At 48.8% G+C, this 123,867-nt stretch overlaps 2 protein-coding genes across 5 annotated transcripts; one reads left to right on the forward strand and one right to left on the reverse strand.

The window, feature by feature from the left end:
- Positions 1-1,351: 1,351 nt before the first annotated feature.
- On the forward strand, positions 1,352-31,560 carry MX1 (MX dynamin like GTPase 1). Of its 2 annotated transcripts, XM_059921621.1 has the most exons (16): positions 1,352-1,387; positions 2,866-2,955; positions 4,705-4,782; positions 5,512-5,634; positions 9,970-10,162; positions 11,369-11,506; positions 12,253-12,407; positions 13,057-13,195; positions 15,083-15,281; positions 17,865-17,943; positions 18,290-18,412; positions 18,821-18,962; positions 22,593-22,751; positions 25,083-25,159; positions 26,478-26,720; positions 30,917-31,560. In XM_059921621.1, exons 4-16 carry the CDS (start codon positions 5,533-5,535, stop codon positions 31,145-31,147), a joined length of 1,980 nt encoding a protein of 659 aa, XP_059777604.1. In that variant the 5' UTR covers positions 1,352-1,387; positions 2,866-2,955; positions 4,705-4,782; positions 5,512-5,532; the 3' UTR covers positions 31,148-31,560. The 2 variants fall into 2 exon arrangements, with proteins under 2 accessions (XP_059777604.1, XP_059777605.1); XM_059921622.1 differs by lacking the exon at positions 1,352-1,387 and having other exon boundaries at positions 2,866-2,918.
- A 3,743-nt stretch (positions 31,561-35,303) lies between these two features.
- TMPRSS2 (transmembrane serine protease 2) lies at positions 35,304-69,910 on the reverse strand. Of its 3 annotated transcripts, none has more exons than XM_059921604.1 (14): positions 69,520-69,910; positions 60,879-60,949; positions 57,918-58,140; positions 54,348-54,434; positions 53,546-53,659; positions 49,766-49,892; positions 48,489-48,599; positions 45,016-45,059; positions 43,817-43,988; positions 41,647-41,822; positions 40,869-40,964; positions 38,740-38,882; positions 38,160-38,312; positions 35,304-36,834 (listed from the first exon to the last, which is right to left on the reverse strand). In XM_059921604.1, exons 2-14 carry the CDS (start codon positions 60,891-60,893, stop codon positions 36,823-36,825), a joined length of 1,473 nt encoding a protein of 490 aa, XP_059777587.1. In that variant the 5' UTR covers positions 60,894-60,949; positions 69,520-69,910; the 3' UTR covers positions 35,304-36,822. The 3 variants fall into 3 exon arrangements, with proteins under 3 accessions (XP_059777587.1, XP_059777588.1, XP_059777589.1); XM_059921605.1 differs by lacking the exon at positions 69,520-69,910 and adding an exon at positions 69,207-69,279; XM_059921606.1 differs by lacking the exon at positions 69,520-69,910 and adding an exon at positions 67,817-67,837.
- Between the last annotated feature and the right edge of the window lie 53,957 nt (positions 69,911-123,867).

Raw genomic sequence — 123,867 nt, forward strand, 5'->3', positions numbered from 1 at the left:
TGTGCGTGAAGAATGTCCCCTGCTATATCAGTAGACGAACGATGTTGCAGCCATCAAGCCATCAGCTACTGCAGCTACGGGAGACTGTGCATCCTGAGGGGATTCAGCATGGAGGAAAAGAGGATACTGGCCCTAGATGGTTAAGGTGCATATCAAAGGAATGATTTCTATGAGCCCAGACTCTTGCATCTTCCCATACATAGAAAAGTGCTGAAGTCATTAACTTGAGATGTCTGGTTTTTCTTTAATTAACAGTAATCTTTTGATGTTCCGACTACCTGCTTTTTGTTACAGAAACTCCTATACATCCTGCTTCCTCCCTGACCTCTTTGGAGCTGTCCCTCAGAGCCATCTGAGACGCTGTCTTCTGGGGTAAGTCCTCAGTAAGTCCACCCAATAAAACGTGATTCTCAATTTTTAGGTGTGCAGTTTTTTTTTTTTCTTTCAGTCGACACCTGACCACAGCACTTGGAAAGGGAGCAGGTCCTGGGTCTTCGTGTGGAGTGAGGGATGTTCTTCCTAATAATAGGGGTCTTTGTAGGGAGGAGGCTTGTTGTCAGGGCTCGTTAGCTGAGCACAGGGGAAGGGAGGTGCGGTGCCAGCTCCTTCCAAAAGGAAAGGTTACTGCCCCCTACAGAGCCCTCACTGGGAGGGGCCACTTTTTGGTCTACTTGACCCTGCCACCCCTCCCCTCCATCTTTCACCCACTCCCATCCTGAAGAAAGCAAATGAGCTAAACTCCAGGGAAGGCTTGAAGAAGATAAGGAGAATTGACAAAGGAGGATGATGTGGGTCTGAGGGGGGAGGAGGAATTGGGGTGGGGAGCTGCCATGAGCTTAGAAAGCTTAAGAATCCATTTTGGTGCTGGAATGTTCCCAGTGAACCTACGGCAGGGTTTTAAGACACGCAGTTATCAAGCATCTGTTCAGAAGACCAGAGGTTAAGGGACCGGCTAAGTTCAAAGCTACGTTCAGCTTTGGATGACTCAGGACTGTCAGAGCAGCGGTTCTCAAACCGTGCCAGAACCATCAGATGGGCCGGATAAAGCTCAGGTAGCTGGGTCCTGCGCCCGAGAGTTTCCGATGCAGCAGGTCTGGGTGGGCGCCGAGAATCTGCATTTCCCGCAAGCTCCCAGGCATGCTGCTGGTGCGGGGACACACCTGGGGGGCCTCGAGGAGGTTGCAGCTGGGGGCGCGGGGCGCAGGGGCCGCCGGAGGCGCTGGTGAGCCACGCATTCGGTTTCGTTTCTAATCCCGCAGCCCTGGGAACTTGAGGGTTTCGTTTCCCCGCGGCCGGGGGCGGGGCGGGGGGGGAGCGAGGGGCGGCGCTCGCGCTGCTTAAAGCCGAAGAGCGGCGGGCGCCTGGCGCCAGTCACTGCACGAGGAAGGTAAGTGTCGCGCTCCTGGGTCTGGGCACCCTCCGCCGGCCAGAGGCGTCGGGATATTTGGGCGGCTGGCTGGGAGTTGAGCGCTCCGGGGTGCGGGTATTGCGCAAGCTAGTAGTAGTAAGAACGATCATGATTATTAGTGATATTGACATGATAATGAATATGATGATGACGATAGTAATAATAATAGCGATGTTGGCTGGGCTCAGAGCACTGCTGATTCTACTTTCCTACCGACACGCTGCTGAGGCTCCTGGGTGATGCATCAAAAACAGTCCTCCACCGCCCCAAACTGGCGGCTTTTCTGCCTGAGAAGGTGGGCACGTGGAGGGGATGGGGGCAAAGAGGGTCTCCGAGGGAGCTGGTTAAGAGGGGCGCACTGCAAAAATTTCACATCCACTGCTGCGTGACCTCCGAGCGCACCCCAAACGGCTGACCAAGCTTCATATATCAGTTTATATTTCCTGCTAAGGAGTGCAAACCAGACAAGTCAGCTGCCCCGGGGGTTTCTTTGGAAGCGCATGCACCAGGGGTCTCCACCAATCCTTCTGAATAGAGGGAGGTTGGAGCGGAGGGTCGCTGGGAGGTTTTGCGTGCCGGAGCCGCCCTATAGGAAGCAAGGGCTGGCCGGAGAGAGGGGGCATGCGCAGAAGTGCCCTGCGCGGAGGACCCTTAACGCGGCGGATGGAGAGATGCCCAGTGTCTGCCTTCCCCGTAGCTTGTGCAGCCGGGTGCGACGGCGTGGAGCCGGCACCCTTAGTCTTCAGGATGGAGGGAGGTAGGACAGCCCTGCGGGCTGACGGAAAACCCAGGCGCTGCTGAGACCTGCACCGCAGCCCTCCTCACCCCGACCCCACCGCGGGTGACCGCAGAGCTGCGCGTGTGGGATCCTTGGAATTATTCAGTCCAATTTTAAATGAAGTTTTTGTCGGAAGTAAGGTCAAGGGATGTCAACCCTTCCCCCCAGCTCCCCCTCAGCTGTGAAGTCCCCAGATGGCTCCTAAAATGTTCATGTCATCTTTCTACTTTAGAAGAGAGCTGCTGGCCAGGAAGTTCCCTACCCGCTGTGGACGTGCCCTCCCCCCGCCGCCCCCCACCCCCTCGCCGCCTCCCCCCCCCCCCCCACCCCGGTCCTTCTTCACTTCTCTTCCGCCCACCTCCCGATACTCGGCTCATCTTGATTTGATAGAGAGCATTAGGTCTAAAGTACAAGATGTTCTCCCTTTTAACCAAATTACCGAGTCTGCGCTCTTTCTCCTCGCTTTGGAAGAGGCCAATAAATTGGGAATGAGGTGTTGGGGGTAAGGAGTAAGGACTTCATTCGGAAAGCTGGGAGTCCGAGAAGACGACAGACCAATGTCCTAGAGAACCCTCTTCCCGGGGTCTGGATGTTAGTTTCTTTTGTAGAACAAAGAGCGGGGAGGTGAAGAGGTAAAGCAAGAAGGCCTTAAATTGTTGCAAATATCTCTTGATTTCAGCCTGACCGGAGGAGGGGGTGTGCTGATTTCTTCTTTCCCGCAGCCATATACAGGTGGGCTGGGTCAGAGTGTTTCCTGTGAGCTGAAAAGGTATTTTCATTTTACATTCAGGCTTGGGGGCCATGATGTTTACTTTAAGCTATAGGCGACATCTCTTTAGTGATTAACTTGTAGCAAAAGGAATAGAATATAAAGGTTAAAAGTAAAAGAAACATCTAATATGGAGTCAGATTTGTTCTTCCCTATTACAATCATAAACAATGTAAATGTCAGTGAGTTTTTGGAAGGCAAAACACTTTGATGAGAAAAAGCAAATCTAAGTCCTGAGAGGATTAACTGGACTGAATTACTTGGGCAGTTTGCAGACCCTGAACCCGGCATTTTCTTGAATTTGCTCGGTAGGTGGCCCTTATTTAGGGCTTAGGAGAGCCAACTCTTCCCTCCCATCCCTGCTCCTCTCTGCAAACTGGGCTGAGGAAGCTTTCTCACAAGGACAGAACTCCCCTGGGCAACCCTTTGATCCCCTCCCCGCCCTCCACTGCAGGGGTTCTCCAGTGACACTGGGGAATGGCATCTGGGTCTGGGAGCCATAGGCAAACTAGCGCTCTGGGAAATCTTAAGGGGGAGGGGGGTGTGGTACAGCCAGCAAGCCACCCCCATGGACAGTGGGAACCTGAGTGGACAGACAGAATGGAAAGAACCCACAACACCTGGGCAGTTTCTCCCCATCCCTCCCCTCCCCAACCTTTGGGGTGAGAGAAGAGCCTGGTGCGGTAACCCCACTAGTGACCAGTGTGGGTGTGCAGGACTGGGGAGATGGGGGCTGGAAAGGAGCGAGATTCCACGTGCTGTGCCCGCCTCGAAGCTCCCTGCAGCCTTGTCTGCAAACACAGGGTATGGGTTAGACGTTTCATGAGCAGTTTGGGGCTTCGGCTCACACGTGGCCAGAATGGGTGAATACGTTCAGCTCAGTTTGACAAGTGCAGCCGGATGCTGAATGTAATGAATAAGTAAAACACTGGTTTTTATTACTGAGATGGCCTTGCTCCTGAGATCCAAACTGATTTTCAAAGATGATCCAAGATAGATACAAATATTTAAGATGTACAGACAAAAGTCACAAGAATTTTGCTTTCAGGGAATGTCATTTGATGAAACAAACAGAAGAAGGGAATTTGTTCACAAAGAACCCACGGTCATGGGGTGCTAGCCCTGGGGACTAATGATGCCACCTGACTGGGTACAGTAAGGTCAACCGAAGTTGTAGTCTCTAACATGGGGCCCCAGCTCCAGCCCGGGACCGCCTGGGCACACGAAGTCTTTCCAAAGGCATGGGAGTGGGTGGTGGTTAGGGAATAGATTTCCAGATTGCCAGATTCCATAAGTACTCTTTAAAATTGATCACCTTTCAAAATCGCTCTTCTCTCACTATACAAAGAACAATGCACACCTCTCCCCCCAATACACTTTTTTTTTTTAGCAACCTTGCCCTTTCAACTGCACCAGTATGGACCCAAAATCATATAGGCCTTGGGGTAGGGTCCCTTGAGAAGAAGCAAGACGAGCATCACACACACACACACACACACACACACACACACACACAAATAAATGTTGATTCAGGCCGTACATTGACAGCAAGGCTCTGTGCCTTATCCATCTACCTTAGAGTTTAAATATTTAAAGTTTACAAAAAGGACTCAGGGAACTGTGAATCTCTTTCAAAGCGCATCCCCCCTTCATTTGCACCATTCTCAACAATGGGGAAGAAACTTGGTGAGTGCTGTTATTTATTCGCCTGGGTTTTGGTCTAATTTGTGTGTTTTGCCTGATTTCAAGGAGGTGTCGGAGAACAGCTCTGAACTTCTGCCGACTAGTCAACGTTACATTGTCAAGTAAAAGGAAGGTATATTGGAGGTAAGTAAGTGCCTTATATTTTTTATAACATTCATTTCAAGTCATAGGAGAAATATTTTCATTTACTTTTATCTAAGATTATTAGATGTGTAAATTTTAATATTTAGAGAATTATGGTCCCAGAAAAAAATTTTAATGAATTTCAAATATATGCGTATGTATTTTCTGGGTGCAGACAAGTATGATAAGGTGGCCAATTAAATGCTTTCAAAAATAAAATGAATGACTTTAAGATCCACTTAGGTGGGGGATATGGAACAAAAATCTGAAGTCAAGGATCAAAAGGAACAGAGTAAAAGACTTGGAGTTCATATTTTATAAAACATAGGTTCGGTGTTAAATTATCATAATATTTAGAATCCCTCATCTACACTGGAAAGAATTTTATAATAATTTTACTTTTAAATGTAAACTTAAAAATACATCATAAATTTCATCCTTTGCCACTATTTAAATTTGTGGTGAAAAAAATTTTTGATGTTCAACCTACAATCATGATGGGAAATACAGAGTTTAAAAAAATCTTTGGAGATCCGGAAGCATATCCTTGAAGACCACTGAGCTGGTTTGGAGCATTTGTCCTCATTTGACACTTGGTTCCTTGGAGTTGTCCTGTCATTTCTTTCTGAGCTCCCACTGTGTCCCAGTGTGTCTCATGGTGGGTTTGGTTCCATGATTGAATGTACCTAGCTTCTGAATTGTGTTAATCCTGATCTACTTGGTTTTAAGCTGACCTGATAAAGGAAGAAGATGGTTCATTCTGACTTGGAAATCAAAGAATCCGATTCACCTCCTGCATCCAGTCATCTGTTACTAAATGGAAATGATGATGTGGTGGGGAAAAAGGAAACAGTAAGTTGATGCCTGAAAACCACTATCCGTGTGGACATGAGCTGTGTCCACTTGCGGGCTGCCCACTGATACAGCGATGCCATTGCTGCCCAGAGATGCCCGCTTCCACATCTCTCTGAGGGCAGGAAGTGGATACAAAGACTCTACTCATTCTGTTTGGGCCCTTCTTGCAGCCAAATGCAGACAGTGTTTTGCCTTAGCTGTTGCCGGTTGGGGTGCAATTTTGGTCTGGAAAACCAGGCAAGGTGCTGATCGGCTAGTGTAAGAATTGACCCCAGGCACTGTGCCCGAGGAGCCCTGTGTTATCACGGGCACACATCATGGTTCGGTCTCGAGTTCAAACCTCTGAGGTGTCACTGTGACACCACCTCACAGTGAAGCCATGTGGTGTCTTTTCTCCCAGAATCGAGACAGTATTTTTGGTGGGAACCAAACTTGGCTTCTGGAATCAATTCAACCTGAATTTGATTCCAGTGCTGACAGTCGCAGCTGTATGATCTTGGGTGGTTATTCTTCCCTTTAGAAGCCCGATTTTCCATCTGTAAAGTCGGAATAATAATAGTATTTACTTTGTGTGGCTGTTGAGAAGAGGTAGAGGCTGGGCACTTAGGAAGAGCTCTGTTTCTTGCTGTCACGTGTTTTAAAACAACAGATCTTCAGCCTCTTTCCAGTTGGCTCCATTTCCATAATCAATGTTTAACAATGTTTTAAACAATATTATAAACTACATTGAAGGACATAGAAAAATAAGAAGGTCCACCCACCTTTCCACCACCCTAATATAACTGTGCTCTCTCTCCTGGCTGTAACTGGCAGGGTAGAGGGCAGGAGGAACTCACAGTGCTCACACCCATATGTTTGGGTGTAGCTTAGCCCTTTTCGGCCTGGTTGGACAGGGGGTGTCTTATGACCCAGCAATTCCACTTCTGGGTGTAGACCTTGGTTCTTGGAGTGTGGTCCCCAGAGAAGCAGCACCAACATCCCCAGGGAAGTTTGACATGCAAGTGATCACCCTCACATATCCTTCCCCCAGACCTAGTGAACTAGAAATTTCAGGGACAGGGCCTACCATCTGTGTTTTAACAGACCCTCCAAGTGATTCTTCTTTGTGCTGAAGTTTGAGAAGCATTTTTCCACGTTCATATAGCATTCTTTCTAAGCAAAACCAGAAACAACACAAGTGCCCATGAGTAGTGGAACGCATACATAGACTGTGGTATGCTCATGCCGTAGAATTCCATACAGCAGTGAAAAGGAATGAGCTAGAGTTCCAGGTATCAAGATGGCTGAGTCTAAAAAACAATGGTGCGGGAGTCCCCCTGGTGGTCCAGTGGTTAGGGCTTGGCACTTTCACTGCCGTGGCCTGGGTTCAACCCTGGTTGTGGAACTGAGACCCTGCAAGCCGAATGGCGTGGCCAAAAAAAAAAAACAAAATTAAAAATAAATAAACAATGGTGAACCCTAGAATCAAGTCACAGAAGAAATATACTATATGATCCCATTTATGTAAAGATCCACAACAGGCAACCATAAGCCATGTATTGTTTAGGGAAAGATGCACGGGTGGTAAAACTGTAATGAAGAGGTAAGGACATTGTTATCACAAACCTGAGAACAGAAGGACCTTCTGGGGGTGAAGTGGTTTTCGGAGGAATGTGCCTGGGGAGGGGTAGATGGAGTGTCTTAAGTACAGGGGATATGTGTTTTCTTAACCCAGGTGGTTGGTACATGCATTTTGACTAACTAGTATTCATGTTTTATAAACTCTCATGAATGCGTGGTATAAAGAAATGAAAACAAAAAGAACCCATAAGGAGGGCTAAGACTGAGGCCACTGATGAGTGTAAAGGTACAGCCAGGTGGGTGCACAGGCACCACGAGTCCTTCTGTGGGGAATCGTGCTCCAAACCTTTCTGAAGTGTTGTTATAGGGAAAAATTGCTCAGGACACTTGTTTAAAAATGGCAAGGAGGATTTTATTCAAGACTATTGCAATAGGGGAGAGAGATTGCGCTCAATGTGGATACAAGGACAAGTGGGGATTTATAGCCCGCGGGCAGGGTGGAGGACAGGAGGAAGAATTACCTAGAGGAATTAGGTTAGGATCAAGGGAGGTGAGGAAGGAACTGACTGGCTGTCAAAGCTGAGGAGCTTCTGGATGAACTGGCTTAGCCCGATTCCTTGCTAAGTCTGGACTCAGTAGGTGAAGGAGAGGCCTAGAGGAGAAGGGGGCTCAAAGGAGCCCCGTTAAAGTTTGGCCAAGGGCATCCCTGTCAGTATGTGTACCCCCTTCTCTGCTGAATTTTGTCAACATTTCCCACGTATGAAATGTTGCGCTCAGGCATTCTGTAAGGCAGTGGTTCTCATCTGGGGGCAGTTTTACCCTTTGGAACACCTGGCAATGTCTGAAGACATTTTGGTTGTCACAACTCAAAGTGACTGGTGAATAGAGGCCAGGGGTGCTGCTACACCTCCTGCAATGCACAGGACAGCCTGACCGCAAAGGCTCATGTGGTCCAAAATATGAACACCTTCTCACGATGCTATAAAACAACTATTCCAGTAAAATTTAATTATATTATAAAGCATACACAAAAATAGGAATTAGAAAAAGGTAAAAGGTAAATTGTTTTTTTCTTATTTTCTTCTCCACTGGGGTTGTTGGTTTTCTTGTTGTTGAGGTTTGAGCGTTCTTTATTTATATATATTCTGGGTACAAGTCCTTTGTCAGATATAAGCTTTGCACACATTGTGCCTTGTCTTTTCATTCTCTTAACGGTCTTTTTTAAAGATTAGATGTTTTAAATTTTGATGAAGTCCAGTTTATGTGTTGGTTCTTTTATGGATTGTACTTTTGGGGCCATATCTAAGAAATCCTTGCCTAATCCATAGTCACGAAGATTTTCTCCTGTGTTTTCTTCTAGAAGTTCTATAGTTTTAGAGTTTGCATTTGGGTCTGTGTTCCATTGTGAGTTAATTTTTGTACATGGTGTAAAACATAGATTCAAGGTCATTTTTTTGCATGTAGATGTTTAGTTATCCCAGTATCATTTGTTGAAAAGGCTACCTTTTTTCCACTGCATTGCCCTTGTACTTTGGTCAAAAACCAGTTGTCCACAAATGTATTGGTTTATTTCTAGATTATGTATTCTGTTCCATTCTCTTTCTCCATTTTTGCATCAGTATCACATTGTTTTGGTTACTACAGCTTTATAGTAATTATGGAAATCAGGGAATGTTAGCCCTCCAACTCTGTTCTTCTTTTTCAAAGTCATTTGACTATTTTAGGAGTATTTAGACTATTTAGATTTTCTGTGATTGTTAATGTAATTGGGCTTGGAAAGATCATTTTGCTATTTGTCTTCTATTTGCCTTGTTCTTCATCTCCTCTTTCCTCTTTTCCTGCCTTCTTTTGAATTAATCAAGTTTTTTTTATGATTCCGTTTTATTAAATAAAACTGTTTTAGGGAATATATTATATGTCCTTAACTTATCAAGTTTACCTTCAAGTGCTAATATACTACTTCATGTATAAGAACCTTACGATAGTATGTGTCCATTTCTTCCCTCCCAGCCTTCATGCTATTTTTATCATGATTTTTAATTTTATCAATATTTTAAACCCCACAATACATTGTTATTTTTGTTCAAATAGTCAAATGTCTTTTAAAGATAATTAGGTAATAAAAAAGCATAGTGGTCACCATTTCTGGTATAAATTCCTTGGTATAGATTAAGAGGTCCATTCAATATCATTTTCCTTTGGCTTGAAGGACATCCTAAACATTTCCTGTAGTACAGGTCTGCTGGTGATGAATTCATTCACTTTTGTACATCCGAAAAGGTCCTTATTCACTTTCATTATTTTAAAAGATATTTTTGCTGGGTAGAGAATTCTAGGTTGATGGTTTTTCTCAGTACTTTAAAAAGGTTGCTCCACTGTCTACTCACTTACTGTATAGCTTCTAGTGAGAAATCTGCTGTAAATCTCATCTTTGTTCTTCTGTACTTATAACATGTTATTTTCCGGCTGCTTTAAACATTTTGTCATTATCACTGGTTTTGAGCAATTTGACTATAATGTGCCTTGATGTAGTTTACTTTATGTTTCCTTTGCTCAGGATTCATTGAGCTTTTTGGATCTTCAGGCTAATAGTTTTCACCAAGCTTGGGAAAAATTTAGCTATTATTTCTTCAAGTATTTATTTCTGTTTTGCCCCCACTCTCTTTTGAGAACTCTGATCACCTGTGTATATTAGGTCGATTGAAGTTGTCCATCTTTGATGGCATGTGACCCGCAGGCTATGATAGAGGTCTCCCACTCTACCTCTTCCAGGGGTCCGAGAACAACCTGTACAGCCAGTACGAGGAGAAGGTGCGGCCCTGCATAGACCTCATTGACTCCCTGCGGGCCCTGGGCGTGGAGCAGGACCTGGCCCTGCCCGCCATCGCTGTCATTGGGGACCAGAGCTCGGGCAAGAGCTCCGTGCTGGAGGCTCTGTCGGGGGTCGCCCTTCCCAGAGGCAGCGGTAAGCTCTGCCGGGCCAGCCTCCTGCAAGCCACAAGGCATCCCGGGGACCAGTGGTTTAAGGGGAGGTCTCTGGGAAGGCCCCCGGGAGGGCAGCTCCCACAGGCCCTGGACAGCTGCATGAGCACTTGCCCTCTATGTTAATCAGCTCAGGCTGCAGTAACAGAGGACCTCAGACTAGGAGCTTAAACAATAGAAATTTACTTCTCACAGTTCTAGAGTCTGGAAGCCCAAGATCAAGGTGTCAGCAGGGTTGGTTTCTCCTGAGGCCTGTGTCCTCGGCTTACACATGACCCTCTTCTCCTTGTGTCCTCACGTGGCCTTTTCTCTATGTGCACCCACGTCTAGGATCTCTTCCTCTTTTTAGAAGGATGCCAGACGTGTTGTTTAGGGCCCCACTCTTATGAGCTCATTGAATGTTAATTACCTCTTTAAAGATATACCCTATCTCCAAGTATAGTCACATTGGGCATTAGGGCTTCAACATATGAGTTTGACATGGTGGCGGGGGGAGGAGACCCAATTCATAACATCCTCTCATCACGTGTTTAGTGTGGATTGTACATAACCCACACTTGTGGAAGGTCTGAGTAAATGCATGTGGGTCCTCAGCCCTGAACACTGTGCACGTGGGTGTCCTTCCTGAGCCCCTTCCTAAGAGGTGACCCTCCATCTGGGAGGTGAAGATTGGTGCTCTGCTTAGTGGTGCTCTTTGAGCTACCAGGCCAAGGATCAGTGAGGGCTCCAGGGAAGAGGGCAGACCTGAGCTGGATCTTGAAATACAGGTCAGATGTGAAGGCGGGTGGGATTTGGAAGAAGTTTACAGTCAGGAGACTGTGGTGAGGTGGCCTGGTGGGGGCAGTCCCCCTTCCTGATAGGAGTGGGGTGTGTGCACTGGGGGATGGCAGAGGACATTTGCAGAAGTTTGGGGCTCCCCACTGCAGTTTGCCACCTGGGCTGATGGAAAACACTGGAGTGAAGAAGGGGGTCTAAAGAAGTGGCTTTCAAGCCAGACACCACCTGAGACATACATTCAAGAGTCACCCCAGATAGAATGTGTCAGAGTGTCAGAGGGTGAGACCAGAAAGTCTACAGTTTTAACAGTCTCCCCAGATGATTATTTAAAAATTTGAGAACCACTGGTCTAAGACCACCATATAGGACTGTTAAGAGCAGAGTATAGAACTGATGGATAATGACCTCCTAGGTATTGTTACAAGATGTCCTCTGGTGCTGAAACTGAAAAAACTTGTGAATGAAGACGAGTGGAAAGGCAAAGTCAGTTTCCGGGACAAAGAGACTGAGATTTCAGATGCTTCGCAGGTGGAAAAGGCAATCAGTGAAGGTAAGTGTCCCATGTTTGTTTGTCATTGCCTATTTGGCTGTCTGGTCAACCGGGTGAAGTGGGTGGGGTCTGCCTGACACCATTCCCACTCTCCCCTTTCTGGGCCTGTCCTGGTCCCTCGGGAACCCTCCCTTCCCTACATCCGGCCCCCAGCTTTCTTGTATTTTCTCTTCTTTTACTCTCATTAAGACCAGTGCTTTGGACAGAATCTGACCTCAGTAATTTATTGTTTAGTATGTAAGTACGTATCTGAGCATAATGTGAATTTTGAAGGTTGTCTCCAAATATGGAGTATTGGTCCCTTATTCAAGGGCTTCCCCATCCCACAGATCTGATGGAAGAGGTATCCGGGTATGGGACCAGGGAACCCCTTCACCTATTAACCTGGTAAAAAGGCATTCCAGTATGCTGACTGGGGCATCACTGAACCCTATTCAGAAATGGGGTCCTTTTTCTCCAAGAGTGGGGTGCGTGTGCTTGCATAACCCTGGTTTAGGCTAATTTATGGCAGGGTTCTGTAAATGCAGACCACAGAGATTACATCATCGATGTGAGACGTCTGAAAGGAGAAACTTAACGCTTGGACTTATGAATGCACTCTCAGAATGGAACTCGTTCGTATGTAGGGGACTCACTGTATGCCTCATCCATGAATCACAGTGGGTGGAAGTTGCTTTCAGAGGATTCACCGTAATGTGATAGTCCATCCTAAGCTCTATTCTGTTTTTTTCCTTCCTCTTCTCTAGCCCAGGTTGCCATTGCTGGGGAAGGCACGGGAATCAGTCATGAGCTGATTAATCTGGAAGTCAGCTCCCCTCATGTCCCGGATCTGACCCTGATAGATCTTCCCGGTATCACCAGGATCGCTGTGGGCAATCAGCCAGCCGACATTGAATATCAGGTGAAAAGTCAGGTTCCATCCTGGCCCGGGCCTTGCGGGGGTGGGGCTGCATTAGAGCATCAGTGAGTCCAGGACTGAGCTTGAAGAGTGGGTATTAGGAGGTAGGGAATTTGGAGAGTGTGATGGTCGAAATCTACTCCGCCAAGCTGGGTGGAAGCTTCTGTGGAAAAAGGCAAACAGGCAAAGCTGGAAATGCATTTTATTTGTGTTTTATGTGGGGACTCCTTTTGGTCGTAGTTACATTTTGTGCCATATCTAAATGAGCACGTGTTAGGAAGGGGTTTTATGTGGGAGGCATAAGAGAGCATTAGCAGCAAGTCTAATGATATTCCTATATCAGTGAATCTCACCCTATGGATTCAAGATTTAGGGAATAGTCAAGCAATTCTTTTGGCATCTTGTTTTTCATTGTGACTGTCAGATTTGAGGTCTTAGGAGATAGTTAAAGAGTTAAGACCTCACAGCTTTCCATGTTTCAGCCACAGAGAACTTAGTTCCTCTGACTTGGGAAGTGCCACCAGGCTTGTGTGGTGGGCTCGTTTCTCCATAGTTGCTTCTTTGGAGAAATACCTCTGGGATTTGGAGGGTCTGAAGCAAGTACAAGGTCAGGACCTGTCTCATCTCTCATACCCTCTCATTTTCTTAACAGATCAAGTCTCTCATCAGGAAGTACATCCTTAAGCAGGAGACCATCAACTTGGTGGTGGTCCCCGCTAATGTGGACATCGCCACCACGGAGGCCCTGCGCATGGCTCAGGAGGTGGACCCCCAAGGAGACAGGACCATAGGTAAGAAGATGGAAGAATCTAGAAATAGTAGGTGGCTTGATAGTGGAAAAGCATCCCTTGAATCCAGTGGGTGCTTCCTGGCACACACGCAAGATGAGACCCTTTTGAGAACACATTGAGGCCAGATGAAATGGGCCACATTTGACTCTTGTTGGCCATGTGTTGGCTTGTAATCCTTGTCTACCTGCTTATAAGAGGCATGGTGGGTTCAGGAGGTGAGGCAAAATCAGAAAGCAGTTATGTCAGTTGACAATGCATTTGAGGTAGAACAACCCATGTGTCCCAGACAGATGAATGGATACGCAAAATGTGATGTATCAATACAATGGAATAGTATTCAACCTTAAAAAGGAAGGATATTCTGACACCTGCTACAATGTGGATGGATCTTGAAGACATTATGCTTAATGACGTAAGCCAGGGCAAAAGGACAAATACTGTGTGATCCCACTTATATGAGGGATCTACAGTGGTCAAGTTCATAGAGACAGGAAGTCAAACGGGGGGAAAGGGAGAAAGAAGAGTGGGTGTTCAGTGGTGACAGAGTCTCAGCTTGGGAAGAGTAAAAGGTTGTGGAGATGGTTAGTGATCAAGGTTGCCCAACAATGTGGAAGTGCTTTATGCCCCTGAACTGTGCACCCAAAAATGGTTAAAATGGTAAATTTTATGTTTTTTTTTAAATTAATTAATTAATTAATTAATTTATGGCTGTGTTGGGTCTTCGTTTCTGTGCGAGGGCTTTCTCTAGTTGCGGCGAGTGGGGGCCACTCTTCATCGCGGTGCGCGGGCCTCTCACTATCGCGGCCTCTCTTGTTGCGGAGCACAGGCTCCAGACGCGCAGGCTCAGTAGTTGTGGCTCACGGGCCCAGTTGCCCCGTGGCATGTGGGATCTTCCCAGACCAGGGTCCGAACCCGTGTCCCCTGTGTTGGCAGGCAGATTCTCAACCACTGCCCCACCAGGGAAGCCCTAAATTTTATGTTTTAAGAAATGCATTTGGCTGTAAACAGCAGAGAACCTGAGTACAGTGGCTGAAACAAATGGCGATTTATTTTCACGCCTAACCAGAACTCTGGGCACAGGCTGCTTCCCTCGGGACCGCTGTTCAGTGACGCTGTCAGGACCCAGTCCCTTCCACCTTCTGCCTCACCATCCTTAGCTGCAGGCGCTCATTCTTTGCTTGTCCTGCTGCCTGTCGTGCCTGGGATGGGAATCTCTGGGCCAGGGCAGCAGCTACCAGTGGACACGGTAAACCTCAGGGTTAGTCCTGGGCTGGCTTCGCTGGACAGTCCCACGGGGCCCCGTACCTGGAAGGGTCCACACCTGGAGTGATCCTCTGATGCTGCCATCTTGCAATACTCAACGTTTGAACAAGGGGCTCTGCGTTTCCATTTTGTAATGGGCCCCGCAAATGATGTAACTGGTCCTGGCTGGCCCAGTGTTCCTCCAAGTGTGAGCCAGACCCCACCTGCCCCAGAAATAATCGGAAAATTTTTAGAAATGCAAGTCCCTCGATCCCACCGAACCTCCTGAATCCGAATCTCTGTGGTGGGACCTGAGATTCTGCATTTTAAGACCTACCTTAAGGTGGTTCAGATGCACAGGAAAGTTTGAGAGTGAACTCCTCCACTGGACAGAAAGAACACATAAGGGCCATTACACGCTACTGTCTCTTTGGTGTGAGAGCCGAGATCTGGGTGATGTGAGCTTGGGGAGAACACAGGGGCTGAGCCTCACACCTTCGCTCTGCAAGCCCTATTGTCTGCCCTCAAGCAGGGTGGGAGGAAACCAGGGGCCAGGGGACCTGCCTTCCCAGGGGCAGAGAGCTGTCCTTACTTTTCACTCTGCGAAGCTGTGAGCATTCTCTAAGCAAAGTCTCTGGGTCGTAGGAATCTTGACGAAGCCCGATCTGGTGGACAAAGGCACCGAAGACAAGATAGTGGACGTGGTGAGAAACCTCGTCTTCCACCTGAAGAAGGGCTACATGATCGTCAAGTGCCGGGGCCAGCAGGACATCCAGCACCAGCTGAGCCTGTCCAAGGCCCTGCAGAAGGAGCAGGACTTCTTTGAGAACCACGCCCATTTCAGGTAGGCGGGTGGTGTTTTCCGAGTGTGAACCAAAATTAAGGACCTCCGTCCTCACGGGGGAAAATGGATGCTGTCTGAGATCAGATTTTGAGAGTATCCGTGTGTGTTTGTTCCTTGACAATGACCGTGGAATTTGCCTGGAAGAAAAAAGGAGGAATTCACAAAGTACTGCAAAGAATAAATTTAAAACATTAAAATAAGGCAGAGATTTTTGCAATAACTGAAATAGTATGGTTCTGGAACCGGAATATAAACATAAGTGAAACAGGATAGAAACAAAGTAGAAAACCCAGAAATAAGACTCAGATACATATATTTGGTCTATGATAAATGTGGCATTTCAGATCCCTGGGCTATGTCAGTTTGATCATCAATCAGTGGCATTGAGATAATTGTTTAATATTTGGGAAAAAATTAAATTGTGACCTTACTTAACATGGGATACCAAAATATAATAAATATCAGTTGAAGTTTAAAATTAAGTACAAGAAAGGCACCATAAGCATCCCAGAAGAAAATATAGACAGAGAATTTATAATCCCAGGACAAAAGTCTTTCTAACCCTAATGCCAAAAATGAAATTTTTTAAAAAGGAAAAGACTGATAAATTGGTTAGATTTGAAATAATGAGAAGATGTAGAGTTGGTGGGAAAGGAGGGGCGTGGACCTTCACCTGTGCTGCTGAGAATGTGTGCTGAGGTCACATGCGAACCGGTCTGCATAGGTGCGTCCCCGAGGTTGAGTTTCATTTCTAGGAATTCCACCCAGGAAAGTAAACAGAGATGTATCCACTAATGTTGGCTAAAGGATGTTCAGCACAGGTTTGTTTTTTATTTAAATTTTTATTAGAGTATAGTTGCTTTACAATGTTGTGTTAGTTAAAGGTGTACAGCAAAGTGAATCAGTTATACATATACATATATCCACTCTTTTTTAGATTCTTTTCCCATATAGGTCATTACAGAGTACTGAGTAGAGTTCCCTGTGCTATACAGTAGGTCCTCATTAGTTATCTATTTTATACATAGTAGTGTATATGTGTCAATCCCAATCTCCCAGTTCATCCCAATGCCCCCTTCCCCCTTGGTATCCATAAGTTTGTTCTCTACATCTGTGTCTCTATTTCTGCTTTGCAAATAAGTTCATCTGTACCATTTTTCTAGATTCCACATGTAAGCAATATTATACAATATTTGTTTTTACAGATTTGTTTTTAATTGTGAAAATTTGGAATCTAAATGTTGAAAATCATGGGATTTATATAAATGAACTAGAATAAGAGATCACAGTGTTGGCAACCATTAGAGTGCTGTGCAATGAGATGCCAATAAAAAGGAGCTTATAAGACGTGGAGAAAAAAAGTGACACAGTCACTGACATCCCTTGTGTGCACACGTGTGTATGTAGGTGGAGACCCATGTCCTTCGTAAACATTATCACATTTGATGCTCCCAGAAGCCTGCAGAGACATATAATTCAGAAGAGATACTTGTACACCTGTGTTCAGAGCAGCATTATTCACAATAGCTAAAACATGGAAGCAACCTGAGGGTCCATTGATAGATGAATGGGATAAACAAAATGTGGTCCGTCCATACAGTGGAATAGCATTCAGCTTTAGAAAGGAAGGAAATTCTAGCACATGTTGTGACATGGATGAACCTTGAGGACATTATGCTCAGTGAAATAAGCCAGTCACAAAAAGACAAACACTGTATGATTCCACTTATACGAGGCCCCTAGAAGAGTCAAATTCATAGAGACAGGGCCTGGGGGAGGGGGAGGGGGAGATGTTTAATGCGGACAGAGTTTCATTTGGGGAAGATGGGATAGTTCTGGAGGTGGATGGTGGTGATGGACGCAAAGCAACGTAATTGTACTTAATACCACTGAATGTGCGCTTACAAATGACTGAAATGGTGAATTCTATGTTGTGTATATTTTACCACAATTAAAAAAATTGACAGGTGTGGAAACTGAAACTTAGGTATGAGTGTACTCTTGCAAAGAGGTGTGTGAACTCATGCTTCCTGGCTGCCCTTCGTCCTAAAAAGTCCCTTAATATATAGAAAATCATGTAATAACTCACCCTGCAAACACATATTTGGAAAGAGTGAGAGAAGGGCTTGTCTTCCTTCCTCCAACCAGCCCATGGTTTAAGTTCTCCTCTTGGGGAAGGGTGGGTCCCCCAGTTCAGGGTTCATCCATACACCTGTGTCAGTATATTTTCATGAAGCTCGATACTGATATGCATTACGTATATAGAAGGGTATGTGCATGTTATGAAAATGTATCTAGAGGTGACTGTATATTTTTATAAAGACCATTTCTATAGTCAGATGTCATGAGACACAATATATCAGCTGGCAGGGATCATTCTATACCATTTTTGAAATACCCAACGTTACTGAAATTCAGTCAATTCTATGCGATCCAATTCTGAACATTTGTTGGGTACCAGATGCAGGACATTCCATCCAGTGGGATGTAACTGGATTTGCCTTGGCTTTCCCCAGCAGCAGAGAGCCGACTTGCATTTTCTGGCTAGACCCAGATGGACATGTACGTTGTCTTCTCTTTCAGGGATCTTCTGGAGGAAGGAAAGGCCACGGTCCCGTGCCTGGCCGAAAGACTGACCACTGAACTCATCACGCACATCTGTGTAAGTACTTGCAGAGCTGTCCAGTCTCTGAATAGAATCCTGCAAACACAAAGCTTAACCATGTCGGCTAACAAACGTCAGCACACGTGGATCTCCTGTGCATCTTGTGAAGGTGCCGGCTCAGATTCAGGGGGTCTGGATGTGGCCCTGGATTCTCCCAGGCGGTGTGGATGCTGCCTGCCAGAGGACCACACGTTGAGTGGGATGCTAAGAAACTGTCCACTTGGCCTAATTAAAAATCAGCATCTTACGAGCATTGGACTAACTCTTCCTTTCCCATCATCGCCAACCTTGACTCGTTCCCTCTTCATATTTACGTCTTTCCACTGTTTTCGATTTTCCTCAGAAATCTCTGCCCCTGTTAGAAAATCAAATAAAGGAGAGTCACCAGAGAATAACAGAGGAGCTACAGAAGTATGGCTTAGATATCCCGGAAGACGAAAGTGGAAAGATGTTCTTTCTGATAGATGTGAGTATTGCCAGGGGCGCCAAGTTGGAGAGTCACACTTCACCGTCCACAAAGGGATCGTGCGTGGGCCTTGTGCGCATCTCTCTTCACTCCCCTAAAGCTGATCCGGACTCATTCTGGCCACTTAGCACCAGAAAGGGGCTGGGGTTGGGGGATGGTGGGCAGGGAGTGGCAGACCATCCTATTCACAGCATCGCCTCTTCCTCAAGCGCCCTCACCCGAGACCCCTGGGCAGTGAGGGGAGTTTGGGGATGTCTGCTGCCAAAGCCTCTTCTCTCCTGTCCTCCCACCCGGGCCCGTAAGGCAGCAGAGAAGGGCTCGCCCACCCTCTGCATGCATGCGACCGCCAAACTACTTTGCTTGTATTTGGAATATCTCCGCTGATACTTGTGTTTTTCTTCTTGGCAGAAAATTGATGCCTTTAATAAAGAGATCACTAATAAAATAGAAGGGGAGGAATTCGTGGGAGAGTATGACTCTCGGCTGTTTAACAAAATGCGAACCGAGTTCTACAAATGGAGTATTGTGGTTGAAAAGAATTTCCAAAAAGGTGAGTCCAAGGCACCGTGGTAAACCCTGCAAGTCAAGTTGAGTCCAGGGCCGGGGGGCTGGGTGATGCAGTTGATGAAGGACGCCCAGAGTAAGGAGTTAGTGGCGTGAAAGCCACACGTGCTGTTTCATATCCCTGAACTCTGGCCAGCAAGCATCTAGTACTGATTTCAGAGGACACCTGGAGAGAAAATGCAGATTCATTGGCCCATATCAATCATGACTCTTAGAATAATCAGCACTCCCTCATCAGTGAGCAGGTCGACATGTCATGTGTGTCACGCTCTTTTTGTTACCAATGGTGCTGCCCCTGAAGTAACCCAGTTTGATCTTGGTTAACCCACCAAGGCCTTGAAGCCTGCTGTGTCTCGTAATGGATCTTATAGTTGCAGCGATGAAAAGAAAATACAACGGCTTGCTAGGTACCAGCCTTGCATCGTGAAATCCTCAGGAGTCCGAAAAAAGTAGAAAATGTGATCTGAAATTTATTTTTTTACTCCTTTAAGAAGCTTAAAGTAAATCGTATATTGACAAATGATAAAGCTACAGCAGCTGCGGGAAATTTCAAGTAACTTTGCTTTTATTCCAACAATTTGGTGGCAGGGGAGTAGGTGGAGTGGGGCTGGTTCCATAATTTATTTCAACTGACCAGGGCTGTTCAAATTGACAGTCCTCCTTGGCTTCGAGTAATGAACATGGGAAGAGAAATCTTGCGAGTTTTTGCAGAATTCAAAGGCTACACCTTTTTTCCTTGGCAGAGGGCATGCAGGGTGGGACTGGGCAAATAACACTGAGCCTTGTTGGAGAAATGTCCAGGAAGCTCATTCCTGGGGCCGTAACTTGTCATGTGTCCACAGTCTCTGTGCTGCCTACAGGAACTAAGTCCACGCACAGAGGGTTGTACGCCTGCTGTGTGCTCATGTGGAGGGAGGGCCCCGCTCTGTCCCTCTCAAGGAAGACAACAGTCCTTGGCTTCCAGAAACCCCCTCACGGCATTGCCCAGCCATGTTTTTATGGCATAAGTGCTTATGGCAGTCAGCCTGCGAGAAAAACAGCTCATTTTTTAAAATGCTAAACTCCTCCCAACAAATTATCAGTTACGTATCACTGGACACCCAAATGTAAGAGAATTAATTTGGACCCCTAACTCACCCCCTATCCAAAAATAAACTCAAAGTGGATCAAAAACCAAAGTGTATGAACTGAAACTGTAAAACTCTTAGAAGAAAACATAGTTTTAAAACTGTGTGACCTTGGATTAGGCAGTGATTTCTTTAGCTAGGACACCTAAAGCACAAGCAACGTAAGGAAAAAAGAAAAATTGGACTTCATCAAAATTTAAAACTTCTGTGCATCAGAGAACACTATCAAGAAAGTGGAAAGATGCCCCACAGAATGGGAGAAAATATTTGCAAATCATATATATCAGCAGTCCCCAGCCTTTTTGGCACCAGGGACCGGTTTCGTGGAAGACAGTATTTTTCCACGGACGGGGGGCTGGGGGGTAGGAGGGGGCGGGTAGTTCAGGCGGTGATGCGAGCGGTGGGGAGTGGCAGATGAAGCTTCACTCACTCGCCTGCCTTTCACCTCCTGCTGTGTGGCCCGGTTCCTAACAGGCCGCAGACCAGGGGTTGGGGACCCCTGATGTATATGATAAGGGGCTAGTATCCACAATACATAAAACTCTTACAACTCAACAACAAAAAGAAGAGAAATAATCCAATTTAAAGATGGACAAAGGATTGGAATAGACATTTCTCCAAAAAAGAAGATTAACGTGTGGCTAATAAGCACATGACAAGATGCTCAGCATCATTAGCCGTCAGAGAAATGCAAATTAAATCCACGGGGAGAGCCCATCTCACACTTACTAGGATGGCTACCATCAAAAAGACAGTTAACAGGAAGTGTTGAAAGAAATGTGGAGAAATTAGAACCCTCATGCACTGCTGGAGCAAATGTAATGGTGAGATGCTTTGGGAAACATTCTAGCAGTTCCTCAAAACGTTAAACAGATCGTTACCGGATGACCTGGCAGTTTCATTCATAGGTGTATACCCAGGAGAATGAAAATAGGTGTTCACACGAAAACTTGTATATGAATGTTCTTATCAACATTATCCATAACAGCCAAAAAGTGGAAACAATGTAAATGTCCGTCAGCTAATGAATGGATAAACCAGTTGTGGTATATTCATATGTATTAATTTGCTAAGGCTGTCACAGTAAAGTACCACAGACTGAGTGTCTTAAACAACAGAAATTTATTTTCGCTCAATGCTGGAGGCTGGAAGTCCAAGGTCAAGATGTCAGCAAGTTTGGTTTTTTCTGAGGCCTCTTTTCTTGGTGTGTCGATGGCAGCCTTCTCCCAGTATCTTCACATGGTCGTCCTTCTGTGTGTGTCTGTGTCTTGATCTTCTCTCCCTATTAGGACACCAGTCATATTGGAGTCTCCCCTCATGATCTCAGGTCAACTTAACTACCTCTTTAAAGGCACTGTCTCCAAATGCGGTCACTTAACTGAGGCACTAGGGGATAGGACTTCAACAAGTGAATTTGGGGGAGACACAGTGCAGTGCCCAATGGAATATTATTCACCCATAGAAAGGCATGAAATCCTGACCCATGCTACGACATGGATGAACCTTGGTGGCATTATGCTAAGTGAAAGAAATGAGACACAGAAGGCCACAGATGTCTGATTCCATGTATATGAAATGTTCAGAATAGGCAAATCCATAGGGATAGAAAGTTGATCAGTGGTTTCCAGGGGCTGAGGAGAGAGGGAAATGGGGAATGACTGCTGTTCCGTGGTGTGATGGAAACGTTCGAGAATTAGGTAGTGGTGATGTCTGCACCACTTTGTGAATATACTAAAAATTGTACACTTTAATAGGGTGAATTTTATGGTAAGTGAATTAGATCTCGATTTTTTTAAATGCCTCTGAGAAAATATCTCCTGACCAAAAGAGGGCAACCAGGCTACCATCCCTGGTTAGTTCTTCAAAAAAAAAAAGGAACCATAGCCCTTCTGCATTTTTACCCCGCAATGGAGGTGTTCCTCCACACTCCAGTTTGTTGAGAGTAAAAAGAATTCCAAGAATATAAAGAAAAAATTAAGTGCTTTATGTAGTAAACAGTGATAGCATATCACATTAATAATCTAACTATATTATCCCTTTGATTTATAAACACTTTCTACTCCTGCTACAGCCCAGGAATATGTGCTGTGTCACTGATTCTAGCTGGTGTTATGGTCATTTCTATTTTTTAAAGGGTCTGCAATCATAGTATTCTGTGATACAATTTTTTTAAAAAAAATCGAATTTGATTTACAAAATTCCCTACTCAGGTACCTTTTCAAGAATCTGTCTTACTCTAAGTTCCTGCATTTACTGTTTTTTGACGTCCTACCCTGGCTCTGTTCTTGCCATCTTGAGATGACTAAGGACAATTATCTCGAGATCTGTTTCTTTACTGCAGTCCTTGAATCTTTTTCGACTTGAAAATCAGATTTGATTTTTTTTCCTGCCCCTCTGTACTTTCAGAAAGTTTAGAATGGTATTGTGTTCAACAAAACCTGCAAGGCCATTTTTGTAAAATAATTCAGAGCTGTTCTTTCCTTCTGTAGGTTACAACGCCATATGTAAAGAAATCCAACAGTGTGAAAATCGGTATCGTGGCAGAGAGTTGCCAGGGTTTGTGAATTATAAGACGTTTGAGGCCATCATAAAAAAGCAGGTCGGAGTTCTGGAAGAGCCGGCTGTGGACATGCTGCACACAGTCACTGGTGAGTCCTTGCTTTTGCTTTTAGGTATTTTATTTCTCAGACAGGGTCGAAGCTAGTAGTTCCTGCTGGGGTGTTTTCCAACACAACAAGCCAACCAGTCTTCTTCTCCAGGCACCACCTGGGTGTCTCACAGTTCATTCCCGTTCTGACACTAACTGCTCGGAGTTAGCACAGACCCCACAACTTAGGGGTCAGCCCACAAGACCACCCACTTCAGATGGCAGCTCCATGTCCGAGCCTCCTGTACTTCTGAGTGACCAGCTGTACATCAGAGCTCCCACGACCCCTTCCTTGGGCTCCATCCTCTGCTAGAACAGCTCACGGTCTCAGGAACACGCGCTACTTACCTGTACTGGTTTGTTATAAAGGATTTGCTTACCTTTACCAGTTTATTATAAAGGATAGTACAAAGGTTGCAAAGGAAAGAGATGCATAGGGTGCGGTCTGGGCAGGTCCGAAGTGCAGGGGCTTCTGTCCCGAGGCGGGGCGGCGTGGGGCACCACCCTCTCGGCATGTGGACGTGTTCCCCAGCCTGGAAACTCTCCGAACCCTGTCATTAAGGGTTTTTATGGAGGTATAATCCATTATCCTATGGAGACATAATCAAATTTTAACTCCATCTCCAGCCCCTCCCCCAGCCCCCAGAGGTTGGGGAGAAGGGGGAAGATTGGGCTGAAAGGCTTCTAAACAAAGGCTTGGTCTTCCTGGTGACCAGTCCCCATCCTAAAGCTAACTAGGGCCACCTCATTAGAACAAGAGATGCTCCTGTGTCAACCAGGAAATTCTAAGGGATTTAGGAACTCCGTGTCAGGAACCAGGGACAAGAGCTGAATGCATATTTCCTATCACACCTCACCTTCCTCTACCCCATTGCTATGAATACTTCGCAGTCTCAAAATACTCTGTTTATTTGAAATCTCTGAGAAGTAAGATTGATGACTAAACAGCTCTACATTATGCGAGTGTCTTGAGCCTCTAAAGTGCTGTATGAACCTAGGGTGGTGTCACTGTTGTCACGTGCAAATGGGAAACTATGTCCGCACCGTCGAGGAGAAATGCAGCATGAAACGGTACGGACCACTCCCTTCTCCGTGAAATGCTTTGCTCCTCGGTTTCCGAGAGATCCCTGAATCTCTTCTCTTCATCGCCACCTTGGCTGACCCCCTTCTCACTCAGGCTTCAGCTGTCTCCTTTTAGCACTAAGTGATAGTCTTTCGTGGATCCACGACCTAGTAGTGGTGGGGGGGGACAGCCTTATAAGAGTTTCTAAGACATGTATTTCTAATTAAATTTTACCTTTAAGCTTAATAGCCATAAGCTGAAATCTGTAATTGTATTTTGTTGATCAATTGTGCATAATTCATTCGGTCCTGAAGAAAATTGTTAGTACTTCAAGGCTTCAAGTTACAGATAACATTTATATATATATGTAATAAATATATATATATATAGGTATATAATATATATATATATACCTACTTCTGAAACATGCAATTTGGAGTCAAAAGATTTCCAAGCATAAAGATGCTGTACGTCATACTAAGATAACATTCTGTGAGGAAGTCAAGTGGAAATATGGGTCTCAAAAATAAAAAGAAGCTTCCCTGGTGGCGCAGTGGTTGAGAATCTGCCTGCCAATGCAGGGGACATGGGTTCGAGCCCTGGTCTGGGAAGATCCCACATGCCGCGGAGCGGCTAGGCCTGTGAGCCACAGTTACTGAGCCTGCGTGTCTGGAGCCTGTGCTCCGCAACAAGAGAGGCCGCGATAGTGAGAGGCCCGCGCACCGTGATGAAGAGTGGCCCCCGCTTAACACAACTAGAGAAAGCCCTCGCACAGAAACGAAGACCCAACACAGCCATAAATAAATAAATAAATAAATAAATAAATAAAAATTAAAAAAAACACAAAAAAATAAAATAAAAAGAAACAATGTAAATTTTCTGATTGAAATAAGAGTTTGTTCACCTCTTTCTTTCAAATGAATTAGAGCTATTTCGATTCCATTGATGTATTTAAAAGAGTGATGTGTTTTACTATAAATATTAATATATTTATAACTTACCAGAAATTGCATTCTTTGCAACTATTTATATTTGGGATGACAATTTAAACGTCAAGTAAATATGCCAGGGAACATTTAGCTTTTCAAGTTCCTCCAGGGAGTTTTTGAGCAAAAAAGCACACGTTCCTCCTTCAGTGAGAAGAGAGGGGGGGAGGGAGGGGGGAGGGAGGGAACTGTTTCCTGCTGTTTTATCCTCTTAGTTTTTACAATCTGTGAAGATCGTGGATCCTTCTAGCAATACCGGACTTCTTTGTTTTTCTTTCACCAGATATAATCCGGGCTGCCTTCACAGATGTTTCAGAAAAAAACTTTAATGAATTTTTCAACCTCCACAGAACTGCCAAGGTAAAACCCACCAGATGTTACTTAAAAAAAAAAAAAAAGAATGTAAGCCTGACACTAGAAAATAGATTTCTTACATTAAGACTGTTGAACCTTTATTATGTATTTGGAGGAGCAAATAATCAAGATCAATAGTGAATCTAGCGATTTGACCAGTGATGTCTGGTTAAAGGCAGTAAGAGGGAGCGAGAGAGTGAGAATTCGGAAAGGAAATATTTAGTCACAGGAACAAAAGAGAGCTGTAGTGAGTGGGGAACACTGTCACATCTGAAGAAAATGGCCCTGAATCCCAAAACTCATTGAGGAAGCCGAATGGAAAAGACTTGTCCAATCTCAGAACAAGGGCTCCCCCTCGTCCTGCTTGGGCTACATAACTAATACCACGGCAGACATTTACTTCTCACCGTCCAGGAGGCTGGAAATCCCAGCTCGAGGTGCTGGCTGACTTCTCACTGTATCCTCCCATGGGTGGCGGGGGGAGACAGCTCCCTGATGTCTCTTCTCAGAGGGGCACCAATTCATTCGTGAGGGCTCTACCCTCATGACCTGATGACCTCCTAAAGACCCCACCTCCAAATGCCATCCTATTGAGGATTAGGCTTTCCATGTATGAATATGGAGGGGATGGAGACCCAGTACAGATGGGAAGACTGGCTCTGCCTTTCTCAAGCCAGAGATCTTGGGGCTACTTAACGTGCCTGGGCCGCCGGCTTCTCATCCACGGAATGGGACTAAGAATGCCTTCTGCAGGAGGTTGTAATGAAACATAGAGGAAAAGGTTTAGGACTGCACCTGGCCTCGTGCGTCACACTCAGTGGCACTCAGTGAAGTCTGGGGGTCCAGATACTTTCTGTGTGAAGGGTCTCCTCCCTGGCTTTCTGGCAGCCAGTTTCTCTAAACTCCAGGAACGTGAAACATACGGAATTTGACTGATTGAAATCTAGCCTCCATCTTATCCCTGTGAGCTCTCTGGTGGAAAAATACTCCTCCTCCTCAGATGGAAAAACGTGTAAAAGAGAAAAGGAAAAAGCTGGAGATCAGGCCCAAGAACAGAGCCCATGCGGGTTCCCAGGCTCTGGGGATGCAGGGTCTGCTCACATGTGTGGCTTAGGCTTCCTGGGAAATTCTGACCCTTGGCTGGGAATGGGAACCCCGCCTCCCCATGCCCAGATAAGCCGACATAGGGACAAGACGCTGCTCCAAAGCCACATGCTTTTTTCCAGTTGGCACTTGCTGGTGGAGGTCTTTGCAGAGGACCTCTCTTCCTGTGACCCAGTGATTTGTTTCTAGAAGGAAATTTTGTGTTTCTCCTTTGCCATAGTCCAAAATTGAAGACATTAGATTAGAACAAGAAAAGGAAGCTGAGAAATCGATCCGACTACACTTTCAAATGGAGCAGATCGTCTACTGCCAGGACCAGGTTTATCGGCGTGCGTTACAGAAGGTCAGAGAGAAGGAGGCAGCAGAAGAAAAGAGCAAAAAGCCAAACTCTCATTTCCAACCACAGAGCCTCTCAGACCCCTCCATAGCAGAGATCTTTCAGCATCTGATCGCCTACCACCAGGTGAGTCTGCGAGCACCTCAGAACGGCACTTCTCATCTGTTTCCTTTCTGTGAGTGCCTCTTTTCTGTCTTGTCACTGTAAGGTGACTGCCAGCTCCATCTTTCAGCCCTGGGTAAGCCTCTGTAGAAGCAACTCGATCAGAGAGATGAGAAGGGTTGTTACTTACAGCCTCTTGAATCTGGTTTTGGCTGGCTGTGTGGCCCTGGTCAAGTTACTTAACCTCTCTGAGCCTTAGCTTTCTTCTCTATAAAGTGGTACCTCCTCTCGGGGTTCTTGTGAATATTCAGTGTGAGGAGTGTGAGTGAACCCCTCCCCGCAGCTTTGGAAGGCGGCGGCCTCTGGCCACAGACAAGCTGCTCGCAGAGACATGCACTTTGGTTGCTACCCTCCATTTCAAATAACTTGAAGGGCCATCAGATTCATCCTGGGGAAGGATGCCCAACTCAGAGCCCTTGGGATATGTGAAAGTCTGGACAGGAAAGCAAATGGCAGTCTCCTGGTTTACCAGATGTCTCCATCACTTTGGGCGGAGCTTCTCACACTGACCATGCTTGTGCATGTACAGGATCCTGTGGAAATGCAGAGGTGGGGCGTGGCGGGTCTGAGGTGGGGCACGATTCTGCATTCCTGACGGGCTCCCAGAGGATGCCACGCTGCTGGACAGGGGTACACTCTGAGCAACAAGGCTCAAACTGAGGGTGGAACTCCGTGTCCTGCAGACCCTAGGATGTGTGAGTGAAGCCAGTGAAGGGCAAGGTGGGGGCACCTGTGTGCCCCTCGGCTTCTCCTGCAGCTAAGCTCAACCCCCTTCATCTGCTCACCTGCCTGGCAGAGCCTTTTAGAGTGAGTAATGCGCGTGCACGCACGTGCACACACACACACAAACACATGCACACGTTAAGGCCTTCAACTGATTGGGCGAGGCCCACCCACATTCTAGGGGATGATCTCCTTTACTTCAGGTCAACTGATCGGAGCCATCAACCACATCTACAAAATACCTCCACAGTAATACCTAGATGAGAGTTCAATTGAATAAGTGGGTCTACAGCCCGGCCAAGGTGACACATGAAACTGACTGTTATACCTGGGGAAAGGATAAGGCTTGTTTTATATTGATAAATATAAGCAAAGGAATTGGCTTATATGATTGTGGAGCCTGGCTGGTCAAGTCCAAGATGTGTAGGACAAGCCATCAGGAAAGCCAGACGGGAGACCCCTGGGTCGGAGCTGAAGAGTGCTGGGCACAGGCCGAATTCCTTCTTCCTCAGGAAAATTTCTGTCTGCGTTGGAAGAGCTGACATCTTTGTGACTTTAAATTTCCTATTCAGGAACATCAGGGGTCTTTCCTTCTTAAGATCTCCTTTCTGGGGGCCTTAGAAGTGTTTTAAAGTTCTCTTTGTGTAGATCGTGCGCACTTCTGGAGTTTTATTCCTACATCTTTTCTTGACTTTGTCCCTCCTGGAAACGAGCCTTTTCTTCCATTATATCTTCTGTTTGTTGTTAGTAGATACGATTTCTGTATATTGTCTTATACTTGTTAACCGTACTGATTCTCTTATTGTTTGTGGTAGTTTTACAGATGATTCTCCTGAGTTTCCCTAGTGGACACTCATCCCTCTGCAAATAGTGGTGGCTTCACCCTCTCCCTTTCCAGTTTTATACTTCAAACTTTTCTCGCCTCATCTGGTCCCTTCGATGCAACTCGAAACGATAGTGAGCCAACAGACAGCCTTGCCTTGTCTCTGACTTTAATGAGAACCCCACTTTTCCTATTAAGTATGACCCTCACTGGCTAAAGTCAGTGTGTCAGCGGGCTGTGTGCCTTCTCGAAGTTCTAGGGGAGAATCTCTTTCTCTGCCTCGCCCAGCTTCTAGAGGCTGCCCACATTCCTTGGCTCGTGTCCTCTTCCTCCATCTTCTAAGGCCGCCAGCCGTGTTGCATCCCTCCACCCTTCTGCCAGACTGACGTCTCCCCCTGACCCTCCTGCCTGCTTCCCTCTTTTGCACTGGGCCCGCCAGACTCTCTGGGATGACTCCCTCTCTTAACATCAGCTGCTTAGCAATCTTAGTTCCATCAACAACTTCAGCTCGCCTTTGCCATGTAAAGGAACGCGTTTGCAGAGTCCGCGATTAGGACAGGGACATCTTTGGAGCTGTTACCCTCCCTGGCACACCCATCATGAAGTGTGTTGGATTCCCCTGGGGCAATGATTTGCACAGTATCCCCGGGGAAAGGGCCCAGGGGAGAGGTCCAGGGGAGCTGATTTTCACTGCTCAGAAATTTCCTCTCAGCTACCAAGAGATGGTCTCATGCCAGCGTGGCCCTTCTGTGTGATTCTCTGTGTGGCCCACCACCTCAGCTCCCCACACCCACTTGGTCAGGAAGAACTCTGCACCAGCCCTGCTCACTGGGCTACTGTGCTCACCAGGTAGCTCCCCGGCAGGAAAGGCTTTCCCTCTCCTTCCCTGTCTGACCCATGCTGCTCCCCTCCCCCTATGTGGCTCTGCCTGACCATCCCTGCTTCTGTTACACGTGGGTCACAGGCTGAACATTACCCATCTCCTACTTCACCAAAACTAGGGATGATTTGGATGATCTCCAGGACAACGGGAAAATGACTTTTGCAGCCGTGTTCATACCAGACTCTCAAAAGCTGCTTGGGTGTGTGGTTTTGTCGGTCAGACAGACCAGCCCTTCCTTTCAGCTGGTGTCCATTCTCCAACATCAGACGTCGGTTTCTTGGCCCCAGCATCCCCCTGGAATACCTCCATCTGCCTGTCCCTCCTCTCCCGCCCTGCATTGGTGACACTGGCGGTCCCATCCCTCACCTGCTCTCATCCTGGGGCACAGAGCGTGTGTTCCAGCTCCATCTCACTGATTCCCTCCACTCACATACCCTGAGTGCTTGCTCCACGCCTGGCATCTTTCTAAACTTTTATTTTTAGCTCATGTAATCTTTTCAGCCCTCCCATGAGGCCAGGTGCTTCATACTATAGAGAAGGAAACTGAAGCACAGAGATGTCGCAGAACCAGTATATATCAGCTTGTTGAGAGATCAACTTATCTTAGGAAAGAGAAACTTTGCACTAACAGGTGGGGTGTGGTGATGTTACCCAACTCAGGTTCTGCTTCTCATTGCTCAAGAATCCAGTACTGAGAGATGAGTATTGGGTAAAATGAAAGACAGCTTTATTCAGGAAGCCAGCAATCCTGGGGAGAAGGTGGACTCATGGCCCAAAGAACCAATTCCCCATTTTCCAGGTTTTGTTTGGAGATTCTATAGGGAAAAGAGGAAGGGTTATGTGCTGAAGGGAGGGTTGTGAGATGCGTGATGAGCTCGTGGACATTCCTCTGATTGGCTGGTGGTGAGATCACCAGGAGTCAACATCATCAACCCTCTGGTTCCAACCAATCTGGGGTCTACGTGATTGCGGGCAGCATATAATTAACTTCTTTTACCTGGCGGGGGTTTTAGTATCTGTAAAGCAGCTCAGAGGACATGGCACAGAACATTGTCTGTAGCCCTTGAGGAAGAAGTAAAGGTCCTTGACTTTGTTTAATGGCTAAACTATTATTATTTTCTTTTGCTTGACTATTTTCCTTTGTTGCTGCCTTTTTTCATTTCTCTGATTAAATTTATTTTTTGGATACTTTTTTTTTTTTTTATAGACAAAGGGCAAGCAGAGGACATGGGTAGGGTGAGGAGGGGCTATTGTCCCAGGACCCCATAGGGACCTGCTCAGTTACAGAGAGGGAGAAAGGAAGGTTGAAACGAACTTTCAACGTGCCTAGAACTCAGAGAGCTCCCTCCGTGGCTTTTGATAGCCCAGCTCCTTTTCTGCTAAATAATTTTAGCCTAAAAGGTTATAAAATCTTTGGGGCAGAGTTGTAAATAATTTTAAAATGTAGTTTTTGTACTCAGTCTGCCCATTTACCTTTCTAGAGCACATTTTACCCTCTTGCATCAGAAGTAAGCACTTAGTGGTCAGGAGAGGCTGGTGGGAGCCCAGGCTCGGGGTTGGCCCCCGACGCGGTGCCGCCTGGAGCACAGAGGACGAGGGTGCCTTTGAAACCCAGGTGGGGAGCTTGCGCCCGCCAGGGCTCGTCCCTGCCGGGGCTCCGCGGTGACGTCAGGGTCTCTGGGCGGCCGCAGCCCCTCACCCTCCTGTGAACTGCCCCTCCCTTCCTGCCAGGAGGTCAGCACCCGCATCTCCGGGCACATCCCCTTGATCATCCAGTTCTTCATGCTCAAGACGTTCGGCGGGCAGCTGCAGAAGGGCATGCTGCAGCTGCTGCAGAGCAAGGACGAGTACGACTGGCTGCTGAAGGAGCGCAGCGACACCAGCGACAGGAGGAAGTTCCTGAGGGAACGGCTGGAGCGGCTGACCCGGGCTCGGCGCCGGCTCGCCAAGTTCCCCGGCTGAGCCCGCCCTCCCGCCGTCCCGCCCCGGGGTCTCCAGGGAGCGGACGACCGGCATCTCTCCCTGCCAGCCTCGCGTCATTCGCTGACCATTTCACGGTTGCTCCAGTGGTTAGTAGTCAGACTGCGGCCATCATCCCTGCTGTTAGCGCATGACGACCTAGCAAGAAGCTGTGATGGGCACGCTGGCTTCAAGCATCAAGCGACTTACATAGGGGGTCCACGCCTGCCCTGCCTGTTCCCTGAACTCTCTCCATCACTTCAGCAGTTACCGATGCCCACACAGCATCCTAAAAGGGTCATTCCAGTTTCTGTAATAGCCTTTCACACCCGACGTTTTAGGGGCATTAGTGCCACGTGTGTGAGTGCACATAGAAGCCTATTTCTTTGATTTGTAATAAACTCGTTTCGACCAGACATTTCTCTGACACCTTCTTTATTTGGGGGGAGAAGTCTGACGATGACAGCAGGCGAGAACGCGTGGAGCGGTCGGTGGGCACTACCGCTTCCCTCCGTGCTGGATCAGGTCACGACGAACAGTTGAACAGAGGAATGTGGTCGGTTACTTATGAGAGGCTGAAGGGAAACGGGGAATACAGTTAAAGAAATGGGACAGCATGGGAAGCAGTCGGCGTTCGTTGTTTATAACGTGTGCTGATCAAGTGTCCAGTCTGCTAAATCGCTGGCCACCTGGCATGAGGCTGAAAGGTAAAAAGCCCAAGTCCAGAGAGGTCACAGCCCACCCAGTGGGGTCTTACAGGCAAATGCAGGTCTGGGGGGCAGAGAAGGTAGACTGTTAACCATGAGTTGACCAGAAGGAGCACAGCACGGTCCTGACTGTCCTCCTTGGACTGGGCAGGGCTGGGGACTCGCACAGACACCCCGCCAGAAAGGGAGTGGCTGTCTCACGAGCTGTCCACTCCCAGGCCCAGCGGGACAACCGCTTGTAGGGGGAGGTGGACTAGCTACACTGTCCCCTCCCACCCAGCCCCCACCGCACCCGCACCCCCATCCCAGGGCCCTTCTGACACTCAGGACTCCGTGATCCTCAGTGCTTTGGGACAATATGAAAATTCATGTACGAGAGGGGATGCTCTGGACACTTGGAGGCTGGCGCCCCCTCGTGGCTGGACCGAGTAACTGCTCCAACACCAACAAGGGACCAGAATCAGAGGTGTGTTGCCAAGGGTTCTTCTTTGCTGTTGCTACGGTTTTCCTGGAGATTCCTAGACTGCGTGGAGGAAGAAAGCTGATAGTACGTGCTCCAGAGAACGGGAATTTCCCCAGGGAGCAAGCCTGCTGGGGACTCACAAGGTGCTCGTAATCACTTTCCTTTTACCCAGAAAGAACCCAGGTGTCCAGGAATCCCTCAGGCCTGTTCCGACCAGCCATCGATAGGGGAGAAGTACACTGTCTCTCCTCTCACCTGTTCAGGACTCAGGGAGAGACAGCCCTGGAGTTCACTCTGTGTGATTCCTTCACTCAGAGGGCAGAGAGGCTCAGGCAAGGGGTTGAACTGCCCCCGCCATCCTCCATCTCCTATCTCCCATCTCTACCCATGAGGGGCACCACCGGAATCAGAACCTGCATCTCCAGAGTCTGCTGCCTGCTCTACAGCATCGGCTTGAAGGTCCATCAACCTGTGCAGAATATACTAGAATAGCAATGATGGCCACTCATGGTCCCTCCCTCCAGGCAAGCCTGGGCTTCAGTTGATCCCATAGGATGGGGCTGAGTCTGGAGCAGAGCAAGGAGAGGGGCCAGATAACATTGAACTGACCGAAGTAGGAAGCCTCCGTTTTCCAGAATGCAGGGTCTGCAGGTGCTTACTAAATGCTGTGAGGGGTGGAGTGGGCATAGGAGATGCTGGGCACTTGTCCAAATGACTTGCTGGGTGCCTATTTTCTAAGATGGTATGGAGCACCTCCCTTTATTTCTCTCCTTCTGGAGCAGAAAGCAAAGACAGAAGCAGCCAGCCAGCCAGAAAAGTCCCCATGGTCAGTTTTTGTTTGGGAGGAAAGGAATCCAGTCCCAGGGGCAAATCATCCACCGGGTAGCCATAAAAGCAGCAAAAGGGCCACTGACCTTGAATCCACTCACCTTCAGTGGATTCAAATGGATCAGTGGATTTTCAGGGGATTATAAGATCAGGTTCTTTAATCACAGCAACGCAATGGCTCAAACACCCATGTTTATGGGGTTAATTCATTTAAAATGAGGTAGCTGGTACAACAGTGAATGTTTTAAGTGTTACTTTGGAAGTAGCATAAATCGCAGCCCTTAAAACACTGGGTGCATTGGGAGAAGAGCTCTGGCCTGTGCCACATCACCTTCTCTGTGTCCAAAGCAGCAAAGGATTTGACTTCAACCAGGGGTGTGTGTGTGTGTGGCTCTTTACAAAGTCAGGTTCCAGGGTGAAGCCTTGGTCATAAGGAAAAAGTCTCTGAAATCAGAGCCAGGTCAGGGAAACCACAGGAGAACCAGAGAGAAGGAGCTGAGAACAGACCAGGGACCTGAGTTTAAGGTAGGACTGTACCCCGACCTCCATAACAGCTCAGCAAGAAGTGAATCAAAGTTCATTCATTTTCCACGCTGCGAACTCACCTACTGCCCCAGCTGCAAGAAGCCACAAAATGATCAACACAGATTCCACACTTTCATTAATACTCGTTTCCACTTTAATTACTATTTTGGGTTAATTTATATTAAGCAAATCTAACCTATGTCTTTTATAAAGGTTTAAGTACAAAAATATCAATATTTTCAGCGTTCTGGCTGGACTTTTTAGGTGAAATCAGCCTCATCCAAAAGTAAAACCATTCATGAGGGGACTCCAAAATGAAAAATATGACTGGAGAGAATGTCAACTGCCTTGCCCACGTGGACGTTTTTAGGTATACAATCTTTATTATTTGCAGATCCCTTATGGGTGGATTCACCTACTTGCTAAAATGTATTGGTTCCCCCCAAAATCAACACTAGCAGCACTTGTGGACAGGGGCAGAGGGGCAAAAAATTTGAGTTGCTGAATGAGTTTCAGCTCAGATTGTAAAGAAGTATCATTTTCAGTCTATTCAGTGCAGTGTTTTTTTAGCATTTTCGCACTTTTGAAATGGCCCCAAGCAGAGTGGGAAAGAGCTGTCTAGTGTGCTAAGTGCAGGAAGGCTGGGCCGTGCCCTATGGAGAAGCATCCTTCAGGAGTGAGTTTTAGGGCTGTTGGCCATAAGTTCAATGTTAACGAACCAACAATATATACCCATAAAGTGTCTTTAAACAAACACGTACTGAACAAGGTTATGTAGTGATGGGTTGACGAAGACCAGTGGCTGGCAGGCACCTGCCCCTATTTGTCCCTTAGGAGCCATGATTCAATATTCACTAATTCAGGGTTCGCGATGACTTCGTACAACATAATTGCCACGAGTAACAAGAATCAACTCTATTTTTGAACGTTATCTAACAAAAACATGTGCTTTTCTTTTTTAATTACAAGTTTTTCCATAATTTTAACACAAATTGACATGATGAAGACAATGGCCATTTTCTCCAATCACCTGTTACCTTTTGGGACCTGCTGGATTTGGAGAATTTGACGAATGACGATGGGTTTTTGTTCCAGGCAGGAAAACATTTACCCAATCTGTCTCTCCCACTTGTGGTCACAACTCCAGGGACGGAGATGCTTGCTAGTTAAGGAAGCAGCTCTGCCACCATGAGCTCACGGGGATTTTAGGAAGACAGCTTTAGGGGAAGAGATGCTAGACTCATGTTTGGGAAGGCAGGTTCTGAAAACTCTTGGGACACTGGGCAGAGAGTTCTAGAAGAGAGTTGGGTCTCGGGGTCTGAATCTGGGAGAAGTGAGAGGTACAGGCGATGCCCATTCAGGAGCTCACCAGGGGTCACCTCCTACAGGACAGGCCGGTGGGGCTGGCAGGGCGACCAGAAGACCACATCCGCCCAGCACCCACCCCCTCCCCCCGGGCCTCAGACCCACCCCCCTTCCCCCCTCCCCCTCCCCACGCCTCAGAGCCACCCCCCCCCCCCCCCCCCCCCCGCCTCAGACCCGCCCCACCACGCAGCAGCTGCTCCAACATCCCGGCCCTACAAGGTAACGCAGATTGGCTCGCGGTGGCCACACATCGCCAGAGCCTCAACACACGTTTGGAAAAAGAATGCATAATTTATTTGTACAATTTTTCACACTTGAATTTTACAGTTTAAAAAAGATACAAAACAGAAGACAAACAGTGGTCACATAAATTAAGAGAAGCACTAAAGAAGGAACGCCTTCTCACCATGACAATGCTTTTTAAAATCCGCCTCGGGGAGCAGGCACGTGAGGATGGTCCCTGCGGTTGCTGCTGCCCGAGCATCCTGCGAGTGGATCGTACAGCCTTCCGTTCCGAGGTTAAGTCCTAGCACAGAATCAGTTTGTTCTTGGAAACACCAGTGTGTCTGAGGGGGGGCAGAACCTCACGGCCCTGCGTTTATGCTTCACACTTGGCAACTGAAACGTGACCTTCCCTCCAGGGAAACTTTAGGGGCTGGAAGGGGCCACAGGGAGTCCAACACACTCCTCTCTCTCCTTTGTCACAAGCACAGATGCTGTGCTTTAGCGTGTCATTTACAGAGCATTAAATTCGGAGCCAGGCACTTTGTAAAAGCAGCTCAAGTCCGCCACTGTTCACACAGGCAAAGACAACAGTAGTTTCAGAGAGCCAAGTGTAGAGCTACTTAGAGGATCACGGCTCAGATTCCATGAGCACTGAGGTAGTAACATGTAGAAACTTTACAGGAAACAGTGTATCTTTAATCAGCATCCCTCATTGCCCTGGGTCACCTCAATTTCCACGTGATTAGCAGGACTTAAGAGGGTCAGCAGGCACCCCACTCGGGGTGGGGACCACAGTAGGGGGTGGGGCGTAGCACAGTCTCCGGGGAGAGGGACAGGATGGAGACATGGGGTAAGGCTGGTCTCCCTGGACAGACCCCCACCCAACAGGCAGGGGCCCCCTGCCCCAGCAGTGCTCAGCACTGAACACATCTGCTTTGAGGGCTCCGTCTACACCCTCACCCCCCCACCAAGAAGGAAAAAAGGTTTCAGTGCCCTGATAAGTGGCTATCAAGTCATCACCCATGAAGGGCTGGTCCCTTTATTTCCAGCCACCTTCCAGGGCTGCTAAGAAGGCACTAAAAAATGATCAGCAAAATCCCTCATGGGGAGACAGGCCCTGGGGCTACCCCAAGTGGCCCTCACTGGCTATGGCCCCAGAAGGTGGCCCCTGCAGGTTCTACCTGGCTTCCTCCCTTCCCGTCTCAAGCCGTCCAACAGCTGAGAAGTCAGCAGCCCCATGTGCATCCAAGAGGGGCCCCTGGAGTGGGGCTTGGAAGGGAGGTCCCCGTGGGACAGACCCCTTCCCTCTGCTCTGCACTGACCCTGCGTGCCCACACCCAGCTGGGCCTCCCCTGTCGGACGAGGGGCCCGGGAGTGTGGGCCCAGGGTGGGGGAGGCCACGTGGCCTGCAGAGAACTGTGGAGCGTGCCAAAGGCAGATAGGTTCACTATTTAATAAAAACAAAAGGACCTGGGAGTCATTTCTAAAAATAATTATGCACGGCGATTAAAAATCAGCCCCTTCATTTTCTTGTGGAATGGTGTCAAGGACCCAGGCTGTGTGGATTAGCTGTTTGCCTGTTCAAAAAGGAAAAAGAAACGATGTTATTTTCTTGAGACAAACAAAGGTAGAAAATTATTTTTTCCCCTAAATGAACGTGAGGCCCTTATACAGCAATGAGTAAGCTTAATAAGACAAAGGGATATTGTTTTTCTACAGCATGAAGGTCAAGGGGTTAGGCTGACAGTGGAGGACAGCATGTGCAAAGGCCCTGAGGCATAAGGGGGAACGGGGTGTGTAGGGATCCAATCATTCAGCACAGCTGGGACACAGGCCTCTCTGGGCAAACCGAGCGTGACCTTAGCCACTGAAAGACGTCAAGTGTCTAATTAGTCCTGCTTTCTACCCCACTTTCTCTGCTGCGACCCAGCCCTCTCGCTCCCCGCTCTGGCCGTGCTGAGCCACCGGCAGTACCTTAACACACCTTGCCCGTTTGCTCTCTCATCCTGGAGGGACAGTCTCCCCTTGGCCTGGCTCACCTCCCTCAAGGGGTCCGGGCTGCCTTCTCCTCCCAGCCCCACCGCAGCCCCCCAGCTTCCCTCCACCACATAGCCCGCCGCGGGTCAGAGGGGGTCATCTATTTCCAGCACTCGGCCCTTTGTGGGGTGGGGACTGGATGGGCCCCATGGCCACTTGAAGGTGTTAGGTCCTACGGTTTCACTCTCGGGAGATGCAGGCTGGACCTTATTGGGCAATGCCCTCTGGTTCTGCACCTGGGTACCTTTGGAGACTTGAGAGGGGACAGAATAGAACTTTTTCTTCCACCAGGAGCCTACCCCTAGAAGGAGCCGAAATCTGGGAGTTCTGCCAGTCCCGAGGCCCGTGCGATGGACAGACATCTGGTCCTCACCCAGGATCCAGGCAGAGCCCAAGGGCTGGTCTCCCTTATGCATTGCGGGCCAGGCCAGGAGCCTGAGGTGGCAGGGTCCCCGGGAGCCCCTGGGATCTTTCCCCTCCTCACCACCTCTCCTTGTACCAGAGAACCCCAGCTGCTCCCCTGCCCCAGGGCGTACTCGATAGCCCAGAAAAGGACAGGGCAGAGTCACGGCTGGCTGACCTGCCTCTCCCTGCTCTCTGCCCATCACCAGAAGTTTGATTCAGTGACGCCTGGGTGGGTAAACAGAACCACCTGAGCCAGAACTAAGCGTGGTCAGCAGAGCACAAGGAAGCCCATCACAGTCAGCTCTGGACCCTGCAAAGCTGAGCCCCAGACGTTTTCATCTAAACACCAGTGGTGGGCCCTGGACAGTGGGGGAGGGGATGCCACCTGGCACGGGGACCACACCTCCTAGGCTTTGACACAGCGAGTCAGAGAACCCACTCAGGAGGACGGGAAAGTTACCCTCATTTGTTGATAAATCCAGTCTGTAAACACGGTCACGTTTCCGTACACTCCCGGTCGGTAAGCCTTAGCACAGCCAGACCCCCAGCTCGTGTCCCCGATCAGCCACCAGATGCTGCTCTTCAGAGTGACCAGAGGGCCTCCGCTGTCACCCTGGGGGACACAGCAGGTTGCAGAGCAGAAGTGAAACCACAAGCCGTACATCACAGAGGGCAAGGAGGTGGGGGTAATGGGAGGGTCTGCAGGTCTCCTCCAACGAGGTGATAGTAATATAATCCCCCAAAGAGACTGTACCAGCGACGGATTTTAGTCTGCATCAGTTAATAGTTACCAAATAAATGGCTGTCCATACTTTTAAATAGTCAAAATACTTATTTCTGTGGCACTGACACTTGGACCACACAGCGCCTTCCGGAGGAAGCAGCGGCGTGCATTGTTGGCGGTACCAGGGCTTTCGCACCGTCCATGGCCGTCACTTCCCACGGCCACCCCCCGGGCCCCAGGTCGGGGAGAAGGCGCTCCTCACGGGCCCCGTGGGAGCTAGGCAAGGCCCAGAGGCCGAACACAAGCTGGTCATCACCTGGCAGGAGTCGACGGTTCCCTGCAGGTACCCCGCGCAGATCATGGCCGGCGTGATGAGATCGCCGTACACTTGCTTGCTGTCGCACCGCCAGGGCTCGATGAGCTGCACCATCGCCGCGTTCAGCACATCCGAGGTTTTCCCTGCCACAGAGGACGGCCTGGCTTTCCCAGGGAGCCTGGACTCCCTCCCGGGGGCATGGAGAGACCCCCCACGCCCCTCCTCCCATACCGGCTCCTGGGGCACCGGGGTATCTTCCAGCTGCTGGGGCCTGTGTTTAAAGCGGCTCCAGATTCGGTTTTGGGGCAGACTGCCTGCCTCTGGGGCTGGGGATCCCCACCTGTGTCCTAGAGTCATGCTCTCCCGTCACCCCGCCACTTGGTTCCCTGGGATCAGTTTTCCTCCTCCATTGCTCCCTCTTCTCTGGACCGTTCCCAGGGCCACCCAAGGGGCCCTGGACCGTTCCCAGGGCCACCCGAGGGGCCCTGTGTCTCCACCTCAAACACCCGGCCGTCCTCAACCCCACAGGATCCTCCACTCTGACCACCCGCCCTCGGCTCCCGGCAGGCGGAAACTTCCTAGACGCTGGCTGGGACTTGCGCTCTCTGTCCCCCGGTTGCTACCTGGATGTCTTCTGGGCTCTGTGGGCTTACCGTGCTGAAGCAGTACCTCTCCTAGAGGGCTCCTCCACCCACAGCCACACCACCCCGTCCTCCGGACTCGGGAAATGGTCCCACCACCCACCAGGGGGCTCAGGTCACAGCCGGAAGCCGCCTTCCCGTGACCCGTCACCCTCTCCCTGCTGACACTCCATCCATCAGCAGATCCGGTGGCTCCATCCCAAACGTGCTCCCACACCACCCACCCTGTTCTGAGCCGCCTTCTTGTCTCGCAGGACACAGCACTGGTCCCCTCATCATGCTGTTCCGTCTGCCCTCAACCCTAACCCTTCCGTGACTCCCTACGCAGCTGTCAGATCAAGTCACTCCAGTACCCTCATTATAGCCTACAAGGCCCTATGCGAGCTGGCCCCCGCCTGCCCCTTCACCCTGGCTCATCGTGCCCTGGCCACACTGGCCCTTCTGTCCCTAAGGCACTCTTGTCATGCAGATCTTGGCTCAGGTGTCCTCTCTTCCGAGAAGCCTTCCCTGACCACCGCTCGCTGTCGCAAACCTCCGCTGTTTGAAAGCACCTCGTTCAGTTATTCATTTCCTGTCTGAGCACATCCTGCCCCCACACATCCATAGGAGAATGTGAAGTTCCTGCGGGCAGAGATTTTTGTCTCATTTTGTTCACTGCTGCATTCCCAGCTCTTGGTAGGTGCTCCACAAATCGTGGCTGACTTTCCCTCTTGTCTTGGATGCTGGGAAACCTTGCTCACAGTTGGAAGGCTCAACCCAGGAGCTTTCTTTAGACCAGATGCCAGGACACCCAGCGCCACCACCATCTCCCCCTACCTCCCCAAGCCACCCCGCCTTTGAGCTATTCACCGTGCTTTAAAGGATCCCTTGTAGGTGTGCCCTAAACACTTTTGGAAGGATGTAAACAATATATAAATGTATGACTAAGCCCATCCAATGCTCCATAAGAATTCAACAGCAAGGATCCCTTCATTTGAAAAACGTTATCTGAGATGAAAGCAAATCATAACTGAAGGCAGCTGGGCCAGCCTGCGTCAGGAGGGTCTAGTGCCTCTTCCCTGTCTGTGGTGTCAGGGCAGGAGGACAGAGCCTCTGACGCCTGCAGCTGGCATTGCCAGTCACACAAGCCCATCCTCACTGAGTCCGTTATCACTCAGCCATCAAAGGCAGGCAGACTTCCGGGCGGCCTGTTAGCGACCATGGGATACAAACATAGGGGGCCGTGTGCCCCTCACATTTAGGTGGTCTTCACCCTTCAAAAAGCAGTTTCCGCGCATTGTTCCATTTGGTCTTAATAAGGGCATGGGGTAGGTAGGGCAGCTAGGATTTTCCCATCTAGCGCGTGCAGAAACAGGCAAAAAGACTGGGTGAACTGCCCAAAGTCGGCCAATCATTTAGTGGTGGAACCAGGATCAAAACCTAGACCTCCCGCTTCAGGACCCAGTGCTCTGCTCCTGAGACCCGCAGATCCCCTGCTGGGAGCCTCACCTTTCTCGTAGGTGGACCCCCACCCGGAAATCCAGCAGGACTGTGTCGGTTCCAGCATCATGCCGGGGTTGGGCAGACACACTGGTTTCACTCTGTCTGTTTCAAGAAGGGAAAACAACGTGAGCGGTTCCGGTCTAACTGAAGGCCTCGGGCGACAGTGTCTGCCTGGATCTTCCCTGGGCCTGGGACCACCAGCCTCCTGCCCAAGGAGACTTCTGGATTCCAGTGTGTCCTGGCATCCCCTTTCCTGTCCCTGCCAGGACCCTCCTTCTAACAGGCAAGACGTCCCCCTCTGGAAGTGAGGGTTTTGGAAGATTGAAGATCAAGAGTCCTGTGATGCAAATAGTTGACACTGGACGTGGTAGGGCTGCATCAGACTAAATTGATGAGGATGAAGGTAAACGATTAGCAATTTATAATTAAACTCACAACAGGTGCAATTGCAAACCAGCACCGAGTGAAGTCTGACCCACCAGATGCTGACTATGAAACAACTTTTCTAGACGTTCATGTGTGCTGATTACGTCGTCACCGTGCCGAGGAGGAAAAGTGCCACAGTGAATGCATCCCTCAGTGGCCAAAGGCACATTTTGGGGTGACTCGGCCTCTGCTGAGCCCTCTTCTAGCAGCCAACCCCTCCCCTGGCTCCACACACTACAACTCAGTGCAAATTCCCTCCTTCTGGTCATCACGGCACATTTTATTTCCAGTCAACCTCTCCTTAAGATGCGGTCAAAACTGTTCACATACGCTGGGCTGTAGGAACACAGCTACGCACCGTTAAAAGTCAGAGGCGTCTGCAGCTTCATAAGAGCGATGTCATTGTTCTTGGTCTTGGAATCGTAATTTGGGTGGGAAATCACTTTCGCTACTCGGTATCCGTTTCCATAGAACATGAAAGATTGTCTCAAAATTCCTGCAAAGGCCGTCCAAATCCTGGGATTGTTAAGAGGTCTGGAAGACAGAGATGAACACCACTCAGCATGTCAGAACCACAAACATGAAACGCTCATTTGACGGTCTTCAAAAGTCATCCGCCGGAGCCAAGGTCTCCAAGGTGGCGTGATCTGTCAAAAGCCCCAGGACAAGACTGGCCAGGTGGTCTCAGGCCCTTCCGCCTCCCCACCTCACACAGCCTCCCACCCCCCTCCTTTACCTCATCAGTGAACCCTATTCCTCCCCCGCTTCTGCGCCAGCCTGCAAACCCTCGCAATTCCAAGAACGCTTATTCCTGCGCCTAAGTGCCTTCCTGAGGTTTGAAACCCCATTTCTGCGTGGCTGGGTCTTACTGACTTTTACATGCTAGAGCATTTCCTGGCACACAGTAGGTGCTTAATAAGTGTGTACTGATGAATAGACTCTGAGTCTAATAGCCGTCCAGGCATTACCTTTATCTGGGTGTTTCCCTTCTAAGAAAATCCTAAATCCTACAGCCCATGGAATACGCTGGATGGAAGGAAGGGAACGCTCTTGGGCAATAAACACTGCTTTCTTCAACCATACCACAGCCCTTGGAGCAGCACACCTGTCTTACAGGTGCAGATGCTACAGTCAGACACCTCGAGGGAACTGTCTGAAGCCACTCAGCCAGAGAATGGCCAAGCCAGGCCCGGCCTCACTCTAAAGAAAAATAGCTCTGATGAGTGAGGCTTTTTCAAAATAGCCATGTGGGACTTCCCTGGTGGCGCAGTGGTTGAGAATCTGCCTGCCAATGCAGGGGACATGGGTTCGAGCCCTGGTCTGGGAAGATCCCACATGCCGCGGAGCAACTAGGCCCGTGAGCTACAACGACTGAGCCTGCGCGTCTGGAGCCTGTGCTCCGCAACAACAGAGGCCGCAGTAGTGAGAGGCCCGCGCACCGCGATGAAGAGTGGCCGCCGCTCACTGGAACTGGAGAAAGCCCTCGCACAGAAACGAAGACCCAACATAGCCAAAATAAATAAATAAATAAATAAATAAATAAATAAATAAAATTTAAAAAAAAAAAGCCATGTGACCAAAAAACAAACAAACAAAAAAACCAAAAAAACCCTCCATGTTTAAGAGAAAAGGAGGGGCAACAGTATCTTCCACAAAAGCTGACACTATAATGATGGCTGCCCTCGTCCCTCCCCCCACCTGTATGGGCAGTGCTGTGGCCCAGGGTGTTTAACGGACCAGAGAGAACCTTCCGGCATGGCAGCGTGAGGTCTGAGTGTCTCTGAGTGCACCCTCTCTGGGGACGAGCACCCAGGGGAGACCAGGCCTCCCAAGAGGGCAGGGGCCTCAGGAAGGGTGGGACAGAGCTGAGAAGACTGTGGGCTAGAAGGAGTTCTTTTTTGTTTTTTTTTTATAAATTTATTTGTTTTATTTTTGGCTGTGTTGGGTCTTCGTTGCTGCGCACGGGCTTTCTCTAGTTGCGGTGAGTGGGGGCTACTCTTCGTTGCGGTGAACGGGCTTCTCATTGCGGTGGCTTCTCTTGTTGCAGAGCACGGGCTCTAGGCGCGCGGGCTTCAGTAGTTGCAGCACGCAGGCTCAGTAGTTGTGGCTCGCGGGCTCTAGAGCGCAGGCTCAGTAGTTGGGGAGCACAGGCTCAATTGCTCTGCGGCATGTGGGATCTTCCCAGACCAGGGCTCGAACCCGTGTTCCCTGCCTTGGCAGGCGGATTCTTAACCACTGCGCCACCAGGGAAGCCCCTAGAAGGAGTTCTGATCACAGCGTCACCCCAGCCCCACACCGCATCCCTGCGCCAGACCCCGCAAGTAATGGACACACGCTGAAGGGACGGGCTTGGCCATGCGCTTCACGAGTCATTTGACCTTCCCAGCGAGGCAACGACCTGGGCGCCCTTAGAATCCCCACTTGTCCACAAGGAAACCGGAACTCGAAGGAGTCGGAGACTTCACTCAAGGCCGCAGGGCCCAGAGCCTCCACCTCTCAACCCTGGGACTCGCCCCCTCGGGACTTACTCCTCCACGCAGTGGGCGGCGGTCACGATCCACTCGGGGGTGATGATGGAGCCTCCGCAGACGTGGGTACCCTGCACGTGCAGGCTGACCTGCCAGGGCCAGTCCCCCGGGGCAGCGCTCGACCCGCCCACGATCCGGCTCTGGCGTCTCGTCTTCCCCGAGACCCCGCACTCTGAGGGCGACAAGCACAGAGCAGCCGGCCAGTGAGCGAAGCAGGGCCGCCCCCTCCCGGCCCCCTGACGCCCGTCACACTGAGCGCCCAGACGGCCCCCAGGCCGAGGGTCCTGCCTGGCCGGAGGGTGATTGTTGTCTCCTCTTGCTGCTGTTTGTTGGGGGTCCGACTTTCAGAGAATGTGTCCTGGTCTCTTTGGGTTGGGGGGTGGGGTGAGAGGACAGCCCTCCAGCCCCCCCTCCCCCCAGGAAGGACCACTTCTGCTGGCACTCTGTGCCCCTGCTCCTTGGCACTTGTGCGATTCCATCGGCGTCTCCCGTACACCCGGGGGCGGGGGGCCTGGATAACAAAGGCCCTGGAACCCCCTCGAATGCTCAGAGGCCCCAAGATTCCTGAACAGAGCTAAGCAGGCTTTTCTCATGTGTGCTGCTCTCAAGCTGCCAGGAGGTGGATGGCGTAGTGTGCGCGGGAAGGCAGGGCAGGCACCATGCTTTCTCCGTACCTAAAGAAACTTGAGCCAGCCTGGGTGGGAAGGTACCAGCGGGACCACTGGGGCATGCGTCCACCTAGGGGCGTCTGCTAGCTTCACCTGTTCAAACTGAAAAGCCAAGCTTCAGGCCTGAGACCCGTATGGGAACAGGATGGGGCTGTCCCAGAGGAGGGAGCGCACGGACACTGTCCTGCATACCAGTAGGAGGTTTGGAAACTATAAATAATCCAAACACAGGGATGGGGACACCCACAGGCCTCCAGCTCCAGCACGGGGATGCCCTAGAGCGAGGCCCCGTCAGTTTCTTGAGCTTGCCCGTCCTCATGGGACAGCTGCTTCTTGGACTTGAGGCTGAAGGCGTCTCAAGTGCATCAGAATTCAAGAAAGGAGCCCCTTGGGCAGAGTGCTGGGCATGTCCTGACCTGTTACCCCACCTCATCTCTCCACATCCCCCAGAGACACAGGGAGATACATTTCTATAAGTACCAAATGTTTCCTATTTTAGAAACACAAAAAGGAAAACCAAGAATCACTTACCTATACAGCGTAAAGAAACCACAGTTTTTGAAGAACAGACATCACTACAAAAGAAAAGGGGAAAATTCTGGTCACTCTAACAAACGAGACACTTGATTCTCAAAATACTTAGAAATAAATATTTTCTTCCACTGTTCTCCCTCTCTGCCTCCCCAGACATAGAAGAGTCCACAGCTGAAGACTTGAATAAGGAAAGTAAATCTATATACATAGGGGACAGTAGTAAAGAGCAGACACTGAGTCAAAGTGCAGGGTTCATATCCAAGCTGTGTGACCTTGGACAAGCTTCCTAACCTCTCTGTGCCTCAATTTCCCCATCTGCAGAATGGGCTAATATAGTACCAACTCATAGGGTGGTTGTGAAGATAAGCACACATCGTATCAGTTGTTATTATTTTTCCTTGGGATTTAAAATCATCTTTAATTTTGTAAGGAAGACATTCGTAAACTTCCAGGTTCCTATAACTGCTTTACATTTACCGCACAGGAAACTATACAGTCAGTCATTTGCCTGGGAACAGAAGAAAAGTTACTCATTTGGGGGGCAGACATTCCAGGTTACATATGAAAAAGAAACAACCAATGCGTTCCACTGTACACTGAATTTTCCCCCAATATGCTGAGGAGAAGAGAAACAGCCCTGACATCCACGTGCTCGAACCTGGCCATGTTCTGTTGAATGTAAACAGTCCCCAGGGCATCAACATGCGGCCAGACCACTGTTACACGATGGAGCAGGGTGCAGGCACGCCCACCGCACAATCCCATGAACCTGGTCCAAACCACACAGTGACCAACAGGCCCCTATGCTGGCTGACACGAGTGGCCGCACTTCTTTGCCAATCCCAGCCATAGCCTGGCTTCATGCCTGCCACCCACCTTCTAAAAAAAAAAAAAAAAACCATTAAGGTACCAACTACAGAATCACCCTCACTTCCGGACAGCATCCAATGCAGGGCAAAGCCCTGCTTCCTGGAACCTTCCCCAAAATGACTCAACACAAGCCCACATCCTGTAATAAGTCCCTTCTCACCCCGTTCCATGGAGACACCCACAGTTCCAGGACAAGGCATGTCCTGGTGGTCTCTGGCTGGGGGGCATTGGATGCCAAGAGAAGACACGTTCCCATTAAGAGAAGATGCTTTCTAAGCATCATGAGGTCTTTCTCCTCTGCATCCTCCTCTGTACACTGTGCAGCCATCAGCATCAGGGCACGAAGCAGCCACTCAGACAAACCCTGCGAGGACTCAGGTATCAAAGAGCAACTGCTGAAAGCAAAGAGGAAAGAAGTTCTCCCACCGCATGCAAGGCAATGAACTTCCCTTCTTTCCTCCAAACCCTGCAGCCACCTTGTGAGTTACCGAGAGGTGGCAGCCTTCCCTGCCCTGCTCAGCCCTGATTCCACGTAACCAAAGACGATGAAGAGACAGTCGGGGGCATTTACAAAGAGCCCAGGCAGCTGTGTTTAGCTTCTCGGGAGGGCAAACCACGGCCTGCTGTTTTGATGCGCACACCTGGCCGTGTGCACCCTTTCTCCTGGGCTCACCCTCTCACATTCCTGGGGACAGCCAGACCAGGCGCCCCAGGCAGGAGTCAGCCCCCCGGGCCACCAGGAACGCAAAGCTGCTCCCAGCATCCCAGGGGAGGAGGGGAAGTGGGACCCGTCCAACCTCCCCTAAATGCAGCATCTGGCACCTGGTCAGCAGGGGGGGTGACGGCCTGGCTGGCCATCTGGGGATGGGAGATAGGGACCTGGGAGCTGAGGAAGACTTAAGCAAGAAGGACACTGTGTATCTTTCACGTTAAGGAACATTCGGATAGTAATAATGATCCTAGGAAGACTGCAACCATTTTAAACATATGCAACACAAAATGAGTAGCTCAAGCCCAGCCCTCTCCCCCACCCTCCTAACCAGTTAAGCCATCAGCCATGGGACCAGCTCAGGTTCATTTCCACCCACCAGACGCACTGTGACCCGCCCAGCGCTGCAAGTGGGCCTCCAGGTAGAGGAAACATTGGTGCACTGGACCAGCCGCTCGCTCCCAGGCCCACCCCTTGCACAGCATCCTCTGACACGATTGCCTGGGCTGGGGGACCAACCACCCCTGCTGCCTGGGGCTGAGGGGCTTCTTGGGAAGCAGGATTTCCAGTGTGAAACCGGCAGAGTCCTGGGCAAACCAGGATGAGTTGATCACCCCAGTGGGGACCCTGAGACATTCTTTTGGACTCCTAGACACACACCCTGACACACAGTAAGGTACATGTCTAATGTCCGGAGAGAGAAAAAAATCAGGAAAGAGGAATTTCAATTGTGCCATGTTACCCAGTATCATGGAGGGCAGAGGGCAGAGGGCACAAACAAGATGGCAAATAGACCTTAGCCACTTCCCTAGAATAAACCCAGAGCTGCTGAGAGGGACGGGTCCTACTTAAAGTCCAACCTCCTCCCCGTGAGAAACTCAGACAAACCCGCAGCTGCAGCAGAGAAATCAAACTCTGTACAGTGATTCTCCCTGATGTCTCGTGCTCGTTCCCATTACACAGTTTTTGAAAGGAAAGAGGAAATCACCATGGCCAACAGGCACGTGAAAAGATGCTCAACATTACTAATTATTAGAGGAATGCAAATCAAAACTACAATGAGGTACCACCTCACACCAGTCAAAAAGGCCATCATCAAAAAGTCTACAAATAACAAATGCTGGAGAGGGTGTGGAGATAAGGGAACCCTCCTACACTGTTGGTGGGAAGGTAAATTGGTTCACTCACTATGGAGAACAGTATGGAGCTTCCTTAAAAAACTAAAAATAGAGTTACCGTATGATCCAGCAATCCCACCCCTGGACATATATCTGGACAAAACTACAATTCGATAACATACATGCACCCCAACGTGCATTGCAGCACTATTTACAATAGTCAAGACATGGAAACAACCTAAATGTCCATTGACAGAGGAATGGATAAAGAAGATGTGGTACATGTATGCAAGGGAATATTACTCAGCCATAATAAAGAATGAAATAATGCCATTTACAGCAACATGGATGGACCTAGAGATTATCGTACTAAGCAAAGTAAATCAGAAAGAGAAAGACAAATACCATATATCACTTATATGTGGAATCTAAAATATGACACAAATGACCTTATCTAAGAAACAAACTCACAGACGTAGAGAATAGACCTGTGATTGCCAAGTGGGGAGGGAGGTGGGGGAAGGATGGATTGGGAGTTTGGGATTAGCAGATGCAAACTAGTATATATAGGATGGATAAGCAATAAGGACCTACTGTATAGCACAGGGAACTATATTCAGTATCCTGTAATAAACCATAATGGAAAAAGAATATGAAAAAGAATGTATATATAACTGAATCAGTTTGCCATACAGTAGAAATTAACATAACATTGTAAATCAACTATACTTCAATGAAATAAATTTTAAAAAAGAAATCACCAAATTAAATACCTGTGGTAGAGTTTTTTATAGAGATCGATATTGTTGGCACTGACATTGAGCTTCATGAAGCTTGTGGCCCCGCTGTCATCCACTATTCCTTGGCTAGAAAAAAAACTGTTCCTGAAAAAGACAGAAAATCTTATTTAAAATAATGGGTTTTTTGGTGAGCATTCGTTAATCCTATGTTATAGCTATATCAGAATATGACATTCTGGTTATGAGGAACACCTTAGCATTTGGGAAAACAAAAACACAACTTCCAGTCAAGTGACGCTGCGTTATAACCATCTTTCCATCCGATAAGCCTGAAGTGTCAGGGAAAAGTCCTCCATCAGTTGTGTTTCTAATCTAATCTGGATTAGGATAAAGAAGCAGTAAGAATAAGGATGTGTGAGTACATATAATGTAACAAAATTACACATGTTAAAATGCTCCCAGTGATAAAATACAGACCCTGAACCACGATGGGGCCTCACTACGTCATTCACAGTGACATACGCTGCTATTGGGGGCTGGCATTTTGAAGTATTTCACTAGCTAAGATGCCAACTTTCTTATCAAGCGGTAATTCATTTTGAAAACTGGCATAAAGGCAACACACTAGAATTGCACAGAAGTCACACAGTGACACCCCCAAGGAAGAGACGGTGGCAATGAAATTGCACAGCCTTTCCCTGGGAGGCCAGACGGCTGCCACGCGTTGACAAGGATGGTCTGGCGTGTCCCTGGCTGGAATCCCGAGGAGGGGGCACTCCCATCCCCCTCTCCCACCTCCTCTGGTGGCTGCATGAGGAATGAATTCTCTAATGGATAAATCTGTTGATCAGCTCTCTTCTGTTCAAAGGCCTCCAGCAACTTCTGCACTCACGCAGTGAAGGTTATGCAGATCTGTTCCCTCCGACCTTCCCTGCGGCCCTCCCCTCTCGCCTCCACCCAGGAGGTGAGTGGAGTCAAGGCTTCGACCCTGCCTGGGGGCTCCTTAGGAAATGAGCCACCCAAGGCCCTCGGCCAGCACCCTGGACCCTGGTGACCACAGCACTGGACAGCCTCGAGTAACCAGGAGCGGATGGAGGCCCCAGAGGCAGGCCTGGGGGGTGCCATGGACAGGGATGGGGCAGTGTGGTGCCCACAGTCCCCTGCCGGTTTCCCGGAGCAGCTTTGGAAAGGAGACAAAGGTTCATGGTGCCCCTGTGTTGGCACTTCCAGGGAGGGACAGAGGGAAGCACTGATCTTATGTTTCTGTGCCTGTCACCATCATCACGGAGGCCACGGGGCTCGGAACTCACGGGTAGCCCATGTCCTGGCACGCTGCTCTCCCGTAGTTGTCACTCCAGTCATCCTGGCACACGGGGTGCCAGGACTTCCTCTGAGCTGAGTACACCTGAAGGATGAAGTTGGGTCCGTAGAGACGAACTGCAGGAAGGGAGATTCTGGTGAGTCTCAAACCACCGTCCTGTCCGCCACATGAGCCCCACCTTCCCTGGGACACAGAGGCCCTGGGACCCAGAGGCAGGGCTGGCCTCCCTCTTCCCAAGGCGCCAGCTACACATGAGGGGTGCCGAGAATCCAGCCTTTCCCCGCAAAATATGCCCTAAAGAGCTGAAAACAGGTATTCAGACAGAAACGAACATTGTACACAAATGTTCGTGAAAGCATTATCCACAAGAGCCAAGAGGTGGAAACAACCCAAATGTCCATCTACTGATGAATGCACAAAATATGGTCCATCTGCATAATGGAGAATTATTTGTTCATGAAAGGGGATGAAACACTGACACAATACAACACCCACGACATTCTGCTGAGTGAAAGAGGCCAGACACAAAGGCTCACACACTGTATGATCCCATTTCTGTGAAACGTCTAGAGAAGGAAATCTATAGAGACTGAAAGTACATTAGTGGTCGCTTAGGGCCTCGCATCTGGGGCTCATTCTGCTGTGGAATGACCAGCCTCGGTCTGATCATTTCCTACGGCTTCTGTGATGAGTGATTCCACACACCATGTGAGTGGATAAGCAAACTGTAGGACATCTAGACAATGGAATACGATTCAACACTAAAAAGAAATGAGCTATCAGGCCACGAAGAGACGTGGAGGAACCTTAAACGCACATCATTCAGTGAAAGAAGCATCTGAAAGGGCTCCATCCTGTAGGATTCCAATTCTAAGATACTTGGGGAAAGGCAAAACCGTGGAGACAGTAGGAAGATCAGTGGTTACTTGGGGATGGGGAGTAGGGGATGAAAAGGTAGAGCTCAGAGGATTTTTAGGGCAGTGAAACTACTTTGTGTGATACTGTAATGATGGATACATGTTAGACATTTGTCCAAACCTACTGTCCAGATGTATACATTGTACATTTATCTGCAATACCGGGTAAACTTTAATGTAAACTAAGGACTTTAGTCAATAATAATGTATCAATATCGACTTACCACTTACAATGCATGTACCACCCCAGTGCAAGATGTTACAAACAGGGGCGACTGTAAGTGAGGGCAGGGGTGGAGGGGGGGGAATGGGAACTCTGCTCGTTCTGCACACGTGAAACTGCTCAGGACTCTGTGCAAAGGAACACTGTGAGTGCAGCAGAGGGAAAGGGGAAGCTCACGTCCCAACAGAACAGTGACTTCCAGGGTGTGTCATCAAGTCCTGAGGAGTCAGCTGGACGGTAACCATCGGGAAATGGGCACATTGACAATGCAAACACGTGTTTACTTTTTCGTGCAAAAACTCTGTGCAAGGAGAAGCAAGATACTCTTATTAGTTGCCCCTAAGGAAAAAACATGATTGGCTGATGAACAGGCGTGTGTGTGTGTGTCTGTGTGTGTCTGTGTGTGTGTGTGTGTGTTAGAAAAACTACCCCGTTCTTTCCTCTTCCTCGCATCCTTGTTTCCTGTGTGTCTTCTTTACTGCTCACACAGAACGTGTCACTCCTGACACGGCTGGTCACCAAATGTGTAGGGGGTTTTCTCCACACTGAGCAATTCTCCACGACTCCAGCTGGGCGTCCTACAATTTAATTCTGACACTCTTTACCTGGAGATAGTGTGAGATCCCACAGGTTGAGGGCTCAGTCCCACAAGACTGACCCCCCCCCCCACTTCAGATACCAACCCCAAGTCCAGGTTGTCTCCTGTGCTTCTGACCAACCGGCTAGAACTCAGAGGTTCCCACGACCCCCTCCTCAGGTTCAGTTAATTTGCTAGAGCAGCTCACAGAACTCAGGAAAACCATTTACTTACTGTTTACCAGTTCATTATAAAGGATAGGATAAAGGACACAGATGCACATCCGGAGGAAGAGAAGCGTAGGGCAAGGTATGTGGGGCAGGGCAGGAGCTTCCGTGCCCTCTCTGGGTGCGCTGGTCTCCCCAGATCTTCATGGGGTCACCAACCCGGAAGCTCCCCAACCCTGTACTTTTGGGATTTTATGGAGGCTCCATCACGTAGGCATGCTCGATCATTAACTCCATGTCCAGCCCCTCCCCATCTCAAGACAGTGGGGTGCAGGGCTGACAGTTCTAAGCTTCTAACCGGAGCTCGTTCTTTGTGGTGACCAGCCCCCATCCAGGAGCCATTCAGGAGCCCACCCAGAGTCACCTCGTTTGAACAAAAGACACTCCTATCATCCAGGAAATGACAAGGGTTTTAAGAGCTCTTGTGTCAGGAACTGGGGTCAAGGACCCAATACTAGAACCAAAGATGCTCCTGGTGGTCTTTTCACTTAGGAATCACCAGAGTTTCAGGAGCCCTGTGCCGGGAATCTGGGCCAGAGACCAATACCTATTCTCTATTATCTCACAGTGTGTGAGTATATATTATGTGTGAATGTGTGAGTGTGTGTGTGTGTGTGTGCGTTATGTGTGAGTGTGCAAGAGTGTAAGTGAAATGGGGGAGATGAGATTTTTCACTGCATACCCTTAGGGACTTCCTGAATTATGATCTATTTGAGTACATAAACTCTTAATGTATTTAAATAAATACAACTTCAGTATTAAGAGGAGAGAGAGAAAGTCTCTCCAGGTAACATGAGTTTGTCTTGCTAGAGTTTATCAACACATGCACGTGCACAGGTAGGAAAGCATCAAAGGTCATTCCGCCTGATAGCTAAACCACGTCTGCTCAACCTCAAAAACTCCCTACTTTACTTAAGAAAATGGTGACAAATATATTATCACCACAATAAAGGCAAGGCACTCTGTCGACAGTTTACAGAGTGAGAGAGTCACTGCCAAGTGCAAACCCTCTCCGGGAAGGAACTGCAGGAGCTCGGCGCTCAGAGGCCAAGGCACCAGCGTGGACGCGGCTCCGTGCAGGTGGAGCAGAGGCTGACCTCCGGCGTAACGCCCAACCCTGAGGATGCCACGGCCAAGTCCACACTGCATCTCACACAGGTGCCCTGACCTGGAAACGGGATGTACGGGAGATCCATCCTCCCCCAGGATGGCTGCAGAAGGAAGGTAGAGTGGGGGTAGAGCCCGGCCTTTGTCTGGCATCACCTGCATTCAGAGCTAACAGCTCCCAGAGGACGCAGCAGGCTTTAGGCTCTGGGTATGGCCCTCTGTGGGTATTAGCACAAGCCTCGTCCTCAAGCATCATTTTCCCTGGCGTGGCCACTTTACCACCCATGAAATAATTCATTGAAAATAATAAAAGCAGAAGAGGTGCCCACCCCGTGACAACAGACATAGATCACTTGAAAGGCAGCTTGTTTAGAAAACGCAGAGCCCACTCCCAGCTTTATGTTTTAAACAGTTTGCCTGTTTTAGTGACTTCCTGTGGCAGCCGGGGCAGGCACGTTGGCCTGGCCCTGGGCTGTGGTCTCCCTTCCCCCATGCTGTGCGATGCTGGTGGAGGGCTGGCGCTCGCCCCCTCTGAGCCTGTCTCCTCATCTGAAAACCGGGCTTAGACGCAAGGCTCGGCCTCCAGGAAGGGACTCAGTTGTGGAACGCTCGACGTTCGGGACACGGGTCTGACACCGTCACGCCTGCCCTGCTGTGGCCCCTGTGGTGGGGCAGAGCGGTCCCCTCCCGAGGCGGCCGGCACGACCCCGCCACTCACCGCACCGGTTCTCGTCCTCGCCGCCGGGACAGTGCAGGATGCCGTCGCACCAGTGAGAGGGGCTGACGCAGGTCCCCGAGGAGCTGCATTCTATCCCCAAGCACTGGTCCTCCACTGGCAGAGAAATGGAAGGGAGATGTCCGTCAGGCTGAGAAACCGAGAAAACCTCCCAGCACCCAGGTGACAAGAGGGAGTGAGCTTCTCCTCCTTTAGTGTAAAAGGAGGGGCTGAGCCCTTACCGACAACGTACGTCACAGGAAGCGGGGCTGGCCGCAGAGATCCTGAACCCCTCGGGTCTGTCACTTTGGTCAGGGGAGGACCCCTAGCCTCGGATCTGGACAGCACCCGCCCTCTCTGCCACACAGGTGAGTAGTCCTGGGATCCACAAACCCTGCCCCGGGCTGATGGAGGAGACCTGGCTGTGGGTACGGGAGGGGCCTGTGGCAGCCACCGCTGTACACTGAGACACAGGGACCAGGTGTGGCCCCGAGGCGCTGCACTCACTGTGCTCACGAGTGCCAGGTGCCGCCTAGCACCCTGAAGCACGGGGTAAACTCAACGTGCTTCTCCCACGTGTATCAATATCACACCCAAAGGGCATGGGATCTTGACAACCCACGGATTAGGAGGAAGCATGCAAACGAGATTGGCCGCTTCCGAGAAAGGTTATTCATGCGTCACGTAACCAAACAGGAGGAAAGAGATGAGGAACTTCACGAGGGGCTGTAGGTGAGTCCCCAGCCCAGAGAGGAGGGCCGCTAAAGGGCCGGCACACCACGACTCGGCCCTGGCCTGCACTTACAGAGCTCCCACAGCAGTACAGCAGCCAGGACTGCTCCCGCCAGCAGGGCCCCCAGGGTGAAGGTGACACACAGGACTTTCTTAGTCCCTGGAAGAAAAGAGTCGAGTAAACAACTTAGTCGCCAAGTTTCTTAGAAGTTAGACTCTCAAATACATATGGTATGTCCTATCAAGGAATACTAATTTCTTATACATTTAAAAATGTGACTTTTCTCTTTAAGAACGTATCCTGGGAGGTCTTACTTCTTCCACAGCACTGAACTTCAGGCTTTTTTTGAGAACCGAAGCAGGAAGCCGTGATATGAAGCAACATACATTAAAATTAAGCTCTTCAAAAAGTATGGCCTGAAGGTAGTCAAATAAATGCTGAATGTAAAAAAAATGGCTGAAAAAAGGAAACATACCTTGTTCCGGTGATTATAAGCATAAGCAAAATACTAATAATGCTCCTCAGACTATCATCTCCATGTCAGTGGTACCCAAGGCAGCAGGAAAAAAGCCTCTTCCTCAAGGTGGTTTAGGGATGGACGGGACAGAGTGACACTGACTCGTTTAACAGTCACTGGGCACATGTGGCTATTTGCGCTTCAATTAATTATCGTTAAATGATATTAAATCGTTCTGTAAATTCAGCTACTCAGTGATCCCATGTGACCAGTGGCTCCTGCACGGGACTGTGAAGAGGCAGGACATTCCATCACTGCAGGAAGTTCCACTGGGCAGCGATGGCGTCGCTCCCGGGTCTGGGGGCAGGAACTCTGGGCTCACATTTCAGCTAAGAATACAAGTCTTTGGAGAAGGTCACCAGCGCTCTCTAGTCAAAACAAACCAACACGCCATTGTTGGTCAGAGTGTAAGCCAAACGTCATGCCAAGGTTCAGAGGAAGGCACCCACCACCGCCGCCCTCAGCAGTTCCTGTGCAGAGAGCAGCCCCAGGCCCAGGGCTCCCTTGGGATAGGCGGAGAGGCGGAGGGAAGAGTTGGGGCGAAGGCTCTCACACAGAACCTCCAGCTCCTTAGTTCATACAGGAGGACACCCAGGCGGCAGAGGTGGAGTGCGGGGGGGCCTTGCGCCCCACCTGTGCACATTCTTGCTTCCAGAGGTCCACCAGACCAAGACATTCAGCTTCTGGAGTTGATAGACCAGAGCTGACCCATCTGATCAGGGCTCAAAGCCTCGCCTCTCATTTTGTTACCATGTTCTGCAAATTCCACAGTCTGTGCTCAAACCGGCTTAGAAATCACCGGGGAGCCTGTTACCCAGAGATTCTGACTCAGCTCGGGGGAAGGAGGCATGAGTCTGCAGTGCCACAGGCTCAGGGGTGAGGTCACAGCTGCCGGTCTGAGGAGCTCCGCGTGCCGCCAGCCGCATTATCAGGACTTGGTACGGTGGTTGCGTCTTACCGAAGGCAGGGCAGGGTCACCAAGGAAGCTCAGGGGAAATTCCAAATGGCCAATTTGACCCATTAGTCAAGGACGATTTCATCCTTTAGGAGACTTCCCTATGTGTCATCTTACCCAAGATAAAATAACGTGCCTGGTGAGTTGAGGGATATTAAACTTAGGTATCCTGAACCTCTCGTTGAGAGGGTGGCAACCTGCCCAGCCCTCACTAGGAGCGTGGGCAGCGGGAGCCCCGGATCTCACCGTTGGTGGACAGGCATTTCGGAATCATTGTCTGGTCGATCAGACATGACTGGGTGTTGGTTTGCAATTGTACAGATTGTGAGTGTCATTATAACTGACTAATCATTTACCTTCATTGTTATCAATGGTTGATGCAGCCCTATCGTGTCCAGGGTCAAGTGTTAGTATCACAGGATTGTTGACCTTCAGTCCTCCAAAACCCAAACATTAACATGTGTATGCATTGTGGTTCAATGTGAAACACCTATGACTCTTGCTAAAACAAATAGAGCCATTAAGATAAAAATTTCCCTTGTATTCCTGCTGGGGTTCTCTTGAGTTTGTGCTGTTTAAGTAACTTGCAAAATACTGTCAAGGCTCTGACAGGCTACATGCTGCATGATTCCAACTCTACATTCTGGAAAAGGCAAAACTGTGGAGACAGTTAGATCAGTGGTTGCCAAGTGTTGGGGAAGAGAGGGAAGGATGAGCTAAGACCATGACAGGCTAAGACTAGGGGTCCTCAGCTGGGTACCATGGACATCTTGGCTGGGTCATTCTTGGTGGGGGAGTGGTCATCCTATGCCCTGGAGCATGTTTAGCAGTGTCGCTGGCATCTACCCAGGAGATGCCAGGAGCACCCCCAGCCCAGTTATAACCGCCAGAACTGTCTCCAGACATTGCCAGATGTCCCTGGGGGTCAGAATCACCCCGATTAGCAGCCACTGGTCTCAATCTACCAACCACCACCAGAAAGACATTAGTGCAGAGACAAGTGTTTCCTTGATCCGAGACAAATTAATGGAGGGAAAGAGAACCACACAGGAAAGGAGCAGGGGCAGAAAACACAGGAATGGAAGAGAGTAGCGGTGGGGAGAAGGAGGGATGGAGGAGCCATCTGTGAAGTGTGAAGGAGGCAGAGGCAAGGACTGAGGCAGAAATCCAAGGGCGACGGCACTTGTGAAGAGCTGGAGCGGTCTGCAGAGGGGCGTCTTCAAAGGGTGCGGGTCTTATTCACTATCCCTTACTGCCATTATTTATGGCATGGTGGTGGCGCGTGGAAATTCACTCTGTCATTAATCTTTAACTGTGCAAGTTGTGTACATAGGTAGGCATGTCTCATGAATTAAAATAAAAACGTTATCAGTGAAAATGTTCCTTGGTCCAGCCACTGTACTAGCTCTGTGCTCATACTAGTACTGGCAGTACTACTCCTGCCTGGGCAGTTCTTACCACGTCAACTAGCCTGCATTAAAAGCTTGCGGAGGGGTGCGACAGGAAGGGGTCTAGAGGGAGAAGAGGTAAAATGCAATGCAAAGAAAGCAGATGAATGAGAGGGTAAGAAAGATATGGGATTAAGGTGATGGGCAGAGGACACACCACTTTCAGTCCCTCAACCCTCCTCCGTGGCCCAGTCAGGTCTGGCTACTCTTTCGAGCCAAGAGAAATGTTGAAGAGGCTTCTGTACAACAATTCCACCGGCCACTTCATTCACCAAACACAAAATACACAAGCTACTCTTTGAGCACCTTGAAGGTGACTTGCAGTGCCCAGGGAATGGTACACAGAGAAAGGTGAAATCGTTTCTCCCTGCATTGGGGTTTACCATCTACTCAAGATGATTCAGCGATAAACCACGAGGACAAGAAGCAGTTCAGAGAAGCCCAGCTAGAAAGACCACCCTGGGTGGTACAGGCCAAGCCAGTACCTGAGCATTAGTGGGAGATGAAGGTCTTAGCAGCCGAGAGGCCCCCAAAGGCCCACAGGGGGCGAGACCCAGGCCCACAGCTTCGACACAGAGAGGTGGAGGGGAGAGGTATGCAGAGCCAGACCAGCCTGGCAGAGGAGAGCTGGCACCAGAGCCGGTGGGGCAGACGGGCCACCAGAGAAGGCAGACCCAAAACTCGGGCTCCATTAGAGGAAATAAATGCAAAAAGGGTCCTACTTGAGGTGCATGCTGTCCCCGACGGGGGTTTGGGCTGCATGAGGATGACGGGTGTCGAGGTGTGCGTCTGAACCCTCGGGGTGTACTGGGGTACCGCGGGCGGGTAGTACTGAGCCGGGTACCCCGCGTAGGCACGGCGGGCCATGGGCGGCTGTGGAGGGTAGAGGCTTTCGGGTTGGAATCCATGGTTCTCATAGTAAGGCCCGACACCTGGTGGTGATCCCTGAATGATTAAAAAGAAGATGAATGACACAGCATTGTAAAGCAACTATACCTCACTAAAAATTTTTTTAAAAAATTAAAAAGGAAGATGAATGATACAAAACATTAATTATCCTGAAGGTTAAATATACACCCCATCACACTCAGACAAGACATTGGGACAGCGCTGCAGATTCTTTTTTTTTTTAACATCTTTATTGGAGTATAATTGCTTTACAGTGGTGTGTTAGTTTCTGCTGTATAACAGAATGAATCAGCTATACGTATACATATATCCCCATATCTTCTCCCTTTTGTGTCTCCCTCCCACCCTCCCTATCCCACCCCTCTAGGTGGTCACAGAGCACCGAGCTGATCTCCCTGTGCTATGCGGCTGCTTCCCACTAGCTAGCTATTTTACATTTGGTAGTGTATATATGTCCATGCCACTCTCTCACTTCGTCCCAGCTTACCCTTCCCCCTCCCCATGGCCTCAAGTCCATTCTCTACATCTGCGTCTTTATTCCTGTCCTGGCCCTAGGTTCTTCAGAACCTTTTTTTTTTTTTTTAGATTCCATATATATGTGTTAGCATACGGTATTTGTTTTTCTCTTTCTGACTTACTTCACTGAGTATGACAGACTCTAGGTCCATCCACCTGACTACACATAACTCAATTTCATTTCTTTTTATGGCTGAGTAATATTCCATTGTATATATGTGCCACATCTTCTTTATCCATTCATCTGTCGATGGACACTTAGGTTGCTTCCATGTCCTGGCTATTTTAAATACAGCTGCAATGAACATTTTGGTACATGACTCTTTTTGAATTATGGTTTTCTCAGGGTATATGCCCAGTAGTGGGATTGCTGGGTCAGTGCTGCAGATTCTTTTAGGACATCTTTAATTATGCCAAACACTGAACTCACATAGAATGAAAACTCACCAGCGTTTCCAATTAATTGGCAATAGTTTTTGGGTTTGTTTGTTTACTATGCATCTTTTGAAATAAAGAAAAAAAACAAATGGCTGACATTGAGACTGAGTAAAAAAATGTGTAGAAGTCTGGGAATGAGCCAATACCCTATCCCCTGAGAGTGGGGTACAAAGTTATGGGCTAGCAATGCCAGAATTATAATGAGAATAATAATAGCTGACATTCGAGAACTCACCTGCTTTGGGCATCTGTATTCATGCCCTCCTTGAAGCGTGACCATAACCCCCTAAGATGGTACAGCTGTGATGGATATACCCATTTTGCAGACAGGAACGTGAGTGACAGAGATTAAGAAATCTACCTGAAGGATTTACAATTGGGGGGGCGGCTAGCAGATCTGCTCCCACGAGCATCTTTCTAGGGCACGTGCGTTTATGTTGAGAGTGTGTGGAGTTCAGCAGCTCCGTCCCTGTGAGTGGAATTTCTGGGACACAGTGTGTACACACATAAACGTGGAAAGGGGGGCCCAGCTACTCCATTTCCCTCTCAGCTCCATCCTTTGGCTGGTTTCTATCTTCTTAGAATGCCCTCCCCTCCCCCTCTGCCTACTTAAAAATTGCCCTCTCCAGGCCCTGCCCCCCACTGGACACTCCGGACCCCCGCAGCCTGCCGCCTTGTCCTGCTCCGGACCCCCTGAACCGCCCACTGGCTGGGCCACTCCGGGAGCCACACTTGCCCTCTTATCTGAGTGTCCACGTGCAACACTCCTCCCCACTCAGTAATTTCTCCCCTTGCTCCTTGTTGACTGAGAGCTCAGAGAGGACCAGTATTCTGAGCAGAGGCGACCTGATGCTGAGAATTTTAAACAGGGCCTCCAGGGCAGCGTGATTAGAAAGCAATGGGCCAAATGCGAGTTTAATAACTCACCAATGCGCTCCTTCCAAAGTCCAAAGATTACACTCGAAACCAGAGCAGTAACAGAAAGGGAATACGAAATGTAATCTCTCATCTAAATGGGGGAACCAGAGGCCAAAAAGCGGCGCAGGCATTTGGCCTCCATCTGAAGCATCTAAGAACATGCCGTCCTTCCCAGGAAAGGTGGGAGCCGGCACAGCAGTTTGGCCCAGTGAATTCCTGTGCTGTGGATTTAAAATTTAAAAAGGATCTAGTCTAAATAAAGACATAATACTAAATAAAGGGGCAGGGGAAGCAAACGTCTATTTTCCAGATAGAAGAGAGAGAAAACTTTTGTCATTAACCAGTAGAATAACTACTAAATGCACTTATTCCCAGGTATGAGACGATGAGTGAGATGCGATGGGGAATAAAGATAGTGCATTTGTCTCCAAAGTGTGTGTGGTGGGGGGGGGGCAGGGTCGCAGGGAGAGGGGCAGCCGTAGCCTGTCCCAGGCTACCAGGAAGCAAGGCTACTCTGTGCTCTGCTGGCCGGCGGTGTCCCAAGCGCTCTTTTCTCCCCAGGACTCACTCCCTCTCACCACTGTCCTGCCCTATCTGTCCCCACACCCTCACCCCTGTCCCTTGCCCCACCCCAATCTGAACAGGAAGAGAAGAGGCCCAGGGGAGAATCACACAACCACACCCCCTCCAAGAGCTCTGCGATGCCCAGCTGTGCAGCTGTCACGTGGTTCCCCCCCGCAACCCCTGCTCACCCCTCACCCCAAGAATGCCTTCACAGCACCCAGGGAGCAAAGGCAGTCCTGCAAGCAGCCCTGAAAACGCTGACCCACACGCATAGCTGGAAATAACAGAAGGAACCGGGAACAGAGGAAAGGCCAGGAAGGTAATGATTAACCACTTACTGAGTTTAAAGCCATCCTGATTTTATCAGCAGCATCAGGTAAAGGGAGGTGTTTGGAACGTCCAAGCTGACCTGGAAGAAACAACGACAAGACTGTGCTATTTCCGTACCGGTGAGTTCGCAGACGATGAGTCGAGAATGGAGTAAAGGATCACCTCTCGCCAGAAGCACGGCGGTTCTGCCCGCTCACCTTTGCCTTCACCTCACCACCTCCTCCTGCCGCTGTTTACCCTGAAGAAGACTGGGACCCACTTGCTTGTTAAGCTCAGGGCCTGCGGCACTCACCCAGCTCCCACCGGGAGGCCCAGACTTCCCCGACGTCACCTCCACCCCAAGGAGAATCCAGGAAAAGAGAAACATGCACAGGGACTTGTAGACCGTTGAGTCAGGTGGGGGTGAAGGAAGGCAAAATTCCAGGTCAGCTCCTGGCAGTGTCACACCCTGAGGTGTCCTTGGGCAGCCGACCTCTCTGAATCTCGGACAGAAGCGGACGCAGCCATCACTCTGGATTGCTCAAGTGAGGATTCAACGCGAGGGCGCAGGCAGACACCGCACGTGCCCGGGCCATGGCAGGTGTGATAAGATTCTGCAGAGCATCCACTGGGACGATGGAGCCGCCACCGACCCCACCGTGGAGCACGTGGTCTAGAGCTTAGACCCACGTGGGGGCCACACCTGACTTTTCAAATAATCCGCACGGAACCGCCCCAATCTTAATAAACAAATATATTGAGAAATTCCATAAAACACACCCATACCCACGTGCTCCTCCACTCACTATCCCAAATCCAGAAAAGAAAGAAATTCAGAACTAACCATTTGGGTGGTTTCTAAGGATATCGGTAATGAAGAGAAAGCCCTGGGTCACCTTGTTTGCAGACGTTTGTGAACAGCAGTATCTAGAAAGACCATCAACGTAAAAAGTTTTATAGTAAAGGCTTATCTGATGTCACTCTTCCCATCATAAGCAAATAATGGCCTTTGTCCACCACTCCTGGCTGCCCTGAATTGACCGAACAATACTCCAAGAAAAGCCCTTCACAATCACGCCTCCACAGGACCCCATCCACAGTGAGGAAGCTCTGGGTTTCAGAGCTGGCCAGATCAGGTCTGATCATTTTTCATCTGTAAAGTGCCTGGCACACAGCAGATGCAGACAGCAAGATGACTAGACTCTGGATCCAAACCCCAGCTCAGTCACTCACTACCTGTGACCTGGGGCAACTCAGTTAACGTTTCTGGGCCTTGGTTTCCTTGTCTGCAAAAGGGGTTAACAGTAGCGCCCACTACAGGGTTGTTAGGGCCGTAAAATGAGTTGATAAAGAAGCTCTTAGTGCCTGGCACACAGGAAGTGCTACATACGCTTTTGTTAAATGAAAGTGAGCAGAAAGGGCTTCCCTGGGGGCGCAGTGGTTAAGAATCCGCCTGCCAATGCAGGGGACACGGGTTCAAGCCCTGGTCTGGAAGATCCCACATGCCACAGAGCAACTAAGCCCGTACACCACAACTACTGAGCCCGCGCTCTAGAGCCCGCGAGCCACAACTACTGAGCCCGTGCTCCGCAACAAGAGAAGTCACCGCAATGAGCAGCCCGCGCACCGCAACGAAGAGTAGCCCCCGCTCACCGCAACTAGAGAAAGCCCGCGCGCAGCAACGAAGACCCAACGCAGCCAAAAAAAAAAAAAACAAGTGATCATAAAGCTGATAAATGTTGAACAGCCCACAGAGGCAGGATGGGCCTGATTGGTAGCATTTGCAGATTTGCAGATTTGCATCTGGAAAGGGTGCTCAAGATACCACCTCCACCAGCTCTGAAAATCCAATGGAGCCAAAGGCAACTGAGCCAGTTCCTGCCGGGCACTGCCTCTCTGACTCCAGAGCAAAATTATTCTTTGACTCGTTACATTAAAAAAAGAAAACCCTGGGGACATATGTAAATGTATAGCTGATTCACTATGTTACAAAGCAGAAACTAACACACCATTGTAAAGCAATTATACTCCAATAAAGGTGTTAAAAAAATATTAACTTGCTATAAATAAAAACGTAAGTATGGCTGTTTAATCTCAGGAAACCTCGCTGAACAAGTCACAAGAAAGATGCACCAGATCATTTATTTACTCTTCATGCAAAGATAAAATAAAAGAACCCGTTTGTACTGATAGCTTTCAGATTTTTTTAAGATTTAAAAAAAGAGTCAACACTTTTCCGAGTATGAGGAAATAAACCTGAGCAATATACAGGAGGAAGAGATCACCATTCAGAATATATATGACGTTTAAGCCTTTAAGTGGGTGTGATTATCACATATTAATAACCTTTCATACGTCTGCTCTGTAAAGAGAGAGGGTTCTGAGACATGACAGCAGCACAATACCCTCTAGTCTAAGCAGGAAAAGCTCGCACCTTCCTCGGATTAGTTTCAGGCGAGTCCTGCCCCAGCGAACATTCTAACCACTGGTTTCTCTGCCCTCGGTGACTGTCACTCCTGTGCCTCTGAGCTATCTCGCCAGTTATAGGGTTGGTTGAAGTTTCAGGAAATGAAAATTTGATCCCACTGGCGGCTTTCCCAGTTTAAGAGCCCTCTGAAAGGAGTGATGAATCAGTGCCCGAAATCCACGCTCCCTATTCATTCAAGATCCCTAACAGCGGGAGACCAGGAAGCCAGGAGCTCCAGGGGCACCGGGAGCCGCGGCCGGGAATTGTCCCGTAAAAGCCCAGGACCCAGAGGCAATCGCAGCACAAGCCGGTCTCACCCAGCGATCCCATGGCCCACAAACCCTTAGAACCCGGAACACCAAGTGTGCCCAGGTCGGCTGCATGGACTTTGGAAGGAAAGACGAGAGTTGTGCCCCCTCTAACTCTCTGTGGCCAAAGACAAAGGAAAGGGGAAATGTCTCCCTCGGGAACTGGACCTGATGGGAGACGCACTGCTGTCCAAAAGGACCAGGAGATCACGTTCCGTGTGGTTCGTCTTTGAAACAGGCAATTCCACGCCCACACAAGATAGTAAATCTCTTTAACTGGTTTCTGAAAGGAGAAAGACAACCCAGAGGGTGAGAGACAACACTGCTTCTCCAACGTTCCTTCCTGTCAGTTAAAGGACACAGATGATTGCCCGCGATTCCAGAAAGCCAGCCTCAATGAAGCACTTTTCCTTGAAGCGACAAAGAGCACGTGTGCCGAAGCTCGGTCCCCCTCTTTGTTCCCGGAGAGGTCCCGCTCCAACTTCACCCACCTGAGTCACACAACAGAGCACGGCTGTCCCGGGCCACCCCGGGCTCTCCTTTCAGAGGGCTGGCTCATGCCTCGAGTCACCTGCCCGGCCACCACTCAACAGAATGCTGCCGTGGAATCCTACCAGCTTCCCATGAAGTAATGAAGTTATTTCCAAACAAGAAGAGCCTCTCCTTACACTGTCGTGTCTTTCCTCCGGACCTCAGAACGCATTTGCTGGAGGTTTATTTTGAAAACTACCAAACCAACGCAAATGAGGTCAGCCTCATAGATACTGACCCCCATCTGGGGGTCAGGGGTTTTCCCTGTAATGAAGGCTCCACTGACTTTCCCCCAACACACCATTCACACAGGGGCTCCTGCACTGGGCCCCGCCGGGTACCTTCGAGATGCTGGTGGTGTGATGAGGTGTGATGGGAGGAAGAAGCCCCACCTTCCTTGACCTCAGATCCAGTATCCTTTCTGCAAACTCCAGACACCAACAGACACTCCCTATCCGATGATCCCTGACCAATGGAACCCCTTATGCCTCAACCACTGCATAAAATCACCTTACATGTAAAGATGTTTTCGTGTCCTGTTGGGGACAAAATGCGCTGTTAGAGGGAAGGTAACAGACCGTGGTGGATTTAAGTAACAGTTCAATATAAACAAGTATAAGCCCATCAGAAAAACGGCACACACTGTGATTGACACAGGAATGAGAGAAAGAGGGAGAGGGAGAGAGACAGCAGCTCAGAAGTACTGCCTGCATCATCCAAGTTTCTTTTTCTATGAATGCCTCATGGTGCAAATGAGATTACAAACTTTTTAGGGCAGGAATTGGGTCTGGTCCTTTTTTTTTTTTTTTCAAATCTAGCTTTGTACCATACAAAGAAAGCATTCCCGTATATATATATATATTTGCATCCCAAAGGCCAAATGAGTAGGATGAAATTTAAGAGAAAGAGAGAGTGCCGGAAAGCCTGCACCTGGACAAAAACAGCCTCCAAATTGAGGATGTGGGTGACCTCACAGGTCCAGGTGTACAGAGCTGACTGCATGCTGAATACGACAGGCAGGCCGGAGAGGTGTCCCAATCCCTCGGGGAGGGAGGAGGCCTCGACAAAGTGCAAAAGCCACTGTCTAAGGTTTGAAGAACTTGCCCGAGTCAATCTGTGAAATGGGCATAACACGTCAATGGGGTTTTTGCCAGGATTAAGTGTGTACGTGTCCTAGCACCGTGCCCTTCACATGATGCGCCCTCAGGAATAACATAATGATAGCAGCTAAGGGACTGCTGTGTGGAAAGGGGACTCGATTTTTTCTGTGAAAATCCAAAGGAAGAATCCAGGATCAAAATGGTCAGAAATATCAGGAAGGCAGATTTAACTCAATCCAGGGAAACCAAGTTTCCAACAATGAGAAAGTTTCAATATCGACTGGGTTGCCTTGGAAGAAACAGTTCCTCAAACCAAAGAAAAAGTTTGATCCAACACTGGAAGGTCGTTTCTCCAGCACATTCTAGAACCAAATTAGGCTTCAGCTGTGAGGCCAGACATGACGATCTTTTATTCTTTTTGATGGGAAATGCAAAGGATAAACTCCAAATGCATCCCTAGAAAACACAGGCTCCATGTGCCCCATGTACAGATCCAGTCTCCAATGAGGCCAGGTGTGAGCCCTGCCAGGAGGGCCCCTCGGGAATCAAGGACCTTAAAGGGATTCTGACATGGGGTCACATACAAACAAGTAATCACAAAGCCTGGGCTTAGTCTCATCTTCCAGATCAGAGCTCACTAGAAAATATTTCTCTAACAAACGTCCACTGGAAGGCCACGCACGGTCTCTCTTCCCAGGCCCACCTGGTTGAGCTCCCAACGATTCTGTCCACTCTGCCCTCGCGTGAGTTCCTAGACTTCAGCTGGTGCCTTTCAAACATTTCCTGCTTTCATATCACACTTCTGCACCCTCACCCCTCCTGCACCCTACCCCACCCCACTGATGCCTGATGGTACACACAAACTAAATGCCTGCAGTTTCCACCCACAGCAAGTCCTTCCCTCCTTCTCCTCGACTTGCCTCTAACAGGAGCAAAAAGCATGTCCTTGGGTCACCTTCCCTCTTCAAAATCCACACTGTTTACAGTCCAAGGAACTGCCCACACCCTCACCAGAATATCGGCGTCTGCCGTTCTCCCTGGATGTCTGTAAGGCTGCCCGTGACATTTCCACGCTCCCGATTCCTCTTCTCCCACCGCTGTCCAGTGGCCGGGGCAAACCAAGTCCTAGGTCACCTCCCCTTCCTCCTGACCTCAAGCTCTGTCTCTGGGTTGTTCCCCGGAACTGCCTGTGTGATCAGCCGAGCCCTTTGCTACTCCATGTGCAGTTGGATGGTCAATGGCACAGGGGGCACCCGGAGTCCCCTCCCACACACCCAGGCCTACAGCCCCGGGGGGCTTGCAAGCCAGGGTTCCCCAAGATGGCTTACGTATAGGGCTCCCAACCCCGAGCTAGGAAGGGGCTCACCAAGCCTGGCCCAATTCACATCTCAGCACTCAGGTGTGTGACACCCTTGCTCCCTATCCCCAGAGGCCACTTAGCTTGTCCTGGGGCCGGCCCAGTGGCAGGGGTCCCCTGGCAGGTGCCCAGGAAGAGCAGCAAAGGCTCAGCAATTGTGGGAAGCAGCAGCACCCCAGGAGACCCAGAGCTGTGAGAGCAGCAGAGGGCAGATGGGTATGTGGGACTTGAGTGCCCTTCTCCATCCCCCACTCAAGCAGGGCCAGCTTCCCCTCCTTAGGTAAGCGAGGCTGAGCAGACACTATGTTGAGCCAGTCGCCTTTCCTTTCTACTTCCCTGCCTAAGGCTCAGGCATGCCCTGGTTCGCAAGCCTGGAACTTTCTAGGGGACTTAGAAAAACAGATTTCCTATTCCTTCCGAGTCTGATGCAGCAGTTGAAACCAAGGCAATGACCCCAAATGGTTACAAAGCCCCCAGGACCCCTGCCCCAGGCTTAGGTGGAAAAGAGTGACAGACACCAGCCCGGAGCCCTGGCTTGCACATCCTGATAGACCCCCGTGCCCCAGGCCAGGCCCAGAGTCGCGGTCAGTATGCTTACAGGATGATGACGGTGACAAGCGACATAATGTCCTTCGTGTGTCTAGGCTTCCTTGCCTGCAAGACATTTTCACCCTTGGCCCCATCGCCCGGGGAGGTCAACCCTCTGCATTGCCCCAGCCTCTCCTGCCCGGGTCACCCCGGAAGCGGGCAGCACGGAGCCCAGGTGGGGCTGGGTCATGGGGACGCCAGCCTGGCTCGCGAGCAAGTCGCCCTCCCGCGAGGATTCCAGGCATCGCTCAGCTTTCCTGGAGACAGGTGGCCTGCCTGCATCTCCAGTTCTCCCTACAGGCCATGGGGCTGCAGCAAGTTAGTTCACCCCTCTGCCTCAGTTTCCTCTCACCTGAGTTAAATACATCATAAAGAGCTTGGAATGATGCCTGGCTGGAAGAAAACGCCACATCCACATTTGCTGTTATTATGATAACACCAGTGCGGCCCAACTTTCTCCTACAATTAAGGCGACTGAGCCCAGGGTGCCGGGGGGGGGGGGCCAAGCTCCACGCCATCTCCTGGGCTCTGTAGGCTCCCGGCAACTACACAAACTTGCTAGAAGACTGACCCTGGAGGCGTCAATAAGAAAGACGTTGCTGGCGACGCTGCTCACCAGGTGATATTTACCGCAGCTCCCGGGACTCCTGTGTTGAGTACTTGCTGGTGCTCCCCGGCCTTTCAACCTGACCTCGGGGGTCCAGCAAGCTTGGCCGGGGCGGGGGGACACAGGCCTGCCCCGCCCCTGGTAAAGCTGAGGAAGGCAAGCATCCCTTCAGTGATCCCCTGGGCCCCCCCAACCCCTCCACCTCACTCAGCAGCAGCAGAGCCTGCGCCCCCAGGTCCCTTGGTTGTGTCAGCCCTGCGCACACTCCCAGCCCCCATTCTCCTCCGGCTGCGGTGGGCTGTTGGCTCCCTCCTCACTTCCCGGAGAGCCTTCTCCGGCCTCCCAGGCTAAGTCAACAACCCTCCCCTCACGGCAGGTTTCCTAAACACCTGGAAACTCTCCTTAGCAGCCTGTGTAATTTTCCGTCATTTGTTTGGCTCTCTGCAGCCGTGACCGCCGGCAGACCCTGGACGCACTGGCGCCCCGGTGTGCCCCCTACCGTACTTGGCCCGGGGACTACCGCGCGGGCTTCGATCCGGGCGGGCTTCGCAGGCTGGAGGCAGAGCCCTGGGGGACCCCAGCCCGATAGGCAGACCTCGGGTCGCAATCCTTTCCCTCCCAAACGATCCACTGGGATTCCACCTGACAGGCCCGCCGCCGGCTGGGCGTCCGAAACGGAATTGAAACGGATTCGGGATTGGGGATCACCGCGCTGCGCCCTTCGGCGCGGCGGGCCCTTCGCAAAAGCCCGGGCTCAAGCCAGTGCCGGCCCCTCTGGGGCCTGGAAGCACGCAATTTGGGGCCATAAGGCAATTCTTCCGCAGGGCCCACGAAGCCGCGGTAAGGGCGCCCACTATCTGGCTGGCGCGCTCAGCCTCCCGGCCCCGGTCCGGGGTCCTGCCGTGGACCGAAGCGCCCCGGTGCCTGGCCCTGTCCCTGGCGGGGAGCGTGCGCCTAGAGACCAGGACCACTCCTCCCGGGGCAGGGGTGCCCGGTGTCCGGGCGGCCCAGCCCTGATCGTCGCCTCCGGGTCGCCGCAGTGGGGCTCGGGCTGTGGGCAGTGCCTTCCCGGGGCTACCGAGCCGTTAGCACCTCGCCCGGGGGCCCTGCGGGCCCGTCCCCGCCGCGCCGGCCGTATCGCTCCCGGCATCTCAGAGAGTTTCCAGTTTCTCCCTACTTCGGGAGGGAGCCAAGAAGCAGGAGTTCAGGTAACACTACGGGGCTGCAGAGATTTTCCCGAAACAAAGAAGCGGAGGGACGAGCCTCCCTCTTCCTCGTCCCCAAAGGGAAAAGGCGCAGTCCTCGTCCCCAGCTCGGGGCCCAGAGGCCAGGGGAGCAGGAACCGACTTCAGCCGAGGGGACCCACCCCAAGGGACCCCGCGGCACTCTTGTCTCCTACCAATTGGCTAAGGACCCGCAGGGCAACCTGTCCCGGGCGAGTGATGCCAACGGGGCAGCCGGGGGCCTCTGACCCGCGCGCCAAGGCGTCCCAGGCGCGCGCAGCCCTCTTGACCTCACGCAGGTCGCTTTGCTCGGCTCAGCCCCGTGCGTCCCGCGGGCGGGAGGACGCACCTGCCGGGCAGGAGCTGCTCACACCTGACTTCACCTCCCGCTACTCCCACCCAGCGCGGGGGGCGGTTAGCTCGCTCCCCGGCGCCCAGGGCCTCCCTCGCGCCCTGGACCCCCAGGAACCCACCGCGCGCGCCGCTTACCTGCGGAGCTCCAGGCCCGGCGCTCCCCGCCCCTGTGCCTTCCTCCTCCTCCTCCTTCTCCTCCGCCTCTGCCGGAGTTCGCGTCTTCCTCGGCCCAGCTCGGAGTCCCTGATCCTCCCCGGCTCTCGCTTTAATCCGGGAGGCGGTGTCCGAGTGCCCAGGGTGACACCCCCAAGCGCCGGTCCCGGGTCACCTCGGGCAGGGGGAGGGACGGACCGGAACGGCTGTCCCGGGCGAGGCTGGTCCGGGCGGGGGCGGCAGGAGGAGGAGTTTCTTCCTGGGAAAGCCCGGGACGCGCTCTCGGCGGGACCCAGAGGGAGCCCGGGGACGCTTTCGTCCCCAGCCGGCCTTTTAGGGTTGGGGAGGAGCGCATCTCCCTCCCCACTTCCCCTGGACCGAACCGGTCGCCGGCGCTTCGCGCCCGAACACTCAAGTCTGGATTCAGGAGGGAGATTCTGGGGAGTGCTGACCGAGTCTCGTATGACCCCGCCGAACCCTGGCGCTGGGGACCCGCTTGGCCTCTGTGCCCTCGGAGAGGACCCAGGAGTCTGCTCCCAAGGGCCGCTGGCCCGGACACTAGAGCCCAAGACGCAGCCCTCTTCGCCAAGGACCCTCCCCAGTCCTCTTGGGCGGCTTTTCTCCGCCCTCAGGTCCCAACTCCCTCCTCCTCCCTCAGAACGTCCCCAAGAGTGGCTTGAGGTCTTCCCGCCCACCTAAGGCAAGAGACAGGGGGTGAGGAAAGAGGGTAAGATAAATCTTGCCTCCTTTTAAGAGGCTCTTTTCAATGCTGTTTGCAATACGCAAATTAACGTGGATTGCTTTAGAATCAGGTAGAAGCTGAAGAAAGCCCGATTCATTCCAAGTCACATGCTGCATTGGCTCAGCGCTCCTTCCTGAGCAGGTGACCTGGGACTGGACTTTCCTAGTAAGTTCTTTTCACCCTCTCCTTTGGCTCCCATCCTTATATCCACAACAGGAGACCATCCTGCATATGCCCCAGCCCTTCCCATCTCTCTCCCATCGCTGGTGTCCAGGTTGTCCAAGTAGAAGACCCTTGAGGACCGTCTCCAGCAGATAGGTCAGGTCAGGTGGTCTTCTGGTGGCGACTCACTTATTTCTGTTTTAAACAGCGTAATTGGAGCCCTCTGGGAATGGCACCATTGCTCCAGCAAACCCCAAAGTCCACCTACACACCAGGCGGTATGTGCGTCTGTACCTTCATCCCTCTTGTGGTTGTTTTCTCACTATTCATTTTCCCTTCTTTTGGCAACTTTCCCGAACTTTTGTTGGAGTTTACACATCTCCCAGGAGCAGATCACCGGCTTGGGGAGCCAACTCCACCCCACTGCTAGAGGGGAGCACGTGGCCAGTGTCTGGCTCAGCAGCTGAATCCCATCCCTGCCCGAATTCGTGCTTCAGGGAGAACACACAACCCACTTTTGGCCAGTGAGACTTGGAAGAGAGGTTTTCTGAGGTTTGGGATCAGAGTGGGGAAGCTGGTATTTTTTTACTCCTCTGCTGGAGCTTCCAGAGACCCTCTTCCTTGTGCTTGGAGGAAGAAGAAGCAAGTAGTCACAGGAACTGTTGATAGCCATCTTTCCATCACCAGGGAGCTAGTACCAGGATGAAGATAGCTCCTCCACCAAAAAGCACAGCATACACTTCACACCAGTCAGAATGGCCATCATTAAAAAGTCTACAAATAACAAATGCTGGAGAGGGGGTGGAGAAAAAGGGAACCCTCCTACACTGTTGGTGGGAATGTAAATTGATACAGCCACTATGGAGAAAGGTATGGCGGTTCCTTAAAAAACTAAAAATAGAGTTACTATATGATCCTGCAATCCCACTCCTGGGCATATCTCTGGAGAAAACTCTAATTTGAAAAGATATATGCTCCCCAATGTTTGTTGCAGCACTATTTACAATAGCCAAGACGTGGAAGCAACCAAAATGTCCATTGACAGATGACTAGATAAAGAAGATGTGGTACATATATACAATGGAATATTACTCAGCCATAAAAAAGAATGAAATAATGCCATTTGCAGCAACATGGATGGACCTAGAGATTATCATATTAAGTGAAGTAAGTCAGAGAGAGAAAGACAAATATCATATGATATCATTTATATGTGGAATCTAAAAAAATGGTACAAATGAACTTATTTACAAAACAGAAATAGATTTACAGACATAGCAAACAAACTTATGGTTACTAAAAGGGATAGTGGGGTGAGGGAGATATAAATTAAGAGTTTGGGATTAACATATATAGACTACTATATATAAAATAGATAAACAGCAAGGACCTACTGTATAGCACAATACTCAATATCATATAATAACCTATAATGGAAAAGAATATATATATAACTGAATCACTTTGCTGTACACTTGAAACTAACAGAACTTTGTAAATTAACTATACTTCAATTAAAAAAAAAACCCACAGCATAGAGGTGACAAGAAACCCAATTCTTGATGACAGGATTGAACAACTGAATCCAACCAGCTCTGAAGCTAAGCACCCTTTACCACATCTTCCATGAACACAAGTGGAAGTCAGAATTCTCGACCAAGGGGAGTAGCCATAATACAATGAAAACAAAACAATATTATTATAGGTTAAAAATAAGTAGCAGAATTCTGTTCATGGCAATGTGCAGGCCAGATATCCTGAAATAATGCTCATACTACAAAATAACCAAAAGGGCTCGATAGAATATATATTGTTACTATGCTTAAAATTACAGCTGATTTTGCAAGAAAACTTGGAAAATACTCAGACACAAAAGTGAAGTGGGAGCAGATATGCAGGGAAGTCAGGGTAGTGGCAGGCATCCTGAAATCACCTAAACACCTCTAGTCCTGCAGAGTTTTGTGGGCAGGGTGTGGGGTGAATGACAAACAAAGTCACAGGCCTCAGCAAGGTGGGAGGTTGCTAGGATACCACAACGTCAACATCCAAAAGCCCTACCCTCAGAAAAAGGATGATTAAAAAATAATTGTATCTACCCCACTGATGGGTGATGACCAATAAACTTGTCTATATCTTAGTCCTAGCTCTCAGCAGAGGGGGACTAATGCTCTCCTGAGAATTGATAACTACCAGCAAGTCCTCTTACGAGAATTTAAGTTTTGAACCCTAATTCCCACTATCTTTGTAGTCAGAAAAACATCAAGTCAAGAATTTATTCAAAAGTGGTCCCAGATTGGCAATGCCCCAGGCACATGGCAGAAGCAAACTCATAGCCTCTCTAGTGGAATGCACTCGTGATGGATAATTTTATGTGTTGACTTGACTAGGCTAAAGGATGCCCAGGTAGTTGGTAAAATATTATTTCTGGGTGTGTTTGAGGGTGTTTCTGGAAGAAATTAGCATTTGAATCCATAGACTGAGTAAAGATCTATCCTCAACAATGAGGGTGGACCTCATCCATTTCTTTGAGGGCTTAAATAAAACTAAAAAGCAGAGGAAGGGCCAATTTGCTCTCTATGTCCAATGTGGGACATCCATCTTCTGCTTTCCAACATCAATGCTCCCGGTTCTTAGACCTTTGGACCCAAACTAAATTCTGCCACTGGCTTTCCTGGTTCTCCAGCTTGCAAACAGCATGTCATGAGACCTGTTTTCCATAATCAGGTGAGCTAATTTCTATAATAATAAACTCACACACATATACACACACACACATAACATATATCTCTTACTGGCTGCTTTTCCTCTGGAGAACCTTGACTAATACACTCCTCAACCCAGGAGAAACTCCCACACAGTCAATTAAAATGAGCTTGATTTAATTAAAAACAATTAAAATAAGACACCATGAAAAAAATCAACAAGCATAACAAAAAGTGGAATCAGGCCAGAGATATTGGCGTTATTAGATACAAATGACAAAATAAATATGTTTGCTAGGTGAAAAAATAAAGCAGAGACTCTAAAAATGAATGAGAAGCAAGGATTGTTTAAAATTAACAGAATTAGGGGTAAAATACTAAACAGAACTTCTAGAAACAAACAAACAACAATGTAAATTTTCAATAGCTGAAGAGGGAATTGGTGACTTGGAATATAGACCTGAAGAAATTATCCAAAATTCACATAGAAGGACAAAATTATTTTTAAAAACATATGACAAAGAAGCTAAGTGATATGGAGAACAGAGTAAGAAGATCTAAAATATGTCTGATTAGACCTCGAAAATGTGAAAATGGAGAGAACAAAGGTAAAAGCAATAATGATTAAATTTTTTTCCAAAATTGATATGTCATGAATCCTTAGATTATTGAAGCACAACAAATTCTGAGCAGAAAAAAGAGGAATCCAGAGTTAAATGTAATATAGTGAAACTGCAGAACTCTTAAAATAAAAGATCTAAAAAACATCCTGAAGTGAAAGACCTAGCCCCCAGATGGAAGACAGAATATGGTGGAATAAAATATTCAAAGTGTTAGAAAAAAATGACTGTCAACCTAAAATGTTATATCCTGTAAAAATGTCCTTCAAGAAAGAGGGAAAAGGCATTTACAGACAAACCAAGACAGTGTTGACCACAACAAAGAAAAAGGATGAAAAAGGATGAAGTCCAGGAAGAAGAAAAATAATCCCAGAAGGCAAGTCTCACATGCAAAAGGAAATGGTGAGGCAAGAATAAGGTAAAAATGTAAATAAATCTAAACAAATATTGACACCCTAAAAAAGCACTGCTGATAATGGTTAATCTATATAGGTAAAGCAGTGACAGCAACAACAAAAAGTAGAACTAAAATATTGGAAAATGCTTTAATTCTGTTCCTCTAAGTGGGAGGAACAGAATTACAGCATTGTAATAATTGTAATCTTCTGGAGGAGAATAAACACATAGCTTAACTTGAGACTTCTTTGAGTATGCTTGTTAAAAGGAAAATTGTAAAAGAACAAAAATAGAATGTATGTTGACCTAGTCCAAACCCAAAGAAGAAAAAAGTGAGATAAGGAAGAAAACACTCCGTGAAATTTAACAAAATAAAGCAAAGAAAGATGAGGGGAGGAAGAGGAGTAAAATCAAACCCAGAAAAAAATAAGACAAATAGAAAGCATAAAATACAAACCTAAAAATATATACAAATACATCAGTAATCATAATACATGTAAATACTCCCAACTGTCCAGTTAATATGAATAGATTTTTTGAAAGATATAGATTATCAGATTGTCTAATTTTTAAAGACAGAAACATGCAATTTATGAGACCTATGTAGAATGAACATATGTAAAAGAAAACTGGCTTGGCTAATTTAATAATGGACAAAACAGACTTTTGAATAAAAGGCTTTATTGAGAATAAGGAGAGTCACTTAGTAATGGTAAAAGAAACAAATCACTTGAGAAATATAACAGTTGTGAACTTGCCTATACCTAACAACATAGTCTCCAAAAAATGTACAAAGAAAAATTTATAGAACTGCAAGATCTTTTCAAATCCACCATCATCTCTCTTAGTCATGATAGGTCAACCAAACAAACAAACAAATAAAAAATCAGTAAAGATATAGAAGATTTGAACAATGCAATGAGCAAACTTTATTAATGGACATATACAGATGCCTACACCAAATAATTGGCCAGAGGATTTTCCAGGTTAATTCTTAGAAAGAGTTAAGAAACACAATATTCCAGTCTTTCAAATATTTTTTCCAAGGAATAGGGATTTAGAAAATACTCTCCAGCTCATCAGTGCCTAAGCCAGCAAAGAAAGTTCAAGAAAAATTATAAGCCAATCTAATTCATGAATATAAAAGTGAAAATCCTTTTAAAAATTAGGAAAATGAATCCAACAATGTATCAAAAAAGATTATGACTAAATTGGGTTTGTCCTAGGAATGTAATACTGATTTCACGTTAGAAAAGCTATTAGTGTAATTCAACACAATAACACATTAAAACAGAAAAATCATAAAACCCTCTTAATATATATAGAAAGAGCATTCAATAAAATTTAAAATGGATTCATGACAAAAGTCCTTTGCAAAGATAAATAAAAGGAAGTTTTCTTACCTGATAAAGGAGATTTGGGGAGAAATGAAGCAGGAATGAAATGTTTCCCACACTTGTTGCTGGTCAGCTGGCTCACCTCCTGCATGAGGCAGTGGCCAGGCCCTTCCCCTGACCCTCCCACTTCTGGGACTCCTGGCCACATGTGTTTACCTCTGTGATGATGAGCCCCACATCAGCTTCTGCAGGACACCCCTGTCAAGGTCAGGGGTAACAGTCTAACCTTGTGGGCTACAGCTTGTCCTCGCCCTCCCCCATTTTACACCTGTTGTGGACAGAATTATGAACCCCAAATTCATACACTGAAGCCCCAACCCAATGTGACTGTATTTGGAGATAGAACTTTCAGATAATCAAGTTTTAATGAGGTCATAGGTAGATTGGTGACTGATAGGATTGAGGGCCTTATAGAAAGAAGATCTCTTTCTCTCTCTCACTCTGTACACACCGAGGAAAGGCCATGTGAAGACACAGCAAGAAGGTGGCTGTCTGCAAACCAGGAAGAGGGTCCTCACCAGGAACCAAACAGGCCGGCACCCTGATCTTGGACTTCCAGCCTCCAGAGCTGTGAGGAAAAAATGTCTGCTGTTTAAGCCACCCAATCTGTGATATGTTTTTATGGTGGCCTGAGCAGAGTGATACGAGATCACTCAGTGCCCTGTGGTCTGTGAGCTTCAACATCAGATGAGAACACAAGAACCAGTCAGAGACTGGTTAGACAACTTCCTCAAGCACAAGGTCAAATCCTCTAACCAACTCCTTTTGGGGGTTGTTATCACTGTAGAACAGACATATCTTTGTAGATATATCATTGTAGAATGTGGAACGCAAATTAAAACTTAGTGAGGGCTCCAACATGGAGGAAGCTTGAGGACATTATGCTGAGTGAAAGAAATCAGACACAAAAACACAAATACTGTGGGATTCTGCTTATATGAGGTCCCTAGAGGAGTCAAGTGCATAGAAACAGAAAGTAGATGGTGTGTGGCAGGAGCTGGGGGCGGGGAATGGGCAGTTAGTGTTTAATGGGGACTGAGTTTCAGTTGAGGAAGGTGGAAAATTCTGGAGATGGATGGTGGTGATGGTCGCACAACGCTGGGAATGCGCTTAATGCCATTGAACTGTGCACCTAAAGATGGTTAAAACGGTAAATTTCATGTAATGTATATTTTACCACAAAAACAAACACATACCAGATTGGCAAAAATCAAAATTACTCGCTACCATGTATGGCCCAAACTGAGTCAGCTGGAGAGGAGGGGAGGATAAAGGAGGAGGATGTAATTGATGAACACACTTTGAAAAACTTCAGAGTTCTGCAGTAACGTTGAAGTTGTTTAAATCTTTCACCTGGCAATTTCACCCCCAAGTTTGTGCCCTGAAGAATTCTTGCAAAGTGCCCAGAACCTTCTACAGGAATGTTTACAGAAGCACTATTTCTATTGCAAAAGCCTGGAAACAACCTAATTACTGTCAGGAAACTCCTGTCAGTCCCTTCTAATGGGAAAAGAAATAAGTATGTATTGATCTATTCAGATGATGCAATTAGAATGGGCAAACTACAACTGTACCCATTACCAAGGATAAATCTCACAACATGTGGAGCAAAAAAGCAAGTTGCAGGAGGGCAACATACAGAGGATTCCATTTATATAAAGTTCTAAACATTCAATATTAAATAACGTTTTTAGAGGTATATACATACATGACAAAACTGTGGAAAAGAGAAAGAAATGGATAAACACCCAATTCAGTATTGTGGTTTTCCCCCAGTGGAAATGGATAGGGTTCAGTGGGGGGGAGATGCAAACTGGGGGGACTGGACATAATGCATAATGTATCAGTGATAACATGTTTCTTAACCTGGATGGTGACTACCTAGTAGGTAAACATAAAGGTTCCCTTTATGTTTTCTTTATAGCTTTTTGCGTTATATATATGCTATTGCATGCATGGAATATTTCATAATTTTACAACTGATGTGATATCATTAACCAAATTGGTTTTAAAATGTGTGTAACTGAACATGATTCCCCTGATGGGAATGATGGAGCTAGTCATGATCTGTCAGTAATAAGACCATCTCTGGGCCCACACTGCTTAAGATGGAGATGATAATTCTGTGCTGTGGTGTTTGTTTGTCTGTTTGTTTTTGGCTGCGCTGCACGGCACGTGGGATCTTAGTTCCCCGACCAGGGATTGAACCCGTTTCCCCTGCAGTAGAAGTGCAGAGTCTTAACCACTGGACCACCAGGGAAGTCCTGTGCTGTGGTTTTGGTGCTCACCAGCTCCAAGAGCCCCATGGGTACCCAGACTCAGAAGGAGCAAAAAAGAATCGAGTCTATTGAAATATAGAGATGCAGGACACAGAGAATTTATTCCAAGCCAAAATGATGGGGAGGACTGTTCAGAAGACACATGAAGCCATCCCTGGGCGAGCTCAGGACCTTTGGCCCGTCCTTCTGAAGTGGATGAGGTCCCTTACCCAAACGCCACTGCTGGAAAAGCATCTCCCATGGTTGCTTGGTACCGTCTCCGTGCTTTCAGCAAGTTCTTTGGGTGAATTCAGATCCCACTTGTTCAAACAAGGAAAAAGTTTTCAATGTTTGTTGTTTTTCGTGGCTGGAGCCAGTTGTAAGGCTTTGCTCCAAGGCTCAGCGTGTCCTGGGTCTCTGGCCCTGTAAAAATAACAATTACCTTTCGTTAAACATTTACTGTGCCAGTCACCACACTGGAGTTTACACTGCCTCACTGTGAGACAGGTACATTGATTTCCCCATTTTACAGCTGAGGACCCTGGGGCTCAGGGCAGTGGGCGGGGGGTGGGACCTGACCTGCCTTCCACACACAGGTGGGGCTGAGACTAGAACTGGGTCTATGGGCTCAGCCATTGCTTGGGTGGCTGCATCAGACAGGGGCCGGGGCTCCTGGCATGAGGATGTGGGAGGGGCCAGTGTTCCCAGTCTGTCCCAAGTCCTACTGGCCCCCTTTGCCCCAGAACCCAGGGAGAGACAACTGCAAGGGCACAGGGTGTGCCAGGGGCGTGGGGAGAACCCACAGCAGCTGGCAGTGAGTGAGGAACAGCCCTCCCTACCTCCTGCTTCCCTCTGCCGGCCTCCTCCAGTGCCCTGGGTCCCATGCATGTGAACTTGGCCCTCCCCGCCCAGCTGCTCTCACCTCCACGGGAGACACTCCGCACCCAGGGACCTAGGACCGGGCAATGGCGGATGTGCACTCACTCAGGTCAGCAGGCCTCCTTGAGCCTGGCTCTGGGGGCTAAGTTCCAACTTTGTCCCCCACACACCAGATTCATAATGATGGCAGAAAACAGGACAGTGGCAATAAAAAATGCCACTTGGAAAAGGGGAGGAGGAGAGCAGCATCTGGTGGCCCCCTGGCCGTCCCTTACCCCCTTCCAGTGGGGAGGACCGGGACTCCCTGCCCTGCTGTCGTCCTGAGAGGTGCTGGTGGCCCCCAGCTCCGCCCTGGAGTGACTTCCTTTTGCAGTTCCGGGCGGAGGCTTTATGGCTTTTCCATGCTGCATGGGGCATCTCTGGAAATGCAGGTTCCAGGTCTGTGGCCAGCTTGCTGGGTTTTGGTTTCCATCAACCAGTTCTGGTCAGACGGGCTCCTCACAGCTAGACCCAGGCCTGGTCCTTGGCCCTGACTGGCCGGTGGCCTGGTGCAGACAACGAAGGGTGCTGGGAAGGGACCCCACTCCCTCCCAAGGCCTCCCCTGTGCCGGCCAGGCCAGGGGCATGCGCCACGCTCTGGCTTTTTCCATGATTCTGTGACTTTTTTTCTCGCTTGATATTCTTTCTCTTCTCAAGAATATGAACTCTTGAGCTGATAGGTTTATTCACCCGTGACTGTCCCCTCTCACAACGATGAAGGGACAGCCCTGTAACCCTCTAACTGCAGTGCTTCTGAGGGCACCGGCTCTTCCATGACATCCTGTGCGGCTCCCGCTGCGTCCCGCCCAAACGCCCACCTCCGGCCCTGACGCACCAGACTCCCAGACCCAAGACCCCCCTCTCCCACGAGGGCGTCTGCACAATGACCGCTGAGTAGGAGGTCTCTGCTCCCCAAGGGGTGGCCGAGGCCTCTGTGGTGACGGCACCACAGCTCAGCCCATCCCCTGTCCAACTCTGCTTCCTTCACTCCCAAAACACTGACCCCAGTAACACTCCTCAAGAAACTTCCCGCCTCCCGGGGAACCTGGCACAGGACAGAAGTCACTCAACCTCTCAGTGCCTCAGTGGAAAAGCCATGGAGAGGGAGTTTGGTTAAAATGAAGAGCGAGCAGCACATAAAAGGTTTAGAAAAAGTATTACTCTTACCCCGTTGTTACTACTGGTAGTACTACTAGTAGTTCTCAGGACACAGCACCTCCCCCTAAAACATGACCTGCTACCCCTCTAGCAAAACCTCTCCCCTGACTCGGACCCACATCATCATGGCGACGTGTTCCTGACTCTCAAGATGGTACCCATGCGCCTAAGAACCATAAATTAAGGGTATTCACTTCCTACGTATGTGAATTCATCCATTTCTAACTAATCCACTCTGGAATTAACCCCTTGATGGAGGAACCATCAACCTCAGCCTGGTGAGTTTCAAGCTCTGTCTCTTGTCAAACCACATTTCTACCTCAGAGCACCAAAGACTGTTATCATCAGACCCCCCAATACCAACCCTCTGTCAAGAGGCCAGTGGATTGTGTTTCTATGCCTTAGTGAGTGAAAGACTTTTTTTATTAAGTCAAGACTAATATTTTCATCATATCGTTGAATGCCAATATTTTCAGACAAGAAATGGCAGCAGAACTGCAGGTAAAGTGCAAATGCGAGCTTATATACAGGTGCCTGCCATGCCCTTTAAAGCGTTTTAGTAGATGCCCCACTACTCTCACAATAACAATTTATTGTTAAATTAACTTCCCTAAAGGTCAGGCAGCAGAGTTACATTTCAAGCCCACATCTTGAGCTTTTTGAAAACCGCAGAGTTGAATGAAAGATTATATACGGCCAGGTGCTGAGGCATAAAGGGCCACTTTTCGGGGGAGGTCGTGGTCACAGATCCTTTCCTTTCAAGCTTCGTGCTTTCCAGAAGACCGAGGCCAGCAGCTCTGCTGGCCAGCTCGTCCCTCGGGGACTGTCCAGGGGCTGGGAGTTCCCAACCAGGACCAGGACTAAGGCCAGGCTGGCAGTCTTGGCAAGATGGGGGAGGAGGGGGGCCAGTGAGTGGCTCCAGTGGGTGACAGAGACAGCATAAAGAAGCTGCTTCTCCCCAGCCCCGGCAGGGAGGCCTGTAACCACTGCACATGCTTGGAGAGGACCAAGTCCTGTGGGCGCATAGGGGCCAAGGTGGGACAATCCCGGCAGGTCCGAACTCTCTCCTTTGTCCACATCTGCTTGGGTCCATTTTGGAGCGTGGACAAGATTTCATTGGAAATGTGCTGCTTTGAAAACATTGGGCTGGGTCAGACCTCGGAGACCTCACAGACCCATTAGAAGAGCTTGGTTGGACCTCAGTGCAGGGCCATCCTTCAAGGGCTTAAGAGGGGAGATGAGATGGATTTGCTGCCCTGGTTTCTTCTCCCTGCCCTTCCCCCACAGGTATACAGCAGGAGGGGGGAGGTGCTTGTGGGGGAGGGGTGCTCAGTGAGGTCAGACACCCAGGAGGCTCTTCTGATAAGCTTCATTTACATAGCAAATAATATTCCACCCCTCCTACGTTTCTTAGCATTTTGTTAAAATTGTTTTCTAAATGAGCGATACTGTTTTCATTATTCTTCGCAGAACGCACATTACAGTCAAGAGAAATTAAAAGGTGCTCATTACCAAATGCAATATATTTGCAGAAAGGTTGCTCTGGTGAAATGGACCCCACTGAACCCCTATGTGAGCCCTGAATCTTCACCCTGCTGACAAAGAGTGGTGTCGATGATCCGGATAATTTTTTTCCTTGCAAAAGAGAAAACTTAGAAATGTTATTCCATTCATAGTAAGTTCTTAAAGATCTAAAACTCAGAGGTTTTGTTTTTCACAAGTATTTCTCATTATAAAACATGCTTGATTTTTTCATGCTTGTACATGATTTCTCTTTTCTGGCTCATATGCATTCAAATAACCTTTTGGAAAAGGATTCAGCCTGGCTGGTGATGCTACAGACGCTCTTTTTGGCACTCATGCCTAAATGCCCCTTCAGACTTTGAGGAGACATTCGGGATCCCCAAGCTTCGATAGCCAGACCTTGGCACTGGCTGAATGTACCACCCCTAGTACGTTCTCTCCGCTAAAAACCCCTCCTGCTCTGGGTCAGGAAGGCAACTTCGGGAGCTGCATCTGTTTTCTGGGTTCTTTCTCCCTGTTAATGGCTGGCCCAAAGTTTCATAAAACCCTTCAATCTCTTTCTCCCCTGAGAGACACAGTGTCCAGCCGTGAGTCTATGCAGAATGTGAGAGAGGCGGCTGCTCTGTTGGGATGGGGGCCACGTGCTGCCAAGCGGAACAGGAGCAACCCCGGGGTGGCCCGCAGCTTGCAGGGACCGCCTGGCCCTCCTTCCGCTTCTCAAGGCAGGAGGCTGCTCTCCGTGTGGAAACGAACTGTAACTGATCAATACGCCGCCTAGTTCATCTGCACTCACACGCCTCTAGTTCAGTTCATTTGAGATGTGTGACCCACTGAGCACAATTTCGATATCTATGCACATATATGTATGCATATGTATGTGTGCATAAACCCATACATGTGCATACACGTATAAATACACAGTATGTATATGTAATGTGTGTGTATATTTTTTTAAAGATCCAAATACACAGATATTCCTTTTCTCACTGGTTTTTAGAAATTGTAGCTGCTTCAGTGACTCTGTCCTTTAAAATACAAACACTGAAAGCACCCATGCCCACGCCCAGACCTCCTTGTCTCTGCATCAACAAGATTTTACTTCCACTGGCTTCATAGCATGACTGCTATTCCAGGAGGCCCAGGCACATGACTTGCTCATTCATTCCAGAAAACTCCAAAAGGCCCACTGGTTGGTTTTTTTTTTTTTTCTGTTTATTTTATTTTATTTATTTTTTAATTTTTAATTTAGTTTTATTTTTTTATGCAGCAGGTTCTTATTAGTCATCAATTTTATACACATCAGTGTATACATGTCAATCCCAATCTCCCAATTCATCCCACCACTACTACCCCCCACCCCTGCTTTCCCCGTCTTGGTGTCCATATGTCTGTTCTCTACATCTGTGTCTCTATTTCTGCCCTGCAAACCAGTTCATCTGTACCATTTTTCTAGGTTCCATATACATGCGTTAATATACCATATTTGTTTTTCTCTTTCTGACTTACTTCACTCTGTATGACAGTCTCTAGATCCACCCATGTCTCTACAAATGACCCAATTTTGTTCCTTTTTATGGCTGAGTAATATTCCATTGTATATATGTACCACATCTTCTTTATCCATTCATATGTCGATGGGCATTTAGGTTGCTTCCATGACCTGGCTATTGTAAATAGTGCTGCAATGAATATTGGGGTGCATGTGTCTTTTTGAATTGTGGTTTTCTCTGGGTATATGCCCAGTAGTGGGATTGCTGGGTCGTATGGCAATTCTAATTTTAGTTTTTTAAGGAACCTCCATGCTGTTCTCCATAGTGGCTGTATCAATTTACATTCCCACCAATAGAGCAAGAGGGTTCCCTTTTCTCCACACCCTCTCCAGCATTTGTTGTTTGTAGATTTTCTGATGATGCCTATTCTAACTGGTGTGAGGTGATACCTCATTGTAGTTTTGATTTGCATTTATCTAATAATTAGTGATGTTGAGCAGCTTTTCATGTGCTTCTTGGCCATCTGTATGTCTTCTTTGGAGAAATGTCTATTTAGGTCTTCTGCCCATTTTTGGATTGGGTTTGTTGTTTTTTTGATATTGAGCTGTATGAGCTGCTTGTATATTTTGGAGATTAATCCTTTGTCAGTTGCTTCGTTTGCAAATATTTTCTCGCATTCTGATGGTTGTCTTTTCGTCTTGTTTATGGTTTCCTTTGCTGTGCAAAAGCTTTGAAGTTTCATTAGGTCCCATTTGTTTATTTTTGTTTTTATTTCCATTTCTCTAGGAGATGGATCAAAAAGGATCTTGCTGTGATTTATGACATAGAGTGTTCTGCCTATGTTTTCGTCTAAGAGTTTTACAGTGTCTGGCCTTACATTTAGGTCTTTAATCCATTTTGAGTTTATTTTTGTGTATGGTGTTAGGGAGTGTTCTAATTTCATTCTTTTACATGTAGCTGTCCAGTTTTCCCAGCACCACTTATTGAAGAGGCTGTCTTTTCTCCATTGTATATTTTGCCTCCTTTATCAAAGATAAGGTGACCATATGTGCATGGGTTTATCTGTGGGCTTTCTATCCTGTTCCATTGATCTATATTTCTGTTTTTGTGCCAGTACCATACTGTCTTGATTACTGTAGCTTTGTAGTATAGACTGAAGTCAGGGAGCCTGATTCCTCCAACTCTGTTTCTTTCCCTCAAGACTGCTTTGGCTATTTGGGGTCTTTTGTGCCCCATACAAATTTTAAGACTTTTTGTTCTAGTTCTATAAAAAATACCACTCGTAATTTGATAGGGATTGCATTGAATCTGTAGATTGCTTTGGGTAGTAGAGCCATTTTCACAATATTCATTCTTCCAATCCAAGAACATGGTATATCTCTCCATCTGTTTGTGTCATCTTTGATTTCTTTCATCAGTGTCTTATAGTTTTCTGAGTACAGGTGTTTTACCTCTGTAGGTAGGTTTATTCCTAGGTATTTTGTTCTTTTTGTTGCAATGGTGAATGGGAATGTTCCCTTAATTTCCTTTCTGATCTTTCGTTGTTGGTGTATAGGAATGCAAGAGATTTCTGTGCATCAATTTTGTATCCTGCAACTTTACCAAATGCACTAATTAGCTCTAGTAGTTTTCTAGTGGCATCTTTAGGATTCTCTATGTATAGTATCATGTCATCTGCAAACAGTGGCAGTTTTACTTCTTCTTTTCCAATTTGTATTCCTTTTATTTTTTTCTCTTTGATTGCCATGGTTAGGACTTCCAAAACTATGTTGAATAATAGTGGTGAGAGTGGACATCCTTGTCTTGTTCCTGATCTTAGAGGAAATGCTTTCAGTTTTTCACCATTGAGAATGATGTTTGCTGAGGGTTTGTCATATATGGCCTTTATTATGTTGAGGTAGGTTCCTTCTATGCCCACTTTCTGGAGAGTTTTTATCATAAATGGTGTTGAATTTTGTCAAAAGCTTTTTCTGCATCTATTGAGATGATCATATGGTTTTTCTCCTTCAATTTGTTAATATGGTGTATCACATTGACTGATTTGCATATATTGAAGAATCCTTGTATCCCTGGGATAAATCGCACTTGATCGTGGTGTATGATCCTTTTATTGTGTTGTTGGATTCTGTTTGCTAGTATTTTGTTGAGGATTTTTGCATCTATATTCATCAGTGATATTGGTCTGTAATTTTCTTTTTTTGTAGTATTTTTTCTGGTTGTGGAATTAAGGTGATGGTGGCCTCATAGAATGAGTTTGGGAGTGTTCCTTCCTCTGCAATTTTTTGGAAGAGTTTGAGAAAGATGGGTGGTAGCTCTTTTCTAAATGTTTGATAGAATTCACCTGTGAAGCCATCTGGTCCTGGACTTTGTATGTTGGAAGATTTTTAATCACAGTTTCAATTTCAGTGCTTGTGATTGGTCTGTTCATATTGTCTATTTCTTCCTGGTTCAGTCTTGGAAGGTTATACCTTTCTAAGAATTTGTCCATTTTGGCCCACCAATTCTTCAATGGAAAGTATCAACAGTTTGTGCCCTAAGGTTCTTTGAACCCCTGCCTCAAATTCCTTGCCTGGCTGTTCCCACCAATCCGGCTCTGGTAGCATGATCCACACCCAACCCTAATCATACCTGTCCCCACCCCCAGACCCCCACCCCCTATGAGCCCCCAATTTCCAGTCCAGAGCAGATCCCACCTGCCCCCCTCTCCCACACAGGCGAACTCTGCCTTTCCACCATGACTAGCGAGCTGGGCTTTGTCTCGGAGGGTGAGGGCTATCGAGGGAGCCTGCACCTGACAGTAATGGGCCAATTTTCTGTAGATGGACAGTGATAAATTACTCAATAGAGCTAATAAAGAAAATTAAACAGCAGTCATGTTCCCGGCTGTAAAAGTCTTTCAATCCTGGGTACAAAATGTCTGCTGTAAAACAATAAATCACTGTGCATTAAAGATGGAAGAGAACAACAATCTCTTTTCTCCTTTACTATGTCCTTCAAAAAGGATGGCTCCCAGTCCTCTCCAGTCCCCCCCAGGAGGTGCCCTGGTGGGGATTGGAGATGGCCCCCCAGTGAACTCTGGGTGCTGGGATGGGAGTGAAAACACCACCTACCCAAAGGATAAGGAAGGGGATGTCCAGAGCCACACAGGGTGGAACATTCCACGCCTCCAGGGACCCCTGAGGTCAGAGCGCTGAGGTTCCAGCTCCCTCTGCCTCTAACTCCTTCTGTAATCTCACAGGCAAATTGCTTAACTAGTGCCTTTATCCACAAAATAGGCATAATAACATAAATACTTCTGTTAGATTAACCAGTGAATAAGGAGAGACTTTGCAAATTGAAAAGAGCTAGGCAAACCCAAGATTTCATCTTTTCCAAGGAGTGGAGAATTCAGACAACTCTCAAACTGGTGTAGGTCTGGAAAGGGCTGGAGAGAGGCATCCATACCTAGGGTGTCATGTGTGGATGTGCAGGTTGTGGACTGCACAACTCCAGGGGGTGCCGGTCACATCTGTAGTCATGAGGGATGCGTATCTTTAACATGACAGTTTGCAGCAGAAGTCAGAAAGTGTCTTGTGGAAAGAGTGACATTCTAATTCACGTGAAAGTGCTGAACAAGCTAGTGGTGAGGTTGCCTGTCCCCACAGCATCTTGTAAGTAGGAGGAATGAACCCTACGGCAGTATTCTCCTCTCCATGGTTTGCAAAGTTAAATCACTGTTTTTGTGTCCTAATTTCTCTTTGACTTAACTATATGGCTAGAGGCCAGACGTAAAAGTGTCAATCACTTTAAAAATGTGCCAAGGCACTTTAGATTGATCTAGAACAAAGCTCTTAATTGTTTGTAGTGGCCAAGCCAGGTATGACATGTCTTCCCAGAAACACAACATTCTAAAACCATTTTGAACCAACAGTTTAAAATCAGGAAACGTCACATAAATCCAGCTTTTCAGCTTCTCTTTAAGACTTGAAAGTTCTGGGTGAGTGTGCCCACACCTTTTAGATGGAACTGGGGTGGCCCCAGGAGCCCCATGCCTGTCTACTTAAAGAAAAAAACACAGCACGTATGAGTTGTGAGTTTAAGTTTTATTCAGGGACTTTCTGTGGACTATAGCCTGGTAGACAGCCTTATAGCAGCTCTGAGGAAACTGTTCCCAGGAAGTTGGGGAGAAGCTGATTTATGCATGATTTTTGGCTGGGAAACACCTGCCAGCAGGCATACATCCTGGTCAAAGATTACTTACTGCTGGTCACAAAGAACAAATATCTCGAATTAATGATGTCAGTGCTTTTCTATGCATGAAAGATGCAAGAATCTGGGGTCACTGACATTCTTTTGAAACATGCGTGTAACTATCTAGGGGGGCCTCCTTGTCCACAGCACAGGGTACCTCCTCCCGTCATTGCCCTCATTTCTGACTGGGCACTGCCGTGGGTTACGACTTCATCCTTGTAGAAGCGGGTGCCTGACAGAGCTCTTTGCTCTCCTTTGTTTACGTGGGCATCTGCTTGGCTGGCCTTGGCACAGAACACACTTGGAACCACTGTACGATCGGTTCCAGAAGCTCTGGAGCACGGTCAGTGCCAGATGTCCAGCAACGTGTTCTGGGTCCCTGTCTCCCCGGAAGGTTGGGACCAGAAGCTGCGGACAAGCAACCCAAACACCTCCGCCTTCCTCGGTGCTCCCTCTCTACTCCTCACATCCTCACGTAGAGGCCGTGGGGGAACCAGCGGAGGGTCCCCCTGCCCACGCCTGCCTCTGCTCTTGGGGGCCCCCAAGTGTACTGAACCCCTGCTGTGAGCCAGGCCTGTGCTGGGGGCTCTGGGAGAGCGAGTCTTCATGCAGCTTCTGCTACACCAGAAAAGGCAGAAACTCATAAACAATAAACACGGAGTGTCAGATGGGGCTAAGAGCGAAAAAGAAAAATTCAGCCAGGGCAAGGGGGCAGAGAGGGGGCTCCTTCTCATTCGGGAGGCCCCGAAATGAGGCTGGAGGGAAACAGGTGCCCCTGTGTAGGGGAAGAGTTTTCCAGGCAGAGGCCCAGGGGTGCAGTCCTAGGCTGTGTGGGAGAAGAAACAGGAACCGTAAAAAGCATGTAAGAGAGGAGAGCTGGGGGCACTGGGAACGGGGCAGGCTCTGGGAGCCCTCGGGACCTCACGAAGGATGTGGGGCTGTATTCTGAGTTGGATGGGAGCAGAGAAATGCCAGGGCCCGGCTGACCTGTGGAAGGGGCACTCTGCTCTCCGCTGTGTTCAGAGCGAATTACCGGGAAGCCACGCGGATAAGGGAGGTCCACGGAGAAGGCGCGTTCAGTGAGGCCAAGAGTGTCCTGGCAGCTGGGATGGTGATGGAGCTGACGGGAGCGCCCTTAGCGACTGCATGTGGGCTGAGAGGCAAGAGGGGGCTCAGAGAGGACCCCCAGGGGCTTTCATCTGAACAGCTGGGGCACTGGAGGGGCCACTTACTGAGATGGGGAAGCAGATTTGGGGATGATTAAGAACGTGGTCTTGGGCAGATTGAGTTTGAGATGCTGTTATGGGCTGAATTGTGTCTGTCCCCAATTCATATGGTGAAGCCCTAACCCCCGGGACCTCAGAATACACTGCGTTTGGAGGTAGGGTCTTTAAGAGGTGATTCAGTTAAGATGAGGCATGTAGGGTGGGCCCTAATCCTATCTGACTGACGCCCTTACAGGAAGGAAAATTTGGACACACAGGTAACAGGGATGTGTGCAGACAGGGAAGAACATGTGAGGACACAGCCACCCACAAGCCAAGGAGAGAGGCTCAGCAGAAACCAAACCTGCCGACACCTTGATCTTGGGCTTCTGGCCTCCAGAACTGTGAGGAAAAAACTGTGTTGTTTCAGCCCCCCGGTGTGTGGTGTTTAGTTACAATGACCCTAGGAAACTAACACGGTTGCCAGTTGAGCCTCTAAGTGGAGATGTTGACTTTGCGTTGGACTTGAGGGAAAGGAGACCCAAAGTTGGAGTCACCCTCAGAGGATGCTACTGAGAGCCGGGGGTCTGGACAGGCCCCCTGGAAGGGAGTGTCCCCCACGGATGGAGCTGGTCAGGGGGAGCCCAGGGAAGGAAGATGAGAGGACACAGCCCATGATCGGGGTCGGTAGGGACCAAGGGGGGAGAGGGCCTGGGAGGCTGAAAGAAGAAGGGGTTCCGAGCAGAAGGGGAAAGCTGGCCTGTGATGTAAGCAAGGACCAGACTGGACACTGGCTTGATCCCAGGACCACCTTGAGGGCGATTCCAGCGGTGATACATCTGGTTACTGGGGAGTCGAGAGAGAGTGGAAGGGGACGAGAAGACACTTCATGCCCTTTGGAGGCGCAATCTTAAGGTCCTTCCAAGAATGGAGGATTTTCTTCTATAGTATTTATAGAAGGAAAACCCAGCCTAGGAATGGGCATTGCTATCAGCTCTCCCTGTGGGCGTGGACCCCACATCACACACGGTCCTGTCTGTGCCTGGTGAAAAGATGTCAGTGTCAGATCTGGTCCTTCTGGAAAGGACTGTCTGCTCCCAAGGAGAACTGCTGTGCTGCCCCCCACGCCCTCGGTTTCCAGGAAGCTCGGAAACACATTTGCTGTGTTCACCTCTGTAGTCAGTATGCTTTGCTTCCTCTTTGTCCTTCTATCCTGCTTGTTGACTTTAGTCACCTTATTGCTTTGGTCTTCTTAGTCTCTTCTGCAATCTTGCATCAGACTCTTGTGACAGGTGGCATATAAATCAATTCTAGTAAATAACACACCTGCCCAGTCCTTTCAGCCCTCCTTGTAGGGATTCCCAGTCCTGGATCTTTTTTTCAAGATATGTTTCATTATCACAACGGCTACATTAAATTCTCAAATTTTCAAACCACATGAATCCACTCATTTCAATATAAAAATTTACAAGTAGATACCATGCAGCCCCGTAAAAAAAAAGGCACAAATGTAAAGAATAACAACTGCTGGTAGCTGTCTCCTTGGGCCCTGCGGTGCCCAGATGAGGCCCCATGTGGGGAAAAGGCAAAACCAGCAAAACTACAGCACTTGCTACTCAGGTTGCCCGACTGTGTCACCGTCTTACCTGGAAACCCACATCCCCTGTGGAGAAGGTGACCAGCGGTCTATACAAGAGGAAGTTGAAACAATTGATCTCCACTTAGAAAAGGGCACGGCATACACACCAAACACAAAACCCCAGCCCTCTCCTCTCCTTCTTAGCAAAGTCTCTCCTCCCTTCATTTTACAGCCTTTTAAAAGGATGCTCTCTAAATAATTCTTCTAAGGATTTAGGCTTTGGGACTAAAAGAACCAGAAAAGACCCACTTCTGTCCATCTGCCACCTCCATCTCCAGGAAATAATGTCCACAGCCAGCTCTAGCCGAATGAGGGGGAAAAGGGGAGGTGTAAGAAAAATATATGAGTTAAAATCTCAACATGTGTAATCTTGAAAAGCTACTGCAATCCTCTAAGCCTCAGTTATCTTATCAGTGATATGGGACCGGTATCGCCTGCCTCCATGGGGTTATTAGAAAGATTAAAGGACATAAGCTCTGTAGCCGACTTGGCACTATGTTTGCTGGATTCTGCACAAGTGCAGCCTGTTATTACTGTACGTGGACAGCATCTGACAATTCTTTCGCTGTGTTCTCCAGGGTCCAGTTCACCCAAGAAAATGGAGAGGCAAGGAAAGGGTCTTGCTATCTTTAGGGAATAAAGGTGGTGACAGTTTGATGCAGAACCGAAGGACTGCTGCAGTAGCTGATAGCTTGTTGGTCACAACATTCTTTTTTTACTGGTATGGCAGGTGACATTCTTCATCCACAAATCCTAACCCCCAATGTGATGGTATCAGGAGGTGGGGCCTTTGGGGTGATTAGGTCCTAAGGATGGAGCCCTCATGAACGGAATCAGCGTCTTTATGAAAGAGATCCCGGGGAGCTGCCTTGCCCCTTTGGCCGTGTGAGGATGCAGTGAGAAGTCGGCCATCTGTGGACCAGGAAGGAGGCCCTGACCACACACTGAACATGCATGCAACTTGATCTTGGTGTCCTCAGCTCCAGCCTCCAGAACTGTGAGAGATGTCTGCTGTTTGAGCCACCTGGTCTCTGGTATCTATGATATAGAAGCCTGAATAGACTAACAGGTTTAATTATTTTTTAGGCTTGGAGGGTCTACCATGTGCTGTATATACATCAGTGGTGCCTCCTGAGTGTGAATAGGGAGTTAGGCGTCACTAGCCCTGCTTGAGAGATGAGGCCCAGCGTTGTAGCATCTTGTTCAGAGTCGCAAGGTGGTCGAGGCTGGGGCGGGGAAGGGGCTGCGTGTCCTTAAACGTAGCTGTGTCGTCAGGCTCAGCACCCACGTTGCTGGGGGGCTGCGGTCAAGGTGGCTGCAAGGCCTGCACCATACCTGGAGATGGAGGCAGCAAAGTCAGGCCCAGGCCTGAGCCCTAGAGGCCGTACACCCAGCCCCAGGGGGTCTAGCACGGCGGGCAGGCAGGTTCTGACATTTCCAAGTTTACTTCTAGGCCACAGAGCAAGTGTTGGCCAGGTTGTTAGATGAAGTGTGGTTCCCTGTCCTATCAGGGAGCTGGGTTGACAGCTGGGAGATGGGATGGGGAGCTGGGGGCCTGGTAGAAATGGGGACTCAGCAGGAGACTGAAGCGAGTCCTGACCCTTCTTCTGCCGGGCCTGTGTGGCCTGGTCCATAGCCGGGGTGCTTGCATGGGGGGCCTAGACCGCCCCCAGGACCGGCTCTGTCCCTCCCCCAGCAGATCTGGCGGCTGTGCTCCTTGCCGAATGGTTCACCTTCTCTGCTTCTCCCCTTTCTCACCAGGTGCACCAGGAAACATTTCTCCTCTTTCCACTGGCCCATCACCCAGAGCCCAGCCTACCTGGTTTTTCCAGTTGGACCAGAAACACCCACAGAGGCAATTAAGCCCTGGGGCCTGTGGGCTTCTTTCTCTGGGCCCGGAGGAGAGAACGGTTCCTCGAGCACATCTCTGCTGTTGCTGGAAATTTCAGACGACTTCCCTCACTGGACATACGTGCATCCAGGCCAGGACTGGAGTTTCCAGGAAATCTGGGTTCAGGTTCCAGGCCCCCAGGGTCCAGCGGGATGGTTGCCGGCCGGCGACCGTGTCCAGCTCTGTAATGCAGGGACTTGGGGGTGTGCCCGTCCTTACTGCGTCAACGGTCCAGGAAATGATGGATCTGAAGGTGGCTTGAAAAGAGAAGAAAGAGCAAAGCTATTGCAGAGAACCAAACAAAACCTCAATTCAAACCGACCGGGACGGGCAACCGGGCAGGTGGGAAGCCTGGTTTTCTGTGGCACTGGCTTGTCAACAAACCGCCTGTTTGCAAAGACCTGGGAACCCAGCGCTACTGGAGGAAGGGGATGCATATTTGCAAGAGGCCCTACTAGGACCAGACCCACTGCTGGAGCTTATCTGATTTGGAAAGACCCTCTTGAAGGAGTAAAATACAAAATTATAAATCCCAAAGCAGGTCAAGATCAGATATCTATTTAAAATGAGAATCCACATTGCAGAGATATCCATCAAAGGAACTAAAATCAGTGAGAGAACAATCCAAATCCAGGAGTAGAAGGAGGAGTAACAGAGGTGTCAGAATAGGCAAAATCCTTGCCGATTGGAACAGGAAAACATGAACGTCAATAAATAGTGATATTTTTGTAATTTGAAGATAATCACAAAATACTGCTCACAGAAATACTTTAAAGTAATTGCATTTCCTGTAAGAATCTGTTCTGTAACTAAGGGACGGGGAGAGATAGTTACTCTTTTCTCATTCCTTTTGTGCTGCTCCGTTTTTATACTACATGTCATGAATCCATTTTTTTTAAGTGTAATAAAACATGAATAGAGCAGAAGTGTTTATGGATAGGATTAAAATGTTTCATTTCAAAAAAAATAAAATAAAATGAGAAACCACAATAAATGGCAAATGCTAACAAGCTAACAGTACCACGATAGTACAAAGTCAGAAAAATAACCTAAGGGTTTTATTAATTCTAGAATAACGTTGAAACTACATTTTGGCGGGGAGCGTACTCTTTGCTTACTTCTTATGACAACAATTTAAAAATAGCATTTCTGTGCAGAGGATGGAGGAACCCCGTGCCTTTCCTTAGCAGGGCAGCTTCTGTCTCCATAGGTCTAGACCCTTTGCTCTGCTCCACTTCCCACAAAGGTCGGGTGCTGGGCACCACAGGACGTACTGTGCTCGTACGATGGGGAGACGCCTGTCCAGCGTCCTTGCGCCCCAGCTCGCCCTGTGGGCGGTAGGAGCATTCCTGGAAGACATTCCCACACCTCCCAGTTAACAGCGAATTACCTACACACGATGGCAGACAACTTAAAAATTACTCGTCTCAACTGCAATGTATCCCCGACTCAGCTTCCCCTGAGCAGCCATCCAAATATGTTCATGGCAGCTGCAGCATCACCGAGAGAACTGGCGTGGAGGCAAGTGTGAGCAGAGACAGAGGTCCTCACGATGGCAGGTATAACATCTCACTTGTGCGATGTTTGCAAAAATGCTATGCTCACGTGAACACCACGGTCCCAGGGCCCCAAGGCTTTCACCTCATTAGCGTCTAGGTAAACCCCACTCTGTGCTCCAAGGTGAAGCTCTGGTACCAAGCCCTGCCTCGTCGCAGGGCTGTGAAGCGCTCAGCTTTTGCCAGAGGACAGACGCCCAGCCAGCACAGGTCTGCTGGGAAGGCCTTCTTCACCTGGATGCTCCAAGCCCTTCCAGCCTCTGTTCCTGCAGGTGACGGGGATCCGACACGAAGCCCAGACCCGCCATCAGCCGGCAGCAAGTCTCTGGGCCTTGATTTGTCTGCAGCCTCATGTGATTAGTTTAGAAGAAAGGTACTCAAGTGCATTGCTCTCCTGATTAGTGGGAAGGACCAGTCTTATGCCTCCAGGGTTCTCGGCCTGACCCGTTGGAAGGATGGGGTTGTCAGCTACTGAGCTGAGAAGGGGCAAGTCTGTGGGGAGGTGATGGTACAGGTCTGGATAAGTTAAATCTGCGATGCTCACTTGACACCTAAATGGAGATATCACAGAGGGAACTGAGAACTCGAGGCTGGAGCTGGGGTGAGAGGGCGGGGCGGGAGGAGAGATGTGGGAATCATTTGTACAGAAGTGGAGACAGCAATGTCTAAAGCCTGTGGCTGTTTGCGGTCACCAAGGGGAGGAAGCCAGAGAAAGGAGCTCTGGGTGGAGGCCTGGGGGCAGCAGAGATCCTGGAAAGGGGCGGGAGGAAGACCGGGCAAGGTGGGGCTCTGGGCTGAGCTGTGACCTCCCCCAGATTCCCATGTCGAAGCCTTACCCCCTCATTGCCGCCCTCACACCACCATACCACTGAGTGTGACTATATTTGGAGATAGGGTCTTTAAAGAAATGACTCAGGTAAAATGAGGCCCTCAGGGTGGGCCCTAATCCAGTCTGACTGGTGTCCTTCCAGTTAGAGGAGAGGAGGACTCGGAAAGCCCTCGGGGGTGCACGTGCACGTGGGAAAGTCCACGTGGTGGAAAATTTTCCCTTCTTCCCTTCTAAATTCTTGGTCTGATAATTAAATTGATGTAAGACGGACGAACAGGAGAAAAACACATTTAATTTTGTCTGTATGGGATCTGCATAAAAATACGAGACCCAGAGGCCTTCCCGCAATTGAGGCTGATACACCGCCCTGAGCTAAGGAACGGGACGGGGGCCTAGGCTCCCAAGGGGAGGAGGGTCACTCACAGGACGCTAAGAAGAGCAGAGGTTTGGTCATTAGATGTTTGACCTTCCATGCAGGTAAGTCTGTCAGATAAACAATTATCTCTGATAAGAGCCCTCTTTCTGGGCCGGGCCCTCTATCTAAATTCTTTCAGGCAGTTAAGGGAGAGGTAAAAGTTTTATATAAGTCAGCTGGGTCTTGATTGCCTTCAGCTCAAAAGAATCCACAGGCTAAAGAGGCACATTTTGGGGTGGCATGTTCTGCTCCCCTTCAACCATGTGAGAACACAGTGAGAAGACGGCCCTCTACAAGCCAAGGAGAGAGGCTGCAGGAGAAACCAGCCCTGCCCACACCTTGATCTCTGACTTCCAGCCCCCAGAACAATGAGAAAGTAAATTTCTGTTGTTTAAGCTGCACAGTTTGCAGTACTATGATATACTACTCCGGGTGGGGTCACGGAAACCCAGGAGAAAGTGTGCACCAGAAGGAGTGATCAGTCATGATCATTGGATCCAGTGCCACCGAGGATCAAGTCAGATGAGGGCCCACAACATCCCTCCTTCCCAATTTGTGTTTTGAAATATTTTTCTGATAATAAAGGAGCAGATAAATGTTTGCAAATAGTTTAACTGTTGCAGAAATATATATAAAGAGGAAAATAGAACCTCCCCCAGAGTCTGGTACCTTGAGACTTTTTTGTTGCCTCAGAACATATAGCAATAAAGGATGACATAAGTAAAGAGGAAACAAAAAGGAATACACAGAAAAACCCCTTTTGCGGGGGCAGGCAAGGTAAATACAAAGTACTCAGTGGCCAGTGGGTGTTTTGGCCACAGGCTGAATGACAAGAAGGCTTCCCCTGAGGCCACCAGGGGCCTGGGAGATGGCGGGGGGGTGGGGGGGCATCCGGAGAGATGAAGTGCCAGACTCGGACTCAGGGCTTGAAGCACAGGCTGGAATAACGCTGTACCCCTCCGCGCTGGGGTGCTGTCAGGAAACTGGTCCCGGGAGGCCTGGGCCCCCAGTGAGGACAGGACAGGGCCCTTGAGTGCCAGGGTTGGACCTGGCTCTGGATGGAGAGCAGGGGGCCAGGAGGAGGGAGCCACAGGAATCCATGGCATTGGGACAGGTGAGCTCGCCTCAGAGGGGCTGGACACCCAAACCCCATCATAAATGCCAATGCTGCGAGACATGCAAGAAATTGATCTTTGGGACATGAATTCTCTCCTGGCAAATTAATTTTACAGAAGATGTGAGTCCGCTCAGAGCTGTAACTGGAGGAGGAACTTGTGTGTTTCTGTTTGGATTTCGTGGTGTCCTGGAGGACCTCTTTTGTGCATGGGAAAAACTACCCACAACTGCCTTTTTTAAAAATTTAATATTTGATTTATCAATAGTGACAAGTTTTAAAACTTGTTTTTTTCCCTTAGGCTTTGAAGTTCACCTTATCTTATTCTGCTTACAAAACTGGAGAATTTTGATAAGCCTTAGTGGAGGAAGGGTGCTTCAAAAACTGTTTATTCAATGTCCTTAAACATTTTGAACTGCATTTCTTATTTTTAAATATTTATATTTTTGTTTCAAATACTTTAGTTATCTCACAAACAAAACTTGTTGAAGCACCCAAGTAATTTTAACAATCTAAGGTTATAAATACAGTGACTTGTCAGCCATCTTCCAATATTTAATAATGTTTTTAAAAACTTAGTAAGATTCTATCTTTCAAGTTGATATCAAAATCTGCATCAATTACTCAAAAACACATTAGATTGGAATCACAAGTCCAGTTTGTTATATTCTCAAGTAGGTCAAATTCTCTTAACTGTTACAAATATTTTAAACCCTAAGATTGCCCCGGCTATTCCTTCACTTGATACACATAGGCTGGACTTTCACTGTCTCTAGTGCCCAGGGCCTTGGTCGGGGCTCTTGCACTTGAAGAGCCTGAAGCTTAAGCTGGATTCATTTCATGGTAAATTCAGCTCTGACCTCTGCTCCTCTTTCATGCCTTCCTTAGGGTTAAAAATGACTTACCTAGAATCTTATTCTGCCACAAAAGGGAAGAATGAAGCAGTGACACCTGCTACAATGTGTGTGAACCTGACGTTATGCCAGGTGAAAGAAGCCAGTTCCAAAAGTCACATATCGTATGATTCCATTTATACAAAATGTCCAGAACAGGCAAGACAGAGACAGCAGACTTATTAGAAGTTGCCCAGGGTCACAGTGGGGGATGGGATGGGGATATACGACAGGGGACAGGGTTTCTTTCGGAGGTGATGAAAATGTTCAAAAATTGATTGTCATGACGGCTGCACAACTCTGTGAATATACTAAATATCTATTGAATATATACTCTTCAATATACACCATTGAATCGTACATTTTAAATGGATGACTTGTATGGTATGTGAATTCTATTTCAAAAAAGCTACTAAAAAAGTCAGTTACCTACCAATTAAAAAACTCGATATGCAGAGCAAGTTGGGATGACCCACCCAGGCACCGAGGTCCCTGACTGACCAGGGCCTGTTGGTGGGGACCCTCACCCCGGCTGTGACACCCGAGTGGCCTCCAAGCCCTGAGCACTCGAAGGAAGGTAAAGGCTGATGCAGGATATGGCAGTGATGCTTCCGAATTTTAAGGATAATGGGAAATCCTGAAGGCTGCCAGAGAGAACAAGCAGATTATCAATAAAAGGACAAAAATTAGCAGACAGCAAACTCTCGATCACCAGTAACAGACCCCAGAGGAAGGACAATCTTCAAAGCATTGAGCAAGAATCACTGTCACGCTAGCATCTTGTACTCAGCAATGGTATAATCAAGAGTGAGAGTGAAAATACAGATAGTTTTAGACAAGGAAAGGTTAATGGAGTTTCCCACTCACCATTTCTCATTAAAAAAAAAAAAACACATTAGCATAAGAACTTGAGTGAGAAATAAATCGAAACTCAGGGAAGGCAGGTGATTCAAGAAATAATGAAGAACACAGAAATTGTCAAAGCAGCAGGAAATTACATGTTCTATTGACAGAAAGTGCAGCAGGCAGAACGATGGCGCTCCCAAAGATGTCCATGCCTTAATCCCCAGAACCTGGGACTCTCCAACATTGTGTGGCAGAAGGGGCATTGCAGATGTGATTAAAATAAGGCCCTTGAGATGGGGAGTTATCCAGGTGGACCCAACCTAATCGTGAACGAACCTTTCCAGTGCAGGTAAGAGATAGCTGCGACTACTGAAAGAGGATCAGAGAGATAGAGGGTAGCTGGCTTTGAAGATAGAGAACAGGGCCACACATGCCACGAAGCTGGAAAAGGCAAGAAAACAGATTCCCACGTAGAATCTCCAGAACGGAGCATAGCCCCCTGCTGACACCTTGGTTTTAGCTCAGATGCACGTCTGACTTCTGACCTCCAGAGCTCTAAGATAATAAATCTGTATTATTTAACCAACCAAGTTTGTGGTCATTTGTTAGAGCCGCAATAGAGAAGAAAACTAATACAGAGAGAAGTATGTGTGGGCACACACACACACACACAGACACACACACACACCTTTGTTGTGTGTTTAAAATAGGTTAACCAGTAGGTGACAATAGTGATCATTAGAGGTTGGGTGTTAGGGTGTCCATGTCTCCTGCAGGAAGGAAATAGAAATGTTGGTTTCCTTTATGTTTCAAAGAAAATGTGTAGTCAATTGTGCATGTTAAAAAAGAAGACCATCACTAAAGGACTAGTGGTTACACCAGTTTGGGCCCATTCAGGGAACCACAGACAGACCAACGCAACAGAACAGAACTCGAAGGAAGGAACCGTCCCACACGTTGGTGGGGAACCGATACAGGCTAGAGGCATCCTGACAACAGCGCGGGTGGAGGGACCATTCCCTCGTCAGCCCCGGGACTGGCCTGGGGAGGCAGTGGGTTTTGAGAGTTGGGACCACCTGACCTGAGGCAGAGGAAAGCTGATGTGCCAACTGCCTGCCCACCCTCAAGACTCCCCACCCTGAAGAACGAGTTCATTCTGGAGTGACAGGTATGGCTCTGTCAACTGAAAAAAAATGCACAACCTGAAAGTTGAGCATTATGTTTTATTTGGCGGACATTCTGAGGACGTAAGCCTGGGACACAGTATCTCAGATGGCTCTGAGGGACGGCTCCAAAGAGGTCAGGGAGAAGCCAGGATGTACGGGATTTTTGCAATAAAGACCAGACAGTCGGAACATCAAAAGATTGCTGTTAATAAAAGAAAGCCAGACTTCTCAAGTCAAGGAATTTACTTGTATGGGAAGACACAAGAGTCCGGGCTCACTGAAATCATTCCTTTGATGTGCACCTCAGCTATCTGGGGCCAGTACCCTGTGCTTTCTCATCCTGCGTCTCCTCAGGGGGCACCGTCAGGGGTGACGGCAGCAACTGACTGCTGGATGGGGGACATCTTGTTTCCATCCTGATTTTCCTCAGGGCTCACCATCAGGGCGACTGCGTGTGATGGCTTGATGGCTGCAACATCCTTTGTTTACTGACATGACAGGCAATATTTTTTCACTCACAGCTCTACAGAAATAGCTGCAGTTAGAACTTGGTCCGCTGCTGACACCTGGCCTGAAGGGTTGTTGGCTTGGAGGCCATCAGGGGCCCAGGGCTGGGCAGAGTGGGGCGGTGTGGTGGGGGACACCTGTCTCCATATCTGGGGTGCCTGAAGGCCCGGGTAGCAGTGGGCAGGGATGGTACTCTTCTGGACACATTTACTGAGCGGCTTCCCCTTCCAGCGGCCAGGTCCCAATCTGAGACCTAGTTAAGTGTCTGCTCAGCCTAGGTCCTGCCTTTATGAGGTTCATGGAATCTCAATTTTACCAAGGAAAGATGCTCAAAGATGTTAATTAGCTTGAGTTGCCTCACGCTTTATAAGTGGCTGGGCTGGGATTTGAACCGAGGGCTCTGTAGGTCAGGAAACACATCCCCCAACGCACCCCCTTTTAAGTTGCAGCTGACTCTTGTGTTGGAAACAGAAGTTGTAGCCAGCAGAGAGAGGACCCTTCAGATGCATCTCCCAGGTCACTGCTGAGAAGACAAAGCAGCTAAGAGGCCGTCTCAGAAGTCGGGGAGGATTTAAAGGAGGGGAGGGCTCTGGGGAAAGGAACTGTATTTGAATGCAGACGTCCTTTGTTGCTTTCAAAGAAGAAAGGCAGCTCAGAGCAGGCTGTCCCCGTGGGGCTGGAAGAAGTCCAGGAAAAGGCTCAGGAGATGAGCTCCCGAGTCAGGGGCAGCAGAGAGTCCTGATGGCTGCTAAGTCAAGGATGGTGTCAAGGTTATCACTGTCTAATCCTCACCCTCCAAACTTGCCTCCACACTCAAATTGCTCTGCTGAGAGGCAGCTGAAAACAAGCCCCCTCCCACCTCCTGACCTTGCCCTTCCCCTAAGTCGGAGGAAGTGAGGGGTGCAGCTTCCAGGTTGGCTTTAAACCCGGGCAGATGAGGGCCTTGAGTGGGTCGTCACGGAGAGATCATTGAAAGCGTGCTGAAAATTATTTCACACCCGGAGGGGGCCCCTCGCGTGTGCCAGGTACTGTTGGAGGCCCCACTGACATAGCCCACGAACACCCCCCAGGGCTGGACAGCACTGGGCCCACCTGGCAGGTGGGGAGACCGGGAGAGGGGTGTCAGGTCTAGTGAGCCTGGCTTCCTGGCTTACATCATGCGATTCTGGGCAAGCGCTCGGAAGGACTTCAAAGATGGGCAGTGTGGCTGGACCAGCCCTTTGTTCCCAGCTTCTTACTGAGATCAGCAAGCTTCTCAGCCCTGACATTTATACCCCAAAGAGCAGAAATCCAGCTGGTGCCTGACTTCTCACTCACCTGGAAACATAAGCAAGGTGGGAAAACTGGAGCAGCCCGTTGCCTGTATTCCCACGACAAGCCGAGTTCCTTGCTCACCAGGCTGGGCAGCACCCAGCTCCGCGGAGCTGGGGAGGGAGTGTCTCGTAGGGGGAACAAGGTCGGGATTTTTCGTGAGTTGGAAGTCTGGCTGGCTGGCAGGAGAGGGGTTGGATTAGAATTGGGCCGGATGGTAGGGTAGGTGGACACAGACAGGAGAGGATTTTGAGGTGAGGGGTTTGAAAGAATCTTGTGCTGTCTGCGGATACCTGCCATTGTAGTGTAGATGGGCCTCTGGGGCATTTCCTGTAAGGAAAGATCGAACCATCTGCCTGGGAGCAGACGCCAGGAGTGGTACCATCATGCTACGAAGACAGTGGGTTGGTAACGTTTCCTTAGAAGGAGCTGTGTGTGCATGTGTTTCCATTCTCAAATCACACCATCTCATTAATTGTTCCAACAAATGGTTTATTAAACATAGAAGTTACAATCGCATCAAAATTGATACTATATACTCACATTGCCATCATCAGCTATGCATTAAGCATTGTGACAAAAACTCACAATTCAAGAGCTTTTTTGACACTCAGTGCCCTATGCCTCAGGTAATTTAAAAATTACATTTTCTTCCAAGGAAGCCCGACAGGTTAATCCAAAAAGCCATAAATACATATTGTCAAATCAAAAACAAATTGAATCCAGGCTTAGTAAGGAGAGACAGTATCTGAAAGGCTATTGCAAGGGAGGAAAAGGGCCTCTTGCAAAAGGAGAGCCACTCTGAGCAAAGACTTGCATCTCATGATGCGAAAGGGGGTTTCTTCCCTAGAGTAGAGCGAACAAAACTAGAAAAGAACGGGGCCCAGGGAAGTGAGATGAATGGAAGACAGGGGTTCTGGTGGAGGAGAGGCTGCCTCGGGCACAGGCCAAAATTCAGGAGGCTGGAAGGAGAGAAGCTTCGCTCTGGGTAACCAGCGTTTTGTTCCGTGATCAGTGGGAATGACCACTTGAGCTGATCATTTTTGAGGCAAAGAATGCGAACACAGAGGGTCTGCACACAGCCTCGTCACAGGTAAACAAGGGGTCCTCTGGGAGCCTTCTTAAGTCATATGAAGAAGGGGGGATGGCCCTTGCTGTGAGCCATTTACTGGAACACAGGAAGGTCAGGGGATGTCTAAACCTTCAGGTAAAATTCAGCATTATCAATATTGAACCGATTATTTTGGGATTAAATCGGGAGGGCGGGAGGGTGGAAATGCAAGTTCAGGGAGGAAAAAAATCCACGTGAAATTCCTGATTGTAAAAGAAGGCCTGGTTCCTGTACTTTCTAAGTGGCCAGTGGTGGCGGTCAGATCTGTAAGTTATTTAGATTCTATTGGATACCTTTTAAAGATGATAAAAAATTGTATTTAAAATGTCAGGGCTTCCCTGGTGGCACAGTGGTTGGGAGTCTGCCTGCTGATGCAGGGGACACGGGTTCAAGCCCTGGTCTGGGAAGATTCCACATGCCGCAGAGCAACTAAGCCCGTGAGCCACAATTGCTGAGCCTGCGCGTCTGGAGCCTGTGCTCTGCAACAAGAGAGGCCGCGATAGAGAGAGGCCTGCGCACCGCAATGAAGAGTTGCCCCCGCTTGCTGCAACTAGAGAAAGCCCTCGCACAGAAACGAAGACCCAACACAGCCATAAATAAATAAATAAAATTAAAAAAATAAAATAAAATAAAATAAAATAAAATGTCAATATTCACAATATTCTGGATTCCATACTTCACTAATTAGATGTATGATAGAAGTGTTTAGATAGCATCTTAGGAAGTGCAAGGAGGCACCTGGTCTTTCAAAAATATTCTAGAAGTCAGAGAAGTAAAAATTTGAAGACCACCCCCAAGAATGGGTGGGAGTTGGGTCTTAAAGGTGACTCTCAAAGGCCACCTGTTGGGGGGGGCGGGGTTGGCTCCCCACCATCAAGGGGGGCCCCTCAGTCTAGGAGAGGGGCTGGAGGAAGACCGGAGGGGTCTGTCGGTCTGGGGGTCAGCCCTCTGGCCTGCAGGCTGCTGGCGACTCTTCTGAACATACTGACCTAGCATCCACCTTCCTTCCCCATCTCTGAAGGGAAGCGCGTCCCTAACTCTTTGGAGGCGGTACTCAGCTCTGGCCGCCCCTTGCACTCACCTGTGAGCCTCCAGGAAAACCAGGGATGCTCAGGCCACATTCAGGCCACTCAGGTCCGAATCAATGGGGGCAAGACCTGGGGCTCTGGAGGATTTTCTGCTGCCAGGAGATTCCCAGGTGAGCCCAGGTAGAATGCCTCTGCTTAAAGGCATCTGCTGTACCAGGAGCAAAGTGTTTGAGAAAAAGGCGATGTGAGTTTTTGTTATTAAAGGGACCCCAGCCCCGAAGCCCCGGGTCTCCCCTCTCCTTTCAGATGCAGCCCCTTTGCTCGTCCTACGGGGATTCCTGTACCTCGCTCTGCCCTCTCTCTGCTCCCTACCTGTTGGCCCATCTGTCCTCCACATTCTCAAAACGCTGGTTACCTTCCTTGGGGACTGAAGTGGGCAGAAAGAAATAGCCATTTTTTGGTTCTTACCTGAAAAAGAGGTCTAATTGTGTTGACTTGGTTTTTGTGTAAAATAACGGGCTATTTACTTGTAGCCTATGAAATGAATTTTTAAAGATGACTGTCTTAAAGGCCCTGGATAAAATTAGCATGTTGCGGGACTTCCCTGGTGATCCAGTGGTTAGGACTCCACTCTTTCACTGCCGAGGGCGTGGGTTCAATCCCTGGTCGGGGAACTAAGATCCTGCAAACTGCGCGGCCAAAAAATTTTTTAAAAAAATTAGCATGTTGCTAATTAGCTAAAATCGCAAAAACGGTATTGATGCTATAGCCCTGGGTGTCTCCTGCTTCAACCTAAACTCAGGAAGCTCCCTCATGTCCTCGAAGATAGGGGACCCTGACCATTAAAGACATTTTCATGTGAGAAAATCCATAAAAGATTTAATGACCCAGATTAAACAGTCAAATCTTTCCCTAAAATATAAAATGTATTAATTTCATTACATACATTAAAATATCAGGTATTATCTATATCAATTCCAAACGACCGTCTCGCTGATTTTCCGTGCTCCCATTCAATGAAGCCACATCATTCAAACTCCTTACTTGCCCCTTTGTCATCCAGTTTCTTTGCCACTTGTGAGTTAATAGTTTTCCAGGGTACATTATATGGTTTTCAGTTTTGTCTCATTTCTTTGAGCTAGGTGCTGTCAAGCAGGGTGCTGTCACTAGAAACTGTATCCCAAGCTGTAACTTTTTACAAAACATGAGAACATTGTTTCTGTTTCATCCTTTGTAGGTGAATTTACATAACATATTGCTTTTAATGTGGTCCTTACAAGGCTTACTTTACACCCTAGGTGCCTGAGTGTGAGGTTATCCCTTCTGGAATAATTCAATCCCTGTTAAATGTCTTTTTTTCTTTATCTTTTGTGAGTGATTCAACAAGGTGGCTGCTCTAAACATCCCAACCAAACCCTGATCGAGGTCATTTCAGGCTATTGTGCTTTCAGGGAAAAGAAGCTTGCTTTCGTATTAAAAAAAAAAAAAAAAAAAAAAAAAAGCTGCTGTTATATTTCACAATAAAAACATTAATTTAAAAAACAAGTATGAGTGCCTTATAATATGATAAACTTTATTAAAACTTAAATAGAAGGCAACCTAATTTTTACTGGGGGATGAGTTTTTTAGGGAAAACACTTTATTTAGGGATCTGTGCAGTGATTGTGATTTCTGAAGATTTTTCTTTCTTGGCATCGTTAGTGTTGTTTTGAGTTGGCTGTGGTTTTCAGTTGCTGCTATCATGCTGCCTGCTTATAAATGACTGTTTTGTTAGTTTGTTTTATTATCAGTTTAACTTGATTTGGGTTGTTTGGTTATTTAAAGAGAAATGAATCAATAGGATTCTTGGTCTAGAATTTTCTCATAACTAAACCCTGTGCCTTGGAGTTCACAGGTGTTACCCAAACCCTTCCTGATGAGCAGGTGTGGGTTGAGGTCTTGTGCCCAAGGAGCTGGTTGGAGCCGTAACAATGTGCTGCCTGTGAGTTGGCACAGAAGAAAGTGTCTGTAAAATTCTCTCTAGTTCAGTGTACTAACACTATTGGATTATTTGAAACTTTATAGAGCATGGGTTATAATATCAAGTAACGTATAGAAACTGACATTCTTTTCTAATTGAGGTGTAAATAGGGGGTTCCTATACAGTTCTAGGGCAAGTTGAATATTTATCTTTCTCCATCTTTGTTGTCATTTCCAACAAGTTTTTTCTACTGCAGAATGAAAATGGGCAGATGTTGGTAGACCTCTGGGTCTTTTGCTCTAATTAAGTTCAGATTGGGATCAAAAGAGATTGTGAGTTAGTTGATCTTTAAATTCTATTCTACTTTTGATTTCTAGGAGCCCAGGAGATCCATGCATGGTACAGAGTACAGTTGTGAGTACATACACACATGCACATGTGTTCACACACATACACACATGCCCACACGCACATGCACGTACATGCTCATGACATCACATGGTCACACCCACATGTATATACATATGCATGGACTTGGCATCACACGTGTACATATGCTCAAACATGATCTCTCACACACACACACACACACACACTTGTCATCCTTTGTTTTCTTTTCAACGGTTTTATTCTCTAGGTCAAGTTTTCCCCAGGGAGAGTGGGTAAGCTTCAATTGTTTAAATTAAGCTTAAGCTTTATTAAGTTTCACATGCCCCATATATAAGCCCCCTTTTATCCTTGTATGGAATGATCTGAAATGATTCACGTGACTTCCCATCTCTCTTCTCATGAAGAAAAGTCCTTCACTGATCCATCTTGAAATCAAAACTGTCTCAAGATCAAGTTCCACAGAAAGGGACAGAGGGTGTGGTACCTGACACTTGGCACTCAGTCAGCCTTTGGCCCATCAAGCAATCCCCCAAGCCTCTGACGATGGTCCTCGGATTGTTGCCATGTTCACGCTGAGTTGTGGACATTGCAGGTTCAGAGGAGCCAGGCCCAGAGCAGTGCCTAATCCAGGCCACCGCCTCCCCACCCAGCGTGGATGTCCTCACGGGACACCAGATCTCATTCAAGCTTCAAGGCAACACCACTGTGATAGTCATTCTGTTTCAGGTAAGGAGACTGAGGGCATTTTGCATCTTGGCTGTAATCTTGGATTTGGGGACTTATGAAGGGTTTAGGAACCATTGTTTTCAAATAGCAAGTATCTTCTGAACTGCGAAATTCTATAGACTGCCAGGCAACATGGCAAAGGGAGTTGTCATGGAAACACACCCTGAGATTCACCATGTCTCTGTCCTCTCCCAACTTAGCAGAGATGATGGTTGTCTCCTTGTCACTCATTCCATCCCTGCCCCAACATATAGCAGCAGCCCTATGACTGGAGGATGGATCTCAGAGGTAGAAAATCTAAGCCAGTCACAGAAATTCCAACTTCCTCAGTAGCAATTGGTCAGAACACCCCTGTCTAAGCCAATCAACACATGGCATTTCCCCAGTGGAAAGGAATTGGCTCAAGAATGGACATGATTATGGCCAATGAAATATCAAGGGAAGTTGGCTGGTGGCTTCTTGAAAAAAGTCTTTGTTTTCTAAAGGGATGGCCTCTTTCTCTCTCACTGGATACTAACACATATCAACAATTACTGCCCGTAGCCATCTAATAACAAACCACCGTTAGGAGGAAGCTCATACTGTGGATGGCAGATTGGAGGCACAAAAATACACTGATCTCTGGTGACTCTTTATCAAGCAAATTCCCAGTAGATGGCACATTCAAATAGGAATAATTTGAAGAGATTTTTTTTTTTTTGGCCACGCAGTGCGGCTTTGTGGGATCTTAGTTCCCTGAGCAGGGATTGAACCCAGGCCCTCGGCAGTGAAAGCATGGAGTCCTTACCATTGGACAACCAGGGAATTCCCTTGAAAAGATTTTAATAAAGTAACTGCTTTAAAAAGTGCAGAAGAAATAAGTGCAGTGCCCCCCTTGGAGTTAGTAATGGGGGGGAGCTGTTCCATCCTGCCCTCCACTCCCCAAGTCCTGAAAGAAGAGGGGAGACTTCTGAAACCTGGAGACAGAGTTGCTGTGTGGAGATGCCCTTCTGAGAGGAGTTGGGCTGGTCCATGGAGGATGCAGCTGGCCTGAGGGTCCCTGCAGGGAGAGAGCAGGGAGAATAAGTACCCCCTCACTCCCCTTTCCCTCTAGGATCTCCCCAGTAGCCACATTTGACTGGACATCTATTCAGGCAGCCAGCTGAGTAGGCAGCACAGGGAGGGCTGGGACAGTCTAGAAAGACACGTGGAAGCTTCCAGCACATTGTAGAACAACCGGACAAGAATTGCCAGATGTGCAGCTGCACGACATGGGAACCTTCCTTGTTTTAAAGTCACTTTGAGTTGGGTTTTCTGTTTCTTGTACCCTAAAGCATCCTAATATATATGCAGAAAATATTTTATGTACATCGTTATTTTTTAAAAATATTATGGGCTTGAAACTGAATGAGGAAACTCAGAGAAGAGGAAAAAGCCACCAGCCTATAGGTGTCCAGGCCCAGACACGGGCAGTGACACTAGGATTTCACATCCTAAATGGGAAAGGACACCAGAGGCACCCAGTGTGTGGGAGAAGCCCAGAGCCAGCTCACTCTAGGAGACAAAGAGGAGGGTCATGACTTCCCACCCATGAACAAAAAGCTGGACTGCTTTTGACAAGGGTTGTTTGTCTGACCTTGGAGTGGGGTAGAGTTGCGGGTGAGTTAACCAGGAGTCTGTCAACCATAATAGGATGAGAGAAGGAAGAGAGCTAACAAACAAAGAAACAGGAGCTGCAAAATGACGTTTCAAAGCATAGGGAAAACAAATGCCTTGAAAACATTTCCAATAAGTGCAACAAATGGAAGAAAGCTCCTGAGGAAATCTAAATAATAGAGCAATCATCAGAGGACTTTAACTTGCTGTGTGTGTTCTTCAAAGCGACAGAGGGAAGGATAACAATTGAAATGAACAAAAAATAGGATTCCATGAAACAAGCAACTGTGAATCAAGAAGAAGTAGATTTAAAAATTGGCTGATTGGAGATCCTGGAAATTAAGAAAATATATATTGAGATAAACAACTTAATAAACAGGATAAGTTAAACACAGTTAAAGAGACAATTAGTGAAATAGAAGATTGTACCAAGGAATTAATGCTAACAGGCAGAGAGATAAAGAAATGAAAAACATAAAAGAGACTTAAATGATATGGAAAATGAAACCTGACCCTACAACATGCATCTAATAGGTGTTCCAGGACTAGAGAATATAGGAAAAAGTGGAGGAAAGATCCAACTTATAGCAGAAGGTAACTTTCCAAAATTGAAGAAAGACACAAGTTTTCAAGTAGAAAGATAACACAGAGAAGCAAGCAGGATACATAAAAATAAACCCACTGTCAGATGCATTGCAGTAAAAATGCAGAACAACAAGGACAAAGAGAAAATCTAAAGGGTAGCAGAGAGAAAAATGGTAGGTGAGCTACACAAAGGAATGATAATTAGACTAAAAGCTGACATCTCAACATTAAGGATAGAAGGTGGTGAGTGGAAACTTTCAAAAGGCAGAGGAAAATGACTTTCGACCTAGAATTTCTATGAACAACCAAATGATTATCAAGACCAAATGCAGAAGAAAGACTTCAAACTTAAAAAGACTGAAGCGTTTAACACAGACTTTTTGATGAAAGAACTACAAAATCAGTGGCTCTCAGCCTTGCATACCCATTAAAGCATCTGGGGAAAATTCTTAAGTTGCAGTGCCCAGGCCACACCCCAGAACCAGGCAGCAGTTATTTTTGGTCTCCCTAGGTCATTCCAATGTTCAGCCAGGATTGACTGAAATACAGGCAAATACAGGAGAGGTTGACAAGAGAACAGAAATCATAAATTACATCAGTTAATATAACTATTGTTTGGGGAGAAATAAAATCCCCGGCAACAATCTCATTGGTTCTGGTGAAGCAGTTATTGGACAATCTGAATTTCACTTGGTTCGTTCTATTCCAAGTGAATTTTTCTCATTCATTTGTTGAGTGATTAAGATTTGTTTTGAGGAGAAAGTCCAGTTCGGTTTTGTGAAGGCAGTGGATCACAATCTTTCTGCGCATCGGAAACACCTGGGGAATGTTTTAAACCTATTAATGCTTGGGGTCCACTCCCTGGGGCTCTGTTTTAACTGATAAGGAGTGAGGCCTCTCTGACAGGAGCTTTCACATCTCCACAGGGGCAGTCAAGTCTGAGAACCACCGAATTACGGATTCTCTGGGCCAAGGACACCAAAAGAAGCAAAGAGAAGGCAGAAAGAAGCATTGCGTCCAATGAACTGTTCTGAAGCCTCTTAGAAATAATGGGTAATGGGACTGCTGAATCCCTTAGAAGATACAAACCTGGCTTATTTTCACAGTTATCTTAGACAGAGATTGTGCATTAACCACATGAACGTTTTCTAAACTTTGGAATTCTAGAGAATTCATGAATCATTTAAAGAATTGCTTACTCATAGTTTTTTCTGAGTCTACTTCTGCTTCTCACAGCTGGAACCACTGTGGGCTCATTGGAAGATGACAGTGGTTCAGAACTCTTATATCAACTGTGTTTTTTCTTGGGAGACTTTAGACAAATCAGCTCATTGTTCATTGTTCATTGAGGTTACTTCCAGGAGAAGCCTGACCAATCCCACGTATTTGCGGTTATAAAATAATTTGATAGCGAGCTCTCAAAAAGGCACTAGGTGCCTGTGGAAGATAAAGCAGATTATCTGGGCCTTCCACGAAAGTCTAGTGACCTTTGTCCAGGCACTTCATTTTAATTCATTTCCACAAGCGTTTACACGGAGTATCCATTTCATCCAGACTCTTGCCCTGACATAAACGAGCCCAGGAAGGGTAAGACAGCATCCCTGCCCTGAAACTTGAAATCTGTCTCAAATAACCACTCTTGGAACAGGAGTTGCAAACATAAATGCCCAAGGAACCAGACGATAAGACTGTGGGAATCCAGAAGGCGAGCTGGTAGGAGGGTGTTGTTTACCTGGGGACTTAAAACCAAGATGTTCATGAACACAGCTGTCTACACCAAGGGCATTTCTGGGCTGAATTAGGTGAGACTTTTTCAGCAAAATAAAATAAAAGCTGGCCAACTTTTTAAAAATAGTTTTTACTTTATTTATTGTTTTAATTTTTATTGAAGTGTAGTTGATTTACCATGTTGTGTTAATTTCTGCTGTACAGCAAAAGGACTCAGTTATACACATATATACATTCTTTTTCATATTCTTTTCTATGATGGTTTATCCCAGGATATTGAATATAGTTCCCTGTGCTGTACAGTAGGACCTTGTTTATCCATTCTATATATACTAGTTTGCATCTGCTACTGCCAAACTCCCAATCCTTCCTTCTCCCCTCCCCCTCCCCCTTGGCAACCACAAGTCTGTTCTCTTTGTCTGTGAGTCTATTCCTCTTTCGTAGATAGGTTCATTTGTAAAAGCTGGCCAACTTTTGAAGGATTCACGTTTTATAAATCAAACTTTGCTACCCGGCTTCTCAGGGTTTCCACACTTCAATATGCATGGAAACCCCTTGAGCACATGACCCAGATTCCCTGGGCCTACCCTTCATGGCTCCGAGTCAGGGGGTTTGGGACAGGGCCCAGGCGTCTGCATTTTACAGCAGCCTCCCAGGAACGCTGAGGGGCCTCCAGCACCAGGTGCGTCTGCTGTGTCCCTCCTGGTGCGGCCATCCTCGGGGCAGGGGTCACTTCTGCAGTGCCCTGAAATCCGCCGCACGGCTATGAGAGTAGGGATCTAGAATTTACTGTTTCTTTCCCGGAGCACTTTCCAAGTATCGATGCTGCATTGCTGGAGACTCAGTTGCCATGGGTGACCGTTGTCATCATGAAAGGCCATCCAGTGCCAGGGCGGGGTCAGGGGGCCCACGGCTGTCGGCATTGTTCAGGGACCCAGCTAACGGCCTGCTGCTGTGAGAGCTGGGTTATTAGCGTGTCTCCGAGATTACTGGACTGGTTTTGATTCCCTCATTTTACATATGGGGAAACTGAAACTTTCAAAGGCAAGGGACTGCCCAGGTCCCAGCACCGAGGCAGAGCCTGGCCTTGTGCGTAGACTAGCTGCCCCATCTCCTCTCTCCAACCAGCTCCACTCCCTTTTTTTCTCACTTCATCAGATTCTTCCAGGAGTCTTCATGGTCCAAATTCTCCCGTGTTTGGGTGCCCCGGAAGGGCCGGCTTCCCACGTTCTGGGTGTTTCTCCATCAGCACAGAGCATCTGCGGTACGCAGGCTCTGGACCAGCAAGCCCACACCGTAGGAGAGATTGTCCAAAGCCCAGGTCTGTGGCCACAGCATGCGACCCCCAATCCCCCCTTGCTTGTAGAATGGCTCTCTCTCCCTGGGGCAGAATAAGCCACCTTCCCCCTGGGGGCAGGGTTGCCAAGACCTCTCTTATCTAAGGGTAAACAGGCTTATGGCGCTCTCTGGCTCTCTCTTTCACACAGACACACACACACACACACACACACGCACACTCACACACACTCGCACACTCACACACACGCACACTCACACACACTCACACACACACACACTCACACACACTCACGCACATAGGGGTTTTTGTGGTCAACCCTGGCCAAACTCACAGTAGTTCCGGAGGGAAAAGACTGTGACCCAGGGCAACGCCCGCCTCACCCCATTGTCCCCTCACTGCCTCTCAAACCATGTGAACCGGAAGAGCGGGGCACTTGAACTGGGTGTGGCGGCCAGAGTGAGCCTTGTCCCCTGGGTGCCCAGGGCTCCTGGCAAGCAAACGCCCGGTAGGGCCTGTGATCGCCCTGGACAGGTGACTGGATTCCTGGCTCCCAGCGTTTTGCATTTTAGCCCACGTCGGATGTTGGCCGACTGTGGTCTTACTGATAAGAAAGGAAACTTTAAAAAAACAACAGTCACTCAATAGACCAAGACAGCTATGAACAATTGTCTTCCCTGGAGCCCCTCCCCGACCCAAAACACCTAAAGGGTTGCGCTTGTTCGTCCAAAGAAATACTGCCTCTGTGGGTCACCAACACTGGGCCACGGCACCTGCGGGTGGGAGACGCTGCCCACTGAGTCCGCTGTGTCCACCCTGACCCCGCTATGATCTGTGTCCCCCAGATTCCCGTGTTAAATCCTGCCCCCCAAGGTGATGGCGTTAGGAGGTAGGTCCGTTGGGAGGTGATTAGACCATGAGAGTGGAACCCTCATGAATGGGATCAGGGTCCTTATAAAAAAGACCCCAGAGAGCTCGCTGACACCTTCCTCCAGACGAGGACAGAGTGAGAAGACGCGGTCCATGAACCAGGGAGACGGACCACACCAGAGGCTGACTCTGCCGGCACCTTGATCTTGGACTCCCAGCGTCCAGACCCGCGAGAGATAACTGTCAGCTGTTTATAAGCCTCCCCGTCCCTGGTGTTTTGTCATAGCGACTGAGCTGAGGCAGACCCTGTCTCACACCATCCCTTCCCTACCTTCCCGGGCAGACTTCTCAGAATAGCATCCACCGCCCCCAGAGTCTCACCAGTCTCCTGCTGTCACGTCTTGCAGCCCGGCGCCCACCCAGACCTCTGGAAATTGCTCTAAGTTGGCCCTGGGACCCCTGTTTCAGTCTGTCCTCATCCTCCCAGACCGGCAGCTCCTCAATTCTGTCTTCACACTTGACCCTTGAAACGCTTGCCTTCCTTCCACTGAGTCTCTTGTTCCCCCTCCAGGCCCCCAGGAGATGCACCCGGGAAGTTTCTGGTTCTGTGCCCCTCATTTCTCCCCCCTGGATTCTCTGCCCGTTGGCATCTTGCCTGTTCTGGCTCTGGACCACCGACCGTCCACCCACCCTCTGCCTAAGCTCTGTCTCTCAGGCAGCCTTGGGACCAGGAAGCTTGTCTGCTCCATCCCCTGGGGGAGCCACCCAGGCACATCAGAGAGGGACGAGACAGCCCAGGGGGAACATCCAGGGGTCTCAGCACCTTCCAGGGGTCTCAGGACAGATGGTAGAGAAGACAGTTCTTTGGGCCCCCTCAGCACAGCTTTAGCCCTGATGATGCCACCAGAAGCCACGGTCTGCCTTCCGCCTGTCTATTCTCTCTTCTCCGTTCTCCCTTTGCCTCCATCGGCTCCGGGGTCAGGCCTCCTTGCTTCCCCAACAGGGAGTCCTGGGAGCCCAAGCTGGTAGATATTCAGCCCCCAGGTTTCAAGGACCCTGGGCAGGTCGTGGGGATTCCAACCAGTGGAGAGGAAGTGGCTCTTGAAGGAAGGTGTCTTCTTAGCTTTTCACTCTCCAACAAGTTCCAGGCAGACACCAGATGGCAAGACGTAGGAAGCAGGGGGCGGTGAGAAGCTGCAGTTTGGGAAGTTTGACGGGAAGGTAGGAAAGAGATCCTCTGAGACCTGGAGGGGAGCCAGGTCAGAGAAGAGCCTCAAAGATGGAGAATCCTGTAGGCAACGGCAGGTTCCACCAAGGTGGGAAGAGGAAGGAAGGGAACAGAGAAGCACCACTGAGGAAGTCAAAAGAAAACTGGGTGGCAACAGAGGAAAGGAGGTGCATGGGGGTGTGGGGGGCTTTACACACGGGAATATTTACAGCACGCACCTCTCCCTCTCTCCCTCCCTCCCTCCCTCCCTCTCTCTCTCCTGAAATGAAAGATTAGGAAAAAGTGACAATGCCAAATATTCTTTTTCCATTATGCTTCATTTTAGGTACTTTCCAGAAAGAAGTAGATACTAATATTCTGTTTGATTGCAGACTTGATATATATTTTCAGCTCTAGGATCATGCGTTTCTGTTCAGCGAACATTTACGAATCCACGTTTCGGTGCATCCTGGCATGGGCTCATGACCTGCTTTCCGAGAGCAGCCCGCCAGGTGCATGGGGTTTGCGGTCAGACCTGAACTCGGTGTGAACTCTGCGTCTGGCTTTTCCAGCAGGTGACCCTGGTCACCTTCACCTCTCCCTGGTCTCAGTTTCTTGCTGAACCACACTAGAATAATTATTGTCCTATCACCAGAAATGCCTAGAACGCACTTGCCCCATCCCTGATACCTTTTTGTATTTTTCCATTGAGTGTAGCAAAATGCTTAGTTTCCAGGGGCGACTGGTGTGGTTTATGAGTCACTAGTCCCTGGAAACCAGAGCAAAGTGTAGCTCCCCAAATGCCTGGTGGTTTCCTTGTTGCTAAATTTATTGCTTTTTTTTTTTTTTTACAGCTTTCTCTTCAAATGGCTTTCGATGGGTATTTAGTGTTGCATGAACTTCCTTGGGGTGTCCCCTCTTTCCTTCCCCAAGCCTTCTTCCTCTCTCATGATTTATCAGCCCCAGCAGCTCGAAGCCGCCAACTTGCCTACATTTCCTGGTGCCGCAAAATCGCCCTTAACACACAGCAGCTTTCCTTCTAAAACTGTCACCTACTGTTCATTTCCCCATTGTCCCTTTCCTTTCCCCAAAATTCTGCCCTAGAGTGGATCCCCTGAGAACATTATTCACAAGGGGGTGTTGTGACCTGTGGTGTATCAGTCTGAAAAAAATAGGCAAACAGATTTTTATGGTAGGATATCGTGTCATCTTTCAAACAATTGTCACTGCTTCTTTTTAAATTACGTCTCCCGAAGGCTGTGTCTAAAAGGAGATGGCAGAATTCAATGCTTGTCGTTGGGACTCCTCTCAAAGGACACAAAGTTCAGTGTGGGACCCACTTGCCCTAATGGAACTTTAGATAAGATGTTATTTATTCATGTCTCAGCGTAATAAAAGTGGTCACCATAATCCAATCAAGAAGAATCTAGAAAACACCGATTTTAGATTGACTTTTCGATTTAATGCATGGAGACATATGGGGAGAAAAGAGAAAATGAATAAACTCTGATGTCTGAGCGCATCCCCTTCCTGATAAAACCCATCAGTGTTTAGATTAAGGACAAAAGCCCTAATGAAGCTTCTCCACCCTCCAGCCTGAAACCTACTCTCCCTGGCTCCGCCCCTCCCCCCCCCCCCCACTCACTTGGTGCTCCCTCCAGCCTAGGGAATCCTGCACGTGCCACCTGGACACTCTTCCCTCCTCTTTGCCTCATTGACACCCACTGAATCAACCTCAGCTCTGGCCTCAAAGCCCTCATTCCTTGGTGAAGCTTTCCCTGACTTCCTGATGGGCTCAGATCCCCAGAGTTCATGCTTTCATAGCACCCACCGCCCCCCGGCCCACAGGTGGTCTGTGGGGCAAGGTGATGTCTGTCTGCGGTGTTCTCTCTACACCTGCTCCTGCCCAGGTGAGCAACACGGGTCATGCAGAGGCCAAGCATCCTGAACAAATGACTCACCATCCTAAGTACTGTGTTAAGTTTATCACAGCGACTTTACACAATAAACTGATGGGGGTGGGATGGGCCCCACCACCATCCCATTTTATGGATGCGGAGGTTGAGGCTTAGGGATAGTAAATATGCTGTCCAAAGGCCAATGGCTGGTGAGTGATAGAGTCCAAATTCTAATGACTTTTTATCATTGAGCTAAAGGTTCCCCAATTTCTTCTTAAATTAGGTCTGGCTTTGGCTGAGTTATCCACACAATTGTCCTATAATTGACTTCCCTCAGAATCCTTGGACCTTGATTTGTAATCCAAAGGGCAGATTGCAGACCTCCAGGAGAAGATGCAAGAGGTAATCAATAAGACTCTTTCCCAAGGACTTTGGCTAACGACCTGCCCTTTGCTTGGCTTCTGGAATCCATGGCATGGTGAGCTGTGTGGAAAGGCTTAGAGAAAAGCCAGAGCTGCTCGCATTGGGAGCAGGGGTGAGGCTGGGTGAGGGTGAGGGGAGTCAGGCAGGAGCCTTTGACCAGCTACCGAGAGAGGAGAGGGGATTTGAAGCAGTTTTTCCTATGTGCTATATAATTCATCCTGCGTACAGAGAATTCATAAAGGATTAAACAGCTTTTTCCTTTTTTCTTTTTACTTTTCATCAGTCATCCGGCTGGTGTTTTCTGAATACCACATCTTACGAAGGTGAGCTTTGCAAAAGGAACAGAAAGGTTCCAATTTGGAATCTTCACATTATCCTAAAGCACCTGGATGCCACGCAAGGATTCAGTTGCAGGGTGTTTTATGAGACCTCGGTCACTGCAGCAGAGAAACTGGATGGGAAGAGTCAAGGTCAGCTTAGGGAAGAGACAAATAGTTTATCGGATAGAGAACAGACTTGGGGTTGCCAAGGGGGTGAGGGAGGAGGGGAGGGAAGGAATGGAAGTTTGGGATTAGCAGGGGCAACCTATTGTATATAGGATGGATAAACAACAAGGTCCTACTGTAGAGCAGTGGAAACGATAGTCAGTATTCTGTGACAAATCTTAATGGAAAAGAATGTGAAGAAGAATATATATATGTGTATACCTGAGTCACTTTGCCGTACAGAAGAAATTAACCCAACATTGTAAATCAACTTACTTCAATACATTTTTTTAAAAGTTCATCAGGATAGTCTGGGGAAGAAAAGTTGGGGACTTGGATCAGGGCTGGGGCGGGAGGAATGGAGGAGAGGAGAAGGATTTGGGGGTCTGGAGGGAGAAGCATGAGGGTTTGAAGGTTGATTGGTTGCAGGCGTGAGGGACAAAGGAGTCGAGGACAGCACTGAGGTTTTGCCTGGAGCAGGTGGTGCTTCATTCACTACGATGACAGGAAAGGGGACGTGGAGCCCCAGTCTGGATGCGGGGGATCCGCCGTGATGCCTGGGAACAGACTGGGGCCTCAGGAGAGATGCTGCCCTGGGCAGCAGATTCGGACTTTTCAGCAGATACAGAAACCCCCAATCACCAGGCAGAACTCCACTGCCCTCGTGGGTTTCCTAGTGACCACCTAGGACAAGGGTGGTGGGGCATCTCCTCTGCATTCAACTCACACAAAGCGAACCAAGGTTGCCTGTAAAAGAGGGAGAGAAAATGAGACCAGAACCGTCTAAGCAGCACAGGTGCGTGTGCCACCCTAGTTCCCCTTGTAGGAGACGAGCATGCAGCCTAGAACCCTGCCATCCCCCCAAGTCATCTAACTTTACTGATGAAAATGATAAAAGTACTCTTTGCAATTTCCTTTCCTTTAGAGAAAATGTCTACAGTATATACGTTTTAATAGCTGATGTTCCTGTAGTACTCAAAACTTTAAAAATCTGTTCACGCCTTACTGTAAAGAGTCACTAATTCTTTTTTTCTAAAAAACGTGCTGAGACATGTCTGCTCTCCTGAGGTCCCCTGGAGTGGTGGCTGGAGCTGGCAGGGACTCTGTGCCCCAAATTCACTGCCGCCGTCTCGTCCAGGAACGAGGCCTGGCACGTGGTTTGCGGAATCGATGGACAGAGGCCAACGCCACGTCCATTGCATCTGTTCACAGACGGTCCCTCCAGGGGCAGCTGCAGCAGAAGCGGAAGCAATCAGGATTGGGGGTTACAGGGATGGGTCTGCAGTGACAGCCAGCCCGCTCTGCTTTTTCCTGAGGAAACGATTGCAGATACAGTGCTGGCTCATGACTTCCCCCGTCAGGACGATTCACCCTCACAAAACCCAACAAACTCGGTGTTGAATTCCGGGGGGGCCAGGTCAATGGCTTTCGACTTTCCTTCCTTGTGTCAGAGGTGGTGCTGTCCTGTCTCTGACCACCTGGGAAATCCATTCCAACAACTCAGGACCCCATGGGTTTGCCCCCGAAGGTGCTGGGGTCTCTGGATTCCCCTTCAGTAGACCTGCAAGCTGTCTGGGCTTTGGGAACAGATGCCAGCCTTCGAGGAGGGTAATCGATTGAGGCCGGGAGCCCAGCCACCTGAGAGGGGTGTGGGAGGGGATGAGCAGTTGGGGGCATCTTCCTTCGGGGCCAGGCGGAGGGCAGCAGCCGTGAGAAGGATGGAGAGGAGGGGCCCCTGGACAGGTCGGAGAAAAGGCAGGGGAGGCGGCTGGCCTCGGTTTCTTTACCTGTGCAGTGGGCTCCCAACAGCTCTCCTGTCTCCCTGCTGCGTTGACGACGACCCAGTTCCCTCCCTTCCTGAATGGTTTCTTGCCCAGTGAGTCACCCAGGTGCAACCAGACACAACACACCTGGGAAGGACAGAACGATGGAGCCGGTGGTGCAAGCGCGCTCTGCCTCTTGGATGACTCAGGGGAGCTGCGGGCCGAACGGCACCACCGGGACGGCTTCCTCCACAGCCTGCGAGCAGGGTTTAGCCCAGGCCCTTCTGAGAAAGTGGTCATCGAGTTATTCTGCACACGTATTTTAGATCAAAGCCAGACGTCCCGTGTCACTCTAAGGGGAGCCACCCAGGCCTTCTGATGTGGAAGGGCAGAGCTTTTCCCATGCCCAGCACAGCTATGCACCCGCTCAGGAGTCAAGGAGGATCCAATGTCCCACCCACGGAGTCGCTGTCCTCGGGCAGCTAGAATCCCACGTCTGGAATCGTCAGGGAACAATGCCCCCGAGTCTACAGTGGGTTCTGGGCAGGATGGGCAGGAGGGGGGCGGGCAGCCCCAAAAGAGGGCGAGCAACGAGGCTGGAGCAGTGCCTGGTCCACAGGAAGAATACTCTCCCTTTCTCTCTTTCTTTCTCTCTGTATGTCTCTCCTTGTCTCTCTCTCTCTTTCCTGTCTCTCTCCCATCTCTCTGTCTCTGTCTCTCTCTCTGCATTTATGATGGTGACCAGAGGATGCGCCACTGGAGAACCAGCACCTGTCACCAAACCACCCAAACAAAGAGCTGCGCTGGGCAGGTTACTGGAGGGCCAGCGGCCTGTGCGTACTTTCTGGGCAAGGGAGAGGGCTGTGAGGTACCCTCCCGTGACCTCCTCGGCCTGGCACTGGGGGCACGTGCCTGGCTTCCCCTCGGCAGGCCACGCAGCTCTGCCTCTGTGTGTTACTGACTCATCTTGTTCCGGGGCTTACACACATCCCCAGCACTCGAAGATAAAGTCAGAGCCATAGAAGGGAGTGAAGACAGCAGGCCAGGGAGGAAGGCAGGGCTGCGGCCGGCCCCCAGGGCCCGCACCCCGAGAGAGTCGCCCGTCTGCCTGTGAGAGACTCAGGGACCCAGTGTCCACCCTGTGACAACCGATTCTTCAGCCGAAAGCAGCATTTCCACGTGACCTCAAGTGCCTCTGTAGCAGAGGTGTTTTCCCAGCACCCGCCACGGCCTCATATCTTGGGGGGAGGGGGTCCCTTATTTCCAGGGAGTGGGCCAGGCTTGGGTTTTGAACCCAGGCCCTCAGAAAGGGTGGAGGAGCCAGAAGCCAGAGCCCGGGGAGATGGAGGCGGGGCTGTGAGGCTCTGGATCGGCACCTTAGAAGCGGGGCAGGAAGGTGGAGGTACCAGAGGCAGGAGGGGACTGGCGCCCGGGCCCAGGGGTGCTCACCGCAGGCGGACCTGGGCCGGAGATGGTGGGGTCCTGGACACTGCCAAGTCACCAGCAGCCTGTCTGAGACCCCGCCCCACAGGGGACCAAAAGCTGAGCCCAGGCTGATCGGATTCAGACACGGAAGAACGGCGCCGTCCTTCTCTCCAGGGTGCTTCTCATGTTCTGGGTTCTGTTTGCTTGACTTAGCGACATCCTGGGTCCCCTGATGCCCCCAGAGCCTGAGTTCAGGGCCTAGCCTCCCTCCCTCCGGTCAACCACCCTGGGACAAAGACCCTGTGTCCCTGTCCGAGCGGTGATCTCCTTACAGGCGTGCCAAGCAGATAATCCCCATCTCCCGGTCCCGCGGGGCTGAAACGTGGAAGCTGGTGGACTGTGTCCTGCGTGTGCCGTGCGCTCGGTGGCTGAGGGGCCGCACTCCCCACAGGAGCAGGAATTAAAGGGGTGTCCAGCAGGAGAACCCACAAAAGTACACCGGGGCAGCTGCCAGACACCGGCAGACGTAGACCACTGTCCTGGGTGGGACCCTGGCTGCCCGCAGGTCCTGTCTGGGGGATGTGTGCAGGTGTGGCCCGGGGCCTCGGGGGGCTGCCAGGATGAGTGAGAGCCCCAGTTTCCTCCAGGGTGCAGGGAAGTTGTGACCCAGCCCCCTGTGGCCGGTGTGAGCTCCCGGCACGGTGCTGGCACGTCATCAGGGCTGTGTCAATATTTGCCATTTGGGGTTGTACATTTTCAACAACCTGGGATTCAGGTTTACGCTTCAGGGGTAAAAGTGGGTCAGGGAAGTTGGATCCAGAATGATGTCACTGTGAGAGGTGTGGTTTCCCCCCTGACCGTGGTCAAAGCCAGAGTGCCTGGCTTGAAAACAGCACAGAGCAGATAAGCAGTGTGGGACCTGGGACTGTGGGATGGGGACCCTGGGGGCCCGCGACCAGCCCTGGGACCCTCTTCCCCATCCAGGCAAGCTCCCACGCTGAGGATGCCCCATCTCTTCCTTTGGCCTCAAGGAGCTCCATGCTCTCCTGTATCTCTTGGTTCCCTGGAATTCTCCAGTTGGCCCAGACAGAATCTCATTTTGCCAAAATACATCAGCATCTGACATCGTCAGTTCTTTAAGGCTAAAATTCTCTGAACACTCCCTGAAGAGTGCGGGAGTTTAGCAGTAAGATCCTATAATTTTTGCAAAACCCAAAGAAAACAGAGTCCAGTGGTGCATGCCAGCCCCTCCCCACACAGAATTTACTTCTTCTTAAAGCACAGACCTCACCACCGGGCAGAGATTCCGGTTTCCTCACTTACCCACTGGGGCAGGCACCATTCGCTGCCAACCCAATATCCATTTCCCCACATCCTAACCAACAGGACCCCAATTATGTCCAGGCAGGTAACATGCCCAGCTAAAGGTACTCGCCTCTTCAGACTCACCTGAAGCTAAGGATGGCCACATGACAGTTCTGGCGAATAAGACATAGACAGAAATCTGCTGGGGCTTCTGAGGAAGTTTTCCTTCCCTGAAACAGGGACCACCCTTCCTTCTCCCATTCTTTCCTCCTCCTTGAACCATAGACACAATGCCTGGAGCTGCAGCAGCCATCTTGCAATCATGAAGCAATTATCTGGGAATGAAAGGCAACATTAAGGGTGGTAGAGCAGAGAGACAGAAAGAGCCAGTGTCCCTGATGGCATTGTTGGGCCACCGCACAAATGCGGGGCCTACCACGTGACTTCTTCTAATGTGAGACAAAAGTATTATCAAACCTGGGTTATTTGTGGGGAGAGTGTTATTTGCAGGTGAACGCTCTTAGAATGTACCTGAGTTTATATGGGAGGTTTGGTAATGTGATCAGAATTGACCTGGATTGAAGTCAGGAGGGCATTCTGGCCAGTCACAGGCGTATTGTTGCTGATAAAGACACAGCAGGCAACCACGGACGGGCTTCCTGGATAAAGGTCCACTACTGAGGCCATGCGGCCACATTCTGCCTGTCCCCAGAGCCCTACACGGTGACTGTATGCCCTGGGGTGGTCTTGGAGTCCTATGGGATCTGCTAATGAGTCGAGCAACACAGAGGCAGAAACTCTGCTTCTCTGGACCTCAGCTTTTGTTGGTTGATTGCTTTTCTTTTGTTTTTACTATACATTAGGGTTCCTTCCTGATCCATCCTTCTCTACGCCTGGCTGAGGCTGGCAAGATGGCCAGTAGATGGAGGCGGAAAGGGCAGAGAGAGATTTCATTGGAAAACCTTTTCTAACTCTGGTAAGATAACCAGGTATTGTTAGAGGTGTTTCCACATAAAACAGAACTGTTTTTATCAGAGAAGTGTTTTGGTTTTCTTCCTGTTTGACAAGAATGCACACCAAGTATCACGGGTGTTGGTATGAACTCAGCATCCTGAACCCAAATATTTACATTCCAGGTGAATTAGTCTCGCTCCCGTGTCTGCTGGGTCAGTTCAGGTACCAGCCTGCACACAGGAAAGAATGCCCTGCCCGGGATCCAGAAGGCTCGGGGCCCCTGAGGGAGGTCGCGTGAAGCCTCTGACCCTACTTGCTCAGCGAGAGTCCTGAGAAATCAGAGTGATCCCGTGGCCCTTGCTCTGCAAATACGCAGCTGCAGCCACGGCCAGACACGCCCGGCTGCATTCCGAGAACTGACCGCACAGCAGGACGCAGGTCTCAGGTCACGTGGTGAAGGGCTCCCTCCCACCCCCCGCCACCCCCGCTGCATCCTTCAAGAAGGGCTGCTCCCGGCATCCTAGAGGGCCAGCTGCCCAGAGAAATCCAAGCCGCGTCAGTTCTGTAAGGCAGGGCTCTGGGGCTTCAGCAGACACCTTTGCTGGATCCCCTGCTCTGTCCTTCTCGCCCCCCCCCCAACCCTGGCATCCCAAATTCAGCAATGGGGTCATGCCCATCCACCCCTCATATGTGTCATCAATAGGATTCGTGTTTCTATTACTCCTGCAGAAAAACCTGACGGCTCTCAGGACACTTGGGGGCCGGAGATGGAGGAGAGAGGCTGGGACTTACACCTCTCCAACAACAGAAACTACACTGACTCTCCCACCCTGATCCAGGTGAGCCCAGGGAAGCCAGGGCCAGGCTGTTAATTTTGTATCTCTGGCTCCAGACATGGGGCTTGCATACAGTAGGTGCTCAATGTTTGTTCCATTGAGCTATTCCTTTTTTATTTGAAATAAGGGCATGCATTTGGCTTTGAAGAAAAGGCTCTTTTTTTGCTTTTGAAACTCAAAAAGAGATCTATAAGGCTATAATAATTTAGGCATCTTCATTTAGCTTGAGGCTTTCAGATAATTTCACATCACAAGGTGTTTGATGTTCACAGTGGGCCCATTTGGGACAAAGTACTAAAGAACACACACACGCACACATCCTAGACAGGCCATATTTTCTCAAGATGTCTTCCACATAAGATGCTCCATTATTTTATGTACGTCTAAGCGAAAATAGCTGCTACCAAATAAACTATGATATGCCATCATTTGCAAGCTGTCTCCCCATTTCAGAGATGTTAAAATGTGGCCTTGAGTCAAGGAAGTATAGTTATTTATCTTGACTTAATGTGTGCCATCATATATATACCTGAAATAAATTTAAAAACTGAGACAGTAATTACGAACTATGCGGTTTGGTACAGGTGACACACACCATGGGAATTCAGAGGGCAGAAGTGCCAGCTGGTGCTGAGTCAGATCGAGGAAGGATTTAAAAAGAAGGTGACGTTATTTGGGCCCTGAAGAGTGAAGCTCTAGCTGCAAGGAGAGGCCAGGAAGGGACATCATGGAAAATCCTCGGAGCAAAGGCATAGGGAGAGGGTCAGGGTGGGGCGGGCATAGGCAGGGGCAGCAGGTGCCGGGAAGCCAGTCAGACTGACTGCAGCTCAGGTGTGATGGCGAGGATGACCAGTCACCTGTGCATGGAGCTCTTCACACACTATCACATCTCCCCCATCACGCCCCACAGGTGAGGCAGTTTTCCCCAGGAGCACACGTCGTGTACTCAGGAAGTACTCCCAGGAGAGCCTGGTAAAGGGCTGGGACAACCAGATCAGGGACCAGAAGAAGGTCAAGTCCCAGCCTGATCTCACAGGGGCACTGAGCATACGACACATCTCAGAGAAGGAAGCTGGGTGCGCCCCTGTCAGCCTGGTCTGGGAGCCTGGGTGGATGCAGATCCCCAGGCACTGCAGACTCACTAAGATGTGTGGCAAAGTGGCTCCTTCAGGCAATCCTCCAAGGAGACCTGCGGATGACGGCTGTTCCAAGCAAACCCACAAGGAAGCCAGGAGGTTCGCAGGTGTGGGGAATGGGTTTGGAGAGCACCTGGGCACAGCTCCAGTGGGGTCAGCCCAACAGGCATCATTCCCCTTGTACAGGTGAAGACGACTGAGGTCTCTAAGGTAACACTACTGAGAGCTAGAAACAGGCTCTCTGACTCTGAATAAAGCACTTATCCATTCAATGAGCAATTTTTTTTCACTTTTTTTTTGCTACAGTCAACTGCTGAGCAAAGGATTTGATCGCACAGTAAAGAAACTTGAATTAAAATGGGAAAAACAAAACCGTCAGTGAGCTGTGGAATTTTTCAACTATCTTTTTTTCCCTTTGTTCTACATTAAAATAGAAAGATATAGATAGATGATAGATAGATGGATACATAGAAGATAAATAGATAGATGGTAGAGTGATAAAATAATACCGTAAGGAAAGTATAAGACAAAAAACAAGTCGGAGAAAATATTTACAACTTGTACCACAGAAAATGTGCTATATCACTAATATAAGAGCT

This window comes from Balaenoptera ricei, chromosome 4, assembly GCF_028023285.1.
Source record: "Balaenoptera ricei isolate mBalRic1 chromosome 4, mBalRic1.hap2, whole genome shotgun sequence".
NCBI classification, from domain to species: domain Eukaryota; kingdom Metazoa; phylum Chordata; class Mammalia; order Artiodactyla; family Balaenopteridae; genus Balaenoptera; species Balaenoptera ricei.

Bases quoted from the DNA above. Each gene is read 5' to 3' on its own strand.
- MX1 (XM_059921621.1), top strand. From the start codon at position 5,533: ATGGTTCATTCTGACTTGGAAATCAAAGAATCCGATTCACCTCCTGCA. The intron at 5,635-9,969 runs GTAAGTTGATGC...TACCTCTTCCAG, and splicing joins TGGTGGGGAAAAAGGAAACA to GGGTCCGAGAACAACCTGTA. The intron at 13,196-15,082 runs GTAAGAAGATGG...TCTGGGTCGTAG, and splicing joins CCAAGGAGACAGGACCATAG to GAATCTTGACGAAGCCCGAT.
- TMPRSS2 (XM_059921604.1), bottom strand. The intron at 45,060-48,488 runs GTATTTAATTTG...TTTCTTTTGTAG, and splicing joins TATAAAAAACTCTACCACAG to TGATGTCTGTTCTTCAAAAA. The intron at 43,989-45,015 runs GTAAGTGATTCT...TGTCGCCCTCAG, and splicing joins GGTTTCTTTACGCTGTATAG to AGTGCGGGGTCTCGGGGAAG.